Genomic DNA, 144,179 nt, shown 5'->3' on the forward strand with positions numbered 1-144,179 from the left:
CCAGGAGCGGGGGGATGTCGCAGAAAAAGTGATGGACCACGTTGGAGCCGCAGAAGGAGAGGCTGAAGGTGTCTCCTGCATGGATGGAGGCGTTCACAAACCCACAGATGTAGGAGCCCGTCACCAGGCAAATGCACACGGGGGCTGTCATGGTGCTGGCGTAATGCAGGGGCTTGCACACGGCTGCGTGGCGGTCATAGGCCATGGAAGCCAGCAGGTAGCATTCCACGGTGGCAAAACCAACGAAGAAAAAGAACTGAGCGGCGCATTCCGAGTAGGAGATGGCCTTGTTCCCTGAGGAGAGAGTGGCCGCCACTTTGGGGGCTACGGCCGAAGAGTAACCCAGATCCACCAGAGAAAGGTTACTGAGGAAAAAGTACATGGGCGTGTGGAGGCGGGAGTCCCAGTGGATCAGCACTATCATCCCCAAGTTTCCCACCAGAGTGAAAAGATAGATGAACAAAAATACCAAGAAAAGTGGGAGGTGAAGGTTGGGGTCATCTGTCAGACCCAAGAGAATGAACTCTGTCACTCGGGTGCTGTTTCCCATGAAAATCTGATGCTTCTTACTTCTACCTGTGGGAGGGAAAAAAGGGACTGATGAAATAGGGATGCAGTCATGCAAACAGCAATTATTGCACACCTACTATGTGTCAGGCACTGTGCTTTGTGCTGGAGACACAGAATAAAAACTAAGCAGTCCCTGACTTCATTCTTGCATTCTACTGCATGTACATGAATAAATACAAATTCTACACAAAGTAGGTAAAATATAATAGGAAGAAATATAAATAACTTTATATAATAAATGGTTAATTTAAAGTCTATTCATTCTAATTCTGTTCATCAGTCTGAGAAGGGAAGACCCTTAGAATTTCTGGCCAGGACCCAAACAATTGCTATTTAACTCACTCTGAATCAACAGAACCCAAACCATGGGCAAGTGGGCATTGGGCTGGGTCAATTATTATTGGCCAATCGATGAGAACCAATGATTTGGGTTTTTGCACATGATCAAATTCTGGTTTTTCAGAGCTATATTTCAAGAAATCATAAATGAAAATGAGACAATATTTACAACGCTCTTGGCCAGCCTTCAAGTACTATATAAATGTTAGCTGTTCTTCTCAAGCAGACCTTTTGATTCTGGTCCATGTTCTCTACCTGATTGTTATTATAAGAATTATAATAGTTGTATGGAAATTATTCTGAAAAGCCAAATCTTCAAGCTTGAGGAGTGAAGAAAGAGCTAACTCCTAATTAAAACAAACATATTTTAGAAAAAGTTTTATTTTCTATGTGATTTTTTCCCTTGGATTTATGTCTTTTCTTTGACTATAGCTATGTTGATCAGATTAAGGGTTAGGGTTAGAGTTAGAAGTATAAACAGGGTGAGAGCATGGTGCAAATGGTAAAGGAACAAAACAAGGACATCCCAGAGTAAACTTCTTCCCTGCCCTTGCCTCAAACAGCAAGGTTGAAGATTGCCAGGACATGCCCAGAATGGTGCTTCTTCACTTTGATAACTACCGTGCTCTTCCTCCCCAAGCAGTTTGAAGAAACCTCAGAGGGAATGAGGAGGGGGAAGCTTCCCCAGAGTTATATTCCAGGTGAGCTTCTGGCTCCTACTATCTAAGACACAAGGATTGCTATTATTTTCTATGTAAAATAAAGTGGGAAAATAGCCAGGCGAGGTTGATTGAACCCCCAAGAAAAGAGGTTCTTGAAAATTCATTCTTTTGGACATTAGGGAAAGAAGGACTGTGGGATGAGAAGGAGAGTAAGAGAGATTTTAAAACTTTTACATAAAAAGAGTGAAATGATGGATATACACAGAAGCAGCCACAGTGCCCTTCTATCCTGAAAACCTCCCCTCAGTGGAATGGCATCAGGGAATTTTTTGGTCTATTTTATGAAAGTTGTCCAAGTCATACTGTCCCTAATAAATAAAGGCTTCTAGGATTTAGAGTTAGAAAAGATTGCCTCATTCAATGAAAAACCTTCTAATGTAGAAAAAAAATGGTCCAGAAAGACTAGATTTGGGAAGTAGCAAAATTAAAATTTGAACCCAGGTTCTCTAATTTTAAGATCTCTATGAAATATATAATGCAAGCCCTTTGATGGGAAAAGAGAAAGGAATCTAAAAATATCTAGTATTATCCTGTTGAATTCTTATAATAGCTGTGAGGTAGGTAGGATAGTTAATAGTATCTCCATTTGACATCTAAGGAAACTGAGGAACAGACTGGCAAAGGGATTTGCCCAACATTACACAGCTTTTAAGTGACAGGAGTCAGATCATCCAACTTCCAATCCAGTGTTCTTTATATATAACCCACTGTAACTTTTTGATGAAGCAAGTGTAGGTAAGGGGAAAAAATTCCTCATTTATCATGGCCTAAAAAAAGCTCAGAGACATCCTGTCCTACCTCCTATCTTCCCATCAGCAATGGCTATCACATAATAAATTCACCACAGACACCACTCCCAAATATGGGGTAGGAATACTGGATGGGAGTTATTCTAAGAAAGCCAAGAAGCTAATGTATGCATTGTATATGGTCTTCCAAGACTCCTCTGGACATCTCATCAATCAATTTCCCTAAGCCGAAACTGACTACTTTAGCATATTAACTGAAGTCGCTGCGATCTAATCAATTAAAAAAAAAAAAGTCTTTTCTGCATTGGATTCACCTTAGCAAACTATCCCACTGCAGATAGTCATCATTTTCCAGCAACAATTAATGTAAAAGGCCCCTAATCTGTGATACTCTCTATGATTTCTTGATGTGAAATTATTTCCATACTGCATTTCATTAATAAATTATAAATAAAATAATAAATAAATTAACAAATGAAATTCAGAAGAAGAAAATCTGGGTATTGATTCTAGGAGAATTCTAGGAGGCTCATTGAAATGGCAGCACGAAGAAGTAAATGTCTAAATACACAAAGTGGAAGAATTTCTGGATAATTTGGAGCTTTTTCACATTATAACCACTGAATGCAGAGTTCCTCTGCCACCTGTGCCCCCATCACAGAAATGAGCCCTTAGTCTCTTAGTGTCATTGGGAAAATCATTTCCTCCTCTCCCCTGCTCATAATAGCCTCCCATCTGCCTAATCAAAGGAGAGGAGCAGTCCCAAGTGTTGCCCCAATATTTTGTGGGCTTCAATTTGCTCCATCTTAGGGATGCTCTACCTGTACTTTATTTGTTTGAGAGTAGGCTGGGAATTTTTGTGCACACACCTATGAACCTTTCTCCCAGAAAGTTTCCCATCCCTCCTACCTAGTTTGAGACGATTGGCCATCAAGAGTTAATTATTTAGGACATACATACCTGAATCCCTGAGAATTTGAGAGCTTTTTGTGATGATTAATTTACAACTGCCTCTGGACTTAAATTGGTCTTAATTTAAAGGCATCTATGTATAGCAAAGAGTCTCTTGGCTCTCAGAGGCAACTATCTCCACTTCCCAGGATGGTTCTGAGATCAAAAAAAGAAAATGGCTTTAAAAGCAAAATAATAATCTTTGCAAAAGGAATGTTCTTTGTCAGACCCTGAATTGGGATTTGGAGTGCAGACAAGTCAGGGTATCTCTGATCCTCAGGACGTTTCAGATGTCAAAGTATTTCTACAGTTTGCGCTCAAAAAATGCCTTGATCGAAATTCAGGTACTGTGGGGGACAGGGATCATGGTGGAAGCTAAGACAGTCCTACCATGGATTTCCAGTGAGATAGAGGCACACCCCACTATTCACAGAGACTGAGATCAGACAGAAACCTGCATATGTATAAGTGCTCGAGTCCCCTGAGGCAGAGGTCTCTTATGGTTGAATCTCTAGGTTCTGAGTTTTGTTATAATAGTAAATGCAATTAAAAAGTTGTTTATCGGGGTGTGGGGTGATGGAATCCTAATTGTTGCACAGAGGGACTCTGAAAAGCTTAGATGAACCAGGTAGAATCATATGGTGATAGTCATAGAACCTAAGAGCCAAAAACGTCTTGAAACATAAAATGGCAAAACTTTGAAGGAACTTTGAACATGGAACCTTAGAATTAGAAGGGGGACCTTTTACCTGATATAATGTATATTCTAAGCTCCCTTTTCCTTTTATATTCTAAGTTCCCTCCCAGCTCAATACTCTGTATTCTAAGATCCCTTTTATCTCTGACATTTTATGTTCTAAGTTCTGAGTTGGAAGATACCAATTTAGTCCAATGCTCTCAATTTACAAAATTTAGAAACTGAGGCCCAAGTGGAAGGAATTTGTCCAAAATCACATAGTAAATATCCAATATTCTCCCTACTTTAAAATCACAAATCAACATATATCATACAGTTTTATCAACTGGTTTTCAATTGTTTGGTAGAATTAACCCCCTCCCCGACAAAATAAATGACAGTTTTATTTGGCTCAATGGATGGAATTGGGCTTGGAACCAGAAAAGCTGAATTCAAATCCTAACCTAGATACTAACAGTTTGATCCTGAGTAAGTCACTTAACTTTTTTGCCTCAATTTCCTCACCTGTAAAGTGATCTAGAGAAGGAAATGACAAACCACTTCAGTATCTTTCCCAAGAAAACTACAAATGGGGTCACAATGAGTTGGCCATGACTGAACAACATAATAACCCTGTAAGATAGAGTATTGTACATATTTATAACCTAATTTTAGGATTTGATATTAATTGTCCTGAAGCTCCTCCCTGCTGCCTGCTGTGAAAATTATTAGGAGTTTCAGGATAAGGGAGAAGGAGAGGAAGCATGTGACACTGAGGTACAGAATGGTGGTGAAGATTGAAGTGAAAAAGAATAGAGACAGGATGTGCCTGGGGAAAATGGCTGCTTGTGGGGATTGGCTGTTCCATTCACCCTGTTCTCTGATACTAGCAATCCTACTATACATTTCTTATCATCTCGCATTACCTGGTGAATCTTCCAGTCACAAAGCTAATAAAAGTAGAAGCTGGTACTGGAAACCAAATTTTCTTGCTTCAGATCCATAGAATCCTTATCTCAGTCTCAGTTCCCTTATCCATAATTTTTTTTAAACCAGACTTGAGATTTCTTAGATGTAAGGGACTTCTTCCACTATAATTTAGAGTTCTTTCCATAGCTTTAAACAGTGTTTTCCTTATGGATACCTTGAAAATGAGTAGATATCTAGTAGACCAACTTAGTGCATTGATGTCATCAATAAATACAAACCAAGATTCTTTCCTAGTTATCTCCAACCCCATCAAAATAGAAAAGGTGACAAAGGATTTCTTTTTGAAAGGATAATTTAAAGTCTGTTTTCCTGTTATACAAATTAAGTTAATCTCTGTGTGATTATCCTTATTCTGTCTCTTAATTGTGTATGTTTCCCAGGTCTCAAGATGATAAAAATTCAGACTTGATTAGAAGGTACCTATCTAATCCAATCCGTACTTGAATAAGAATCCTCTTCAGCCTCTGTTCTTCCCTATCCATATATTCTCTTTTGGAGCCAAAATCCATTTTCATGGCCTCAAGTTTGTGGCTGTTGTTTAGTGATTTCAATCATGTCTGACTCTTTGTGACCTCATTTACGGTTTTCTTGGCAAAGATATTAGTTTGTCATTTCCTTCTTCAATATATTTTATAGATAAGGAACTAAGACAAACAGTGATTTGCCCACATCTTTGGCTCTGTCAGCTTTCCAGAGTTTAATTTTCATATTTTCATCTGCTTTTATTGATATCCTTACTTATAATCCACCATCAACTCAAGCTCAAAATATCTCAAAATCAATTATCTTTCCCTCAAACTTGGCTCCTTTTCCCAGGGTCACCTAACAGCATTAGCATGTATAGGTCAAAATTCTTAATAAAACTCTAATTTCACTTGTGTAAGACATTCTCAATAAGAAAATTTCCTTTAACATTGGAAGACTTTACCAGCTCTGTAACTGAGGATCTCAAGGAACTGACTGAGGGACCAACTAGATAGCTCAGTGGAACCGGAGTCAGGAATCAGGAGACATTTAATACTAATAGAGATTGTATCTGAAACTGTCTCTCTATAGTTCTCAAAGATAAGCATAGAGCCAGAGAGACCTGAATAAATATTGCTGTTTTGACTAATTTGGTTCAAGCTTTGGGCTACCCTCTGAGAATACAAAGGCAAAATATAAACAACTTTTTCTGTCAAGTTGCTCCCATTTAACTAGGATTGGTAATGATGAAGAAAGAAGAAAGAAAGAAAGAAAGGAAGGAAGGAAGAAAGAAAGAAAGAAAGAAAGAAAGAAAGAAGAAAGAAAGAAAAAGAAAGAAAGAAAGAAAGAAAGAAAGAAAGAAAGAAGAAAGAAAGAAAGAAAAGAAAGAAAGAAAGAAAAGAAAGAAAGAAAGAAAGAAAGAAAAAGAAAGAAAGAAAGAAAGAAGAAAGAAAAAGAAAGAAAGGAAGGAAGGAAGAAAGAAAGAAAGAGAAAGAAAAAGAAAGAAAGAAAGAAAGAAGGGAGGGAGGAGGGAAGGAGGGAGGGAGGGAGGGAAGGAGGGAGGGAAGGAGGGAGGGAACGAGATAAGGGAGAGAGGAAGGGAGGGAGGGAAGGAGGGAGGGAAGAAGGGAGGGAAGGAGCTGACTTAGGGTACTAATGAGAGATTACAAGCTTTGCCCAGATTCACATGACCAAATCTATCAGTGGATTTTCTATGTAATTTGACATAGAATTTTTCTACCTCTGAAAGGAATCTTCCTAAATAATCCCTTTTTAAAATCATCTGACCCTCTCAAGATAGCCAATTGCTCCCCACTACTTATAGATTAAAGCAAAAATTCTCAAATCTAGTATTTAATAAAATAATAATACAACTTAATGGGAGATACTATGAGAAACAGGCCTTGGAGAGCAGAGATTGTATCTGAAACCATCTCTTTATATTCCCAAAAGCTAAGCACAGAGCCAGAGAGACCTGAATAAATATTGCTGTTTTGACTACTATGGTCCAGGCTCTGGGCTAGCCTCTGAGAATACAAAGGCAAAATATAAACAACTTTTTCTGTCAAGTTGCTCCCATTTTATTAGGATTAGTGATGATGAAGGCAAGAACTGTCACCAATGGTGCACCACGGGCCTAGGTCATCACAGAATCATAGAATCTGAGTCTCTCCTACATCAAAAGAGTTTATCATGATATTGGAGACATAATCAATCAACCAACAAGGATTAATTAAGCACTTTCTATATATGAGATACTGTCCTAAATGCTAGGAATACAAAAACAAAAGGGAAACTATCCCTTCACTCTGGGAGCTAACATTCTAATGAGGAAGTCAGTATATAGATATATGAGAATGTACAGATTATATATGAAACAGGAAGTATGGTGTAGCATCTGGAGGGATTCAGAAAGGGACCTGCAAGGTCATTTAGTCCCTTTTATTTTACACAGGGGAAATAGAGCCGATGGTTTCTTTGAGACTTAAATGGATTTTGAGCTTTCATTGCAGGGGGCAGAGAGGGAGGATTTCTTCCACCAGCACAGACTGTAACCCATCTGGAGCCTTCTCATTTTATGTGAATCTTATCCATACCTTCCCATAAATCCCCCATAAAGAAGTCACTCAATGCCCTGGAGGCCTTTAAAATTTTATAGCTGAAACTAAAACATTAAGGCTCTTTATCCATCATCCCTTGCCTTCCAAATTGCCAGGTCCCCTCCTTTTCCAGTCACATATGTCCTTGAAGATGGCAATCAGTCAGCATGACCATTTATATTGGTACAGCAGGTGACATGGAAATAGAGATTATGAATGTAGAGCAATGGTGTCAAAGTCATATCGAACAACAAATTAACATTCTTTATAGGATATTATATTTTTATGTACATTATTCAAAATTCCCTGTTATGGCTGCCTCTGAGGTTTACAGCTTGTGGGGAAACTCATAGTGGATGCTCCTGGTGCAGAGGACTTTTTCAAGCAATCTGACAATGAAAAGGAAGAAAGTTATGAAATGATGATTAGAAATAATGTTAGGATTATACAAAAAAATTTAAAGTAAGCCAGAGATCTGGACGTTTTTATAAAAGGAAACTATCCAGTACAGAGAGAAAGAGATGAAAGATGAGAGTATAAGCCCATTCCCAAAACCATAAGTTTTCACACCAGTTAAAGAAATCTTAAAGGATTAGATTCAGTTGCTCCATTACTTGTTGCATTCATCTTTGAAGTAATACTGCCATCATGAGGACATTTCAAGACTTCTATGTTACAGTATTCCTTCCTAGAATTGATTAAAAGTCCACAGTGATGCAATGATCCAGTAAGAAGAAGCAAAAGATTCTGGAGGACCCCGATTCTACTTTACCAATGGACTGAGTGTTCCATTAAAACCAGATAGTCTTAGACCTCTCTCTCAGCTCTGGAATTCTGAATTCAATGTTTCAAACTTAATTTCAACTCAGATATGATTTGTGTTAAATTCTAAGATTCCTCAGTTCTGACAATTTATGATTTAAGATGTCTCGCACATCTGACGTTCCATGTTCTATGTTCTAACATCCTTCCAATTTCTGACATTTGGTGTTCTAAATTCCCAGCTCTGACATTTTCTGATATGACGAGAGAGAATGTGAACAGAGAGTTCAGACTTGACTTAAAATCGAGCCTCTGACACAAACTAGTTGTGTGTTTGCAGGTTAAGTCACTTAATTTCTGACCATTCGGAACAACTGTATAAGATTTTAATCAACTAATCAATGAACAAACACTTACTAAAAAGCTGCCATGTGCTAAGCATTCTGATGATACAAATATAAAATATGAAACAATCCCTACTCGTAAGGAGCTTGTGTTCAAATTGGAAGACAACAAATGCATATATAAGTACTTATAGAAAAATTGAAATAGAATAAATTAAAATGAATATAATATATTTAAAAACAAGGAGTTGAGGACGGGGTATGAGTAGCCGGAGGGATTGGGAAAGTATCCATGTAGAAGGTGATGATTGAGTTGTAGTTTGAATAAATAGGGGGATTCTACAAGGCGAAAGGGTAGAAGAAGGTATTCAATTGTGGGGAAAACCAATGTAAAGGCACAGAGATGGGAGATGATGATATGGAAGGAACAAAGAGACTATTTTGTCCTATGTGTGGAGAATGAGAAGGAGAGCCCTGTATGATGAGTTGAAAATTCGAGCCAGGTTGTGATGACTTTTAAGAAACAAAGTTTTTATTTAATCCCAGAAGCAATAGGAAGTCACAGTTTGCTGAGTTGGGGAAGTCACACGGTCAGGTCTGTACTTAAGGAAATTTATATTGACCACTCTGGGGAAGTCACACAGTCAGGTCTGTACTTAAGGAAATTTATATTGACCACTCTGGGGAAGTCACACGGTCAGGTCTGTGGACATATAGGAGTTGGAGTAGACAAGCCAGGGAGACCAAGTATGAAGCTCTTTCGATGAATCTAGGTTACAGATGATGAGATGATGAGGGCGTGAATCAAACTAAGTCCTGAGGGAGTCCACATTCTGTGCACCAGCATTCAATAATCGTTGTTCTCAGGTTCTTTTCCGCTCTAAAATTCTATAACAATAGAACATCTTCACACAACATTTACAATGTATAAGACACTATTTTTTTTTCTCCTTCTCCTCATGTTGACCTTGCAAAGGTAGAAGGAGTGTTCTTATTCCCATTTCTCAGATGAAGCCATGGAGGCACAGGGATAAATTTATCTGAGGTCACATTGTTAATGTGTCAGAAGGACAAGGGTAGCTATAAGTCCGGACTCTGAGGCCTTTGTTTACCCCATACTCGAGGCAAACTTTGTCTCTTTCTGCTTCCCTCTTGGTTTAATAGCTGGGTCACTGAGAGGCAAGAATGATTAAACCAGGTTATGGGAGGGGCCACACTAGAAGATCAAAAGAATAGTGGATCTGAAGTGACAGGACCTGAATTCAAATCCCAACTCTTCCACTTACTGCTTGGATAACCATGGATGATGCTTCTCTCTGGGTCTTAGTTCCATCCTATAGAAAATGAGGTGTTTAAATTAAATCTCTGTAATCTTTTGAGTTCTAAATCTAATGGTGAAATTTTCAAGTACTATGGGGTAAGAGAATCTGGATTCAAATCCCGCCTATGATTCTTAGAACCAATGTAACCTAGGACAAGCCAGTCTATGAACCCTTCCTGGGCTTCTCTAAAATGAGATCAGACATCCCAATATTATCTTATATGATTCTGAATCCAATGGAAAGGCAGTTTGACCAATTTGTGAATATAGCAAAGCTGGAAACATCCATTGGTCCAGGTTATGGAAAGTTATAAATGCTATGTAGAAAAGTTTCTATTTTACTCTAGAGTCAAGGAAAACAATAATAACCACTAAATGCTAACATTTCCATGGAACTTTAAGGTTTACAGAGAATTTTGTGATTTATTTTTGCTACTCCCACTCTGTAAGAGTTTACCCAGAGCTTCTTCAGTCTAGCTGGGAAGGAAAAAATTGTTGCTTACATTCATTACATCATCTCTTCTCTCCAGCTCCCCTTTAGTCCCTGATTCCTATGTTATAAAATAGGATTTGTGATTTCATTAGCTTAGAGAATTCCCAGTATGGAATCTCTTTCACCTCAGGACTTAGTTCACTGTTTAGAACCCAGGGAATATTTAATGTATGTTTTATAAATATCCATGTATTTATTCATCCAGTCATCAGATTTCATCTCTGAAACACTGAGAAGGGAAATGACTTATCCAGATTCATAGGAAGTGACTTATCCAGATCCATAAGAAGTGACCTTATCCAGATTCATACAGCTATGAAATTTCAAAGTAAAGAACTGAACATGGATTTTCCTGACCCAAAGGCTAGCACTCTGTCCATTATATCATGCTGTCTTTACATTAGTAAAAACTAATTTTGTTCAATCATTTCAGTCATGTTTGACTCTTCATGGCCCCATTTGGGGATTTCTTGGCAAAGATACCGAAGTGCTTTGCCATTACCTTCTCTAGCCTATTTTACAGATGAGGAGACTGAAGTCTCTTGTCCCCTCCCTCACCAATATCATAAAGTCTATTTATATTTATTATTTCATTTGAATCTAATATCAAAATCTACACACAATACAACTACCTTCATTTTACAGATTAGGAAATTGAGGCTAAAACAGGTTACATGACTGCTCAGTCTCACAAAGTATCAGGGGCAGGATGTTCTGAACTAACGCTTCCAGTGAATTTTTTCTCTACAATCACATTGAGCCAATACATTGGTTAGTTCGTTGTGGTCCTTCCTAGACAAAAAGGGACAAAATGAAATCACTGTGTTGGGATCAACGGACACCATCTGACTGGCTGATCGCAGACCCATACAAGCTCTAGCAATATCAGGCACAAATAGTCTGGGTCCACATTTGGGAGGGAGATGTCTAAATCTGCACATCCCATGTTTCTCATGGACCATAGCACACCTGCTCTGCTCATAGAGCATGGCATCTTCTTCTGCACATAGAGCACAGTGCCTCCCACATCTGCCAATCAGTTCTGAAGTTCTTCAAAGAGACCTGTCTCCTTCTAACTCTTCCTCCGACCTCTCCATCAGGGTCTGCTTTGGATGCATTCTCCATAAAAGTGTTTTAGGCAAATGTACATTGAGTTGCACTCTCTGCAGTAAGGTCCAAATGCTTGGCAGTACAGCTCAAGAAAGGACTTCAGTACCTGGCACCTTATTCTGCCAGGTGATGTTCAGAAACTTCCTAAAGCAATTCAAATAGAGGCGATTAAAGTTTCCTGGCACGGCTCTGCTATACTGACCAGGTTTCACAGCATGCAACAGAAGAAGGAAGCCTAATACCTCTAATACCTAATACCTCTCCTCTCCGACACTTTCTTTAGGAGCTTCTCGAGCACCGAACTAGCAACGTGGGCATCCACTCATCATCTGTGTGGAAAATCCCTGGGAAACATCCTTCCAGGGACTCTGATTTCTAAATGGCAGCTGAAGAATTCAAACTTCTTGATTTGACCAAGACCAGGATTTGAATTCATCTTCCTGACACTAAACCCACTGTCTGTCCATTTTGTCACCTACATTAGGATAGATGTTTTAACTCCTACATCATACTGTGATTTATATGGAGCTTGTAGATCACCAGAAAGGCCAAGTCTTTTCCAATTTACAGTTTTCAAGCTCTATCTCCCTCACTTTGCACTTGTACAATTGGGATTTTATACTCAAGTGGAGAACTTATAACTGCTCTAAAAGGGAATCATCAGGGAGAACTCCTGCATGGAGCCAGGCATTCACACTTTGGCTCCATAGGCAGGGACATATACATAATCCCCAATCCTAGAGATATATGAGGACCAATCAACCAAAATCAATGTGATGTTAGCAAATGGTCACTTAAAATATCATTGGCCCATTCACACTATCCCACATCCAGATCTTTTGCGAGTTTGATACACAAACTTCTATGGCTTCATCCAAATCAATAGTGAAAATTTTGAGCAATACAGTGCCAAGGGCAGATCTTTGGGACATATTGAAAGGCCCTATCTTCTAAATTCATGTCAGTGCCTTAAGGCCTATACTTTGGGTCCAGTCATTTTGGGTTCCAAAGTGACCTAACTGCATAATAGCTATTATTTATATTGTGCTTTAAAGTTTGTGAAGCCAAATATCTTTTATCCTATCAAGGGATAGATATCATCCCCATTTTATGGATGGTCTATAATATAATCTGTATCTATCTAAACCAAAAAAGGACATGTGATTTTTTCAAATGATCAGCTAACATCTAAGCATTCCATGTAGATAAGCATTCCCTAATTTACTGTCTAGGTACCCTGTAAAAAAGGAAATGATCCAGCTGACATAACCTGTCCCTAATAGACACTGAATTGACTTCTCCCTGCTTCCTTTTCTAAGTGTGTATGTGATTCTTTTAATAATGCATTTAAAACTCATCTAAGAAATGGGGCTAACAGCACCCACTTTGCAGGGTTGTGAAGCTCAAATGCGATAAAATATGTAGTGTTTCAGAAACAGAAATGTAAATTCACATTATTCTACTATGAGATGAGTAGAAACATCGCCTCATAGCTTCCCTACTTCAAACTCTCCCAATGTAGTGGCAATATGACATGACAGACCCCATATGTAGCTCAGTGTGAGTCCTAGGAAGCATAGATTTGCTTTTAGAAATGGAATAAATTGAAGAGTTGGGATTGATGGACTCAGATGTCAAAGAGAAGGAAAACACTACCCATAAGTCCACATATACAGGGTACCCCAAAGTCTAATGGCTTAACACTGAGATTTTTGGAACTTCTTCTGTGTACACTTACTATATTTACAAGTCTATTGATCCTATTTAAATTTCTTTCTTCAGAAGAGGATACAGTTTTGAACCTTTCCGGGTCAGCTGCTGCTTCTGCAAAATGGGAAGTTTTCCCAGATGACTCATGCTTATTGAAAGATAGAATTAGATAAGGGGCATAATGATAAAGTGTACTTTGTAGCAGATTTCCAAGTGCCCCTGAACCCCCAAAATTCATTTATTTGAATATGTATTGAGTTTACTTAGCTGTGTACATTTTAATGATTCCCCATTCCTGTTCTATTTGTAAGCTCCTTGAAGGTAGAGCCTTTGCTGTTCTTGTCATTACATCCTAAAGTAGTTGGTTTGGCTGATTGATTAAATAATCAAAAAAAATTTTCAGATTGAGTCACAATACTTTGTGGATGAGCCATGGGAAACAGATGTATCTAAAATACGGCTCCAAAGACCTCCAATTCCCAAATTATCAAGCATAGCTTTTTTCCTTTATTCTCATCTTTAAAGGGCTTTTTTTTTATTATCTACAATATGAAACAGAAGGAATGGAGGGAAAGGGAGTATCATTGGGCCTAAAAAAAAGAAATAAGACTCAAAATAGCAAGTTATTTTATTTCTCAGAGGCCAGCATTCAAGAACATGTAGTTACAAATTATTTCCCCAAGAGAAAATTTGAATTTTATTTGAATTTTAAGCTTCCATAGTCTTTTTTAGCATATGTCAGAATTTCAGCAGCCCCAGGGATTATATAAAATAGAATAAGATAAGTGAGAAAAGGTGGCCTTAAGATGAGGTGCTCTATGTGTGTGTATGTGTACATGAGACAGAGAGACAGAGAGAGACAGTGAGAATGAAAGCAAGAGAGACCAAGACAGAGAGACAGACAGAAACAGAGAGACAGTGATAGCAAGAGCAAGGGAGAAAGAGAGAGAGAGAGAGAGAGAGAGAGAGAGAGAGAGAGAGAGAGAAGAGAGAGAGAGAGAGAGAAAAGAGTGACAGAGAGAGAAGAAAGAGAGGAGCTATGTGTGTGTGTCATGTCAGTGTCTATGTGTGTGATGAGTACACAAAGCAATAAAACTGAGCTCTATGTTTCTAGTGAGGGAGGAGCTCAGAGTAACTAGCACTTTTAAGGGTTGGCTACCCTGGGGAAGGATAAGCAAATCTAGAAAAGGCTTAGCCCATGTTGGGAAGGAAAGGCCTCTGCCCTGTTGAGAAGCGTCTCCTCACTGCTCCGGCCTCCCCATCAGGCTGCTGAGAGGTCAGTGGGGGTTTCTTGTGCCCCTTCTCCCCTGGGCCCGGCTGGTATCAGAAGGGCCCGGGGAACACCTTGGAGTTAGAGAGGGAAGAGCCTGTTGAAGCAGGGCTGACAGTAGGCCTTGTCATTCTGTTCTCGGAAGATGCCCTTGGACAGCTGGCTCAGGCAGAAGGCGCACACAAAGTGCTCCGGGTGAAACTTGCGGCCCATGGCGCTGATGCAGCGGCCACTGATGGGCAGCTCGCACCCGTAGCAGATGGTCCCTCGCCGCCGGTGGTAGTGCAGCTCGCAGAAAGGCTGTCCGTCCAGCTCGAAGAAGGAGGCTGTACAGAAAGCCTGGAAACAGTCCTGGAGACAAGGGAACAAATGCAGGTGCTAAGGGGGGAGCATGTGTTGCTGTCCCCAGAAAGCAGAAGGGCCCTGAGAGCCCCCAAGCCTATCCTGGGATAGCACTGCTGACCTAAGTACCAAGGCAATAGAGTTGAGGGCAGCATCTCTTGAAGAATACAGTTTCAAAATGTCAGAATTAGAGAAGGGAACATGCCGACTCTGGGGGACATCAGGAAGCATCAGGTCTTCCCTGAAAGCTCCCTAAAATGGGAATCATTAGGTTTGGACGAGGCTATCATCCAATCTGCTCATTGTACAGAGGAAGTAAATGAGAGCCAGATAAGCCCGGCAATTTTGAGAAGCCCCCCTTCCTGCCCCCTAACTCTCTGTAAGTCCCCAGGCTGACTGACCCTACACACGAAGCACTCTGGGTGCCAGACAGCATCCATGGCAGTCAGGTAATTTTCCAACACGGGCCGGTTGCAGCCTCCACACTTGGGAGCAAACATGGCCAAGAAATCTTTCCGGCAGTACGGCTTCTTGTCCTTTTCATGGAATCCTGGGGAGACAGAGCCAAGGAGTCACTCACCATGTGAAATGAGTCTTTAAATCAAAATCAAAACTGACTGTGGCTTGGACACCAGGTTAGCTCATTCAAAAGAAAATCATTTGGCTGGGACTAGAGACCTTTTCCCCGGCAGTGGAAAAGCACACCTGATACCTGCTGTCTAAATCTAGGAGGCTCTAGGGTTTGCCATGGACAAGGGACTGCCTGCTCCCCATCCCCACCTTCACAGAGACTTGCCTTGGACTTTCTTGGCTCTTCAAAGGATAACAAATGTCTCTCATACCTCTTGAACTGGATTCCAAGAGAAAACTTAAGCTCATTGTGTCCAAAACCAAACTCCTTCCTCCTAAATCCTTCCTTCCTACGTTCCCTTACTGTGGAAGGCAACACCATCCTACCAGTCCCTCAGGCTCATAAGCTAAGAGTCATCTTGGATTCCTTATTGTCTCTCACCTCCCAAATCCATCTATTTCCAAGACCGTTAATTCCACCTTTGCAACCTCTCCCAAATACTCCTCCTTTCTTTTGACATCACCAACCCCTGGTGCAAACCCCGCCATGACCTGGCCTATTGTTAAAGCCTGCTGCCAGGTTTGCTTGCCTGTCTCTCCCCTCTCTAACACCCCAATTCAGTCGCTAAAATGATTTTCCTAGATTGTAGATATGATTACATCACCCTACCCCACAGGGGCACAATAAACTCCAGTGCCCTCATATTGTCTCCGGGAAGCAATTTAGAACTATGCCCAAAGGCCTTCATTCCAAAGAGATCATAAAAAAGGGAAAGGGACCCCATGTGCAGAAATGTTTGTGGCAGCCCTGTGTGTAGTGGCAAGGGGCTGGAAACTGAGTGGATGCCTATCAGTTGGAAAATGGCTGAATAAATTGTGGTGTATGAAGGCTATGGAATATTATTGTTCTGTAAGAAACGACCAATAGAATGATTTCAGAGAGGCCTGGAGAGACTCACATGAACTTATTTATTTAACACACAGTCTCTCTTATCAGACTATAGGCTCCTTGAGAGGATTGTCTCTTGTTTTTTTTTTGGATCCCTGGCACTTGGCAATGTACCTGATACACAGCAGACCCTCAATAAGTATTAGTTGATTGAGTGATTGACTGAACTAGAAAATTCATAACAGCAAAACTATAGCCACAAATAGAGACATGGCCAATATGGGAAAGACTGCGGCTTGTATGGCACCTTAAGTTTCCTTAAGAGCTTCAGGCACAAAGCCCCTCTGTGGGAGGCAGTGCACACCTCAGAAACCCATTTTGCAAATGAGGAAGCTGAGGCTCCAAGATGATAAGCAACAGGCCTATGATCACAAAGCTGGCCAATGGCCAGATTTAGAGCCCTGGCCTCCGGACCCAGTACCCATCTTATGTATGCACACTACACTGGGTAAAAACTGAGCTCAAAGTTTCCCAACTAGAATTCTCCCTTGTGCTAAATCTGAAAGGACTATCAGAAATAAACTTAGAACATCCCTTTATATTCCTCAGACCTTTCAGCTGATACTACTAGAAGTCACATCAGCTGCACTCCAAGTTCTTAATGTATAAATAAGAGAGTTGAAGAGATTTCCTTTCTCACATTCACCTTTCCCACTGAGAAGGGAAGTCTGACAGGGAGCTTTTTATTTGGGGTTTAGCAAATCTCTTGGACAAATGTGGAGAGAGTGACCAAGGGCCACAGGACCAACTGCAGTATTGGGCAGAGATCCTCCCTGGAACTGTCCCACTGTGCTATTCTTTGATGTATTTCCCAATCCCCAACTGATATGGCTTTGCTGAAAAGCAACAAATAAATGAGCACTTGCTTCCTTTTAGTCACCTACTAATGATGCTAGTTCCTAGATTAATAAATGTTTGCTGGATGAAAGAATAACTGTCATCAGATGCTCTCTTTGGGCATTTACTGCAGATATAAAAGAGAAATTCAATTCTCCCCTCACCGCATCATAGCAAAGACTTCTATAAATTTCCAGTCTTGTTAGCAAAGGCAATTTAATGCACTTGGGTCCGCTATGGAAGCCATAAAAGCCTGCTTATCATCACACCAGGCTTCCCACCAATAACACCGAACCGAGCCTGGTAAATGGCGGTGATGAGGAAGAAAGTCAATGTGGCTTCTGAAAGGAATGACTCAGCCTTGCCAGGTGACCCCCTGAGGCCCTCCCAGAAGGGGCTGCTAGAAAACAGGGCCATTCCAAATCAGAGGAGCCTCAGGAGAGGGAGGATCACCGCTAATCAGCCAAACTTTCTGTGATGCCCCTCCATTTAACAACCCAGCAAATTGGGAAAGTTTCAGCCCCAAGCCTCTCGAGGCTCTCTCGGGGGCCAATTACTTCGGGAGGGCTGACAAGAAACGCTGACAATTAAAAGTACCACAGCAGGGGAGGGGGTGTCGCTGCTCAGCTGAGACTCGGGGCCACGAGGGAAATTAGCGAGCACCTGCAGGGCCGGGAGGAAACAAGAAAAAGAAAGGCGGGGCTCCCCGTGGGCGCTCTCGGGGGACAGCACCTGCCCCGGGGAGGGGGCAGAGGAAGCTCGAGCCTTGGAGGAGGCAAAAAAGTGCTGACCAAAGGGACTTCTCCCGAGGTTAGGCCGGGGGTCACTGCAGAGAACCGCACTGTCTGTGGTAAAACAAAATCTGCTTCCCCGGCTAAGCTGACAGAAGGTAGAGACTTCTAGCTTCTTCCTGCAGGCGGCGTGAATACAGATGTTCCCAACAAGGGGGTGGGGGAGGGTGCCTCGGACTCACTAACAGGCCAAAAGCCTCCGTTCATAAATTGGTTTTCGTTGATTCTTGAAGGGATAAACTCCTCCAAACAGGAAGGAAAATGGCTCCCTCCATTCCAATGAGGCCCGGGCGGGGAAAGGAGCTAAGGGATAGGGTCGAGATTGCGTAACCCGCAGGAAGCTGGGCAGAGGACCCAGCCGGCGTCCCGTAGGCCCAAAGCAGGAGCGGCACGTGGGCACCCAGGCGGACACCTTGTGGCCGTCCTCCTGTGCAGCAGGCTCCCGGAGCGGCCTACCTTCCTCACTGAACACCTCCCCACAGTGGGCGCAGAAGAAGTGCTCCGGGTGCCACGTCTGGTCCATCGCCGTCAGCACCTTCTGCAAAAGGGACACGTGCTCCCGTGAGAACATGGCGGCGCTTCCCCATCCGCCCAGCTGGGGAGGGGGGGGGAGTCTACTCACGTCAAGAATGGGGGCTGCGCAGTAGGCGCAGCGGGGCGAGAACAGCTCGTGGTAGTCGTGGGAGCAGTAGCCCAGGCCGCCGCGCTCGAAGAAGGGGCTGCCGCAGCCCAGCTCCGTCTTGCAGTGAGCGCAGACGAAGTGTTCCGGGTGCCAGGTCTTCCCCAGAGCTGTGATCACCTGCGGCGGGGCAAAGAAAGATGGCCAAAGAGGAAACGGGTTAAAGGCCCGCTCTGTGAGAGACGCCGCGAGGGGCACTGGGCCCCGAGGACAAAGGGGACGCAGGCCTGGGCCTGGAGGAACTCGTGTCCTCCTGGGAACACAGGTGAGAAAATGCAAAGTGAGCTAAGGAGGGAAAGCTTAAGCGGGACCCGAAATAATCACTCCTCCTGCCCCGTCCTTCAAAACGGTGAAGGTGAGTCATTCAGGGATCCCTCAAGGGTCCTACAAGGAAACTAGGGGGGGACATCTGCCACGAGTTTCTCTGATAGAGAGCACGTATATAGATAGATAGATTATATATATACACACATACACACATATACACATTTATTTATTATATTATTTTTATAAAAATAAATATATTTATTTAATATTTATATAAATATATGACATTTATAAAAAGAAGCGCCATTTCCCAATTGATAAATGGATAAATGACATTCTGAGGAAGAAATCAAAGCTATCACAACAATAATATTAAAAAATGTTCTAAATCACTAATAATAAGAGAAACTCAAATGAGAGGATGTCTAAGGTACTACCTGACGCCCATTAGGTTACTCAGAAAAAGAAAAGATCTAATGGTAGGAGTAATGTGGGAAAACAGGTAGTTTCATGCTAATATACTGTTAGTGGAACTGTGAACTAGTCCAACCACATGGAAAGCCATTTGGAACTATGCCTCCCAAACTAATAGACTCCAAAGAGATCAAAGAAAAGGGGAAAGGACCTATTGAAATTAAGACAAAAAATATTTATAGCAGCTCTTCTTTTGGCGACAGAACAGGAAGTGAGGGAATGGCTGCACAAAGTTAATGGAAGAAACAAAGGGGAAGGTTTCAGAAAGATCTGAGAAGACTTATGGGAATCAGAAGAACAATTTATTCAGTCACAGCAATAATGTAAATGAGTCATTCAGGGATGCCTCAAGGGTCCTACAAGGAAAATAGGGGGGAAAATTGGCCATAAGTTTCTCTGATAGAGAGCACATATATCGATAGATAGATAATATTTATTTGTTTATTTATTATTATAGTATTATATATATATATATATATTATATTATTATCACAGCGATAATGTAAAGATAACCACCAAGAAGAACCTAATAATTCTGATCAATATAATGACCTACCATGACTTCAAAGGACTCATGATGAAAAATGCTCTCTGTCTCCATAGAGAGAATCGTGGAAACCAGGGGCAGAATAAAACTCATATTTATCTCCTTTTTCCCCACTATTTTTAAGACAATGGCTTGATGCAGAAATTTGTTTTGCATGACTTCATATTTGTAATGGTTTGGTATTTTTTGCATCCTCAGTGAGGAGAAGGCGAAGATGAAGAAAGGAAGAGAATTTAGAACTAAAAATAAAACAAAATTGAATTTTTAAAATATTAAAAAAAAAAAAAGGATCTTGCAATCATTGGTGGTGACTTTCTCATCTAACTTCCTCCAAAGATTGCCATTCCACAGGTAAAAAGATGACAAAATAAACACAGGAGAAAAAATGCAGAAGAAGAAGAAAAAGAATTATGAATTTTGTGTTAAAGTAGGATGATTTTCATCCCCAAATTTCAATTTATATTATGTAAGGTAATCATTTTAAAATGTATCTAGGAATATTTGAGTAACAAATCAATAAAACAGAAAAGATAGGCCAGATATAAATTCAAAACCAAGGAACAATCTCAAATTACAAAACACAGGAAGAACCATTCATTTTTCAGGGGAAAAAAACAATTATTTAGCAGAATAACAAGTGGGATTGGATCCATGTTCTATAATAAATTCTAAGGTGATCAAAAATCTTAATACTTAAATACCACAAAAATTTTAGAAAAGGAATTATATATTTATCCCAATTGTGGAAATAAGGGAAATTAATATCCACCAAATAAATGAAGGAAATTGTTGATGACAAAAAAAGATTAATTCAATTGCATAAAAATAAAGACTCATAATACAACAGAAAGTAATACAATCAATAAAGAAAGGAACAGATTGGTGAAATGTTTTATGGTGAAATATCTGATAATATTGATATTTAAAATCTCTAAAGAATTGACCCAAATTTGCAAAATCAATAATTACCCACAGGATAAATGGTCATAGCTCCTTGCAAACAGGGACTGCTGCCTTTTTTTTTTCTCTTTGTTTTCCATTGCCTAGCATAGGGTTATAAACAGAATATGAACTCAATAAATACTTGGAGAGCCACTTACTCCAGTATCTTTGGCAAGAAAACCCCAAATGGGATCACAAAGAGTCAGACAAGACTGAGCAACAATAAATAATTACCGATTGATTAAAAATGAATCAAAACTGAAGAAACCCAGTTAAAGTTTGCATAAGAATGAAGAGGAAATGCAAATTAAAACAAGTGAACTTTATTACTTAAAGGAATACTGGTTACTTTGATGTATGTAAGGAGGCACCTGATGCTGATGGTATTGAAATTCGAAACACTACTTCATCATTGGTGGAGTTGTAAATTAGCAAAACTTTCCCTTCCCCCATCCCTCCTTATGGTAGAGGAAGTGAAAGAGAAAGATCTTTTTTTCAATTGAAAGAAAACTAAATTTGAATTAGTATACTTTTTCTGGAAACAAATCTGGTAATATGGGAAGAGTTATAAAACAGATCACACATTTTAACTCAAAGATCTCTGTACTTGGGTTAGATGTAAGAATGTTCCTAATGGGAGGAAAGGATATCCACACAGAAATACTTAAGAGTGATTTTAGGTGTAACAGCAAAAACTACAATCAGTCCACAAGTTCAGTGACTGTTGAATAACTCATAATATATGAATATAATATATTATTTTACCATAAGAAATTAGAAAAATAAAGACTACAAAAAAACTTTGTCTTCAAAGGAAGCTTTAGATGAAGTGATACAGAAAAAAGAACATTCTCAGAGCAACAATATACAAAAATAAGAATAAACATAATCTGATCATGTAAACAGAAGCTCATGAAAAGACAAAGAAGCAAATCATCTATATTTATGTGTGTGTGTGTGTATACATGAACTAGGAACCCAGAATACACACACACACACACACACACACACACACACACACACATATATATATGTTCCTAGTTGATGTTTTTATATTTGTTTATTTGGATATCTTTTAGCTATTAAACGTTTTTTTTTTTAATCATAAGAAAGGAAATCAAGATGAGAATAGTCCCAAACGTTTACCTTAGATAAAGATCAGTCCTGGGGGGCACACAGAACAGAGACCCAGACATACACCCCAGTGACTGGGGAATACCCACCTTTCCAGCAATGGGTTTTTGGCAGGAAGCACAGTGGCCCTTGGGGGTGGTGGCAATACCAAGGTTCTGCAAGTCCTGCTCCAATCCCCCAAGCATCGTGTCCAAAGAATTGTTGGTATCTTTCTTTGGCAGCGGCTCCCTGGGGCCAGCAGACTTCCCCATGACCTACCAGCAGGGAGAAAAACTTTAAAAGGCTTTTCAGTCATGGAATTTAATGTTCACAAGCCCATCCACATCCACATCCCATTATTACTTATGTGCAAGCGCTGACAGAAAATCTATCACCCAGGAAAAGTATTATTTGGGAGAGGAAAAAAGGCACCTGAATCGGGCTCTCTTAGCCCCAGTCTCTCATGACTCTGTGTTTAGCTGGTACAGCTAAAAGAGCACTGGCTCAAGAGTGGGACAACATGGGTTCAAATCCCACCTGTGACGGGTACTTCCAAGGTAACTCTATTTTGCTGGTCGGCTGAGATCTCTTGCAGCTTCAGCTCTCTGAGCCAATGGCCACCTAACTAATTTAGCATCTTAACTGATAAAGCATGTTGCACATAATCCCCAAAACTCCCTGACTTTTAGCATCTACCATGACAGTCTCCCCGCCCAAGCAGCCAAGTCTGAGGTTGGACTACAGTTAAGGAAACCATCTTCCACTGTCTGGAGGCCATGGGCTAGTGCCAGGTGCAGGGCAGCTTTCACTTCAACAGGAGGGAAATGCTGTCCAACCATGAAGCCAGAGAGCAGTGGGTCCCTGGGGAGTCCCTGGGGGGTTCTTGGAAGTGCCAGGTGTCTCTGAGAAGGTCTGAGGCCGAGCTAGATGACTTTTCTTGCTTAACCAGCCCTAAGATCCCATGAGCTAATAGCGATCAATGCCATGGACTGGAAATGGAAGAATGGAGTTCAGATTCTGGTCCTGACGTCTTGTAGGTTGAACAAGTCACTTTGCTTTGCTTGATGGCCTCATTAGCTCCTATGGATTTAATTACCATCTCTGAGCTGATGAGTCTCAGATCAACCTTTCTTGCTCCAACCTCTCTTCTGACCTCCGATCTCCCACTACAACTTGCCTTTGAGAAGTCTCAAAATGGATGTATGGCAGACATCTTCTAGTCAGTTATGTCCAAGACTAAACTTATTCTCTGTCCTCTAACCCCTCACCTCCTCTTAGCTTCCTGACCACTGCTAAGAAAGCCCCTCAGGGTAGCAATTATCCTGGATTCCTCCTACCTCTCACTCCCCAAACCCAACATCTGTGGATCTTACTTTGCAAAATCTCAGAAATAGGACTCTTCTACTCCTCTGAAACCAATACCCCTGCTGCAGGCCTAGGAAAGGGACTGGCCTAGATAACTCTTTCCACCCTTAGGATTCAACAATCAGATTCTGCCCCAAAGGCCCCACAATCACAATATCTCACTTTTATGGCCTTATATTTATTTATCCAATAAACATTTCATGTCTACACTATGAGAAATGACATATTTGCCTGTGATGTAGCTATTTCATGTACCTCCCCACCTGGGTCATAGGCTTCTATCAAAGAAAAAAGCTTTTCTGCATTTTAGACACAAGTCGGCCAGAAACAATTTTGTTAACATAATTCCAAGCATTTCTAGCATCTTCTCTCGGAGATTTATCTCCCATTTATACTAGTTATAATTTATTTATACAGTTATTTAAATGTTGTCACCCCCATTGGAATGTGAACTTGGGGACAAGGACTGTCTTTCCTTTCTTTGTATTTCTCAGTCTGACAAATAGTAAGTGCTTAATAAATGCCTGTTGCCTGTTATAGCTCAGAAAAAAGAATGTTCAAGTTGATAGTGCCCGCCCTTTATCTCCACAACAGCATTTATCACAAGACAATTTAAAGTTACATTGCAAATTAGCAAAGATGACAAAAAATGTCAATAATCACTGCTGGAGGAGTTGTGAGACAATAGGTACGCTAATACATTGTTGGTGGAGCTGTGAAATGGTGTAACTTTTGTGTGAAGCAACTTGGAGTTATACAAATTGAATAAAATATTCATATCCTTTGAACCAGAAAACTTCCATTATTGGGTTTATACCCAAAGGACTACTGATGAGAAGACAATCCCCACAGACACAAAATATTTATAGCATCACTTTTTGTGATAGCAAAGAATTGTAATAAAGTGACATGCATTAATTGGAGAATGGCAAAACAAACTGGTACATAATGTCATGGAATTTACTAGACTAAGAAATGATGTGATGAACATAAACATGGGAAGAAATACACAAATGGATGCACAGGAAGAAAGAAAATAAGAGACACAATGACTAAACCAATGCAAACAGAAAACACACCAAAAAAAAAAAAAAAAAAAAAAAAAAACTACAAACCAAAAAGTTACAAGTAAGTGTAATAAAATTGTAAAGTTCAAGTAGGACTCAAAAAAAGAGATATGAAGGAACACCCCAAACTACCTTTTCATGGAAGTGGGATGTCCATAGCTGTTTACATTAAACAAGTTTTTGAATTTTTTCAAGGTATTGACTATTGATTTCTTCCTCTTCATTTTCTCTATTTCTACCTCTTCTTCTCTTCCCTTCTTCTCTCCCTCTTCCCTTCTTTCTTTCCTTCCTTCATCTCTCTCTCTTTAAAAAATATTATCTGTTCTATGGAATGGTTCTGGGGTAGAGAAGAAATTGAGGGAAATTATGATGATGCAAAAACATAAGACTTTAATAAAAACTGATACAATTTTTGCTGGTGGGAATCTTGAACAAAGAAAAGACGCCCATGTTAAGATATTTTGGATTTTATATTCTACTGTATCTTAATCTTCTAAAGCTCTTCAATTCCTTCCTCAACTAAATCCCTCAAGGATTGAAAGGGTTTATTATTTTCTGTAATCAAGCTAATTTAAGGATTCTTACCCTGAGATCCATCAACTTTTATATAATATTTGATAACTGCATTTCAAAACAGTATCTTATTTTATCTTAGGCATTTAAGACATTCTTCTGAGAAGGGGTCTATTGGCCAAAAAGGTTCATACTACCAAAAAAGTTAAGAACTCCTGCTCTAAACCCTTCAGAATGGAAAGGTCAGTACAGTCTCTAGACGGATCGTAGGACTAGTACTTTTAGGGGATTGGACGTGAGGCACTTGGGTTTTTGTTCTTATTATTATCATATTTTGTGAAAGGAAAAGGAAAAGTCTAAAAAGGATTTTAGACCAGACAAACATTTATTTCTTAATATTTTAAGCCGAATTAAAAAAAAGTATTTAGAAGAAAGTTTTTAGTTTTTTAATGATCATGGCACGCTGTCTTTTTGTAACATATTGATGCCTAGCAAAGTTCCAGGAATACAATCCAAGATCACTGTATTTTAGTCTGGAACATACAGATGGTGGCACACCAACTCAAGTCATTCCCTGAAAAGGAATGGAACCCAGGGTCTTTATAGAGGTCCTAAACACAAATCTTAGCTTTATGCTTATGTACTTCTCAGTGCTCCTTTTGAAAGCCCATAAAGCAAGGCCCACACTTACCTTGGACTGCATCTGACACAGGTGAGCCATGAGCTCATCCAGCTGGGCGGCCGCTGAGGTGCTCTGAGGTGTGCTCTGAGGTGTGCTCTGAGGCGGCCTCTCGGCCTCTGGCTCTTGAATGTCACTACACAGAAGCAGCAGCACCATAAGTAACAATAAAAATCCCCAATGCCCAAATCACCACAAACTGCAATTTTAACTGTCAAAACTACGTATTTTTCTTTCTCCCAGGTAAGGGGTAGGTGGTTGTCTGTACAGATGCAGCATGGGGAGGAAAATGCAACATTTCTTTCTAGTCTTATTACAATGGAGGAGAAATGAAAAGGCAAAAGACCAGTGGATCGTGGGTGTCCAATAAAGCACAATTGTAGGGGTCAAATGAGAAATGTAGAGTAGTCAGAAGATTTCAGTTTGGATCCCAACTCTGGTATTTATCTCCTCCATGACCTTGGGCAAATTATTTAACTTAGTTCCCTCAGCCTTAAAAAGAGGGGGTGAAAATTATGAATAAAAATAGAGTGAAAATAGGCTCCTCTGCCATTCTGGAGACTCTAGTACCGATAAAGAAAACCTTCTCAAAGGATCACTGTCCAGAATTTCCAGAGTCTTCAACCAGGATAAGCTTCCATAGCCATACTGAGCAGAGCAACAAATAGATATGGCTAATCAATAGGTGAGAACTTTAGGCAGTGGGGCTATGATTCGAGGATATGAAGTTTATATTTCTTGGCCTTCACATTGTTGGGCAAACCAGTTTCTCTGCTAGCTTGCCCAAATGTGCACAGAAGGGAGTTTTTGACCAGCTCCTTATGTCCTAGGCAGGGCAGGCCACTTGCACTCTTACTCTTGGGTCACTTAAGAGATTACCTCTATTTTTGCAGGTCTTGAAAAGAACAGGATCACTTAACCATTATGGGACTTTGCAAACTAGACCTGCTCAGAGATGAGACATGGTGGAGAGAGTATGATATGTCTATGATCGATCACAAATATCCTTACCAAGCATTCATAGTTCCCAAAATTTAAACAAAAATATCATTGAAAATGGAATACCTGTAGACATTGACCTCTTCAATCTTTGTAGTATATATCACCTGCGCCTAGAACACAGAGGTGTGATAAAAAAAAAGAATAAAAACGTTCATTGTCTAACTATCAACATCCTGTAATTATGGTTCTAATTTCATAAGGGAAGCAACTGCTAGCTCTCCCTTTTAATGAGGGTCCTCCATATATCAAAGGAGGTCCATTCTAATTACTTCTAGGCAGGACTGGGATGAGTAAAGAAGGCAAGGCAAGGAAAAAGTCTGCTCATCCCTAACCTGCGCCATCTAGAATCACAGGGCAGCTAGACATGGCTTACTTCTCTCCAACAAATTTGCACATGACCATTACAAACCAGAGGTAGGCTTGAATCCAGGGCTTCCTGACTCTGACAAGACTTCTATATTTGCCAAACTATGATAATTTTCACATATGTGTTATTGCACACATGTATTGCTTTTCCTTTTTGATGCTATATGGCTACTAGAAATTTCCTGTGTAACCTACAATGAGTGCTAGTCAGAGAAATGGAGAGAAAATGGGGGAAATATGTATGTATGTATGTATTGTATATAAATGCTGGGTGAAAAGAGCAGAACCAGGAATAAAACTTAACGCCACCATTGTAAGGGCAATTTTGAACAACTTCAGAACTCTGACCACAGCACTGAGCAATCATCATTCCAGAGGACTGATGAGCTAAGCCACCTTGTTCCTGACTGATGAATTCGCAAGAGAGAGTGACACATTTTTTGGACCTGCACAGTTTGGGAATCTGTTTTGCTTTACTATGCTATTCATTATAATGGCTTTGATGTTTTTATGTCATAGAGGGAAAGAAAAAAAAGTGCTTTATTTCTTTAATCGAAATTAAATTTAAAAAAATTCATCAGGGGCCAGGGAGGGGGATGGCTCGATGGCACAGTGCATACAGCACCAGCTCTGGAGTTAGGAGGACCTGAGTTCAAATCTGACCTCAGACACTTAACATTTGCTAGCTGTGTGTTCCTGAGGACAAATCATACCCCCCATTTGCTTGCCATAAAAAATGTGTGTGTGTGTGTGTGTGTGTGTGTGTGTGTGTGATACACACACAGTTCTCTCTCTTCATATATGTGTGTGTGTGTATGTATATATATTTATATGTATATGTATATGTATATATGTGATTGTATATATATATATATCTTTTGAACAGTTTTCATTTCAGGGATGCCCCCAGTATTGGGAAGACTCTTACATTCTGAGCATTATTTAAAGCTTTGTGATTTCACTTATGTCCCCACAGCCCCCACTACCTCCCCATCCCAGCTCGCTACTGCTGGGTGACAACATGTGTTATTGCCGGCCCTCCAGGGCTGGGGCCCTCCGCTCAGTCCTCTGGACTCATCACCGGGCCCAGGTTCACCATCAGGAGCCTGACTGAAGCTGCTGCTTTGCTAGAACAGCCTTCGAGAACTCAAAGTCAAGGCCATGGTCTAATGAGGACTGATGGAAGACTTGTTAAAGGCCACGCACATGCATCTATACCCTACAAGCACAAAAACTGAAGGAAAAGCTCACCGGCATGGGCAGTGTGTCATCTTGGAGTAGACTGGCCTTGGCCACCTCCGCCACCTTCCCATCCTTCCTGGGTCCCTGGAGAGGTTCAGGATCCTCATTACTTTCCCCCAGGGAAGATCGCTCCAGTTCTTCTAACAAAGCATCTGAACCACCAAAGAATAAGAAACGAAAAGTGTCAAATAACACAAGAACTTCTTCTCACTAACCTGCCAGGCCCATCTCTCTGGTCTGCCCTCTCCTTGGTTATTCATTGTGTTTCCTGTGGAATGATATATTTACAAAGTGCTTAGCATGATGCTGAAACATAGTATATCCACTTTGTTTAATTCTTTATGTTTATTATGTGTATATATATATATATATATATATATATATATATTATTAATGTTTATTCCCTTGTTTTGGGCAGACCATGGCTGTCTCCTAATTGCCTATCATCTATGCTTCCAATACTTATATTCAATGATCTCATTAATGAAATGGAATCTCAGACCTGGGTTCAAATCATTCCCCTTTTGGTATTTCCATTTCCTTAGCTATAAAGGAAGTCTTTATAAAGGAGACCCCATGGACTTATAAATAAGCTTTACTAACTAAAGAGGTTTGGGAATTAATTGTCAGAACTATAACTACAGAAGGATAACCAACGTTTTGCCCCAGGTGGGAAAAACACGCTGGGCCTTTAGCTGTGCAAAAATAACAGAGCTTAGCACCTAGTTAGTCAGAATAATTAAAATGGCAACTTTCCAGAGAGCAGGCTAGCCCACCGGACTCTGCTCTTTCCTCCTCCACACCCCTCCTAACAGCGGCCCTGCAAGCTGGTATCCTGGGTCAGTGACTCCTCCACATGACAGTACCCCCAAGCCCATCACCTCTTGTGCCAGGGACAGCTGGTGGTACCCCCAGGACCACAGTGTCTCCCTCTAGCCCCCCCTCCCCCAGATAATTGCCAAGATCTCTTCCAGCTGAGACACACAGTGATCCCGGCAAAATGGCGTTCCATTCAGGAATCCTTTAGACCATTGGACTAATAAAGAAGCCCTAGCTGGGGAGACAACACAGTCATTCAACGCTGCCCATTCTTCCATTCTCAAGGCAATCAATACATGAGTTTCAAGTCTTTGATGGCAAAGGGCTTTGCTCCTCTGGTTTCCGTTCTAAACTCAGTGCTGTCAACCCCAGCTTCTTAAACTCTGGTTCTCAACCCCATAGGGGGGTCTCATAACTGAACATGGGGATTTTGCTATCAGTAAATGTTTGATTTGTATACTCATTTTATGTCCTTATATATCCAGCTTCACATAAACATTTCTCGGGGAAAAGAGATTGCAAGCAGAAAAGATTTAAGAAGCCCTGATCTAAGCAACAGCAAGATCTAAGTTCTGGTAAAGGGAGTTTCCCTGCCCAAGAGTTCCTCATGTCAGTGAAATCACAGCTGGAGTCTCCAGCCCCCAAACTTACTGCTTCCCCAAACATCCTGACTCCCCTCTTTCAATTCTCTAGCTGTGTTTAAATGCCATATTAGTGGTTCTTGATTTTGAGACAGACTTTTGACAATGAAGACCAGGCTTTTTAACTCTGTAAAAGCATTTACCAAGGAGAATGTATGAGGTAGCTAGCTGGAGGTGAAAGGAGGTTGGAAAAAACGGAACTTCAAAACCTGCCTCTAGCCCACATTCACTAAACCAGTTAGCAGGCTTCAGTCACCCCACTTTCCTCTGTCACTTCTCTTAATACATCATGTTCCTCTCCAGGTTTCATAATTTCAAGATGACTAATTTCATTATGAGCAATGGGGAGAGGAGGAGGAGGGGATACGGGTTGAGGGAGAGAAGCAATATACCAAGAACTGAGCTTTAGATCTTAACTCTACCCAGAGTTTCTTGAGATCTCCTCAGGAGCAGCTGCTGACCACAGCAGTTTTTTTTTTTTTTTTAACACATCTGGGTTCATTATATCACCTCATATTACGTATACTAAACCACAATGGCCATCCCAAAGTGCTGGCAATCAAAAAGATGATAGAGGGGCAGAGTCTAAATGGCTGCAGCCTTTCACCAGGCATGTGCAGTCCAAGGATGTCATCAGGCTCTCTGCTGGCAAAGGAAGTGGGCAGATCATGAACTGAGATTGAGAGAGACCCGGGAGTCAGCCATGCTGCTCCTCACCGCATCCCCACATCCTCCCCAGGAGGACGGCCTCCCCCACGGAAACAAGAGCATCTAGGGAGGACGAAGAGAAGATGGGTGCAACTTGTCCTCGTGGCAGGAGCTGGAAGAGTGGTCTGCGGTCTTCTGGCCTCATGTCCCACCTGGGCAAGGGGATCCAAGGGACACCAAAGACCAGAGCTGGGGGACCCAGAGCAGGCCGAGGCCTTTTACAGATTGGGGTCCAGGGAAGACCAAAGTTACACACACCAGAGGGAACTCAAGATACAAATTCTCCTTTTTTTCATTTTTTTTGGGCGGGAGTGAGGAGAAAGGGAGATTGTATCTGTTCAGGAACTTCCACTGTGGAAACTGCCTCCATTGGTAGAGATCAACTGGACAATGCTAGCTTACAGACCTGCAAAAATAAGTGACTTATCTATAGGAACACGGCTCTATTAGAGGCAAGATTCGAATCCAGACCTTCCTAAGTCCAAGAAACTTCTTCTAATCATTACACTATATTGTCTCATTATTTCATTTTTTCACCAATATCACCGTTATCTTCCTCTTGTTTTGATGCAATCTATACAAGACTATTTGCTTCAGTTTTCTCCTCAGTATAATAAGCTGGATAAGGAAATGACAAACCTCTCCAATATCTTTGCTAAAAAAATCCCCAAATGGGACATGAAGTCAATGAAATGACTGAATAACAACAAATACATACATATAAGAATCTATGTGTACATGTATGTGTGTATATATGTGCGTGTTAGGTACATCTTATACTGTAAGTTTTCATAATATTATAAAATAATACTACTAAAAATTATATACTTGAGGCACACTTGGAAACATGGTAAACAAGATGAGTAGAACATCCACTAAAGCAGGGAAACAGCTAAATGATCAATTCTTCAGCACCTTCCAAGAAACATCCATCCTTTTGATACATTAAGGAAACTTTTAATATCATATAATTCAAAAATGTTTGGCAGAATAACAGTCTAGGTCCTCTGATTAACCCACCGTGACAAAGGGGATGCCCAACAAAATAAGAACAGTTCTTCCTGCTCGGGGGTAAGGAACAGAAGTGAAAATCAGATCTTTTAGTCTAAGTGCACAACCTAATTAGTCTTCAAAGAAGCCCCTCTACAAAAAGAACCCAAATGTTCATTCCCTTTTGCCTCCTCATAGAGAAGCCCTACTCACCCAGATCTTCCATCTTCACAAACCCAAGTAACTCCAGCAAGGTGTAGGATTAGAAGACAGCAAAGCAATTGAGTGAGACTGCATGAAGTGCTCTCTAAATTTCTTTTAGTTCCTGTATTTGCTTAGCACTTCCTCTCTTTTGATTCAACTCAGGGAGTTTTTTTTTTTCTTTTTTTTTTTTGTGAGTCACGTACTTTTCAAAGTATGGTTAGCCATATCTGAAAATAATATGACTGATGAGAATGAATTTGGTCAAATGATCTGGTTAAACAGATTGTTTCTAGAGCCCGACAAGGGCACCAATGACTAAAATCATAAGGAGAAAACTTGGGCTGGCTTCCATAGAAATGAATGACATTTAGAAGATTCAAGAAGTCCTTGTTCATTAAGAAGCTATATTCCAAGTGCTGCAAAATCCCACTGCTGACAATGTTTGCACATTGCTTATAGAATGCTTATAGAGCAAATATTATTATGGTTTGGGAACCTATGCTATTCTATGTCACCTTGATCTGTAGTTCATGAGGGCATTACCTCTATAGGACTAAAGTCTCTTATTGGACAATCTCTTATTGCTGAAGCTTTTATGAAAAGGGATAGAACCTGAAAGGAAATTGGAGATTCCCGGTTTGCACTACTCTAAATAACCATAGGATGTCAGTGCTGTTCCAAAGAGCTTGAAGGAAATTCAGCAGGAAGGGGAAGCATTTACTAAGTGTCTGCTATGAAGAAATGTTAATCGCATCGATGGGAAGGAGAGCAGCCCCAAACACAGGGAGGAAAATATAACTTTGATGTTTGTCTTAAGATTTTGGATCTGGTCCACCATTTAAATGAATGATTTATGTGAAACTCATAACTAGATTCTTGATCCTGTGGCTTGGTCTTTTGATTCCATCTCTTTTAAGATCTTTAAGGATTTCTCATTCCATGATTTCTTTGTTCCGTGAACAAAGACTTTTGTTCTTGTTCATAAAAGTAGCCAAGGATCAAGATGGAGGAATAATGGAAGATGTGAAAATCTAAGTCTGAGAGATGAGTACATGGAAATTGTTTTGGCCTATTGAGAAGCTCAGGCTTGAGATAAACATCTGCAACAGACAATTCTGGCAAGCAACAATTCAGACGGCTTTCCGGAAAAGCAGACATGCAAAAACCACAGCAACAGGTGGCTCGGTGTTGGGGTCCCCAGCTAGTGCAGCCCTGGTGACACCAGCTGGTGTCTGAGCACTTACCCACAATTATCATCGCCTCTGTGACCTTCGGAAGATGGAAGTCTCCGGATACGACAGAGTAGTTCTGACACCACTAATGCAGTTAAAGAGGCTTTATTGCTCTGTTACATCATCTTGTCTCTCCTTCTGCTTCCCCGCTTCCCTGCTTCCTCTCTCTCCCTCTGCTGTCCTGTTCTTATACTCCTCTCATCTCCCCTGCCAACGTGCCCCAACAACAAGTATGTGTTTAGCTTGTGCATCCAGGAGCCCAACTCCTGAGTCCAGGGGCGATCTCCATGGGGCGCATGCTCAATGCCTGTCCTGGAGTATCTACAGGGTGTGGACCCTGGACTTGTAGCCAGTGAAGCAGAACTCACACCCGAGGCCTCAACATCCATTCCCAAGAGTGAGCTGACTGAGATCCAACCAGCCAAAGACCACAAGGGTCAAGTTTGCACAAGACTTGTCTTTGCACAGACTTGTTGCCTATGCAAATGGGACATTGTGTGCAAGATACACGATGAAGGCTCTCAAGATTAATGCAGACTCTTGTTATTCTGTTCCCTAGCATTCTTGTTGCTAAGTTCCCTAGCAGCTCGGCACAGATGAGGGGGACTGTGGAGGAGAGATAGGCCTAGAGATAGAGGGAGACCGCATGCCACATGCCTTCTTCCAGGACTCCAGCATATCTATCTCAGGCTTCCAGGCTTGGTTCAGGTGCTTCTTCCCTTCCCTAAGTAACCTCAAAGTTGAGTGATCAGCGTCTACTTTCTAGTTCTCAAGGCAGACTACACTTTTCATTGAAGGAGGGCCCATCCAACATATAAGAATTCCCATTTCCTCATAACCACTTTTATAATCAGTAATACAGGTATCAGTCCCACTTTATAGATCATGAAAAGGAGACTCAGAGAGATGAACTGACCTGCTTGGGAGTTGTAATGTAATATAATGTAGAAATGTAATGATTCGTTTCTCCAAGAGACTTAGATACACCGGGTTTTGGAGTAACAAGAGCCCTGGAGGTAATTGTAAAATCATTTTAAAGCTGAGGAGACAAGCCTAAGGAGAAACAACCAAAGGAAGGGTCACAAATCGGCAGAAGGCAGTAGAGTGCAGTAGTGAGAACCCAGCAGGGAAAGCCAATTAGGGCTCCCAGCTGTGAGCTCTGCTTTCAGAAGTCAGAGTGGAAACATCAGGATTAAAGATTTGGAGTTTCAAGTGGTTCTGATTCATTTAATGGAGGAGGAAGCAGATGCCCAGAAAGGCAGGGGCAAGTGCTATAAGAAGCTTGGCTGAGTGGGGAACACCAGGAGCCAGGCTTCTCTCCCTCTCCACCCCAGTCCATGTCCTCCAATGCCAAAGTGGGGCTCCTTCCCTGGCACCCCAGGAGGCAGCAGTCAATGGGGAAAGTACTGCAGGCAGCCTGGTCAGGTCCCTTTATTTACTCAATATGCTAATCTCTAAAAATTAGGGGTTGGCTCTAACTTCCAAGGCCCCTCTGGTGCCATATTTGGCCCAGACCTAGAGTTCTATTGGCTGAAGGAACTCCTTGATGAGCAAACACAATGAAGACTGCTCCCTTCTCCCCCACAGCAGCCTCTCAAGCCAACTCTGGAGCATTGAAAGGACTAATGTATTGACAGTGTCCAGGAGTTAGTATCTCTTAAGCCATGTTTGAACTCAGGTTCTGCTGATTGCAGACCTGACATTCTATCCACTTCACCTGGCTTCAGCAGCGTGATCCTGATCATGTCACTTAACTCCAATTGCCTCAAAAAAAGAGGGGGAGAGGGGAGGAAATGTGTCTTAATTCTAACAGCCAGTATATAAGAGGTAGAACTCGAACCCTGTTCTTCCAGGCTCTGAGGCCAGCTGTTAGGTTAAGCTGCGTCTCAACTCTAGATCCACAAAGTAGAATAATGACTTTAAGAGTAGTAATTAGTGTTTTAGATAGCACTTAAGTGTCTTACAGTGTGTTAAAAGAGATTCATAAGGGCTTTAGTTCTCTCTCCATCTGCTTGTGAGACAGGATTGTATTTAGGCCCTCCTGGGCCCAGGACCACAGCTCCATCCATCATACCTCTTAGACCAAGTTCTGACTTTTCACGGCCCAAACAGGGCCTGACGGGGATTCTCATTCTTGGCTTGACTCTAAATCCAGCATGCAAAAATACAACTCTCAAGTAGCAGACATTTTAGGAGTCACACACATATTAACTTATCAATTGACCTTTATTAAATGCCTACTAACCAATTCCTCCTAAGAGGCATGGTGCTAAGCACTGGGGATACAATCTTATGGGGGAGCAGGGTTCAAACCAGTATATACAAAGTAAGCTCCATACAAGATAGTTAAGAGGGGATTTAAGGAAGGCTTCCTGTACAAGAGGGGATTTTCATTGGGATTTAAAGGAATCTGGGGAAGTCTGTGAATGAGGAGGAAGAACATTCGGAGCATGGGGAACAGTCAGAAAGGTAAACTGAGTCTTGGGGAAGAAACCATGACCATCTCATAATCAAAGGGCTGCAGACAGCGCTGCCGGCTCATGCTCCTCCTCCCAGAGATAGAGGCAGGTTAAGGTTTTGAACCCAAGTTTTTCAATTCCAACATTGAGCTAGCACGACCTCAGGATGTCATGGGGCCACTTTGCTCAACTTCCCTCCCCCACGAAGCAACTAGGTGACGAAGCAGACCTAGGAATCAACTCCCGAGATACTTATTAGCTGTAAGACCTCGTGTAAGTCAACCTTTCCCTGACTCAATTTCCTCGTTTGTAAAATATGGCCCGTGGAGTTGTGAAAATTCCTCTCCTTCGGGTTTTAAGTTCAGCTTCAGACGCTGAGCAGGCAATTTAACTGCCTCAATTTCCTCCTCCCGGAAAATGCGCGGGAGAAGGAAGTGCCCAGAAAAGCCTGATGGGTCACCAAGGGCCGCCCCATCACCACCACCCCGAGGGCTGGTGGGGCGACCTCTAAATAAGCTCGGTAAAGTGCTTGTCGAGCCTCACTTCTCTTGATGGAGACCTTCCAGGCAAACGGCGAGGAGGCCCTTCAGCGAAGGTTGGCCGGAGTCCGGGTTCCAGTTCCAGCTGTATCACTGACTAGCAGCGGGAACGGGGAGTAGGTTTTTAACCCTTTCTGGCTAAACGTAGCGTTTCGGCCACGTCAAAGCGCAATGTTTCATCCGTAACTAACAATAACTACAGCACCCTTAAATCGCATCCCCAGTTGCTTACTGGGCCGAGAACTCATCCCCAGGGAGAGCAGACAGAAGGGGAACATCCTAGAATCTCGGCGAAAGACGCCTCATTTGCCGGCAAACCTGTCCCGTCCCGGAGCACCTGCGCCGGGAGTGGGGAGGGTGAGGGAGATGAGAGGGGGGAAGGGGAAGAGGATGGGAAAGAGAGGAAGAAAGCCTTTTTGAAGCAAAACTACATTTCCCATGGTGTCAAGCGTCACAAACTCTATCCCAGAATCCTCTGTGCAATCCCTCCCTTCCTGTACTGCCTCCGGCTAGGCCCCCTACTCCGAACTACAAGTCCCAGACTTCTTTGGCATTGGGGCTTAGCGCATGCGCCAGAGAAGAGGCGGGCTCGAGAGCCCTTGCAGCCCCGCCCCCCGCGGAGCCGCCGCCATTTTGATACGGACTTTCATCTTCCAGCCGATGAACCTTTTTTTTTCTTAAAGGAGAAGCAACAGCTCAAAAATTTACCCTCATCTCTTCGCCAGACCTGGCAGAAGCTGAGGGCAGGGAGATCCAGAGAACTGGAAGAGGGGACCGAGGCCCGAGGCCCGGACCGAAGGCCTGCCAGGACAGCTTCCGTGGCCTGTGAAAGAAGTGAGGGGAAGGAGGGGTTGAAAGGGCCCCGGTAGCGCGAGCAGCCCCAGTGCTTCAAGACGGGTGCGCGCGCAAACTCCCTCGGGGGCTGGAGGAAGGAGTGCGTGGGGCGGGGTCTCTGGACGCGGGGAGGGAGGAAAAAAGTCACATTGGGACTGTCGCGAGACGCGGCCGTTTAACGGTGAGAACGGGTGCGCGGGGGGAAGGAAACCTCGCGCGCTCCTCTGAAGCTACCTCCTGATTGGCCAAAGAGAGGAGTGCGGGGTGAGGGTCGGGGGGGCGCGTGGGGGCTCCTCGCGGGGGCGGATCCCGGGGAGCAGCCGAGCCTCGCTGATTGGCCGGCGGTAAGCGGGCGCGCGCGCGCCGCTGGCGGCGGCCCGGCCGTGAGTGGTGGTGCTGGCCCAGGGGGCGGGAGCGGGAGGGGGAAGTGAGGGCCGAGCGTGAGCCGGGCGGGTGGACGGACGGACTGAGGGACTGGGGGAGGGGGGCAGCGGCGCGGCCGGCTCCGCCGCCTGAGGAGAGCCGCAGGCGGGGACGGGCGAGCCCCGATGCCGGGGGGGACGGAGGAGCCGCGACCCTCGGAGCAGCAGCAGCCGGAGCTCGAGCCCGAGCCTGAGCAACCGGAGCAGGAAGGGGCGGAGGCGGCAGCGGCCGAGGCGGCCCCGGAGCAAGAGCAGCAGCAGGAGCAGCAGCAGTCGCCGCCACCCTCGGCGGCGGCCGGTGGGTCCACCGGCAGCCGGGTACTGAGGGGAGGACGCGAGCGGGGCCGGGCCGCAGCTGCCGCCGCGGCTGCAGCCGCGGCGTCCCGCCGGAGAAAGGCTGAGTATCCCCGGCGGCGGAGGAGCAGCCCCAGCGCCCGGACGGGGGACTCCGCGGAAGCGCGGCAGGAGTCCTCGGCAGCGGAGCCGGCCCCGGCCAAGAAGAGCTCCCGACTCTCGTGAGTACTCAGCCTGGAGACGCTCCCCCTCCCCCTTGTCACCGCGGCACCCTCCCCCCCTCTCGGCCTCCGTAAAGCCCGTTCCACGTGACCGCGCGCGCCGCCTCTGCCCCCTACTGGCGCAGGGCGCTCCCTGCCCCGCCGGACGGGGAGGGACTGAAGCGGGGTCTTATTCTGCCTCCCGCATTAAGTGCTTGTTGTATGCGAGGTACCGGGACCCCTAGGCAAAAGGGAAAGCGGCCCCTGCTCCTGTTGGGAGGGCAGTGCCCGGGCTGGACGGCGCCCCGCTAAAGACGGGGGAAAGGGTGAGGAGGGGAAAGCGCCCGTACAGCATGGGGGCCGCGAGTGGGGGAGAAACAAGTGGCCCGCTGGCTCTCCCCCGACCCGCGGTGGCGAGCGTTCTCTTTGTACTTGCACCCTCGGGCTCACGAGACCCCGAAAATTAGAACAACCGCCCCCGTGAACAGGTCCCGGCGCTGCGCGGCATGCCTCCGTGTTTTTGTGGAAACCGGAAACGAACCCATCGAGTTCAGGGGTGTCCTCCCCCACAGCCTCCTTAGCAGTGACTCATCCCGAGGAGGATTGGAACCCAGGCCTTTCTGCTCCAGATCTAGCCTTTCAATCCCCCGATTCCTTGACTTCCCCAACATTTGCACCTTCCTACCTGAGTCATATCCCAGAGCTACTTCCCACAGTTACACATTTACTTCTCTTGCCTTTTTCTCTCTTTGCGCCCTGGGGTCCAATCTTAACTTTAGACCTCTTCGAAGAACCTTAGTCTTTTCAGTCTTGCGCCCTAAGGGCATTTATCTGGCCCCTGCTGAGTGCCAGGCACTGCCATTTGGAGATGCAAGGACAGAGGAAAAACAGTCCTGAACCTCAGGGTTTGACACTGGCTCTAGCGTCTCAGCTAATTTCTAAACCTTTTTAATTTCCTTCTGTGACTTTTTATGTTTACATTACTTAATGTTTTGTATAGGTGCCATTTGAATTAGGATATGATTATTTTGTTGTTGTTTTTCACATTTTTTCCCTCTTCACTCCTCCCATGATCTGAACTGAAGTCTAGTTCCATTTTTATTTTGACTTAGAATCTTTAAAAAAAAATTTTGCAGTAGAATTACCTGGGTGTTAAATTTTTTTTTTTTTTAACTCAAGTAGTTATTTCCAGGTGCAGAAACTACTAATAAAATAATTACTTCAGTGTGGCAGGAAAAAAAAATGACATTGTCATGAAATGAGACAAAAGCAATTAAATGTCATAGTCGCTACCTTTATTGAAATAACTTGACATAATAGAAGAGGATTATTTCTCATTCATGGTCATTTTCAGCTTTTCAGGACTTAATTACTGTAGCTGCATGAAACAGAGAGTCATTGAGAGAACCAGCTGTGGGTCCTTGGTTAAGCTCTTAACTTCTGAGGGCCTCAGTTTCCACAGTTGTAAAATGGAGATATTATCTACCTCTCAGGGTTATAATGAGGAACAAATGACCTAAGTATTTGTAAAGCACTTAGCACATAATAAGGCACTTAATAAAAACATGTTTCTTTTCTTCTGGGCTCCACTTTGTTCTGTAAAAGTGATAAGGTTGGACTAAATTCACCTCCAGGTGCTTTTCTCAGCTTCCCAAACCTATGATTTGAAGAAAATTAGCTAATTGAAAATACAGAGTCTTGGGCAAAATTTGAATTAAATGCTTTCTACTACCAAAAATATAAATGATAGTAGTTGGAATATCCTAGACAGAAACCAGTCTAGTGAACAAAGAAAAGTATTTTTGCTTCCAAAATTAGGACAGATTTTAAGTTGCTCAATTAATGGGAGTGCTTCATCAACTACTCATAAGTTATTTTTGGAATGTCATAGCCATTTACTCGAATAATAAGTACAGTTATTTTTGACCTTTTATGGCAGATTGATCAAAATTTGATACAGTTTCTGAAATATGAGGAAATGATTTTGAAAGCTAAACCTCATTTCCTTCTTTAAGGAATCAATTAAAAGAATTCAGAGGCTCATAGCTAAGTCACTGGTGCTGAAATAGACATACTATACTGTATATAACTTTGAACATCTTGTTGGATGTAATTGCAGTTTTCACTTGGTAGTCATAAGAGATTTATAACTCCTACTTGGGTCCATTTGAATGGATGGCATGATAGTATGTAGGAGGAATTCCCACCTCCTCTCTTTTATAGTGATGCCCAACTTACAAATTCATTATGTCACTCTTAGAGAATTGTCTTTGTTCAGTTAAGTTACAGTTATTTAGGGTTTTTTTTTTTTTTTTTTAGGCAGATGGTATATTAGGAGAAAGCAATCCCTTTCAACATAGCTTTCCTACTCACTTCTTAAAAGTATCAGTATTACATTTCTGCCACAAAATATGTATTTGCTTAATTTTTTTTAATTAAACATTTTTTGAAATCAGGAATAATCTTATCTTCTCAACCTCCCACTCTCATACTCTTCCTCCAACTTGTAAACAAATGAAAAACAAAAACCCATTACAAAGATGTATAATTGAGCAAAACATTATTTACAGTATTTTCAGCCTAACTGTTCCAATATAATTTCAGAAGTAGTAACTATATTCACTGCCACAGTATCTATTTGTTTCAGAAAAGGATGCTGCAACTAAAATTTTGAATTGTTTCTGTTTGTGAAAGACTCAAAAATATAATTGTATTGTTTTGCTAAAAATGAATAGTATTTCTTATACGTGCTGTTTCTTATACATCATGTTGCCAGCAAGGAAGAAGAAATATCCTAAATTTTGTGTCCTCCCTCTTCTAATTCTCCATCTCGTATTACAATAGAAAGGAATTTCATACCTGTATTCATCTCCAGAGTACTGATTAAAAGGCACGTGTTTGTAAAAATAACTTCCTTACGACAAATATTAATTATCATCTTAATGTTAATATGTAAGAAGGTTCTGCTTAATCAGAAACTTTGGTTAAGGGAAAGTTATGCCACATTCAGTTCACAGAAGTAGTCTATAGTAACTACTATAATTTAGTCTTTTCATTCAGAAAAGTGTTCAGTATTTTTGAATCATGGTAGAAAGATTGGAGGTAGAGGAGACTTTTTTTTCTCCTTTTTTAAATAAATCCCAGATAATCAGCTTATAATCTGTGTCTCCTTTCCTTAAAAGTAGATTGTAAAGAATGTGCAACTACAAATCTCAAACTAGAGTCCTAGGCTTCTAGTTATTAGAAATGCAAAATTAACCAATTTGAATGGTATTTAAGTTTACAATTTGCTGACTTGGTAATCATTTTTACTTTGTTTATTACATTTCTGAAGGATTGTCCTCTTGGTTTAATATTCTCTACGATTCCAATTTTAATAAATATTTATTAGATGAAAGGTGAAGGAAATTTTGAGGTAATAGTTGAGATTAGAGAAGTTACTTTGTATCTAAAATTAATATTTAAGAACTAAAATTGTGCGGAATTTTTGTTTGATTTTGTATTCTTTCATGGTGCCAAAATCATCCAAGTATTTTCCCTTTGTGTTATGCAATGTCCTATAAGCTTCAAGTTTTGCAAGATGATAATGCAGAAAATCAAGCCAAGATTTAAAGAATAGTTATGAGTATTCAAATGAGAAAAGCATTTGCAAAGGACTTCTTATAGCTTGAGATTTATTCTCAGGTCAGGTGAGACCAGATGTACCTATTTGCCTAAACTGGAAGTCTTTTATTGTCTTTTTCAAACAACACAAAAGTTTAACATAGAATACATACATGATTGTGTATCCATTTGTATGGACCTTCAGGAAGTTCCTTCCTGTGCTTCTTAACTCATTTAGGGTCCTAAAGACAGAATTAAATTCATCAAGGATCCTCTGTGACCATCTAATCCAAGTATTCATGAAAGAAATCTCCAGTCTTAAACATTTGGAAAATGGTCATCTTTTGGTGGCCAGCCTGTGCTGAAAGACTGCAGCAAGGGTGATTCCATTATTTCTTGAGCCATTTTAGACACCTTGAATTGTTAAATTTTTCCTGACATCGAGCCCAAATTTGCCTCATTGCATTATTTTGACCCACTGCTCCTGATACTTCCTTCCAGTGACAAACAGAACTAGTCGTATCCCTCCTGTACTTAGCAGCCCTTCCAGGACTTGAAGACAACCATCATGCCCTTCCTCACCCCCCCCCAAATCTTCTGCTGAAATGAAACATACTCACTTCCTTCAGTGTATCCTCGTGTGTTAGAGAATCAAGGCATTTCCTCATCCTAATTATATTACTGGACATTGTCCAACTTATCAATCTTTCGAGAGTTGCTCATTATTATTATACAGTTTTCCAGATAAAGTCTGAGGAGAATAGAGGATCTTGGGACTCTAGATTCCTGTTCTTGGAAGCCATGCCTCTTGAGCTTGGCTGCCTCACCTCACTGCAAACTCCCTGGACTCACAGTAGATGTCCTTTTCAGAACAGCTGTTGCCATTTATCTTTATTGAATTTCATCTTAATACATTAGGCCCAATATTCTAGCTTTTTTTTTTCAGTATCATGTATTGTCTGTTCAATTTTTTTCTGTCTTGTCCACCTCTTCCATAACCCTATTTAGGGTTTTCTTGACAGAGATACTAGAATGGTTTATCATTTCTTTCTCTAGCTCATCTCCTAGGTAAGGGAAACTGAGACAAAGTTAAGTGACTTGCCCAGGGTCACAAACTAGTAATGTCTGAGGTGATTTGAATTCATTAAGATGAATATTCCCGGACTTTAGGCCTGGTACTCTATTCACTATGCTACCTTCTTGCCTATCTCACTTGTGAAAGATCTTAATATTTTTCATTGGGGCATTAGCCTTTGTGCCATAATTTTTTGACTTGTAAATGCTTTTATAATACAACTTTAACATTAATAGAGGTTTATAGAAATATGCAATCTATTATATAAAGGCAAGAAATTAGGCTGTAGAAAACCCTTCTCTTTAAAATTTGTAATGTAGCTTCAAAATCACAACTGTGGCTTTACACTTTATGATTTGTGGGGTATTATTTATCTTACTGTCTCGATTACTTTTCTGAAATATATTAAAAGGTCTTTTGGGTCAGCATGAGCACAAAATGATTATCCAGCTACTCTGTCTTTTAAAGCAAAATGAAATTTGCTTATGGCTTTTCTCTTTTTCATGAATTTGTTGGCAATATAAAAGGATTTCTATGCATTTTTGATAGATATATTGGTATTTAAACAAATGCAGATGACACATATATGAACAGTACTTTTTTAAAAAGTAGCACATGGGCAGGATTACTTTGAACTCCTCTCTGGTTGCATAGCTTGACAAGAGCCATCTGTATTTGTATCCATTTGTACATGAGAGAATTGTGATTGGAAATTTCTGAATTATCATTGAAAAGGAATAAGTTAGTCAACCACTTTTGAATCCTAATGAAGTTTTCTTTTGCATAGTAGATGGATTATAATTTTATTTGATTCCTAAAACAGTATAATAATGTGAATAAGGAAATGCAGGAAATATTCCACTTACATTTACTCCTTCTTTCTTTCAGATATACAGAAAAAGTAGTGACATCCAGTAAAGGTAAGACTTTATTACCCCTTTTTCCATTTGTGCTGTACTTTGATTAACTTGTAAGAAAAGAGAAAGTAATAGAAAAATTCATTTCAGTTTCCATTTAAAGAAGCCTTTGCTTATTAATTAAAAAGTGTCCTTTGTGCTATGGTGGCTATTCAGATATGCTGAAGAGTTAGAGATGAGGCACCTCCCTTGGCAATAATTGTCCAAATAATTACTGGTAGGAAAACTTATCTCTTGTATGCCATTTTCTTTTTCCTTGACCTATTTGAAGATTTATGAATCTTTGAATTGCTGTTTTGCCTCTTGACATTAACATAAACTGGAAGTTTAAATGTAATTTGAGGAATAAGGAAAGAATAAAAAGATAGCTTCTTATATTTTAGTTTCTAATGTAGCAAATGCCAATCTATATCCACATAAACAGAAGCTGAAACTTATGTGCCAATCACTATATTAAGTTCAGGGAATACAACAACAAAACTAAGACCGTCCTTGCCCTCAGGAGCTTACATTCTATGAGGAAGATTATATATATATCCTTAAATAAATATATACACAGGATATGCAAATGCATTAGCAGCTGTGGGGACCAGGAATATCACTGTAGAAAGTGACTCTCGAAGAGAGGTTGAAGGAAATAAGCTGTTCTCAGAGATGGAAAAGAAGAAGAGAGTCCATTGGAGGCATAAGGGGCTGCTAGCACAAGGCTAGAGAGGGATTTTAAATATTGGTAAGATTAGTGTGACTGGACCATAGAATTTAAGAAGAGTAGTGTATGTAAGGTTGTAAAGACTTCAAAGAGAGGTGTACATTTTTGGCAAGAGGCCAATGGGGTCATTTGTTTTTCTGGACTCTGAATATTTATGAAAGTGGTGGCTTTCTTCCCTCTACCCTCCCCTACCCCTCCCACTCCTAGTGAGGGAAGGGTAACTGAGGGACACATGGTGGATATACCCCCCCAAAAAAACCTGTTAACTATTTTATACCTTTATTCTCTTTATTTTGCTAATAAATAAATTTTAAATTTATTTTATTTATATTTATTTTATATATAATCATAATTATAATAAAGGTATAAAATAGTTGTCAGGGTTTTTTTTTAAGTGATAGGTTAGAAACATGATATGGCAAGATAGGCTCAGTTGTGAAGGACTTTATAAGCCAAACTGAGGAGTTCTCTTTGTTCCTAAGAGAGCATTGGAACCATTCTTGGTAAGTGAATTATTGAAGTTTAAACTTTGATCACAGCATTGAAGCTCCTCTTAATTGCAAATCTTTGTATAGTCATCCAGTCATCTCCCTATGAGAGTGACCAGAAGACCAACTCAGATTTTTAAAGTGATACTTTATAATATAATTAATAATAGACTTTGGAGAAAAGAAACTCTTACCCTGGATGGATCCCTTAGTCTGAGGCGACGTGGTACAGAAGAAAAAGGATTGAACTTGGACTCAGACATTTAAATTCTTGGACAAGTAACCTAACTGCTGGGCCTCAGTTTCTCCATCTATAAAACTGAGGGGGTTAGAATACATCACTTTAGGATCCCTTCCAGTTCTAGATCTATGATCCCCCCCCCCCAATACACCCTTGTTTGTCATTCTTTGATGTTAATTTCAGTTGTTGAAGTATCTTAAAATTGTACTGTTTTAAAAAACTGGAAAACCTATAAGTATCCATCATGCCTATTTTACTCAGACGTTTTTCTTCAACCAAAAATCTTAAGGATAATTGACTGGCTAATGGAGTTAAACCTTCATGCTTTTATTATTATTCAGTACAATTCAGCAAACATGATTGCTTGATGTGTGTAAATTACTATTCTGTACTTTGCCGGAAGCAACAAGTTTAGATAAAGTATGGCTTGATGGTGCTCTAGGATACAGATAATACAAAATAATAATATATAAGTGGATTATACAGTTTTTTAAAGATAGAAGTCTTTTTTAATACTTTTTTACACTAACTTTACTTACACCATTCAGTATTGTTCACATACAAAACTCTTATATTCCCCTTGTTTTTGTCTTGCTTATTTGGCGATAAAATATCTCAAATATAAATAAAGAAATATTTTGTGTACCTTATTCATGAGCTCATTAGCATTGCCTTATCATATTGAGGAACAAAGACATCAGTTTGAGCTGCCATTCCAGTAGACTTAATTTTAACAGAGAGAGGTACCATTATGATTTAATAGTAACTTTTTATAATACTAAAGCATATAAAATTCAATATTTACTCCAAACTATAGAGTTATATTGTTCAGTCAAGTCCAACTCTTCATGATTTTGTGAACTGTCCATGGGGTTTTCCTTGGCAAAGCGATTTCTTTCTCCACTGGATTAAAGCAAATAGGTTAAATGATTTGTCTCATCACACAGTGAATAAGTGTATTATACTGTTTTTGAACTCAAGTCTTCCTGGCTCCAGCCCTAATGCAGCACTCTATCCACTGAAGCATCTACCTGCTCTCCACACCAAATCCTCCTTTAAATTTCCTCTTTCTCTCTAGATAAGAGAAATATCACAGTCATCAGTAAGTCTTCTCTTCTCCATCAACCCATGTAGCCAATTAGTTGTTAAATCTTAGAGGAATTCTCTTAAACATTTCTTATCAATTTGTTGGTTGTAATATTGTACACAATATTTTTATTCCCCCCCAGTAGAAGGTGTGGTCATTGAGGACAAGGACATTTTTGTTTTTATCTCTATTCCTTGTATCTAGCACTATGTCTTGTACATAATAGGTTTTGAATTGTTTAAACTCTACAGGAAGACAGGCTAAAAAAAAAAGTACAGACTAAAAAAGAATTTTGAGTTCTAAAGGAATGATCCTATGAGCAGTTTGTCTGTTTTTAAAATGTATTAGAGAATTGCTTTTTGGCTCAGAAATAATTGCCATTCTTAATCTGTACTTAGTTTGGAGTAAACCTCCTATCTTGGTTAAGGTTATGAACTTTTTATTTTAGACAGTTTGTATGTTTACAAGGTGAACGAGAGTGGGATTTTCTTTAGCATTTGGGTTTTCTGAGTTTTGTGGTTTTTGTTTTTGAAAGCTCCAGTATTACATATTTTAAGATGGTTTTCAGAGTTTTTGGCATGTTCTGAGGCATGGAGCTTTAGAGGGTTGGAGAAGAGGATTAGAGATTATCTAGCCCAGTTTGCTCATTTTACAGAGAAGGAAACATTCCCAGAAAAGTTAAAGAATTACCTAGTGTCATGTAAGTAATGCATGACAGAAGCAGGGTTCATACTGGGGTCCTCTGACTTCAACTCGAGCTCTTTTAGCATTGAATTATCCCTCTTGCTTTCCACAAGAGAATCCTACATGCTCATCTAGTAGAAAAACAGACTTATTTTTGACTTATTTCTGATTTTCTACATGTGTGCAGATGTATGTTTAATGTCATATGTGTGTGATAATGGAAAGCTTTTAAAGAATTCCTTATGACCAGTATGAAACAAGTTTCTTTGGATTACAGAATTGGAATGGTAAATGCAAGATGCAGAATGATTTTCTTCACCTCCCTTAACAGGTTCTATTTTTGCAAAATCCCTGAAACCTTGGCTCAGGATCCTTCTTTGCTTCTCTGGACCTCTGGTCTCTTCCTTTGCTGAATGGAGGGTATGGATGGGTGGGGACTAACTTTCTTCCAATTACTCTGTAAGCAAGGATTGTCTTTGCTTTCAGTAGCAGAACTTGAACCTCCTAGTCGTTTGCATAGCTCTGTAGGCAGCTATCATACTCTAGTATGGTCTTTGATTCTATCTTACCCTTGCAACTGTAGTTCATTGTCCTCATCAGAAAAGCGTTTGTGCTCGTCTCCTTGCGTCATGAACATTTACTTTTTATTTGTGTTTTCTAAACTAAAGAAAAGCATAAGGTAAATGAGGATGTTGCTTATGTTAACAGTTTTTTACAGAGAACTATTTTAAGCCTTCATTATAAAGTGAGTATGAAATCACTCAGGAGCAGAGTAGAGAGGAGATCCTCCATGAGCTTCTTTTGGTTATCTTGGTATTGCTTATCTTATACTCTCCCCCCCCCCCCCCCCTTTTCAGCCTGCACAGTTCACAGTTCACCCTGGTTGCTAATCCTGTCTCAATGCCATTTCAAGACCCAACCTTTTTATGTTCCTAAATACTGTTCTTATCTTTGACATGTCTTCCACTAGTCCATGGCTCAGACCCTAAACAGGTGCCCTGCTTTCCCACTTAGGTATATAGCTAATAACATAGGAAGTCCTACAATGTAGGAAAAGTTAAGAATGCTTATAGTTAAATTTCTCAAGAGTTGCCTGCATATAAAACCCTAATTCCCATATTGTGATGACTGTGTATTTAAAATCAGCCAGAGTCAGGAATTCAGGTTAAGGGAAAAATCTTCAATCTTTATTGTTTTTGAGGTGAAGGGGGATTGCGATAGCAATATGGGCAGCTGCGACAGGAAGCCAGCCAGCAGAGGTGAAGGGGGATCGGAGGTGAAAGGGGGTCATGATGGCAATGCGAGCAGCTTTGTCAAGAAACCAGCCAGCAGTCTGTCTTACTCTTTCCCTTTCCACTCCCCTGTCGTCATTTCCTATACAACACATCAGGACTTGCACAAAGAGTGGGCAGGGCCATTCTTTCTTCTAGTGTGTGTGTGTGTGTGTGTGTGTGTGTGTGTGTGTGTGTGTGTATGTATGTTAATAGAGCAATTACTATTTAGCCTCACGTGCTTAGGACCTCAGTGCATCAACTCGAGCCTCAGCCCATTACACCATATACTTTGTTACTTTTGGGAATTGGGAGTAGGAATTGATTCCTTAGCTTCTTGCAGTTCTACTTTATTTTATTTGTTTACCGGTTTTATTTTGTAAGTGACAGAACTTTAAGCTATATTACACAACAAAGGGAAATAACTCTAGAGTCCCATAGCCAGATAAATTGAGGTTAGAACAATTTTCAGATCTAACTTCTCGTAGGCTTCGTCTTCCATTGATACTTCCCATCCTCTTTTCTAGATCTCTCTTCTGAATCTTGGGGGAATTCTTTTATTCTTATGGTTTCTGCTACTATAAATGTACATTTATCATTCAGCTTCTCCTGGGTCAATTGTGTTCTAAATGGGATGATGGCATTGACCTTAGTTTTCTACCTCTCCCTCCCTTATGTATTTCCTCCAGCTTTATGAGTAAGAACCTTAATATTACAAAAACCTGAAAATCTTTGCCGCTTCTAGTCTATTATGAAACTACTGTCTTCCCAGCTGGCTGTTTTGTAGTCCTTTATGTCTATAGTATGTACAGAAGCAATCTCGCTGGTCTCTTTGCTCTCATCTATACTGTTCTGCTCACATTATCTCATCCTATTAATCCAGATTCCTTGCCATTTTCTTGCTTATTTTCCAGCTCGGTCACTCTTGTTAAACTTCTGCTTTCTTATTTAACCCCTTCACCTGGATATTTTTCCTATTTGAGCCAGCAAAGTTATTTGCGAGTATAAAATTCTTCCAAGAAATTGTGCCTCTTTTGCATGGATGACAGAAAGTTATCTAAGAAATGAAATTTCCTCCTTATATAGAACCTGTTTCGATGTCTCTGTTGGAGTTAATGTAAAGAAAAATAGTGGTTGGAATATTCTTTAAACAGAATGATCATAGAGCATTAGGGATTAACCATGTGTAGTATTTAGGAAGTTTGAAACTGGGGATTTTTTGTTTTCGTGGAATTACTATTTATGGTTATTTTATAGTAAATAGATTTTTTTAAGTAATTGTTTTTCAAATCTCATTTTATCTTCATGCCTGAAGGAAGCATTAAACAGTTCTGAAAAACAAAGGCATTGGAGACACCAAGTCTGCCTTTCTCAGCTACCTAACTGTGCATGGTGCTTTGTCCAGACTTAGTGCTGATCATATAATGCTTATGTGTAGATTTGGGTGTCCTCTACCAAAGACATTTACATGCTGAGCTGACTATTTGCCAGTTAATGGGTTAGGCTTAAAAGATAGGAGATGTGTTCAGAAGAACATATAACTGTTAAATGTAACTTAATGAAATAAAAAATTCACATGAAAGCCTGCATCTCCAAAGAATTTGGAATAGATCAAAAAAGTAAATTACTTTGATTTCAACCTGACTCTGACCCAATTCTCTATCTCTCTCCTATTCCCCTACCACACAATATTAACCACATTACTCAACAGTTTTAAGCATGAAAATATCTTTTGCCTGTTCTGTAAAGAGGGGGTAGAGATGGCACAATTAAGCCATCGTTCCCAAGACAGGATTTTGGCAAACAGATTTTTATCTGTTACCTTATCTAGTAGTTTTTTGTTGATTGTTGAAAATACATAAGCTATTTCTGTTTTTCTTTTCTCTTTGTGTTCAGCATTTATTTTTAGGATAGGTTCAGTTGAAAAATTGTTAGCTTAGTTCTCCAAAAATCATGAAATCATTGGCATCAACTAAGAATATCAGCATGAACTTAATGAAGATATTTTAGGAATTTTAAAATATATTGAAGGGGGGGGTGTGTACCCAAAGAAATCATATAATTTCTTAGAAACTGCTGTTGCATTTACAGCTAGTTCTTTGAAATTTAATTTCTTTCCTGATCTATAAAACAATAAACAAAATGGATTGATAGAAGTACTATTGAGAGCTAAAACTACTTTTAGTTATATGATCTTTAAGTGATTTTTCTGATCTTTGCTGTTCATAAAGTAAATAATTGTGCACAATTCTGTACCATCCCTGGGAAGAACAAGGAGATGACTTGGTCTCTGCCCTCATGGAAGTTGTTTGTTATCTCTCAGTAGCAGAGAGATAAGATGTGTACACAGGTCACCGTAATGCAACATACAATGTAAAAAAACAGTTAACGGTACAAAGTCCCATGGTAAGGGAAGGAATCAGGGAGGACTTTGTAAAAATGGTGCTTGGAAAATTAGGCTTCATCTGCCTTAATCTCCAGCACATGCTCTTAGATACAGAGACATGGCCTCCTGGCTAGTCCACAAAAAAGACACTTCCTATGGCCATTGCACAGGGCTAGAGTGTTCTCCCTGCTCCATTCCAATTACCAACCTCCCCAGCTACCTTTAAAGTTCCAACTAAAATCCACTACAGGGAGCCTTCCTTAACTGATCTTAATTCCAGTGGGTTCCCTCTTGCAAGTATTATTTCACAGCTTGCTTTGTTGTTCACAAGTTGCTTCTTTTCCCCTTTCTCTACTTTTAGTTTTTAAGCTCCTTGAGAATAAGTAGGGACTGTCTTTTACTTCCTTTGCTATCCCTAGTGCTTAGCACAGTGACTGACATATATATAGTGAGCATTAAATAAAGGGAGGAGCTAGATAGGCCCAAGAGTAGGCATTCCAAGAGAATGGAACATTCTGAACAAAAACATTGAAGTGGGAAAGCTCTGGGACTTGTTCTAGGACAAGCAGTTGGGCCTCTCTTCCTGTTGTGAGAGCTGAACAGTTGGGAGAGTATTATCACATTTTTTGTTGTTGTTGTTGTTTTCTTAAAAGAAGATAGGGGGTGTGATTTGAGTTTTAGTATAGTTCCTAAGACATTTTGGTAAAAACTGAAACAAAATATGTTAAGTGCACTTTAGATAAGAGCTGATCCTTTCCTCACTTTATAATTTAGTAGGAATATGTGAAACATCCATGCATAGTAGTTCATGAGTACAGCAGAGAGTTGAAAAAAAACAGAATGATGTATAAGCTTCAGCTGGCAAGGTTATTAGTTTTTTTATGTTAAGTCAGGGAAAGCATCTTAAAGAAGATGGTATTTGAGATGAGTTTTTAAAAGTAAGAGACTTTAGCAGATAGTTATTTATTGATTTAGATAAAGATGAAGCCTTGAGGACATTCTGGTCATAGGAACTGACCAACCTGTGGGCCTGATAAGAAGACAAAGAGATGTCTATTTTGACTATATAGATCACGTTATGAGATAAGATTGGAAAAAGAGGGGGGTGCTAAGTTGTAGAAAGCCTTGACTGCTAGGCAGAAGAGTTTCAATTGCTCTGAATAGTAGTAAAAGCTGAAGATTTTTGAGTTGAATGAAACACGGAAGAGAACCTTCGAGTGCATGACCGTGGGCATGAATATTCACCACTAACTCAATGAAATCAGGGAGCAGAAAAGGTAAGGCTTATTCAATTTGAGATACCATTTGGAAATCAACAAGGAGATGTGCTACAACCACTTGGAGATGTGAGGGTAGACCCTGCCACCAGGAAGCCAGAACTGGAGAGAGACATTTTGAAGCCTAGAGTTGGAAGTTCTGAGAGAGAAGGAAATTCTCCCTTTTTTGTTCCTTAGCCCGCTCTACCCCTTCTGTGACAGGGGGTGGGGTGTAAGATTAAGAGAGAAAGAAAGCCAAGGACAGATCTGTAAAATACCTACATTGAGGAGTTAAGAAGATTTAATTTTGTTATTTTAATATAAGACTGAAATCAACATATACAATAAGTGTATTTTTTTTTCCCCTAAGCACCTGTTAAAAGGTTATGGGAAGAATAAGAGAATTATTTTGGTTTTTGGATTCCTTCTTGGAACTGTTGTTGCCAATGATTCTGAATCAGTCTGTTGTATTCTTGGCAATGTGGACCAAGTGTGTCTTTCTTGATTTTTTATACTGTGAAATGATTGATTCTTTGATACTGAGAATAATCTTGTGATGATGTAGGGTTAAAATGGGTCTGTTTACTTTCTGAGAACATTCGTTCTATGATTTAGAAGGTTTTATTCAGTATCTGGATTTCTTAACAGCCCTCATTCTTTTTGATAGGATAAAGAACATCAAAAATGTAGGATTCTCTTCTTTGATTTTTTTTTCTTTAAATGCTTTTTGTAAAATGAAGCAATAAGGTACTGAAGCTCATGGAATGAGTGCTAGTTATATTATTTGAGACAATAATGTGAAACATTTTTTAAAAGGCTCCCAATAATTCACAGTACAGCACTCTGAAATCATTCTAGTCAATGTTCCAAGGTAGCAGAGTATATGTTAATCCTCTAGGCTTCAATAATTTAAGTATCATTATTGGAAACCAGCTACTCTAACCCATCATTTTACAGATGAAAAGACTGAGACTCAGAGAAATAAAGTTGCCCAAGATCCTCATGAAGCATACTCTGGATCTGACCCCATACCCTGGGCATCCAAATGTAGTACTTGTCCCACTATACCATGTTCCTCTCACAACCCCATCTGTTTGTAACTTAAACTTATTTGGTCAGAAACCTGTTTAGTTTGCTTATTCTTTAAACCAGCAGACTTTCTCATCCACAATAAGGCTCATATTTGAGATTTTTCCAAAATTGCTGAGTCAGAAGATTGTTACATGCACAGCAGGAAAAACTCTTTGTGTTTTTGTCCAGACTTTTTGGTTTGCACTTGAACAAACTGATTCCCAGAGGACAAAGTCACTTGGACAGTATAAGAAATTGAGGCCAGATCTTGTGGCTCCAGTGCCCTTCTCACCTGCTCCATCAGAACAGAATCACTAGAACCCTGAGATCATTTCAATGAAATGAGGAGATGTGGTATAATAGCTTCAGTTATGGAGACACAAAATAAACCTTAGGAAGATTGGTTATATATATTACTGCAGCCATGGCAGGACTTTAAAAATAGAGTAAAACAACAGAAGCCAATCTTTTTAATTAACTTTAAAAAACATACAAATTTATTGACATCGATCGGTATTTTGTTGGATCTTCAAACGGTTTAAAAATGAATTGGTGATTCAACAAATATTTGAGTTCATACAGTGTACAAAGTTTAATATGTTAACATAGAATTTACTTTGTTGCAGTTCATTTAAGTAATATTGAATGGTCAGTACTTTGTTCAGTAGAAACCCAGAGAAGGACATGTATATCCTTTTTCTTCAGGGAGAGTGCAATTTAGATTAAAAGACATAACCTGCACACAAATAACTCTAAAGAAGGTAAAGTGAGTTAAGTGGAAACTCAAAGGATGGGAATTCTCTGATTCATTATCATAATTTCAGAATTATGCTTAATCTTTTTAACATTTTTTTTCTTTTAAAGTAGTTTGCAATTAATGTGTCTTTAAACTTTTGAAATGACCACATGAGGGCAACACTGCTTTGGGGTTAAGGCCACGGAGAATGATGAGTCTTTTCTAGCAGGACTGTAGAACCACAGAAAAATCATCAGAGGGTCACATTAATTGAGGGAAAAATAATGTTTTTAAGGGAAAAATATAAACTGACTCCTCAATTTTAAAATTTAGATCAGGAAATATATCTTTAATGGGTGCAGAAATTTGATCTTGGACAAGTCACTTTACTTCTTTAAGATCTTGATTTTCTCCTCTAAAATTGGAGTTGATTTGAATGATTTTGAGATCTTAAAGCATACAGGTAAAAAGATGAAAAAGGTTCAAGAGAAGCGTATTGGTCACTGACCTACTAGTACTGATTTCAAAATGAATAAATGTTGTCAAGATTTGTAAAAACATTTCCATTCCTTTCTAAATCTTTGAAAGTTTTGTTTGAAGTTTTGTTATTTTCAGAGAGGAAAAACCACAACTACTTGTTCTGGGAGATACAGAATGACATATCATTTTACTAGCCTTGAAATGAGAGTTTTATTACAGAAGACAGTAAAAGTCATGTTGTATTTGTGTTATAGTAGGTTCACATAGTTCTTTCTTATAAACCAAGTGCTAAATTGGAAAAATTGGTGCCCTCCTTCTGCTTTGCCCATTTACTGATTTAAATTAGCTTATAAAGAAATACTGCTTTATAACAGCATAGAATTTTTGGTCTAGAAGTGACAGCTAGATAGCCTAAACTGACCATATTTTATAGATGAGGAAACAGGTCCATACAAGGCAAGTGACTTGTACAAAATAATGCAACTACTTATTGGCTGGTTTGGGGCTAGAACTTGAGTTTCTATTATATTATGTTCCATTCACCTTGGTTGAATCAAAAAGCATTTAATAAGTACTTCCTGTACATGGTCAGTGGTTCTTAGGTTTCAGTGGTAAAACATAATTATTCATCTCTCTTCATGTCAGATCCAGTGATAAATCTATGACAGGCCAAGAACAGGGTTTCCCCTATCTTTCACAGCTTTATTTCTTGATAGGGAAGATAACAACCCTTTGAGAGAGACTTGGCAGGATTTCTTATTGAACAATGATTGTGGGGACCTGGCTGAACCTGAATTCGAAGCAGAGCATTGCTTTTTGATGCATTTGATGGCAGTTTGGACTCTAGTTCCTTCTCGGTCTCAGCATTACAATTTTGAGCAAGGCATTTAAGTTTTCTAGTCTCTAGAGAGCTCATTCTCAAAATACTTTACCTGCTTCTTAGCAAATCTCTTGAAGTACCCTCTAGCTCTAAAGTATGAGATTGGATTTAATAATTACTACATTTCTGCTTGTTCAAATATCAAAAGAGAAACACAGTTGTCCCCACCATTAAGTTTATTATTTTACACAGTGGTATAGGGGTACATAATTTTTTTGAATTATTTGAAGGGAGAGGAAAAACACTAAATATTAGGCAACTCAATCTATATATTGTGTATCTGAGCTTTGCCTTGAAGTAATTTAAGAATTCTGAGAAGTTGGGGTAAGGAGGACATTCCAGACATGCCGTGGGCAAAGATGTAGAAATCAAGAATGGAACATCAAGAACAAGAAATTACTAGTAGAACAGCAAAAATCTGTAAAGGTAATTGCGAGTCAGAAGGTAGATGCTAGAATTCTAAGTCTCAGTGAGCCCATTGAAAATTGTGAATAGAGGGTTATTAACAAGGTTAGACCTATGTTTTAGGAATAATTGGGCAGTCAAGTGGAAGAAGGACTAAACTAGGCCAGACTAGAAATGGAGACCAAATAAGTTACTTGCAAGAGTTGGAACAATAAGGGATGAGACACACATGGACATGTGGCCATGAGATTTGGGAGAGGAAAAGAGATTTTTCTAGAGGTAGGATTGATAAGATAAGGCATTCAGCTCTGGGGAAAGTTTGGAGAATGTAAAATTAAAGTCACCAACTTTACACTTGGTTAGCAAAAAACATTATTCCCTCATCAAAAATTATAGGAAATTTAGAAAAAGAAGTAAGTTGTCAGGAAGAGGATTTCTAATTAGACTATCAGTTTGAGGCTGATTTGACATGTGGATAAAGATGTCTCTTTAGGAGTAGGTAATGTGAGACTGAATCTTTTAGAAGGATAAGGATTAGGATTAGATGTAGATATACATTTGAACTCATTTGATTCAGGGCATTCAGGAGTAGAGGTTACAGAGAAAAAATGCCCATCACAAATCCTTAGGGAATATCCTAAGGATCTACTTGGAATATTCTGGCCAATATTAGTGATTGGATAGATGATCAAATAAATGACATTGAGGGGGTGATTGGAAAGGTCAATGAGAATGAGAATCGAGGGGGAGAAAGCCTGCCACATTTAACAGCTGTGTTCACTATCTTGGAGAGAGAGTTTTCATGAGTTGTAAAGTCAGAATTCAGGTCATGAGGGATTGAAGAGTAAATAGGGGTGGGGGACATCAGATGTGGCAGAGAGGTAGAGGGTGATGCAGCATCAAGTTTAGGGTTTTTATGGTTCAGAAGAGACCTAGCCATGTAGAGAAGGAGCCAGTTGATAAGGAGTTTGGAAGAGGGAAAAGAAGAAATACTGAGGTGGGTCAAGCAAGGGCACAAAATAAGGGCTTGGGACTGATTGACAAGGAGAAGGGCTACTTCATGAGAGATGTCAAGGGAACAAAGGAAGAAAAGAATAGGGGGTAGTCTGTGAAATGGGCGGGGAATAAGATGGCCATGAGCTTCTCATTTTTTATGATGACAAAAAAGACCCACTTGCCTGAGATCATCCAGCTAGTATTTATGAGGTATGATTTGAACTTGGGGTCTTCCTGATGGTGCTCTATCCACTCAATCACCTAGCTGCTCCCAAAAGACCTACTTCTGATGAGAGCACAGAAATGTGAATAGGGAATGAACTTAAAGTCAAATAATAAAAACATATTTTAAATGTTTTTAAAATCAGCTTTACAGTTATAGAATCTGAGGGGAATTATTTCGAAACCATTATGACAGTAGCAGCCAAAAATACTGGAGGTAAGTGAAGCCCACATTTAGAAAGTAATTTGGAACTACACCTAAATAAAGTCAAGTCAACGAATATTAAACATCTATCTACCTGGCACTAATTAACACAAGGGGAAAAGGCAAAAAGAATTCTGTCTTCAAGGAGCTCACAATACAGTGGTAGCAATATGCAAATCAACCTGTACAAGCATCTCTCCATATATACACATGCATCGTAAATTGAAGCTAGTGTGAGATGGAAGGTAGTGAGATTAAGAAATACCAGGAAAATGAGACTTTGGTTGAGCTTTTTTTCCCCCCTTAGTAAGCTTTGCATTAAGCACTGGCAGAATTGTGTTAAGAAGAAGAAAAGGCAAAAGATAGTCTTATTCTCAAAAAGACTTCCCAATCAAATGGGAGCAATAACTATAAGTGGCTATCTCCAGAATAAATAGAAAGTAATCAAAAGAGGAAAAAGTACTAGATTAAGAGGAAAAGCATAGTGGATAGGGCAGAATTTTGGCTGCAACATGAAGCGTGGAGGCAGAGAGGAGCAGCATTCCAGGAGTAGGGAGCAACTCAAGAAGATTTCTGGAGCCAAGAAATGGAATTAGCAAGGAGCCATTGTCCCTGTATCAAAGGGTTTGTATATGCAAAAGGGGTCAGAGATTTGATGGTCCAGGTTGGGGGGGGGGGGGGAAGGGAAGGGGAGTGAGGGAAGGAGCCAGGTTATAAAGGATTTTGAAGGCCAAACAGGATTTTGATTTTGATCCCCTAGCACAGATCAGACCTGTGCTTTAGGAAAATCACTTTGGCTGCTGAGTGGAATATGGATTAGATGAAGGAAAGATTTGTGGTAGACCAACCAGGGTGATAGCAGCATCAGAAGAGTTGGGAAGAGGGGTAATGGAGAGGTGTCCTGATGGTGATATTGATGGGTCTTGACAGCTTTGTGAGACAGGGGTCTTGGACAGAATAGCATAAGGCATCTGAAGGAGATGATGAGAAGGGGAAAGTAAGAGCTCTTGGTGTATATAGCCTTAAGTTTTCTTTTGTTTCATTTTTCATTTAAATATGGTACAAATTTCTCTCAAATGATGAGGGGGTAAGGATAGAGGGAGTCATGGAGAGGTTTGAGAATATAAGATTTAGAAGGAAACCAGAAGGAAGAGAGGAAAAGGGAAAGTTCCAGGCATGGGACCAGGAAGGAGGTGTGTCTGTGGATTGCACAAGATCTTATCCAAGAGTCATTCAATTATGCAAGTCCTTTGACCTTACTGTAATAGCACTACTAGGCCTAATAGCCCCCAAATTGATAAAAGTCCCTCCTCCTCCCATTATGTACACAGCTATGTAGAGCAACTCTTCATAGTGGTTCATGGGAAAGACCTGGAAACTAAGGTTAAGTATGGCATATGAAAGTAATAAATATATTCGAGAAACATAAGAAAACATGCAAAATGAAGTTAGTAGAACTTGAAACATTTTAAAATAGCAACAACAATGTAAAGAAAGAAACAAGACTTAACTGATCGGTACATTGATCATCTTTTATTCCAAAGCACCAATGAGAAATAAGGCTTGTGAATCGCTTTCAGATGTGGCCCTTTTGTTTTGGTTTGGGTTTTTTCCCTCATCTATGGGAGGACAGGGGAAGTGAACAATAAGATTACCAAAATAAGAAAGGTTAGAAAAGAATGAAGATTCTTACTTTATAGTAGCAGAGGAATAAAGGGTTATCTAAGAAATATTCAGTAAGAAACAAGGTCAGTTGGCAACCCAAACCAGCATGTGGCTTTGGAGTAAGAAGGGAGAAGGCAGGTATTTGTGATACAGAGCATAACCTCTAATTTGTATCCTGTCTTTATTGGATGTAAAAATGATATCAGACATCATAGCTGTTTCATGTAACTGTTAACTCACAAAGAGTCTTGTGTGTCGTTTTTTTGTCTCAGATCCCAAGGAGGAGAAGGAGGAGGAAGACAACTCTACACTTGCTCAGGAAGCTTCTATTGCTGCTTCTCGACCCAGCCGGGGCTGGCGCAGCAGCAGCAGGACCGCTGCCTCTCGCCAGTGTGACACAGAGAACACGAGAAGTTCGAGGTCCAAGACTGGCTCCTTGCAGCTGATTTGTAAATCAGAACCCAATACAGAACAACTTGAATACGGTATAGTGAAAGTGGGAAACAGTTGTAGAATGATCAGCTGCTAGATAACAAATGTTGAATGTATATTAACTTATTGGCTACTGACTAAAAAGTAGCTTAATTTGAAAAAAGAAAAATTCACTGTTTTGAAATGATAATTTATGGTTCTTGTTAGCAGAGATAGAACTAATAGCATATACATATTTTTTCTCCAGACATCACAGAAGAACATCAGTCTCCTGGTGGAGTAAGGTAGGAAATTCCCTGGATGTACTTTTATTTCGTTTGAGAACATGAAATACAGTCATTAAACAATTCAGTAACTGTTAATGTGAAATCAGGTTTTGTTTTTCTTCATTCTTGTTCTTACTAATGATTAATGATATCTCAAGTCTCAATTTCTTCATCTACCAAACAAGGGATTTGGACAAATCTCTTAAGATTCCACCATTAAAACCTTATGATCCTAGTTGTTTTCTGGAATAGAGGTTCATTATTCTTACAGAATTTAAATTCAGTCTTTTTTAAGCCAATTCTCAAGCCATTCTTAAAACAACCATGAAACTTCTTTTGCCCACTAGGAAATGGTAAAGGAGAGTGTAAAAGATTGATGGGGTGGAGTCATCATTTTTTAGAATTTTTTTCCATTTTACTTAGAGGACAAATATATGGCAGCAATTTCTGAAACTGGTGTTAAATAATCCTAGAATGTTTCTAATCATATAAAAGGGATATCTCAAAGCACTTCAACATAATGAGTCGGAATTCTGAAATGCTTGAGAATCATTAGAGAAAACAAGGAATTTAATCTTTTAAGAGAATAGGATACTGTTCCCAGATTCACAACTACTTTTCTTTGATTAATTTTCAAAATAATCCATTGTTAGTTAGAGGGAGGGTTCATTAAAACTTCCTGTTTGAATTCAAGCATTTTAATTTTGTAAAAGGCTTTAAACAATAACTAAGCAATTCCTGTACTCGTAGCAACATCAGTTTTTTTATTTCTATGCGTATACATAAAAACACATACACATACAAAACATACTCATGTGGCATTTATAACCTGGAAAAAACGGCTGACTAGATTTTACTTTGGCTAGATTATTAGAATTGGAAGCCTGGTTGAATAATTAGACTTAATGAATGGTGACATTTAAGTGATCACAAAGTAAATCCAGTTGTAGAATTTCCATCACCTCTTTTGTTTGGCTTTCTCCTTTTAGTAGTGATGAAGAGGAGGAGGAGGAAGAGGAGATGTTGATCAGCGAAGAGGAAATACCCTTCAAAGACGACCCAAGAGATGAGACCTACAAACCCCACTTAGAAAGGCATGCTTCAAATTCCATTTGAAATGTAGTGATGTTTTGTTAATTACTTTTAATGTAAAATAATTGGGAAGCCTTGTCTGATATGTTGCATGCTTTTAATTGTCTTTTTATCATGTTGATTCAGTGTATGGGCATATATTCAGTTTCAAAAGAATGCACGCACATTTGTTTGTTTATACATCCATTTTTTCTTCTTTTACCCCTTCCGATCTTGTCCTTCATTTAGATTGTTTCAGGAATAAACCTGATCCCCATTTGCATTGTCCACATCTTTGCTACCTAATCAAATGTTGTGAACTGCCTCAGCACTTAGCAGAATTATAACTCCTTAACTACTTACTTTAGTGAGATTTTTCTATGTTGAGGACATTTTGGAATAGTGCCAAGTACTACCTTCATAGCAACTTAAGTTAGTAGAAAAATAACAATTCACATCTCTGTAACACTTTTTAGGTTTATAAAGCATTTTCCTTGCACGTGGTTTAAATAGTAAGTCTGTATAGTGGCAACTATTGAGCGTTTTAGACAGAATACATATTGTAGGAACTTGGGAGGAAAGGAAGAAGGCAATACAGAACTCCCAGAATGTAGATAAGGGTTCTTTGGAAGGAAATATGTCATTGTAGTGATTTGAATTCAGCCTCATCCCCTTTCTAGAGATGGTCCGTTAAATGGTCCCTTACTGTCATGTATTTGTGTTCAGGGAAGCCCCAAAGCCACGGAGAAAATCAGGGAAGGTGAAAGAAGAGAAAGAAAAGAAAGAAATTAAAGTGGAAGTGGAGGTGGAGGTCAAAGAAGAAGAAAATGAAATTAGGGAAGATGAGGAGCCTCCTAGGAAGTGAGTAGGAGATAATAATTAGAGATGTAAAATTACTGGAAATTTTGAAGCCTTGGGGGACTTTCTTTTTCCTATGGGTTTTTAAAATATGAGCTTGAAATTTGGGGTGAAAATTGAAATGTCTGCTCTACAATTTTTTTTTTTTTTTACTTCTAACTTTGATCTTTTAGTTCAGTGGTTTGGCAACCTTAATTTAAAATTTTCCTACCAGTAGAATGGAGCTTCCTGTAGCTGGCATGACCTTCTAGAGGAGTATTTATTTTTATTAGAGTTTGGCTAATATTTCCTATCTTTTCCTCAGTGTGTCAGTAAGATGTTTCCAGTCCTTCCCCCTCTGGAATTACTTCTTTTGTCCCTGTATGGACTCTTTATCTTTATCAGTCATAAAGTTGTTCCTGCAAGGTGAAAGAGTATATATTATGATGTTGGTTCTTTCTACATCTGAAGAAAGAATTCACCAAGTTAGGGTGACACCACGGTACTCAGTTGGGAGCTGGGTTAGAGTCTCTGCTCTTCTTCTCTGCCATTAAGTTGGATGGAATTGGACTAGAGGAGCTCAGGTCCCTCTGTCCATAAAGTCTCTATGAGCATCCAGATGTGGTAGTGTGAAAATTGGGAAGGAAGAAGGAAAGCAAGTATATCCATTGTGCCAGCCATTGTACTAAGTACTTTACAAATATTTTCTCATTTAATCCTCACAAGAACCCTGGGGGATAGATGCTATTATTACCTCCATTTTATGGTTTTGATGAAGCCAAAGCAAACAGGTTAAGTACTTGCCAAAGTTAGTTAGTATGTGTCTGAGATCAGATTTGAACTGGGGTTTTACTTATTCTAGGCCAATATTCTGTGTACTGCACTAGCAGTTGCTTTTACATTTAGGAACTTAGGAGGGAAAACTTAATTTCTTAATTAATGGCATGAAAAAGTTAACATAGACTGTACAATAGAACTACTAAAAGGCTAGGTGAAATTTGGGGGACTTGTGTTTCTCAGTAAACTTAGTAAATTTTGTAAATAAGGGATAAGGATCTACATTTGTAGAAACTGATTATTATACAGAGAACACAGTCAGTTGCCATACTTTAGAATGCTCTGACACTATGTATTGGTAGCTCCAAGTATTTTAAAGTACTCTCGTGGTCTGTAAGTAATAAGAGATCTGCCAAATGACTCTTAATACAAAGAAAAAATAAGTGAGATATCTTGAATCGAATGACTATGATTTGAACAAGCTGATACTATATATTCCTGAAAGAAAAATTTTTCATGTTAAAATGTGGGCTGTGGCCACAATTTTAAATAGAATTAAATATCCTCTTGAAGTTTACTAGTATTTCAGTTAGATTATCTTATCTCATTTTGCATTTTTTATACTGCATTTGGTGTTATCACTAGTTTGGTTCTAGATAATAAATCCTTTATCCATAATAACTCTTGAAAATAAAGAAGTTTGGCTGCTTTGAATAGTGTAAGCCATACCCATACCCACAAAATCATGGCTTTACTGAAGTATTGAAAAACTACCCTTTGCTGTATATATATAGTTCATGGCAGGGTGATGTGCTTGTGGGAAAAGCCTAAGGTGTAAAGGAGATAATTTAATTTGTATGATTGAAATAATAGCGTCCTAGTATCCAGTTTTTTGAGGGACTTAATGTTCATCTTATCCTGCCCCATCTGAAACAGAATTCCTTTTAATAATTTTAAGTGATTGTGAACTCAGCACCTCCCAAAGAAGCATTCCTTCACATCAACTCCCCACCCTCTCTTTTTTGGATAGTTCTGTTTAAAAAAAAAAAAAAAAAAAAACTTGTCCATTTCTCTGCTTCTTTATAATACCTACCTTTTCATTCTAATAGATTAATCAGTTTCTCTTCTGAAGAAATTATACATAAAAATGTAATTCTACTACAAGACTAGCAATCTAGTCTTTTATTAGCCTAAAGATACCAAACCCTTGGTATTCTGTTGGAATAGTGAAACTTAGCCATGTTGGTTTTGTTTTGTTTTAACAAGGGCTCTTCTTAAAATACACATTTTATTGAGGAAATTAAGTTGCCTAATTTCTACTAGAAATAGAATTTTCTTATAGGGTTAGGATGAAGGTTTTCAAGGTGGGGGGAAACTACCACTCTTTCCAACATAACTAAAAATTTCAAAATTTGTGCAGATCATTTGGTTTGTGAGTTGTTTTTCTTGCTACATATGTGTTTTCTAGCATGTCTCTCACATGTCTTTTACTATTGATTATATGTCTCAGACTCCATTGACCCTATGAAAATATTTCTTTGGCTTTATTCTGGAATGCATTGAAATTCATTCTGTTTGTCTAATTTCAGGAGAGGAAGGAGGCGAAAAGATGACAAAAGTCCACGATTACCCAAAAGGAGGTGAATAATTTTTATCCCAGTTTTTTAGATGCTTCCCTGGTATAAAGCAGAAGAAATTTTAACATCTACTTCATAGATCACTGATATTAAGATTGATATTTTGAAGAACTTTTTATTTAGCTTGTTTAGGCACTTAGATTAATGTATTGCATAATCCCACTCAACATATGGTAGCTTTCTGTTATCTCTGGATATTATTTACATATGTCTCAACTTTTCATCCCTTCATGGACCATTCTTTTCTTTTCTTTTTTCTTTTTTTTATTTTTCTCTTTTCTCACAACAGGAAGAAACCTCCAATCCAGTACGTGCGTTGTGAGATGGAAGGATGTGGAACTGTTCTTGCTCACCCTCGGTATCTGCAAGTAAGTAAAGTGACAGAATACTCAATTCACCTTCGGTTATACCAAGGGAAGATTTCTCTATTTGATCAGTGATTTCAGTCTGATTTTTATGGAGCAACTCCTTTCCTCTCCCCCAAATAAAGCTCTAAGCGCTTTGGAATCATCTGCTTGATAAAATTATTTTGGAAGAATAACTTGATTGTGAAGTTTTTAGTCAGGTTGACATTGAAACTATAAATTTATTTCATGATAAGACACTTTTGTGCTATTATCATTTTGACCTTATTGTGTTTTGATATCTTTCAGTCCTTGTTGTATGGCACATATTTAAAAAAAAAATCTCTTATTGAGTGTTTTCATTCAAAGAAAAATGTATTCATTTTCATTATATTACATTTTCTTTCACCTTCTTTAGCACCACATTAAATACCAGCATATGCTGAAGAAGAAATATGTATGCCCTCATCCTTCCTGTGGACGACTCTTTAGGCTCCAGAAGCAGCTGCTGCGACATGCCAAACATCACACAGGTAGCAAGACAGCATCTTACAAGTAAAATTTTTTCTTTCCACTGAAGCAACTCAACAGCACAGTCAAGGACTAAATATAAACAGAATAAATAAAACTATAGTTAGAAGGGAGAGAGTTCTTGTGATTGGAGAGATTAGGTAGAATTTTCATGTAATCTGAAGAGGAGGATGAGATAGGGCAGAAATGTGTCCTAGGCTTGGGGGATACACGTGAGATAAGAGTGCTGGATGTGCAGAAAAGAGAAGACCAGTTTGTCTTTGTGTTAAGAGAAATTGTTCCATGATGAAATTAGGAGTTTTATGTTTGGTCCTGGAGACAGTGTGTTTTGGTCCCTGGAAGTGAGGGAGTCCTTCACTGTGGGAGTCACTTTGGCAGCTAAGGAAAAAGGTGATCCTGGTGAGGAGGCAGGCAGCCCAGTGCCACGAAAGGGAATGGAGGCGGGGGTTCCCATTAGTGGTGGGGAGGTATGGCAAAGTATATAGCACATGATCTACTTGGAATTATGCAACAGTTGTTGATGTGGGATTGAAGCTCATGGCTGAGAGTGAGGCTACATAACAGGAGGAGAGATTTTGAATGACTAGTTTTGTAAACTACTGTGCTTTAGATTTTTTTCTTCTAAAACATTTTAACAAAAATTCACTTTGTGTATAAACAAATGACTTTAACAAATAATGAATATTGTATAGTTGTCATAATGTACTTAGAGGAATGATGGCTTTGGGAAAGAGTCTCGTCTTCTGTTGGAAGATATTTTTAAGGAGTTTATGATTAATTTGGGTCATATTGGTTGACCCATGTTTCTGTCTCATAAAAAAAAATAACATTTAGCAAATAAGTTTGAGGAGATAGACTAAAAACTGCAATTGTTGCTCTTCTTAACCTGACTGCAAAGTTCAGAAGTTGGTGCTCATCCACCCATGTGTGCCTCTTGTCCTTAAGGAACCCTGTCTGATTCCTGCTAGACTGTGGGGGAACACCCAGGAATTGTGAGGCACCTGTTATGAAGCCTGTCACCAAAGACATTATTGAAACTAACCAAGGGGATAGAGGCCAGGGAGATGTTGGTTACAAACTAATTCTTGGATGAAGTTTGAGCTGTTAAAACTCTCCAAAACCCCACACTGATACTTCCCTTTTTATTTTGTAGAACAACATCTTTGCCATGGTGCCTCAATGTTCTTTGCATTCAGGTTTCTAGTTTTGTTGTAACATTAGAATTTTTCTTTTAAAAGTTTGAGAAGATGAACTGCATACTTGGGAACATAAATAATTCTAAGATTACAATTAATAGTAATAATAAAAGCAAAAACATTTATGTAGAGCTTTGAAGGCTTGTATAAACATTTTACAAATAATACCTCATTTTATCTTGACCACCCTGGTATAGGTAAGGGCTTTTATTATCTCCATTTTATAGATGAGGAATTATAGACCAATCACAGTTAAATGACATGTCTAGAGGTCACACAGATAGCAAATTCCAGATTTAAATTCAGTTCAAGTTCTTCCTGACTCCAAATCCAGCCCTCTCCCCCTCCATTGCATCACCAAGTTGCCAACAACCCTAGTGAGAGAATTGAGATTTAAGATTCCAATTCTTTGCTACCATGTAAGAATAAAATTTATTGGATAGCAGTTTGTTTCAATTAAATTCTTTATTTCTGGATTTTATTTCATATGGACTTGTCCTAGATTATTAATGGTTGCCTTGAGAGTGACATTCTCAAATAATTCAGACTTTGAAAAATGTGATTTATTAGTATGAAACCCAAATCCTACCTTAGTGTCTCTAGTGGTTTTAAATAGTTATTGTGGTGCTCTCCCTCTCCCTCCCTTCCCAACGTGTGTGTGTGTGTGTGTGTGTGTGTGTAGGATTAATTAGCTTTCTGAATAATTTATCTTGGCTGTTCTTTGAAGAATAAATTGCAATTTTAAACTTTTAATTAATTGCTGTTTTAATTTCAAACCATATTAAACTTCTATTTTAAAACATTCTGTCTTCTAACAGCACTTACGTTTTGTTGATGTAACCTTTGACAATCAAGGGTCACTGTATACCATGATGAGCCACTGGAGTGTGGGACATGGGTAGAGAATGTTGGAGAGTAGAAAAGAGAAGAAGAAAAAAAAAAACATTGAAAGAAATTAGCACTCTCAGCACCTTTTTTACTTTTCAGATCAAAGGGATTACATTTGTGAATACTGTGCCCGGGCCTTCAAGAGCTCCCACAATTTGGCAGTTCACCGGATGATCCACACTGGCGAGAAACCATTACAGTAAGTGTTTGCGGGCATGAGTGAGAAATGCCAACTGCAGGCTTGGAAGGGCCGCGTACTGGTGTGGCTCAGAGTGCCGTTAGCAAAGAGCCATCTTGCCCACAGTTGGCCTTTCTTGGCTGTTGGATCGATTCCTCCTCATCTTCCCTTTTGTCACATCCATCAGAAGTAGAGGACTGGGACACAAATGACATGCATCTTCCTCGTAAACAGTTTCCATTTTCACTTTTGAGAGCTCAGTTATTGGTCAGTCCTAGAATGGGTGAGCATCCATTTTTGTCTTTTCGGTTCCTTTTTGACATCCTGGTTCTCATGCTTCTCTGCTTAGGTGTGAGATCTGTGGATTCACCTGTAGGCAGAAGGCTTCCCTTAACTGGCACATGAAGAAGCATGATGCAGATTCCTTCTACCAGTTTTCTTGCAATATTTGTGGCAAGAAGTTTGAGAAGAAGGACAGCGTGGTGGCCCACAAAGCAAAGAGCCACCCGGAGGTGCTGATTGCTGAAGCTCTGGCGGCCAATGCCGGAGCCCTGATCACCAGCACAGATATCCTGGGCGCTACCCCAGAGTCCCTGGCACAGCCTACTGATGCTCAGGGCCTTCCCCTTCTTCCAGAGCCCTTGGGGAACTCGGCACCTGCAGAGTGCCTCCTGCTTGATTCAGAAGGGATGCCCAAGGCATTCTGCAGCGGGGCAGAGCGGGTGAGCCTGATGGCGGATGGGAAGATCTTTGTGGGAAGCGGCAGCAGCGGAGGCACCGAAGGGCTCGTCATGAACACGGAGATTCTCGGGGCCACAACAGAGGTTCTGATCGAAGACTCAGATTCGACTGGACCGTAGGGGGCATTGGGACAATTCAGACTTTGTATTTTAAAAAAGGAAAAAAAAAATGGAAAAAAATTACAAAGTTAAAACAGATTTAAAATACTAGTAAAAGTAATTGAAGGGCCTGCTCCTCCCAGTGTGGAACATAGCACACCCCCTTTCCCTCCCTCCCTCTTTCCGCCATTGGCCCTTTTATGAAAGTAATGCTGCTTTCACCAGTGATACACAGAAGAAACTCACAGCAAAGTGAGGGCAGTCCTCACATCCACTTCAAGCCAGACAGACTTCCTGACCTTGGGCAGACCTCCTCCCTGCCTTTCCCTTTCCCAGACTCTCATTTTGATGTGCTTGGCTTCTTACTCTTGTAACCAGTCCCTGTCTCTCAATCTTATCTCCTCTAGGGCAGCCCCACCATTCTTTGTTCCCTGTTGCAGCAATCAGCCTCACGTTGTTGTATTCCCCTGGATTCGGAGCTTCCCTTGGCACTTTAGGCCCCTCCTCAGGGTGAGCTGTCTGACAGCTCACACCCTTCCTCCCCATCTCCTTCCCTCTCCCACTGAGCTTCTGAAAGAAAGGCTGCATGGGGACCTCCACCACCCCCCTTTCTAGTCAGCCCCTCCCAGGGTTCTTAGTGGTGCTCACTTGCTTAGCAGCAGGTTTTCTGGAGAGGGAAGGGTCTGCCCTCTATTCTCTGACTGGAAAACAGAGCTCTATGTTGGAGAGACACAAGAGTCCCAGACTGATGACAGAAATTTGCACTTTGAACGTGTGTTTTTGTGTTGTGGAAACACAATTCCTTATTTATTGACAAAAGGTCTGATTTTTTTTGTTATTTTTTTTTTGTGTGTGTGTGGGGCTAGGAAAGTGAACTATTCTGACAAGGGATCCTTCCCACAATAGGTACTTTTGGAGGCAAGACTGTAAGGTATAAGAAATATAGCCAGCCCCCCAAATCATAGTTTTCTAATGGCCTCTAAGGAGAGTCAGTCTTCAGCACTAAGAGAATCACTACAGTAACCTAGTGATCATTTGAAAAATCTTTTCGGGGAAGGGTGAAAGGCTTGATGAGAATTAGTGCCCTCGTTGGATTTCTAGAGCAGTGAGCTGTTACTGAGAGAAAAAAAGGAAAAGGGCTGTTTCAGGGTATGAACTGCAAAAACAAGTTCCTCTTGTATATCTGCCTTTTTCCCCTTAGACCTTCTAAGGTCATTTATTCCCATCTATGGCTGTGCTAATCATTGCTTTGTCTGCTTCATTCCAATGCCCTCTTCCAACACTTCAGCTTGAAGGGGAAAAGCACTGCATCAAGTGATTAGATTCCATGAAAAATTCTCAGCTCTGAGGGTTTTTGCCCTGTCTGCAAGAGAGTGAGGCTACAATAGACTAGGGATACAGTCAACTTATCTTTCATTTTGAACTGGAATCTAGGGGGAAGGAGGGACGCGAGAAGGGTCTCCACCATCCCTTATTACAAATTGTGTATCCTAAGTATTACTGTCCAGGGGTTTGCTGCTTTATGGAATAGCGTCTGGCATCTAAATTTAGCCTTCTAAAGACTGCCTGTCTGGTCTCATTGTTAGAGCATCCAAAGGACAGTAGTCCTTGAAAAAGGCTTTATTGTGTCCCTCAAGTGTTAGGGCAGGAAGGCTTGCTCTATCCCTTGTGAGAAATGGGTGGTAACTATTAAGAGGGAAAGAAGGCTTGTTGGAAAAGGTGAGGAACAGCTGTTTTTTTCATGAACACTAAAAGTACAAAGGTTATCATTTTCTATCTTGATTTTTCTTTTTTCTTCTTCCTCCTCCCTCCTTCCCTCCCTCAATTCCTCTGAAGAAAAGGGTGACACCAAAATGTCATCTTTGAAAGAAGCTTGACTTGACCACTTGTTGGGGATAGGCCTGCCAGGACAACAGGGAGTGGAGCTCCCACAATGGACAGTCTCAAATGCCCCTTTGTTTCCCAGATCTGCGGGCCCCTTGCTGTGGGGGTAGAGAGTAAAAGGGGAAAAGGACAGGGCCTGATGTGGAATATGCTTCCCTTCAAGTCCTAGCGGGTGGCTGGTTGACTTGGTATGCTGGGAACGTTTGAAAAGCCCACAAAACCTGATCAAATGGGGCCCCCCACGGAAAGGCCCGGCTCTATTGGCCACGCCAGCGCGCATCCATTCCACCCCTCCTCCGTTGGCTAGCCCTTTGCTTTTTTTCGATGTTTCAGTTGTAGTGGTTAGCGCGTTCACCAATACCACTGCCCCCACCCCCCTCCCTCCCAGGAGAAGCAAACTCCACACATAGCTTGTCTAAGGAGAGGGTGAGAGCTGTGTCCGATTCCCCTCCCACTCCCGTCAACTGACTAGTTCTAACACTTAGAAACTTCCTACTTCTCTCATTCCTTGTCCTCTTCTCTGCCACCACTCGCATGCATGCAGTTTGCTTCAATTAAATTATTGTAGTAGTTTGCAATAAACACTTTGTATTTTTCATGGGCTTTATTTTATTTTTCCTTTTGGGAACATTTGGGGAAAAGAAAATAATATGGAATTGGGAGTTGATTTCCTGCTCTCCTTTTAGGTAAACTAAGATCTTCCATCCTTCCCCTTTGTGTTTTCTTCATCATCCCTCTCTCCTTTCCTTAAAGTTGACTTTAAGTGCACTTCCAAGGAGCCTTACATACACATCTCCTATCCCTGGTCCAGAAACAGTCCAATCCTGTTATATTTAAATTGTGTCTATTTTTAGCTATATGTTCTCCTCTTGAATGGACACCTGTCACAACGCACTGTACCTCAAAAGTAGATGACTGGTTGACATGAAGCTGCAAGTTGAGCAGGGAGCTGTATTTTCTCCTTGTTAAGAGGGACATCTTGTAATCATTTTTGCATGATTGAGACACCATCTTAAAATGGGGTTCAGGTAGAGATTTGGATGTGATAACTGGCCACGAGGAACTGGGCTTTCAGGGTGTGATGCAGCTTCCATATGGAAATACCTGTACCAGTTCCATGCCTGCATGGGGCAAAGAACAGAAGGGACACAATCGGCTCTTAGGCGTTTGATGAACCATCTTTCCCCTTCTCCTTCTTTGTCCTCTTCCCTCCTCCCAGATGTAGTATTCAAGGAAAAAAGAAGTAATGGATCAATTTAAAATATTTTATTTCTCAAAGACCTCTCTTTCTGCCTGTTGAAATATGCAGGACCCTTCTTTATTGAATGGGAGAGACAGGTACTTAACTGAACCTAGGTTGGAAAAGTTATGTAAAAAAAAATTATAATAAAAGGGATACTCTGCTTTTCAACTCCTGTTGTTTTCTCTTAATCTAGGTAAAACATAATGAAAATAAATGTATAAAGAAGAAAAATAAAAGTTGTCTTCATGGAAGCAACTTGTCTTCCTTGGTTGTATGAGTTTGCAATGATCCCTGGGGAGAATGGTCATATTGTCAAATTTGAAGGCAGTCACTTTACGGGAACAAGTAGCAAAATTCTGGGGGGAAGTCGGGGAATGGTGTGGTAAAATATGGAGATGGGAACGGTACTGGTTATTGGCTGAACATGGGAGCCACTCTTAAATCTTTGGTTCAGGCCGAAATCTTGGTTTGTGATTGTTGACAACAGTTACCGATGGCTCAGAATAATACTACAGGAAATCTCTTGGCTGGTCAAACTTCTTTCTGCCAAAGCCAAGGGTGGGGAAGTGAATTTCATTGTGGTCGGGAGCTTGGGGGTAGGGTGGGAGGGAAGTTGCGGGGGTGGGGAGGAAGAGTCCTGGAAGCCCTGGAAGGGAGATCTTAATAGTTCTGTCATGTATTTGAGGGTCTAATCCTCAAATCAAGCTGTCTGTCGTGGTGGCTCCCATCACTAATCCCTGGACATTTCTGTTAGAACGCATCCAAAAATGACCTAATGAAACAGATGCTGCTGACCAGCTATCGAAGGTTTGTTCTTGAGAATCGGGCCAGCTTTGTACTGATATGCTAGCATGATCTGAGCAAAGTTACAACTTTATGGGTGAATGAAATTTCATTTGGAAATCAAAATTTAAACTCCACCTCTTAGCCGACTAGTAGTAGGTGACCCTGTCCATTGCCAACACACACACACACACACACACACACACACACACACACACACACGATTCTTAGTTTGCATTATCTTTCTGATAACACTTGGAGGAAATACTTTTAATAGCAAGGCTGCCTTAGAAATAAGTTCCCCAGCAGTAGTGGGAGGCCCCTTGTGCTTTAGAAGATAGAGTGAAGGCCACAGGGTAGAAGTTCACAGAATCATCTTGTAGTTGCTTTACATCCAGAGTGGATTCAAATCTGGTTTTAAAGATAACTAAAAAACTTAGGTTGCTATATGCTCATGAAGAATGACCCATTTCAGAATGAAAGGATTTCTTTAAATGGGAAGCATGAAAGAAAAAAATGAGGTTGGAAAAACTACCCAATCCTCTGATGAAATCAACTATTTATCTGTGTATATAAAATATATTACATCAGGCGGGTGTTTCCTTAGAGGATTCCAGTGATCAAGACCTTGTTGCTAAGGGCGAAGAGAGAGGAGTAACAAGAAAACAGAACGCCTTGCAGGGCATTGGGAGGGAGAAACAAAGGAAGGCCAAGGGGCTGAAAAGTGCCCTTTGTTAATTCTGGAAGGACTGAAATCTGTCTCGGAATGTGCTGCCACCTCAGAACCAGAGGGACTGTTTCTAGATTTGTTGTTTTTATGGGTGCGATTGGAGAGGGAGGGGGGAGCCCCACGGCCCACAGAGGCTGAGAAGGCTCTGGAGCTAGCCGAGCTGAGCACACACAGCTCAGGTGGCTGTGAACTTTCTGGACACTGCTGAGAGGATGGCCTTCCCAGAGCACACCCCGCTAACCCCCCACCACCGGGATCTCTGCACCCGTTCCATCTGGCTGGCAAGAAAAATCCGGTCCGATTTGACTTCCCTCCTAGAGTCCTATGTAAGTAGCCAATTGAATGAATTCCTTCTTTTCTCACCAGCTACTGTTGTCTCTGTCCTCTCCAGTTACTGAAAACTTAAAACACTCCTCCTAAAAATGCACTAAGGAAAAGCATGGTTCCTGCCTGTTTATGAGCCCAATGCCAGAAGTCTTTTAAAGTGCCCTGGTTTTTCCAGGGTTTGGGCATTTAAGATTTGCATAGGTCTGGTTTAGGAACAGGGGGAGGGTTTGTTGAGATGATTAATTGGCTGGGTTGGAGACTGCGGGTATCTGAAAGGCAAAGACATGTTAATGAGGATACCCTTCTGGCTTTGACTTCTTAAAAGACTTATTCCTCTCCTGTCTTCCTTTTAAACACCATTTTCTAGTGTTATCTCCGGTCATGTGAAGGTATAGAGAACAATATTTCTTCCTTTTATCCTCCTGGAAACATGGGTCAGGGCAGCTATAGGGGATTGAAAATGTCACAGGAGATCTTTAGCTGATAGGATCATAGATTTAGGATTTGGACGCTATCGCATAGGGGAAGTTCCTCATTTTAAAATAAGGCTAGATTGTTGCACAGCCTTGCCAAAAAGTCACACAATTGGCAAAGTTGGGATTTTGACCCTGGTCTTTTGATTTCAAGTTTTATTTTTTCCACTCCAATTTCAATCCTGAATGGTATCTACATCAAGACAAACCGTTTTTGTTTTTGTTTTTGTTTTTCCTTTTTGGGTTGAAGTAACATGATGTTCCCCTCTCTTACTCTCATCCCCATCACTCTCATGAATTGAGTTCTTCCGGAAATCTTATTCAATAAGAAATAGCCTGGGAGCTACAGGTGTGGTGATAGGAATGCCTCTTACAACTTTCTTGTGAATTGATATAAAGGTACTTTGTAAATGCCCTCCAAATTTAGCTTTGTTGTTGTTTTTAAAAGTTCATTTTTCCAAATATGTTTTTAAATGCCTTTTTTTATGCAGAATGAAAGAAGGAGTGATTTTTCTTAATCTGGGAAAAGAGCTGCATGGAATTAGAAAGGGTTTGCAAATCAGATTCTCCCAGATTGTGATAGTACACATCCAGCTCTTGTTTGCTCTTGGAATTAGTACATAGAAATCTTACTTCTGTCTTTCTTTCCAAAAAATTGAATAAGCAAACAAGTATTTGGCTGTGGAAAGGTCGTCCTAGAAAATTAAATGTAGAGCCAGACATCCTAATTCCCTGAAAGCCTATGCAGGTTCCTAAGTAGGGAGAACCTCAACAACCTGCTGTGTCATCCTTGATTTCCCAAGATGTGTGAATGTTGTTCTCTGAGACTTCAGGGACTTTCCTGTTCCCTAATCACATCCTCTGGGACTGATTTCTAGTTTACCATTCCATTACTGATGCTGTTCTACACTGCCTGCATGAGCAGACAGAGCTCCTCAAAACTTTCTAGAGAGAGAACTTTGTCCTTTTAATTTCAATCCTGAACAGCATCGGTATCAAGATAGACCTTTTTGTTTTTCTTTTTCGGGTTGAAGGCCATATGTATAACTGTGTTTAGAAGATTTGATGCTTTCCTGTATTTCCTCCCTTCAATTGCCCAGGTTGAATATCAGGGCCTGAACAAGGACGTCGACCTGGATTCTATGGACGGCGTGCCCACGGCCAGCACTGACCGATGGAGTGAGCTGACAGAAGCCGAAAGGCTACAAGCAAACCTCCACGCTTATCGTACCTTCCACGTGCTCCTCACCGAGGTCCTGGAGGACCAGAGGGCACAGTTTACCCCCACAGAAAGAGATTTCCACCAGAACATCCACAGGGTCCTGCTCCAAGTGGCTGCCTTTGCTTACGAGATGGAGGAGCTAATGGCCCTGCTGGGCCATCAGGCCCCATCTCAAGAGACCGACAGCGTGCCGGTGGATGGCAGCCACCGGACCTTCTTGGAAAAGAAGTTATGGGGTCTGAAGGTACTGCAGGAGCTCATGCAGTGGACGGTCAGGTCCATCCACGACCTCCGTCTCATCTCGTCTCCCAGCCAGAGCAGGGTCTCAGGCCGTGGGGGCCAGCAGCTTGCCAAGGCCCAGCCAATGTAGCGTCCTCCTTTCCTTATCTCAACCATCTGCCCACGTGGCTTCGGCACTGCAATTCTCATCTTTCTCATGCTCTTGACAACCTTTATTTATTTAAGATGAGCTAGAGACACTTGGAAGATGTCATTGAAGAGTGAGTTCCATCTGCCTTTTAGAACCATAAGCTAAACTTGGTTCAGTGAGTGACCCCAACTCTGTGATCTTTCACACACAGTTTCTTTACCACTTAGAAAATTATCAGTTCACAGAGATCTCCAGAAAAGCCAGAGATCAAGATCACCAATAGTGACCCTTTCGCTTACCAAGTTTCCTCTTATTTCTTGTTCATGTAAGACAGGAGGAGACGCGGATTATGAATGTATAATGACATATCTTGGGTCGATCAAGAGGGTGCAGGTGATTGGCAGCTTCTCAGCCTCATGTCAGCACTTTCAACCTGTTGATAAAGTATAAGGACCTTGAGATCTGGAGCATCAAAGAACCTTGCTATAACCTAGACCAAAGATCAACTCGTCCTTGCTAGAAAACAAAGGGAAAAGCTATATATGCTGTTTGGCCTCCTTCAGGAAAGGACTTCCAAGTTATCTGACTCTGTCCCTTGGAGTGATGGAATAACACATTTCTAATTTCTTAATAAAATATCTCTTGCTAACAGTTATTTAATGCTCAGTTAAGCACATACTACCTAAACTGACCTTTTGGAGGTGACTGAAAATACTTATAGACAATATAATTGAGGTATTTTACTATGTTAATAGATGATGTGATATTCAGATAGAAAAGCTTATGGAATTTATGGACTGGCTCACAAGAAGACTTTCTCTTTTATAAGGTGGGAATGCCCGAGGACGTGATGCTGAAACATTAAAACTCCAATTGATGAATTAAATAAGGGCATATTTGGAAGGGAAGATAAATCTTACCAGATTGAAAAATTCTGACCTGTGGATTGGGAAAAATGAATATCACTGTTCCCATTCAATATATGAAGTGCTATAAGCCCCCAAATTCTGTTACCCCCAGAATGTGAGTACTAATAACTAAAAATGAACTGTCCTTTGTAGCCCACTTCCCCCCAAATTGAATATTTTCTTTAGCGTAGGAGGATCCCTTCCTTCTTTGGCCCAACAAGGGCCTGTGAAGACTATTTGTAAAAATAACATGATATTACTGAAAACAGGCTTTGGGTGAATAGAAATACTAGCAAACAAAATAAAATGTGTCTTCTGGGTTCCAGTGCAGAGAAGTCTAGTAAACATTTTAGAGTGATTTTGTAGTGATTGATTTTCTCCCTGCTCCTTTCCTCCTCCCTTCACCCTCATCACCTTCTGAGGGTAGCTGAGCATGATGAGAGTAGAGCCAAAAGTAATAGATCATTTTGAAGTGATTAAGAAAAATGGAATGGTTTGTTGGTCTTTGGAAAAATAAGCAAGTGAGATGGTGAGTGTCTTGTGAGTTTGAAAAGGACAGAAATGGTAAATTTTGGATATTAACTTCCCTTGGAAAACGTAAAGGGTTCTACTGGATTTCTTGTGTATTGGAGAATTGAGATAAAAGTTTCTCATATGCATAGAGAATATTCTAAAAGTGGAATAGTTTCAGGCCCTCCTGTAACAAAGTTGAATGGTTGACCATCCTTAAGCATTTGGAACAACTGATGACTATAGCTAAGCCCCTATCCCTGCTCTGATTTTTGTTGGGAAACATGAGACCTGAAAGACTCCACTTAATAATTTATTTTTTTCAATGTATTTGTTATGTAATGTGTTCAGTTTCACCTGTTGTTTTTCTTTGCTGTGTAGAAAATGAAAGGTGATGGCAATTGCTAATAAATAAGAAATGTCACCCTACAGAATCCAAACCATAGTATTTTATTCTAGCCTGACTTTTTGTATTAGGTGGGATAAAGGGAACTCCACAAGTGATATAATATTAGTTTCCTTGAGTTGTATTTTATTGGGTCAGGGTAGTGCATGAGGCAAATCATTAGCATCATTAGACCATTGGGCAGATTGTCCAAGGCTAGGCAAATAGGTGGCCCCTAGGAGGACACTGCAAGTAGGAATTTCTCCTGAAACCAAAGGGCAAATTCCAGATTGCTCCCAGGACTGGTCTCTCAGTTCTACTTGGATATGTTATCATATGGAAGAGGCTGGCACAGGAAGGACTAATTTTCATTCATTCCAACTGTCCATTCACTTCTAGTTGTGAAAGATCTTACAAGGAACCTGAAGATGGATGTTCCAAGACCAAAATCCTAGAATCTAGTCTCACAGCCCCTGCCCAATGTCCACAGGAGTCCTGGGAGACAGTTGTTCACCCGAGGCCCTGTTGTTGTCCAGTCACATTCAACATACAGGGTTTTCTTGGCAGAAATAATGAAGTGATTTGCCATTTCTTTCTTCACCGTCTTTCACAGATGAGAAAACTGAGGCAGAGTTAAGTGATGTGCTTGGGTCACACAACTAGTAAGTATTGAAAGTCAGATTTTTAACTCAGGAAAATGAGTCTTTCTGACTCCAGGCCTGTGGTTCTGTGACCCAAATCTCCATGCTGGTTATGAGGGGGAAAGGAGGACAATTAGCATATCTAATCTTCTGATTATGGGTGCTTTGCTAATGTCCACAGCCCAGTCAGTAGTCATTAAGTCATGGGCCTGCCTTCTCTCTCCCCCATCCTACTTCCCTTGATGACTAGATCTGTAGGGCCCTCCATGAATCCTGCTGGGCTCCCAGATCTCCATTCCTCTGGATTAATTCATCTTCATTGCATCTATCACTAGTAACTCATACCTCTTCCTCTTTATTCCCCTCTTAGTCCTTCTCTTGAATGCTGCTGGGCCACTAACAGCTTCAACAGTATAATATTAAGAGTCCTTTGACCTAGAGAGTTCCATTTGTCAGCTTATTGTAGTAGAAAAGCATGAGGAGTCCCGTTTCTGCCCCTGACTACAGGTGGGTCTCAAGGTCACAAGTCACTTCATAAAGCTGAGAGAAAGGATTCATTTGAGCCCTTCCTCTATTCCCATCAATAGGAATCAATTTGATGGGATCCTACCACAGCCCTGTATTATAAGGTCCAGAACTGTGAGCTGCAGATTCTAGGTTCACTTGCTTTGTGATGATGACCGGGCCCAGCTTGCCAGAGGTGACCGCTACACGGAAAGTCCCCCACAATGCTTCTGTAGCTGCAGAGCAGTCCTTCGTCCACTAGGAGCAGATGACCATCTTATGACCTCGTAAGTCACTGATGGGGATGGATTCTACAATTTCCTCCTGCCTGTCCGTCTTATGTGGAGAAGTTCCTTGTGTTATCCAGCTAATGATCCTGCTGACGTTATTTTGCTTACTCAGGGGAGTTATTCTGATTGGACATCAGCCCTATAGAAAACGGGGCCTTGGAAGGAGGTAGCCTGTCAGGGCATGGGGCAGATCTGAGACCCACTTTATTACAGGGGACCAGGGACGCTTTAGCAAAGTGCCATTGGCTCAGTCTCTCTTACTGTAGGTGGGATAATGGTAATCTCCGCATGGCTAAGTCTCAGTTTCTTTCTCTGTGAAATGAGAGGCCTAGGACTGAAAGATAACAGTGATGGTGGCTAGCATTTAAATAGAGCCTTAAGGCTTACAGATATTTCATTCTCACCACAACCTTGGGAAATAGGTGCTCTTATTATCCTCATTTACAAATGCAGAAGCTGAGGTAGACCGAGTTTGAGAGATTTGCCCAGAATCACACAACTATTATGTGTCCGAGGCTGGATTTGAATTCCGTCCTTCACTTGGCTTCCTCAAAAATCTGTGTCCGAGCAGCATCCAGCTTGGCCACCCAGATGTCCAAACGTACGGACTTGTGCGCCTCGGGATTTCTCCTGGCCCTGCCACTGAGCTAGATGTGCGGCCTTCAACAAATGGCTTCCTCTCTCTGACCCTGTGTTCCCTGACACACCATCCCCGTCTCCTGATCAATAGTGCTTAATAGACTGGACTATTTCAGCCTGTGACCACTAGAGGCCAGCCCAGCCTAATTGATAATAACTTGGAGAAGGATGGAGGGAAGGAGAATGGAGGGATGGAGGGTAGAGAGAAGAGATTCTCTTGCCAGTTTCTGTCTCTGCCTTCCCTTCCCCTCTGTCTCTGTCTCTGTCTGTCTCTGTTTCTCTCCTCGATGTCTGTCTGTTTCCCTTCCCTTTTTTACTTCCCTCCCTCCCCACTCCTATCTCTCCTTCCTTCTCCCTCCTCTCTCTTCCTCTCCCTCTCCCTTTTCCTCTTCCTCTGCCTCTCCCTCTCCCTCACTCTTGTCTCCTTGTAAAATATAGGTACTAAAATAAGCCAGGATTCCAAACCATTCATCCATTTTTTTCATTTCCATTGTACTCCAATACATTCAATTCTTCTTAATCTTCCTAATCTACCTAGTTCTGAACACAAAGAAGTACTAGAATTTCAATCCATAGATGAAACAGATCCAAGTCCTAGCTTTAAATTTAAAGTTTGTTTTTCTGTTTCCAGGAGGGGAAAAAAAAGAAAGAGTGGAGGAAAAAAAAAGATATTTTTCTTTGAAAAGATTTACTTAAAAAATAAGTATTATCTAATTTTATGATAAAGAGAGCCATCTGCATCCAGAGAGACAACTATGGGGATTAAATGTGTGTCACGACATAGCATTTTCACCTTTTTTGTTGTTGTTGTTTTTGTTGTGTTCTTGCTTGTTTTTTTTTCTCTTTTTGATCATATTTTTCCTGTGCAGCATGATAAATGTATAGAAATATGTTTAGAAGAATTGCATATGTTTAACCTATATTGGACTATTTACTCTCTAGGGGAGGAGCAGAATGGAAGGGAGGGAGAAAATTATGGAACACAGTCTTACAAAAATGAATGTTGACAGTCAATTCCAGTGGCCTCCAGAGAGAGGACTGTGGGAACTGAGTGTGGATCACAACACAGCATTTTCACTCTTTTTGTTGTTGTTTGCTTGCATTTTCCTTTCTTTCTCATTTTTTCCTTTTTCATTTGATTTTTCTTGTGTAGCAAGATAATTGAATAAATATGTATGCATATATTAGACTTAACATGCTATCTAGGGGAGGGGGTGGGGAGAAAGGGAGAAAAAACTGTAACACAGGATTTTGCAAGGGTTAATGTTAAAAATGATCCATGCATATCTTTTAAAATTAAAAATTAAAAATTTTAAATTATTAAATTTTATTTTAAAATTAATTTATTTCTATTAATTTATTAAAATTAAATTAAAAAATTAAGTATTTTATGAGCACTTCCAAGAAAAAAATGAATGTGAAAACTATCTTTACATGCATTTGGAAAAATAAAATACTATTGAGAAAAAAGATAAATTATAACCTTACAATTATTAAAAATTAATCCTTTCTCTCTTCATTAAAAGAAGGCCCCACCCAATGCACAGTGGCTTTGTGGTCTCTTTTGAGGGGACTGCCCATGTTTATTCTTTTCACTACTAGAAATCCACAATCAACCTTGGGGGAAAATGTATAATTTTCTCTAGTGCTGATCCCTCTCCACCCACCTAGTGCTGGGTATCTTCAACCTCAAGGCTGTTTGCTTTCAGAAAATAACCCATTTTATAACTACCCCAAATAATTTGCACTATCCTTTTTTGTATTTCTACTTTGTCCCCATTCTAGACCACGACTTCCACAGCAAGGACCACTACACTATCTTAACTTAGTGTTTCCTCTCAGCACCCAGATAGTATGCAATAAATGTTGAGTTGAATTGAACTAAATTATTTTGAATTAGGTGATATCATACAGAATTATAGAAGGGATTAACTGAGACAACATATTCCTTTGGGTCTTGCTATAAAGTTCAGACACTTAAATGCACCAAGATATTTCTGAATTGACTTTCTGTGAAATAGAAGGAATTTTTGGCAAGTCCTGAGTCCCAAGAAATTTAATTAGCCCTCCTTCCTTTTTTTTCCCTTCCTCCTTCCTTCCTTCCTTCCTTCCTTCCTTCCTTCCTTCCTTCCTTCCTTCCTTCCTTCCTTCCTCCCTCCTTTCTTTCCTTCCCTCTCTCCCTCCCTCCCTCCCTCTCTCCCTCCCTTCCTCCCTCTCTCCCTCCCTCCCTCCCTCTCTCCCTTCCTTCCTTCCTTCCTTCCTTCCTTCCTTCCTTCCTTCCTTCCTTCCTTCCTTCCTTCCTTCCTTCCTTCCTTCCTCACAATTCAGTGAAGATTTGATTCAGACACCCAACACAAATCATAGGTAGAGAAAGCCAGGATAGATATCTTTGTTCCTAGGATAACCATGTCAGTCATCCCTTTTTATCCGTAACTATGTGCTGCCAGTTCCAATACAATTTATTTTCAACAATTCCTTTAGGCAGATAATGAAACTGAAACACAGAATTAGTCTATAGAAAATCACACTAAAATTAAAACTACAATACAGAAATACCAAGCACCAGGCTGAAATATTATTTTTTAAATTGCCTATCCTTTGGACAAACAAGAATCTTTACATCTCAAGTGATCTTGAGGTCAGAATACACATATGAAGACCATACCTGTATTCAATTTCAGCCAGTACATTTTTATTTTGGGGAGGTATTGATAAAACTAAAAAGCAATGAGAACAATCAAAGTAGTTGAAGGGATGCTGTCTATTGAGCTGCCTGACTGTCTGTCTGTCCTCTTCTCTTCTCTTCTCTTCTCTTCTCTTCTCTTCTCTTCTCTTCTCTTCTCTTCTCTTCTCTTCTCTTCTCTTTTCTTCTCTTCTTCCTCTCTCTCTCTCTCTCTCTCTCTCTCTCTCTCTCTCTCTCTCTCTCTCTCTCTCTCTCTCTCTCTCTCTGAAACTCAAGAAAGGAGAAGGCACTTGGAGGCCTCCCCCACTGAGTACCTTCTGCTTTATAAAGGGGCCTTCAGCAAGAATTCGAAGCTTGGATAATACCCTTCTTTCTCCAGGCAAATGACAGGAAGGGTAAGAAGACCTTCCAAGTCCCACTGAGGCAAGAGGAGAATGAGGGAGAATTTGAAGATTGGGTGAAAGGTGAGGGAAGGGAAGGATTAAATAAGAGGCTAGGGAAGGCAACTCAGGCCAGCTCCATCTGGGTTTCTTCTACATTCCTCCCCTGATGTGAACCCAGATGTCTTTGCAGTTCCAAATATCTCCTGTTTTTGTAGAATCTGAACCCCCAGACCACCTCTCCAGGACCATCCCTGCTGCAGACACTAGGGACAAGCAGACTTCAGCAGTGGCCCCCATACTGCCCTGAGAGCTCCTGGACTCAAGCTTCTTTATTGTCCTTGACAAGGAGCCAGGGGCCAAAGGTGCCTTTCGACCTCAGAAACCTGTTTGTGTTTAGCATAGGCAACTGGAGGAAGAGATGAATAGGAGCCAACTTTTGGGCAAATAACATACTAGCTTCCAGGCCATTTGGCACCCTTGGCTGAGATAGATCTGGGTGCTGATTATAGCCAGGGAGCATTTTATGGGGAAGTCCCAGGGGTTGTCCCATGAGCTCCTTCATGATCCCAGGCTCTGCCCCTGCAGAAGGCCCACCAGAGGATTGCCCCGTGGGCAGTTGAAGGAGCCCCCAAAGGGAATGGCAGCCTTTGTGGCCATCTCATAGATGCTGCTGACACACTTTCAGGTCCTCAGGGAGTGGCAAGAGTTAGAAATAATTGGGGTGCGATTGAGTCTTTGGGTGCCCCAAAGAGGAAGCCCGATTGGGGGAGTAGAGTGCACCAGTAGGCAGATAATGCACCACATCGGAGTGGTAGCGGGTGCCACACATGCTCTTACAGCCTTTGAAGAGCCCACAGCAGCTGGGGCACCGCTGCCCACCCTCCATCCTGGGCACGCCACTGCTCACTGCTCCCCAGGAGTGCAGTGGGAGCAAGAGTCTCCGCCCCTTAGGGGGTCCTGGGCACTGTAGAATTGGCGGGACGATTCTGCTTCCTTCCAGGCTGGCACTCCTGGAAGATGTCCCCAAGGGGAAATTGTTCTGTGCCTTCTGCACAAACCGTGGCCGGCCATGGAAGTCAAGGTTGGCTGTGGGCTGCGAGTAGCCAGGTAGGGGTTCCACTGCATAGTGCGGGGACTGAGCCAGCCGCCTCCCCGAGGGTACCGGGAGCTCTGGCGGAGCCTCAGGCAAGAAGGGCAGGGACGGAGCTGACCGGCCGATGGGGTGCTCCCGGCTGGGGTGATGTCAGGATAGAAGGGCCCAGCGCTCTGGCTGTGGCTCCTGGGGGTCACCGTGTCGTTCATGGCCTCGCACTGCCCTCGGCCCAGCTGTGTCGGAGGTGGCTGTGGAAGAAGGCCGACGCAGAAGCAGCGCTGTCCGCCTTCTGGATGGCATCAGCCTCCGTGGTCGTCCGGCAGCAGGCTGGCCCGGCCTCCCGCTCCGGGACGGGGGTTCTGGAGGCCGGCACCCAGCCCCGCTTGCTCTCCAGGGGGTCACTAATAACCCAGCCGAAGGCGGGTCCCGGGAGGCTGGGCTGCCAGCCGGGAGATGTGGCGGGCAAACCTGTCCCCGAGTGGGCACCGTCTGGTCGCACAGGCAGGGAATCCTGGGCAGCTGGCCAGCAGCCGACAACTTGCCGTCGGGGATGGACCTGGAGGAGGCCTCCGAGCTGATGGCCCGGATGATGGCTCCGTCCTGGGCGAGCTCTGAGTCTGGCGGGATGGCCGTGCTCCTGGTCTGGGATCGGGTACTTCTGGTGCGCCTCAGACCCTCCAGCTCCACGGGCCGAAGGTCGTCCCAGCCGCCTCAGGCCGGCACCCTGAGGACAGGCAAGCCCGGGGCTGGCCCAGCTCCAACCCCGCAGGATCAGCAGGGACCCAAGGACCTCCCCACAACCTGGAGCCCTAGGCCAGGTCTGCAAGGCGATGCTGACAGCCCAGGCGGTTACCCAGGTAAATCTGCAGCCCCCAGTGTCTGCCCCTCCTCCCTCCAGCCCATCGCACCTGGGCCACATTCAAGGTCTCCCTCCACCGGAGATAAAGTGGGAATTTCCCACCCTCCTCCCAACATCTGGATTTGCTCTGGATGCCCCAAATCTCCCTTTACCAAGAAGGAAGAAACTGACTTCCCAAGGAGCCAAGTGGTTGCTCTAGGCCAGTGGTGAGCACGGAAAGCCAAGGTTTGAATTTAGCTCCTTTTGCGAAGGGAAAGGGGAGAGAACCGGATTTGGATTCCCAGGAATTGCGGGCTTGAATCCTGGACCTATACCCAGGGCAAATCACCCGGCAGCCTCTCTGCACCTCCTTTACATTATTCTCAAAACAAAGAGGCTGCATAAAATATTGTGAGGACTCTCCCAGCTATAACCTGGGAGATGACCCGGAATCAGGCCTGGGACTCAATTCATTCCCAGAGTCGGGGTGTTGGGGGGGTGACAGAAGGATTGTAAATAATGGCTGTTTACTTTCTTTTAAGAAATCAACAGAAAGAGAACCCCAGAAAATGGAATTGCTACGAAGTAGAGAAGGAAAAGGAAAGGGAAATTTGGTTAGATGCTGCTACTGGGAGGAGTAGCTGGGAAGGAATTCAAGGACTTCTACTTTGGGGGGCCAGCTGAATGCCCTGGGTGCTGTAGGAGCAGCAGAGCTGTCCACTTGGACAAGCTGTTTGAAATCCAGACTTTGGAGTCTAAAACCCCCTTAGGGTTCTTGGGAACCTGTTTTCCTGGCTTAGGGACTCAGTGTATGGGGGTCTCTGGTTCCCAGAGTAGAAATCTCAGAATCCTCTAACTCTATAGGAAGCACAATCTAAAGAAGGCTCCCTTCTACCTCACTCCAGCCCCAGCTCCATCCCTCTAAAAGAGAAGGATGACTTGAGGAGAGCTTGTCCAGGCTGGAGACCCTGATGCCAAAGAGGAAAGTGAATGGGTTTAAGAACAAAAATCGGATCGGACATCGATTGGAAAAACTGAGTGCTAGAAGATCCAAGAGCTCCTGTATCCCCTTCCATCACACCTTCATTTCCAACCTGAACTCTGTCCTGATTTGGAAGGACACTTAGGTTGTTGCCACAAGAAAAATAAGTAAAATAGTTCCTAGAAGCTTACTGGCTCTGAACCTCTGGGCCAGCCATTCAATTTCTCTTAGTTCCAGTTTCCTCATCTGTAAAATGGAAAATAATAATAGTGCCAGGGGATTAGAAAGATATGAATTTGAATCCTATCTCATATTCAACCAACAGCTGGGCAAATCACTTGATAGCTTCAATTTCCCCAATCTTAAAATGGGGATAATCATAAGGCCTACCTCACAGAGGCTAGGTGGCACAGGGAAGAGAGTACTAGACTTGTATTCAGGAAAAACTATCTTTATAAATTCAAATCTAATCTCAGATATTTACTAGCTGTGTCACCCTAGGCAAATCACTTTGCCCCATTTGCTTCGGTTTCCTCATCTGTGAAATGAGCTGGCAAAACACTGCCAAGAAAACTGCCAAGGAAGTCACAGAGATTCTTACTGGACAGAAGTGACTCAAGAAAAACTACCTAATAAGATATTTCTGAGGATCAACCAAGAGAATGCACATAATATGCAAATTTTAAATCATTATAAACATTACCGTTATTAAATATTTCATTGACTTGTGAACACTAGTGAAAGGGATAGCAGAATCAAGTGCTCAGAGTTCTAGTTTTATCTCTTGTAAGATTTAAAATTTTTTTTCAATCAGTGAAGTCTTCTCTTCTACCCTCATATTGAAAAGCAAAAACAAAATCCATTTTAAAAAGTTTTAATTGCTCTCTGAGTCTATGACTTCTCTATCTAGAAGTAAAGGTTTCTATACTGACTTCTCTAGGCCTGAAAATTTTCAATTCTAAATCCTTTTGATTACATCGATAATGAAATACAGCCAAATTATTTTTTAAATAGAATTTTGTGTTGAAGAAGGAAGCAAAGGCTAATAAATGGAGGTTAGAGAGGAGCATAGGAGTGGGGATGGGAATGCTGATAAGGAATCATAAGGGAAGGTCATCCTCAGAAGGAAAGGTCAAAACTATAACTGTTAAAACTCAAAATATTGAGGAGATTGTAAGATTGCCCTATACATACATACATACATACATACATACATACATATATGCATACATATATGCATAGAGGGATAGATGGATGGACAGATGGATGGATAGATAGACACGCAGATAAATAGTAAGATTGTCCTTTATGAAGAAGTTCAAGAACTGGAGGAGCTAATGACTGATATTGGAAAAAATAGAGTCTAAAAGCTGTTATAAGACCCAAAGGACAAATACTGCCCCAATTAAAAAAACAATAGTGTGGGTGGTGGAGCTGGTTAAGACAGGAGGAAGAATGGAGTGTTTCTGTCAAAATTCTAAGATACAATATTAAGAGAGTGGTTTATGATTGCCGAGAAAAAGACATCAGTGATGGTGAAGATCTAACTTGGCTTTATCAAGAACAGGTCATGCAGACTAAACTTATTTCTTCTGGTGTTACTAACTTGGCAAGTCAGGAGAATGCTGCACATAAAGTTTACCTGGATTATAGTGAAATATTCAGTTGTCTTCCATTTTCTTCTTGGGACAAGGTAAGATTTGGGCTAGACTATAGCACAGTTAACTAGAATTTTAATTGAAAAGAAGAGAGATATATCCCTTTGGGATCAAGATGGATAATTATAATTGCAGATTGTTCAGTTTATTTTTCTTGTAGTTTTGAATCACATTGTTGAATCATTGTATTATCTTCCCACTTCACTTTGCTTCAGCTCATATGTCTTCCCATGATTCTCTGTTTTCTTTGTATCAGTTCTTGGAAATATTCTATTATAGTCATGTAGCACATTTTGGCTTTTGTCTTCTATTTTGATTCTTTGCTGCTGCAAAAAAAAAAAAATCTGGTGCTCTATCCACTGCTCCATTTACATGCCCTAAGTCAGTTTTTCTAATCCATATAATGACAATATTAAACAGGATAATCTTTCACTTTTTTCTATAGTCCTCTTGGCTTCTGCTCTGGTCAGACCACAAAGAAGCTGACATGTAGAGCTGGAATGAACCTTAGAGGTAGAATCAGAACCTTTCAAACAAAGGAGGAAACTGAGAACAGAGGGGTTGTGATTTGCTCAGGGATCATTTTCAGTTTTGTCCTCTACAATTCAGAAAGGATACTGAGAAGCTGGAGAGTATTTTTTATCAGAGTGGCCAGGATTGGAGGAGCCTGGAAAGAAATGCTACAATGAATTTCCCCAAGCTTTTTGAGACCTTACCATGAAATTATATTGTCTTTGTCTCTCTCCCATATCTCCTGCTTCTGTCTCTTATGTATCTCTGTGTGTCTCAAGTCTGATAGGATAGTACTTAGTGATGTCAGGCAGTTCTAATACGAAAAAGTAGCATTTAAAAAACCTCTGTGGGGGAAGTCTCCGAACCTCAATTTCTTCATCTGTAAAATTCTTTTATTCTCTCTTTCACAAAGCTTTTGCAAACAGCAGATGAGTTAATATGTCTTAAAGTGCCATAGCAGTGTGACCATGAGGGCAGGGTTACAAGATGTCTTTGAAGTCCCAGCTCTTTTTCATGTCTCAGTGATTCTGCCTTTGCACCTGCTTTCCCCTCGCCCCTCTGGGATCCAATAAGTGGCCTTGCCCTTCCCATCTTCCCACTCTGAGCACTTTCACTGGCTTTCCTTTATACCTGGAATATTTTCCCTCTTCATTTGTGCCTTCTGACTTCCCCTGCTCCCTTCAAGTTTCAGCTAATTACTCATCCCCTTCAAAGTTATTGCCTTTCATCCATTAGCTTCAATTTATCCAATATTAATTTGCGTATAATTCTTTGCATGTGTTTTTACTCATTAGACTGTGAGCAAGGGCAGTTTTTATCTTTGTTTGCCCCCAGTAAAAGGGAGAAGAGGCTGTTTTTTTACCTTAATATCCCAAGCACTTAATGATTGACACATAATTGTTAATAGTTGATCAAGACCCAGCTTTGTACCAAAATTACACATCCACAGTCATCCACCTTTATGGTAAAAGAGTAGAGGTACATTTCCCCACCACTTCTGAGCCAAAGTTGATATAATTTTTGCATATATTATCTGATAATGTCAATGTTATTTTTGCTAACTTTTCCTCCCTTAATCTTTGTTACAAGGAAGCATTTGGAAATGTGGTATAAAAACAAGTTATTAAGTCTAAAAGAAATGTGTCCTTAGTCTATGTTCGAGATGGGGGAAATAGATATCATGAGTTCATGGTTTCATGACCCCAGATTCACATTGGAAACCAAAGCCAGAACAAGGCTGAGGGGTGGAGTTTTTAAAGACCTTTGATGGTGGTTCCAAGTACAGGCTATGCAGAAAGAGCAGACTTGAAGTGATTTGGGTTTTGAACTAGAAGGGCCATAATATTCCTCCAATCCAACTCTTTCCTTTTACAGATGGGAAAACTGAGGCCCAGAAAAGTGGAGAGGCTTGTCCAAGTTTATAGAAATCATAGTGTGGTTAGAATATGAACCTGAGTCTTTTGTTCCTGGATACGGTGCCTGTTGTATTATTCCCTTCTGCTTTTCTGACATCCTGGTTTCAAATCCCTGTTCTCATTCTTAACTATGGAAACTTAGACCATTGACTTTAATCCCTGGTTCTCATTTGTAATAGGGATGGAGCAACTTCTAAAGCCTCTTCCAGCTCTAACTCCAGTTATCCTAAATAATAGGTGAATTATGTTTTTTTTAGGATCTTGTATCTAGAGTTGGAAGGGGCATCGGGGCCCAACTGAGGACAAATGAAATGTCTTACCTGAAGTTGAAAACCTGAAGATTCATGGAGTATATTATGGCCCCAGGGCCACTATCATCACTCTTGTTTGCAGATTATGAAACAAGATTCAAAGGAAGGAGATCATTTGCTTGAGATCACTCTGATACAGGAGTCTAACCAGGGGCCCTGATCTTTAGACTAATGTCCTCCATCAAGAGTGGGATTTAGTAGGTTCTCTTATTTGGAGAGTGGGATATATGGTGAGAAACTAGCAATAACTGGAAAGATGTACTGGGGGGTGGCAGGATAGGGAATAAAGAGAATTTAGGACTAGAAGGGACCAGATCAAAGGCTTCTCACTTTATAGAATGGGAAACTGAGGTTCATGGAGCATTAGTGTGAACCATCACGGATTAAAAGTTAGAAGTTCCATCCCTTCCATTTTTTACCTGTGCAGCATAAACCTATACAGCCTTGGGCTTCAGTCTCATTATCTGTAATAAGAATTGCTTTACTTAACTGGCCTCTGAGGATCCTCCCAATTACATGATCCTGACCCTAGATTGCCCAGTGAATGGGCAGCAGAACCAGGTCTAGAGTTCTGACCATCCGACTCCAAAGATGTCTAAGGTCCTTTTTTCTCCTCTTGAAGCAGTTCCATTCTTTCTAGGAACCCTTTATTCTTCCGAACAAGTCACTGTGATATATTAGTCAAGCCCCATTACCTTTTCTTGTAGACAGAAAACAAATGCGTCTTTCACAGACATTTCATTGTTACTTAGCTCTGGCAGGAGAGAGAGAGAGAGAGAGAGAGAGAGAGAGAGAGAGAGAGAGAGAGAGAGAGAGAGAGAGAGAGAAAGAAGAAGGAGGAGGAGGAGGAGGAGGAGAAGGAAAAGGAGAAGGAGAAGAAGGAGAAGGAAGGAGGAGGAGGAGGAGGAGGAGGAAGAAGAGGAGGAGGAGGAAAGAGAAGGAAGAAGAGGAGGAGGAGGAAGAGGAGGAGGAGGAGGAGGAGAAGGAAGGAGGAGGAGGAGGAAGAAGAGGAGGAGGAGGAGGAGAAAAGAGAAGGAAGAAGAGGAGGAGGAGAAGGAGAAGGAAGAGGAGAAGAAAAGAACAACAATAACCACAACCACAACAACTTGGCGACGAAGAAGACAACAGAAGACAACGTCTTAACTTCTTCATGGCTATAATTACATGAAACGTGCCATGATAAGATTTAAACAAGGAAATCAGAGCGTTCTACTTAAGTCTGCTGGTCTACAGTAAGGGTCGTCGGTGAAAGATGCCTCGGTCTCCCCGGGTCTCGCCGGAGGAGCAGCCTGCGCGCTCAGGAGGAGCCGGCCGCCTTGCTCTCCGCCTGCCCCGGGCTCTCGCTCTCCTTCGGGGCCGAGCCCCCGTCGGGCTTGCAGTCCCACTGCTGCCAGTGGCAGGGCGCACACCTCTGCTTCATGGTCTGGCTCATCCGCTGCATGGGCTGATTGTCCTTATCGATGTGGGAGTACATGGGATAGCCCAGTTTGTCCAGAGCCTGGATCTGGTGGTAGATGATGTGCGAGATGAGCCCCAGGCCTCGGTACTCGGGCAGAGTCCCGGCCATCCTCAGTTCCCCGGTCTGGTCCATTAGGTCCCACGACACCGGAGTGCCCTGGGGCCCCAGCAGGCAGTAGCTGGGGAAGTGCCGGATGCAGCGTTGGATGAACTTCAGGCTCTTCTCGTTCCCCCCAAAACTCCAGAGGCTGTTCACTAAAGCAGCGTGCTCAATGTCCAGGGAGGACATCTTAAATATCTCTGTGTTACTGCGGAGGAAAGGGAGAAAGCTCAAAGTCAGTGCCGGGAGGAGCGCATCGGGCTGGTGATAGCTCCCTTCTACACAGCCAAGGTACAAAGCCAAGTGCAAACCGCACTTCAGCACTTGCTAGCTGGGGGCTTTGGGCCAATGAACTTTGCTTTCCTCATCTGGTCCCATGTGGGACAACTCTAATAATTAGGAAGCTTTTTTCTTAATATTGAGCTGGAATCTTTTCCCTGCATGGTCCCGTATAATGCAAGGGACCCCAGGATCCCCCGTGGACCTGAAGGATCTCCCCTTTTCCATCACCATCAATTTTTATTAAAAAAATCCTAGCTTGCTTCAAGGTGCAGATCAATCTGCCTCATTTCAGCTCTCCTTTTCCCTTGGTTGTTTTTCCTTTCCATCTAATCCAGTCTTGGAAAAGCACATGGCCTCGTTGGGATTTTTTTTTAACCACCTTTGGCTTTCCTTCTGTGTTTCTGCCATTCTTCTAGCACTAGGAGAGTTTGGTTTCTTTTCTGTCTCTCAGATCCATTTTTATCCTCCCCCCACCTTTTTTCTCCTCTTGAAGCAGTTCCATTCTTTCTAGGAACCCTTTATTCTCCGGAACAAGTCACTGTGATGTATTAGTCAAGCCCCATTACCTTTTCTTGTAGGCAGAAAACAAATGTGTCTTTCACAGACATTTCATTGTTACTTAGCTCTGGCAGAAACATAGAAAGTGAAATCTCAGATCCGACACTGAGATCCCTTATCTAGAGACATGGGGTTCCAATCCCATCTGATATTACTTATATGATCTTGAACTAGCCAAGTTCCCCGAGTCTCAATTTTCTTTTCTAGAAAATGAGGGAGATGGAGTTCTGGTCAGCTCTGAGTTGGAGTCCATAGCCCCCAAGGTCCCTTCCAGTTCCAAAATTCTGTGACCCCTGTGATTAACTGCAGCAGCAAGCTATTTATTCTACCTTGGAGATGTATGCCTGAGGCTTCTGAGTAAATTGCCTTATTCATAAATGACTTTGTTTTCTTTTCCCCCTTGTCGTTTCAGATGACTTCAGTTGTCATAATTCAATTAATGCTTAAAGGCAAAAAGAAGCTCCTCTTAGGGTGAGTATCTCAGAGCAGGTGCCTCTATTTCCTCATTATAAAACGGGAATAATAGCATTTACTTCCTTGGATTATTGTTAAGATGGAATGAAATAAAATTAAATAATAAATAATTACATTCTATATCAGTGCTAACTATTTCAAGGTTCAGTGATATTTTCTATTGTTGTTATTCAGTCATTTTCAATTATGTCCATCTATTTTCTTGACAAGGCTATGGAGTGATTTGCCATTTTCTTTTCCAGCTCTTTTAACAGATGAGATTTTAAGATTGGTGTTATTCTATTATTATATCCATTTCACAGTTTAGGAAAACTGAGGCAAACAGAATGAAGTGACTGAAACAAAGTCAAGCTGCTACTATGTGTCCGAAGCTGGATTTGAACTCAGGTTTTCCCGACTTCTCCACTGGGCTACCTTGATGCTTTCTACAAAGCCTGGCTATTTGCTAGATTTTGTGGTAGCATGGTAAATTGGAAAGAACCCTAAGCTTTTGAGTCACAAGTCTTGGATTCAAGTCCTGTCTCTAAGTTACTATTTGTTTGACTTTCAGAGAGTCACTTAAGAAAATTTCTAGAACAATTAGTGAAAAACTTTTACTAGATGGCTCTATAGGGATGGATTTTTGGAAATCTAACTTTCAGATACGCTAGCATCTTGCTTTTTCCTTCTCTCTTTTTATTTGCTAACATAACATCAGATACTGGTCCATCTCATCTTTCCTGGAGGATGTGTGTGTGTGTTGTTTTGCTTATTTGTTTTGCCATCTAATGTAGGGAATCCAGGCTTTGTAGAGAACAAGGTCTTATTGTGTTGTTCTACCATGGCATTAAAGTGACCTTCTGTTCTCGATACAGGATAAGCTCTGGTTAACACTGCCAAATTAGAAACGCTTCCAATCTGGGTTGAGTCATGGACCGTATCTTTTGTACAAACATCTTGGTTTGGGACTCAGCCATCAGGGATGGGTTTTTTTAGGGCATCCAACACCACAAGACCACTATCAGACCATGACAAGAAGGGTGGGAGTTCCCATGTTCCAATCAAATCACAGATCTTTGAAAGATGTCTATTTCTTATGGATGTCAATTTCCTCTAAAAGGGTACCCCCATTGTCGATATATAGATTCAGAGAAAGTCCTTTTGGGGGTCCTTGAGCCTGAGATCTTAGGCAGTCTGGCTGCATGCTCTATCTCTTAAACCCTCTCTATTTAATGTATTAAGTACCCGCTATTTATAAGTTCTGGGTACAGAGCATGTACAGCTAACACTAGACACACAGTCTTTTCCCTTCAGGAGTTTATAATGTGGAAGAAGGATAAAACATCAATACAGATAGTTTATTATTATTATCCTTAGGTAGATGGGTCCTAATTCTCCAAGCCCAGTCGTATTCTCTCTCCTGAGCTCTTATATTATCAACTGTTCATTGAACATTTTTTAAGAACTCAAAATGAACACATCCAAAATAGAATCATTATCTTTCCCCTCAAATCTATTTCTTTTCCAAACTTCTCTATTTTAGAAAGGAATAGACATTTATATGGTTCTGGGTCCTATATTAAGAGGTGCTTTTACAAATACCATCTTATAAGACTTTCAAACTTGATCCCTACCCATCTTTTTCTCCCTTCTATGGTCCAAAAAAATGGACCTAGTTATTACTTTACATTATATTATTATATATTATATTATATTACATTACATTATATTAATTATATTATGTTTATTATATATTTCTCCTGTGCATCCATAATTTGGTTGATTCAGGGACTAACTCCCTACCACTGCAAATTAGCAACTTTCTGCAACTTGGAGCTTCAGAGATTTGTCTGGGCCATTCTAAGGTTGACTGACTTGCCCAGAATCAATGGGTCGCCCTTGAACCTTCCTAATTTCAAGGCGGGGTCAATTCTTTATATCATCCTGCCTTTTGAGCTTGAAATAAGCCTTGATGAGCCAGGTAGATTACTGTGTGACACATCAGTCTTTACAGGGAAATATACGATTATAGTCTAGCTCTAAGAGGTAATGAGAATATCCAACAAAAAGTGAAGCGCAGATACCTAAGCAAATGCTAAGATCTGTGCCCATGAACTTTGGAGATTCACATATTTTAAAGCTCTCCATAAGATCAATCAATATAAGATGTTAGAGAGCAGAAAATCCCAGAACAGGGAATTGGTAGCACTTAACAGAAGCACAATTCTAGCAAGAGCCCCATTGCTCAGTTCTTTGGTTTTATGGTGCTAGAAGTTGTCGCTTTAATCAAATGAGAACGAGATACTTTGATCTTTGAAATGCAAATCAGTAGGAAAACAGAATTTGACAGATAGAAATTCACTTTCCAGCCAATTAGACTGGAACTTATCTTTTGTAGAGTAAGGAGGAGCTGTGTATGACTCCGCTTTTAGACAACTTACATATCTTTTTTTGGCTTTTCAGTTTTGGCAAGTGATTGATCCATATTTTGCTGGGGAGGCGCATATCTATTCATTGTTTCAGAAATCAAATAGAGATTGCGATTCGTCATCTTGACCTGAACTGATTTTTCCACCGCGACATTACTTATCACCTCATTCAAGCCAGATTGCAAACCTATTGGAGGGAAAAAAAAAAAAAAAAAAAAAAAAAAAAGCAAAAAGAAACAAAAACTTTATGGGAGATCATACAAGTACAGGGGAGAGACATTGTACAATTAATGCCTGAGGGAAAGACCAATGCATAATTTCACAAAGGGATACTGGACATTTAGGAAAATGGAGCTGGTTCAGGACCTTAAAGGGGAAAACATATGACAAAGAAAAGTCATCAGAGCTTAAAATCAATTGGAGTTTCAGAGACTTCTCTTCCTACTCATACATTTCTGAATTTATATACTAACACTAATAACTACCATTCAACCTTTGTTTTATGACCTCCAGTGATGGGAAACTGGTTACCTTTCACAGCAGCTGACCCCACTTTCAAAGGGCTCTGATTCTTAGGAATTTTCCCCAGAGAAGAAGCCTAAAATTGCCTTCTTTTTCAGTGTTCACCCATTGTTGATAAGTCTATCTAGAGGGCCAAGAAGAATAGAGTCCCTATTCCACACACCAGCCTTCCAAATAATTGAAGACAGATTTCATATTCCAACTAGCAGATCCAACCCCACCCAACCTTTTTCTCTTTCAAGCTACATATTCTTGGTTCTCTAAATGAGTTTTTCTAATAGAATGATTTCAAAGCCCACAGCCAACCTAGATGTGCTCCATATTGCCAATATTCTTCCAAGAAGGTAGAGAACAGAGTTGAACATAATATTTTAAGTGTAGTGTGACCAGGGTGGAGGGCATGCCATCACTTCTAGTGAAATGTTGGAAATAATGTTTTCTTTGATATTATCTAAGGTCACCTTAGGTCTTGTGGCTGCCATGTTGCCCTGTAGAGTCATATTGAGCTCGCAGCCCTTAGGAATTAGAACATCTGATAAGAGTTGAATTTATGGACTACTTAATGCAAAGCCGTTCTTACCTTGAATCTGCAAATGTTGTTTCCAATTGATGACATCTGAAGACTTGAGGGCTTCCTGACAATTCTGGAGATCCTTGGAATAAACTTGGTAGGTGTTAGTATAGGGATCAAAATCATCTGTCATATCCTGAGCAAGTTGGGGGAAAAAAAAAAGGAAATAAAGCCATTGATTATAATACAGCAAAGAGCCACAGTGTTGGGGAAAATTGTTGGTAATACAAGCATTCTAGCTCCGCTCCTAGTGAAGTGAAGGGAAAAGGAGATAAACAAGTGATTTACCTGCACTTGAGGCCGGACAATGACAGTTTTAAAATCTGGCCACCTGTCCACCAATACCTCCAGCTTGAAAGGATTCCCCTGGTTCATATGGAAGATGGTGCCATAAACCTGGAGAGGCAGTCCAAGGAAACCAGAGAGTCAGTCCATTGGGAAACGGTGATGACATCAGTTGACAAAGATTTATTATGTGCTTACTGAGTGATCAGCCAATGTGCTAAGGACTGGAGATACAAAGAAAGGTAAACAGCAGTCACTCCTCACAAGGAATTCACTATCTAATGGGGAGATAACATGCAACTAACTATAGGATATATTTGGGATAATATATAGCATATATACAGGATATGCAGGATAAATGAGAGGCAGTCAATAGAGGGAAAGCACTGAAATTAAGAGGAATTTTTAAAAGTTTTCTACAAAAGATGAACTTCATTGGAACTTGAAGGAAGCCAGGAGGCAGAGATGAGAAACTTCAATGGTCATCTTGTCCAGAGTGGCAAAAATCCAGGCTGAAAACTACCCAGATCATATTAAAATACAATTGGTAATATTTAACAAGATAAAAATAGAATGAAACATGATGTTGATTTGGTTTTTTAAACCATTATGTTCTTTCTGGGATTGAATCCTTATGTATGGCTTAGTAGCTCAGAAACCACCCATCTAGTCTAACTTATATTGAATCAATCAATCAACAAGCATTTATTAAGCCCTTACCATAAGCCAAGTAGTATTCTCAGTGGGAGAAGAGAGAATACAGATCAGGATGGTGAAAACAAAAACCAAAACTTATTATACACATAAAAAGAAAAATAAGCTATCCATAATAAAGACCTGCAGTTTCATGTTCAACCCACACTGTCTTTTCTACTATGATATGATTTTGTTTGTTTGATATTAAAGTCAGGATTTTTACAAGATAAAAAGATAAAATGATAGGATTAGAGTGGAAGATTGGTGAATTCCTTTTCAGCTATAGCAACTATGGTCTAGCAGGGGTCCTCAAACTTTTTAAATAGGGGGCCAGCTCACTGTCCCTCAGACTGTTGGAGGACCGGACTATGGTAAAAATAACAACTTTGTTTTGTGGGCCTTTAAATAAAGAAACTTCATAGCCCTGGGTGAGGGGGTTAAACATCCTTAACTGCTGCATCTGGCCCATGGGCTGTAGTTTGAAGACCCCTGGATGGTTTTCTGATGTCTGCAAGGGAAAATGGTAGGCCATATGTCTTTAAAGGAGAGGATGAGAAAAAAAAAAGGGGGAAGAGAAGGAAAGAAAGGAAATAAACATTTATTAGGTACTTCCTATATTAGGCACTATACTAAGTACTTTTAGAAATATCTCATTTGATCTTCACAACAAACTCTGTAAGGTTTAGGTGCGATTCTGTCATTATCCCCATTTGACATTTGAGGAAACTGAAAGAAATGGAGATTAAGTGATTTGACTAGGATGAGAGTGTCGAGGGCTTGATTTGAACTCAGGTCTTTTTGACAGTGAGAAATTCCCATATTGAGCACTTGATTATAAGTGTATTTGTCCAGGGAGGCATGGCTCCAGGAAAACGGGTCCAGAAATCTGAAATCTTCTCTTGGAGGAGGGAAGGCATAATTCCCAGGGAGAGAGAATTGTCCCATATCCTAAATCAGAACTAATTGGAGACAAAATTGGCAGGGATCCAGATTACAGAGAGGACCAGGCAGAGGAACACTTTGTAACCAAAAGTTTCAAGTTCAGATCAGAAAAGTTTATTCTCAGTGACTAATGGGGATTTTTCTTACAAGTAATTGGATAAATCAAGTTGTATATAATTGGAGATTCAATCTCCAATGACCAGTCACACAGGAAGGAAGGATTTTCTAAACAGGTTGCCCAAGGCAACCTGATATTGCAGATCATCAAGTTTGGGAGTAAGGGTTCAAACTCCATTTCTGACACAAAATCCAAGTTACTTAATCTCTCATAATACGAATAAATACTGTGCTAACTTCTTTGAGCCTCAAGCAACTTCCCAAGATTTAGAGGAGTTTCAATTTTCCTTGCAAAGTATTCTCAGACTTGGATCTCCTCCAAGATTATTTTGCATATCATCAAAGGACCTCAGACTAGAGAACTTGGAAAGAGACCGATAGATTATCATTAACCAACTCTCTCAATTTTACTGATGAGGAAACTGAGGTCCAGAAAGGTAGTGACTTTCCTCAGAATACAAGGTAGGAAATCAGAGACCCTTTGAGTGTAAGACCATGTGGATTGTACATGAAAGTGCAGTTCTCTATTGTGGACACCTTGCTTTTCTTTTTATGTGTATAATAAATATTAGGTTTTTTTCAAGTCTTTTTTTAAACCAAGGTTCTTGCTTCTAACTAGGAGATGAGTTGAGAGTCTAGTGTAATCATACTGAATTTGTGGGTTCAAACTCTAGCTTTTCCATTTACTATATAACAGACATTATCTACATATAATAACTAAAGTGCATGATGACTTTTAAGCATTAATAGCTAGTATTAAGACTTTTCAGACACCCAAAAGTACATCTTATACATACATACAAGCATACATACATATATATAAAATATACAATATATATACATTTTATATACTGAGTTATCAGCCAATGTGCTAAGGACTGGAGATAAGAAACCTCAGAGACTGTCTAGTTCAATATCCTAATTTTGTAGAGCAGGAAAAGCCCAAGGTAACATAGGGAGTAATCTCTAGAGGAAGAATTTGAACCCATTTTTCTGACTGCCCAAATCTTATTGAAATGTAATTGGTAATATGTGTGTATAGGCATGTGTGTCTATCACAGACTTCTTGGGAAGTGTCTAGTGAAGCCCGTGGACTCCATCACAGGACCATGTTTTGAAATGCACAAAATACATAAGCTTACAAAGGAAATCAATCATATTAAAATATAGTTATCAAAATATTTTCAAACACAAGTTCATAGAGGTCGGTTAAGAACCTCTGATAGAGATGTGTTTCCTGAACTGAATTTTGAAGGAAATAGGGGATTCCAAAAGGAGGAAGTTGGAAGGAAAGTGATTCTGGGAATCTGGCCAATTTGTGAAAAGGAATAAAATGAGGAGATGAATGATAGACAGTCATATGTGTGAAATATAGAATGCTAAGTGCATGCAATCAGTCAATAAGCATTTCTTAAGGGGTATATGTTAAGCATAATGCTAAGTAATGGGGAAGGGGAAGATTAGAAGGGTCCATAAGATGAAGGGCTTTCAGTGTCAGACTGAGCAGCTCATGTTTGATCCCAGAAACAAATAGTCAACCAATAGGGATTACTGAAGAGGGGGGAAAGGACAAGATCAGACTTGAATTTTTAAAAAGTCATTTTGATTAGTCTTTGGAGGAGAGCCCAGTAGAGAAAGTTATTGCAGGAGTCCAGATGAGTTGAGGTATTGATTGCATTGAGTGGAGAGAAAGCATTGTGCATGAATGATAAATGCAGCTGAGGGTGGAAGTCAGTGTTCATCCTTACCTTTATAGACTCAGGGATGTCCTTCCTCAAGGCTCTTTCCAGTGTCTGGAGCATCTGGGAGCTACGGAGAAGGAGCATCTTGGGCAGATGCTCAGCTTAGCTGTCTGAGTAATAACAAAAAGGGAAGAAGGAGAAAGACAGACAGGAATAAGTAAAAAGAGAGCCCCCTTGGATGGCCCTTACTCAGTGAGACTCCATGCCAGGAGCGGCTCTCCAACGCTCTCTGTTCCTGAGCGGCCCATAAGGCTCTAAGCTGTTGACCAGTGTCCTAAACTCAGGCCCTCCTCTGAAAGAACACAATGTCTCCTCTGCTCCCACCCACCTGTTCCTGTAGCTGCCGCACAACCTTAGCATACAAAACTCCAACTCGTTTAAAAGGGACTTTGCTAGGAAGCCAGAGAGGGGAAGAGACATTGGCTCACTGGAGGAGGAACTGGGGAGGAGATAGTCACAAGTTAACAGTTAACAGTTTGAAAGATTATTCCGGGCCTTTGGCCAGCTCCGAGACCTTGGCTAGTTGCCTTAGCTCTATTTTCTTATTAAATTATTCTTCTCAGTTTGCCTTTGGTCCCAGCCTCAAAGACCATGGAATGGGCTGGACCACTACCTTTTGCCATCTTGTAGAATCTACCTAATAGCAATAGCAATATCTGACCCTTTATGGTTTGCAAAAAGCTTGACATAAATAGTTTCTTTTGGTATTCATACTTAACCGATGAAGTGAAAGTTGACAGGGAGGAGGGGTGTTGTTTCATTTTTGTAGACTATAGTTTGTAAATCTAGAGTTGAAAGAAACCTCAGAGACTATCTAGTTCAATATCCTAATTTTATAGAGCAGGAAAGGTCCAAGGTCACATAAGGAGTAAGCTCTCTCTAGCAGGGGTCCTCAAACTATGGCCCGATGTGGCAGCTGAGGACGATTATCCCCCTCACCCAGGGCTATGAAGTTTCTTTATTTAAAGGCCCACAAAACAAAGTTGTTGTTTTTACTATAGTCCGGCCCTCCAACAGTCTGAGGGACAGTATTTAAAAAGTTTGAGGACCCCTGCTTAGAGGAAGAATTTGAATCCAGTTTTCTGAACCTTTCAAGGCATCATATACTTTCTTCTTGGAGAGTAACACTATTGAGGTCAGTGATATGGCTATTATTGTTGTATGCCCTTTGTTCTCGAAGACAACCATGACATTCCGTAAGTGAGATCATGACATTTCAGTGCATTGAAGTGAGGGAAGGCTATATATTATGTATAGTCATAATGTACCTGTTTTCCAAGTGTTTTGCATTTGCTTCTTTTCCTCTGACTGTATAATATATATGTACACACACACTTTTAGGGGATCTAATCTTAAATTATCATCCTGGTTATCATCCCTAGGCTGTATTTAATAGCTATATTGAGGACCTCCTACTCCCTTAAGTAGTACTCCCCAGTACTCACCAACATATCCAAGGGAAGGAGCTATCTTTTCAATTCTGTCCCTTACTTGAATAGATTTCCTAGCTCCAGGAAAATTTCATTTCCAAGGTAGTCCAAGGTCTCAAAATAGTACCATACATATCTTCCAAGTATTATTATCCCATTTGATTCTCACAATAATCTAATTAGATGGTAACTGATATTACTTCCATTTTTCAGATGAAAAAATTGAGGTTCAGAGACATTAAGTGACTTGATCAGTAAATGCTTTGTTGCCTCAGTGGATTACGATGGGACCCTTTTGCCTACATGTTGGAAAACCTAAATGCAAGCTATATCCTAAGAGTTTTTAGAGTAAAGTCTGAATATGGCCATAATGTACCAAAGACATATGTGACTTCTTAGGATTAGACCAAATAACTAGAACACTGGACTACCAGGTTTCACCTTTCTCGGAAGCTGACTTTATTTTTATGACCAAGACAAATGAACTTAAAATTTCCATTCTAAAATTAAGATGTGCTAAATACAGATTTCTGGGTTTGTTTTTTCCCTCTACTCAGTGGAAAACTGCAGGTGAAAGGAGATCAAAACTTACCTGGGAAACAGTTGACCCTGTATGATTATAGGATTTAGGGAGGAATAGAGGGAGATAGGTGATTTTATAGAAAAAATGGGATGTCTCTTAGAAACTGAGTTCTCATAGAATACGGTCTGCTTAGTTTTTCTTCCCAGAAATATAACTGGACCCAGAAGTTTCCTTACACTTTACCTTTTGCCAACTGGTCACACATCAGTGATTAGGTTTAATAATCATGAGAGGCAGATGACTTGACTCAGCAATAGAGTTGAACTGAGGGCAGAAAAGAGTTGGTCTCCTGGGTCTTTTACCTCTACACAGAGATCATATGACTATTGGGCTGATCTTTAATTATCCCAGAAAGAGAGAGCCAGGAGAGACCTTAGGGGACAATGTACACATTCCCTTACTTTAGACAGACGAACGAACTGAGACCCAGGAAGATTCCATAACTTGATATGGCAGTGTTCTTGCCACCAAGCTAAGCCGTTAATATAATTAAATCACAGCTGGTTTAATAGAGGCTGCTGTGATATATTTAAAAAGAGTAGATGTTTTGAAACCCAGCTCTATGATCTTGGTGACTCAAAATAAGTTAATGAGTCTCCCTTTTTCATGATCATTTTAAAATTAAGATGATGTTAACCAATGTGTCTGATCGTCTCAAAGATCAATTAGAGAATGTATGTAATGAGCTATATAAATATTAGCTTTTATTTTTTAAATTTTATCTTCTCAATAAGATACAGACTGGGTTTCCTTTTCTCCCTAGACTTACTCTGGGATAAATCCTGCAGGAAAAAAAAATTTAGTATGGATGTCTTTTATTTTCAAATAGCAGTCAATTTTAAGAATATTTCCCTTTTTGTCTTCCAGACAATGAGTCCTCTCCTCCAGCAAATAAAAAATTTACAGCAAAGCAATGACTCCATTAGACAGTTCACAAATTTTCTCTCCCTGTTATCCTCCACATCTCTACTGAAAGTTGAATTGCAAATTCTCTGATCTCTCCCCTGAGGCCAGGAATGTTACCCCATGTTCTATTTTGCTACAACATTCTTTTCGTTGCATAAATTTTAAAGTAACAGATCTCACATATTTTGCATCACTCATGTCGTGAGTGCTCATGAAAATTTAAAGAGAAAAAGATCGCCAGAAAATAAATAACGGTAGCAGTTGTAACACCACATATCACAATTGATCAAGAAGTAGAAAAATTATCAAAGAGCTTTATAAGAACCTCAAAATTAAATCCACATACACATTCATTAATAATGACTTCAATATAAAACTGGAGGCAAGTGAGTGTAGCAAAAAATCCATTTTCTCAAAGATAATGCAGAGGTCTAAGATTTCTGAGTATTCTAAACATCTTTAGCTATGTTATGGGTACTGTCTTTGAGAAAAGAATTCCTAACTGCTGACATGGTGAACACTGAATAACCTTTGAACAGATTAAAAATGAACATGTCCTTGATGTGAGAACCATTCCTGAATTAGCTGACTCTGTACAGTCAGATGAACAATTTAGGAGAGCAAAGATAAACATTTGTGCAAAATTAAGAGAAAGGATAAAAGTAAGAAAGGATGACATTCTATTGAAAAAAGGTAGTAATAAAGAAAACTGAATAATGAATGGGAGAGATTCTAGAGAAGTTTAACTGATGAAAATCAGTTGTTACAACAAGCCACCAAGAGGACCGAAAAAGCATTTCAGGTAACAAACATGATTTACTTGACAAAAGGAGAGAGATATCAGCCAAAGAGTGGACTATTTTAGAATATAAATCGAATAAAACCATCTTCAGGACATTTAAAGATGACAATGGAAGAATGACAAAGAAAAGAAATATTATCTGTAAAAGTAAAACACGTTTACCACCAAGAACAAGAAATCAACCATACCTGAGCTCTAAAATCACAGTTCTAGATGTGGTTATAGATGAACTAGAATTAACAGCAAAGTTAAGGTCTCTCAATGCATTCATATATACTACCTCTAGTGTCACTATTCTCTCTATATAATTGGTCCAATCTATAAATACTTCAGGGACTGTCATATTATGCTGCTTCTATTCTTCTCAAATGAGAAAACATTTTGTTGAAGTGATTTTTTGCAAATCTTTTCCATTTTTCTTCTGTTTATAGTTTCTTTTCCATTTTCATTATTAAATGCCATTAGAGTGACTGCTTAGTTGGTTGTATCTTGCCAAGATTTCTTTATAAATGTCACTTTCCACTGCTTTTCCCTGCTTTATGGGGCTCTACTATATGGTTCTCTATGTTCATAATCATCCATCATCCTTCTTTATAAAATTTTACAAATAAATTTATATTTTAACTTGGTTTAATCTTTGGCAGTCATCTCTTTCTATCAGGCCAACAAGTTATGTGTTTGTTGACAAAGACAATTTCTGGGGTCTTTTGGTCAATATCGGTCAAACAAATATCATTTGTTATCCTTTTCCCATTTTTACATTTTCAATAGCTTGTTTAAATAATTCAGGGATAAATCCGTAGGAATAATGACCTTAACTATAACCTTTATATCACTGAGGAAATCTGTGTCTATAGATTGGGATCAAAAAATCATTTTCAAAAATTCAATCTGGGGTAATATTTTTTTAAAATTTTATTTAATAATAACTTTATATTGACAGAATCCATGCCAGGGTAATTTTTTTACAACATTATCCCTTGCACTCATTTCTGTTCCGATTTTTCCCCTCCCTCTCTCCAACCCCTCCCCTAGATGGCAAGCAGTCCTATATATGTTAGATATGTTACAGTATATCCTAGATACAATATATGTTTGCAGAACTGAACAGTTCTCTTGTGGCACAGGAAGAATTGGATTCCGAAGGTAGAAATAACCCGGGAAGAAAAACAAAAATGCACACAGTTTATATTCATTTCCCAGTGTTCTTTCTCTGGGTGTAGCTGCTTCTGTTCATCATTTATCAATTGGAACTCAGTTAGGTCTCTTTGTCAAAGAAATCCACTTCCATCAAAATACATCCTCATACAATATCGTTGTCGAAGTGTATAATGACCTCCTGGTTCTGCTCATTTCACTCAGCATCAGTTCATGTAAGTATCGCCAGTCCTCTCTGTATTCATCCCGCTGGTGATTCCTTACAGAACAATAATATTCCATAACATTCATATACCACAATTTACCCAGCCATTCTCCAATTGATGGGCATCCATTCAATTTCCAGTTTCTAGCCACTACAAACAGGGCTGCTACAAACATTTTGGCACATACAGGCCTCTTTCCCTTCTTTAGTATTTCTTTGGGATACAAGCCCAGTAGAAACACTGCTGGATCAAACTATATGCACAGTTTGATAACTTTTTGGGCATAATTCCAGATTGCTCTCCAGAATGGTTGGGTTCATTCACAACTCCACCAACAATGCATCAGTGTCCCAATCTGGGGTAATATTAAAGACATCAATTTATCTAAAAATGATTTAGAGTATTGCGTGGACTTCACATTTAGCATGAGTCAGCAGGATAATGTGATTGCCCCAAATGCTAATTGATAGATAAATCCTTTTGGAAGTATTTACTAGAATCTAATCATTATGTTAAAAATGAACAAGCAAGCCTAGACGCTGCCCACAACGAGCTTTTGTCTTCTCAAGTAGGAAAAGACAATATATAAAGGGGAGCAGTGAAGGGAGTGGGAAATACCAGTGGCAATGCAGAATTGGGGTGTATTAAAAGAAGCATAGCTTCTAGGAGTAAGGCTGCTCTCCTTGCTCTGCCTTGATTAGAATTCATTTGAACTCTTGCGTTCTATTCTATACCCCATAGTTCAGGAAGATTATTGATAAACTGGACAACATCTTGGGAAGGGTAACCAACGTGGTGGAATGGCCTTGAGTCCCCACTGAAGCTTTGGTTACAGGAAGCGGGGTGTTTAACCTGGAAAAGTGAAAAGGCAGGAAAGTACATAATAGTTGTGGCCAACTATTTCTGGAGTTGTCAGAGAAGAGAACTGATATCTGTCTGAATGACATACGGAGCTGAAAAGAGGCAAATATTGGCTTGATGAATGAATAAAGGAATAAAAACAAAGTTATTTATTTTTATTTTGTGCTAAGCACCAAAAATACAAATACAGACCCTACCCTCATAGGCTTTAAATTTGAATGGGAGGATACACTGCCATAAAGAAAGGAGTGTACAGCAAGGACATTATGATTTAAAAAACCTATAGTGGAACTAATTCAAGGAAATGTGCTTTTTATGTATCAGGCACTATTTCAAACTTCAGGGACTACAAAAAAAAAGGGGAAAACAAAACAAAACAAAAACCATAGCTCTTAAGCAACATGCGTTTTTAAGTAGAAGACAAAATGTAAGAAACTGAAAGGGAAAAATAATAGCAATTGAGAGGCACCTAGGAGGGTTTCCTGCAGAATGTGGGACTTGAGATAAAATGAAGCAAGCCAGAAAAATGTACAGGTGAAGCTAGGGATGCAAAAGATGCCCTCTGGGAATGAGGGAATGTTGGAATCCTAGTGTTAACTCAGTAGAATTGATACCATACTTAATGGTTCACACATTAGAGCAAATCCTTACAAGGTGTAAATCACTAATACTGATAGAAACAATGCTTAAGTGAACACCTTTGAGAGTTCACACATTAGCTCACACTTTAGTTCACACATTTGGGAGATTTCAGGGTTCATTATGAGATATCCCAATTCACACCTTCCATAATCCCACTCTCAGAGGAGGAGTCAATCTTTGAGTTTCCACCTCTAAAAGAGCATAAAAAGAGCTTCAGTCATCAGTTTGGAAGTCCAGGAGTTGGAGTGAAGCTAGAGGCAGAAGCTGGCAGAAGCAAAGGACAAGCTGCAAGAGCTCTTGGAATCAAGGAAGGAGAAAATAACGTTTGGATTTTATCAGCTGGCTCTATCTGAGGTGATTATTACTTGGAACTGAAACTAAGGCTGCCTCCAGAAATCTCCTCGGAGAAACCTGCTCCCAGAGAACCATCATATTATAGAAAAGAAGAAGAACACCACAAGGAGACAGTGAAGAGAATTCAGAAGCACAAAGATGACCGCTAGACATTGTATTGGAGGCCTATGTAGCTGGATTATAGAATGAGCGAAAGCGATTAAGGTACAGAAAGATATGGGGCAGTTAGGTTTCACAATGAATGAATTACTGGAGTCAAGAAAACTTAAGTTCAAATCTGGCATTAGCCATTTACTCTGTTTTTCTAATCAAGTCACTTTGTTGAGGGTCAAAAGGACACCCCAAAAGGTTGGTTGCAGATCACTCTCCCGTGGCATCTCAAAATAATTTGCAAGGTTGACCCCATCTCCAAGGCAAGGGGCAAAGTTTATTGTAATGCCAATTGAAGCTGGCTATGTTCCAAAAGAATTTAGCAAAGAAGCAGGAGCAAGAAGATAAATTTATAGGAAAAGATAGAAAGATCCTGTTCTTCATGATATGCTTATTTTATGGCTTAGAGGTAGAACTGAGGAGGGGTCTGGTGTGTACCTCAATATTGAATTTTATGGTTTAGAGGTGAAGTTGAAGACCTGCTATGTCCCTCACCATTTGTCTCAGAAACCTTTATCACAGACCAACAGATTGTCATCTGGCAGTCTGCAATAGGAATACTACAATATTCCTAATAGAAGACTTTAGAATCATTGACAGATTGTTAGAATAATAGCACTCTAAGGTAGGGGACCTCAGGATAAATGCTATATCATTCCTAATGTCTAGGGGAAGAAATATATAATTTTATAATTATATTCTTAAGGCCAGGAGACTTTAGAATCATTAGACAGATTGTTAGAACAATAGCACTCCAAGGTAGAGGATCTCAGGAATAACTTCTATATCTTCCTAAAGTCTAGGGGAAGAAATATATATTTATATTATATTTTAAGGCCAGGAGAATTAAGGATCATTTGACATTGTTAGAACAATAGCACTCCAAGGTCAGAGGAATTCAGGATTACTGCTGTATTTCCTCTAAAAGCTATACCCTATCAACTTTATCTGGATTGCTTCAGTTTCCTCATCTGTACAATGAACTGGAGAAGGAAATGGCCTATCACTCAAGTATCTTTGTCAAGAAAACCCCAAATGGAATAAAAGAAAGTTAGCCACAACAGAAAAATGAACAGGTTTTGGAAAGCTAGGAAGGTGACATGTTATGATGAGCTTTAATTATATTTGACCTTGAGGGTAATGGGGAGCCAGCAGAGGTTATCGAGCAGGATTTAACTAAGTCAGATCTCTATTTTAGGAAAACCACTTTGGCATCTGAGTGGAGAATGGATTGGAGCAGGGACAATGAGGAGAAATCAACCAGAAAGTTACCAAAAAAAATGAAGAGGACCCTGGCTGTGAACTTAGAGCATTTGTGCTCAGATCTTATCTCTGATATTTTCCACCATGATGACTATGGTCTAGTTTTATTTTAACTTTTAATATAAACGTTTCCTTCTCTGTAATTTGGGGGCACAGAGCTTCCAAGACAGTATTCTCATCTTCCCACCCCTCACCATCACAAAGGCCATTCTCAATAGGCTTTGACCAAACCCCGAGGGCCAGAGATCGACTCTGAGGTTCTTAATAGGAAGCTGTGCTTTAGATCAAAGCTGTCAAACTCAAATACAAATGGAGTCCCTAACAGTACCCAAATATCCACTCACGCTGCATTTTGGTGTTAAAAAAGCACATAGTATAATTATCTGCATTTCAATGTAAAAAAAATAGTGCAAATATCTATTTTTCGTTGTATTTTTACTTATTTTGTTAAGTATTTCCCAATTCCATTTTCATGTAGTTCAGGATGCACTGCCTCTTGAAAATAGTGTTGGCTATTTGAATCCTGGCTGCTCCCTTGTGTCACCATAAACTATCCATTTGGCCTCTCATGGTTCCTTTGCTTGGAACCAAGGAGGTTCCATGTGTAGATATCTTAATAGAGTGGATGGAAAAGATATTGTCCTTAAATCCAAAGAAAGATTTGGGGATTGAGTTCTGCTTCTTCCTCAGCCTGGGTAAAGGTCCTTAACTTCTCCAAGTCTCTCAAAAGCTTTCAGTTGAGAGCAGCTGCTGAGATGTATAAGTAAGGGGCACTTTTCCCCAGGAAGCTTCTCATCCCCATAATATTACAGATCCAGTTAAAAAAAAAACAAAAACATAAAAACCTAAACAATCAACTTCACTAGGTTATTCTGTGGGAAATATTTTGCTAATTTGAATATCCTAATGAACAAAGATATTTTTATTATTGCCATGAAATAAATAATTATTATCAACATAAAATAATAAATAATTATTAACACAAAATAATAATTAAAATAACAAAGAGTAGGTATTTAATTGAGACCTTTATGGTAATGGAGAATGCACCTACTCTATGGGAAGTATTTTGCTAACTTGACTATCCTAATGAAGAAAGCTATTTTTATTATTACCATTAAATAAATTATTATCAACATCAAATAATAAATAATAATTAATATAAAATAATAAATCAATATTATTAACATAAAAATAATAAATAAAATTAACAAAAAAGTAGGTATTTAATTGAGAGCTTTATGGTAATGAAGAATGCATCTATTCTGTGGGAAATATTTTGCTAACCTGAATAGCCTAATGAAGAAAACAAAATTATTATCTTATTACCATTAAATAAATAATTATTATCAACATAAACTAATAAATAATAATATAAAATAATAAATCATTATTATTAACATAAAATAATAAATAAAATTAACAAAAAAGTAGGTATTTAATTGAGAGCTTTACAGTAATGGAGAATGCATCAGAAGATTACTGGATTTGCCCATCTTCCAAATCCAGCCTAGACAACATGGGGAGAGATAGAAGATTTCTGTTTGGGAAGAACATCAGAGATCATTTAATTCAGCTCTCTCATTTTACAGAGGAATAAACGAGGTCCAGGTAAGTTGTGACTTGCTCAAGATAGGAAGGAACGGAGCTGAGATTCAAATGGACATTTTCTGGCCCAAACCCATGAATAAGTAAAATTTTTTCCCAGTACCTGAGGATTCTCTGCCACCAGACAGCTTTCCTCTTCTGCACTGGATCAGCCTCAGTACAGACAAGCTAAGTGCTTTGTGCCAGGGAGTCTGGAGTTCCTGACAGGGGCAGGACAGACTTGCTGGGCACTTCAGGGCCACTGGTCAGGATGGGAGGCAGTCATCGCAGGTCATCCAGATAGTGCGGAACTGGGCAGAGTATAGAATCAGCCAGGATGGGGTTGTCATGGTTACTGGAACTTGGGTCAGTGCGGGTCACAGTAGCTGAAAAGGGGCAAGGTAGAAGGGCTGCAGGTTTGGCCAGCTGGGGTTATAGCTCGGTGCTTGGCGAGGGAATCTAAGATTGAATGCAGAAGCAGAGCCAACAAGAGTGGTGGGAAACAAAGGAACCGTGGTTTCAGGCAGGGGAGAAAGAGTTTGAGGAAAGCTGGTTGATCTTGACATTGAGAAGAATCCCAAGGAACCTTCAGCAGTTTTTCACTTGAGAACAAGGATTTTTTTCTCCATCTTGAAAAGCTCAGAGCTACCTAGGACTGTTAGATTTGAACTCTGGGCCTTTGGAGGTTAAGATCCTCATTTATACACAGAAACATAGAAATAGACAGAAAGGGAGAAAGATGGAGAGAGAAGACCAGAGAAAGATGGAGATACAGAGCCAGAGACATTAATGGAGAGAGATACAGAGAGATTCAGAGATAAAGAGACAAAGATGAAGAGAACTAGAGAGAGGGCTAGCTCAGAAATCAGAAGGCCTCGATTAAATTTTACCTCTTATTGCTTACTATCCACATAATGCTAGGGAGATTACTTCACTTTTCTGGGCCACAATGCTACAAGGGAAAAAAAAAATTAAATGAATACCACTTAAATTAAAAAAAATACTTTCTAGCTGTGTGATCCTGGGTAGGTTACTTAATCCCAATTGCCTCAGCCAAAAAAAAAAATTAAAAGAATAGTTTTTATAAAAGCAAAATATCCAAGGCAAATATTTAACTGGGAGATATTTCATCCCTATTTAAATAAGACCTTCTTGATCCAGACATTTTGTAGTTATGCCCAAAGGGTTATAAAGCTGGGAATACTCTTTGATGCAACAGTATCTCTACTGAGTCTGTATCCCAAAGAGATCATAAAAGAGGGAAAGGGACCCACATGTGCAAAAATGTTTGTGGCAGCCCTTTTTATAGTGGCAAATGATTGGAAATTGAGTGGGTATCCATCAGGTGAGGAATGGCTGAAGAAATTATAGTACATGAATATTATGGAATATTATTGTTCTATAAAAAATGATGAGCAGATTGATTTCAGAAAAGCCTGGAAAGACTTGTATGAACTGATTCTAAGTGAAGTGAGTAGAACCAGGAAAACATTGTACACGGCAACAAGAAGATGATGTGATGATCACTTGCGACAGACTTGGATTTTCTTGGCAATGCAGTGATTCAAGCAATTCCAGTAGACTTGAGATGGAAAATGCCATGCACATCCAGCAAGGGAAGTGTGGAGATTGAATGCAGATTGAACTATAGTATTTTCACCTTTTTTTGTTTGTTTGCTTTCTTTTCATGGTTTTCCCTTTTGTTATGATTTTTTTTTGCAACATGACTAAAATGGAAATATAGTTAAAATGATTGTGCCTGCATAACCTATGTTAGATTGTTGTCTTGGGGGGGTCAGGAAGGGAGGGAGAAAAAATTAGAACTCAAAATCTTACAAAAATGAATGTTAAAAACTTTTACATGTAATTGGAAAAATAAAATACTATTGAATTTTTTAAAAAAATGAGATGTTCTAAGTATAGCAAGTCAGTTCATCTAGTTTTTTCTAATATAATGCTGAAAATAGTTTTAATTTACCACATTGATTTGGCTTTGTCAGCTTTGAGTGTTTACTTGTTCAAAATTCTCTTTTGTTTGTATATTTACAGTTGTCAAATATTATTTATGTGGGATCAAGGTTTAATAGCTACTAAACAATAAGAAAATATCATCCCAGTATATAAGTACAAATTCAACAGAACAATTGTAAAGCATTTGCTTCTATCTTCCAGATGCACAAAATGGCATTGACTCTTGCTCTACAAAGAGCATTTGTGAAAGGTTGTGCAAAACAATTACATTTGGAAAATTAGCATAAAAGAGAATTCAACTGTCTTATGTGTCTATATACTTCACATCTTCAAACAAAAAGATATTCTAATGTTGCAGAAATGAAAAAAATGCCATCTTTAACAGGTAGCTTTTAATAAACAAAAAAAATTACATCAGAATATGGAAATATTGCCAGAGTAAAATTCCATTGTGAGCTGAAACTGGTTTAAGGCCATTCAAGTTTAAGAACAGTGATGGAAATCTTTCAGAATCCCACCTAGTGTATGTATATGTTTTCATTTTCTAACAACTTGTTTTAAACTTACATTTTACAAAGCCAAACAGAAAAAAAGCAACACAATAGATTATACTAAATAAAATATATAAAGGAAGTTGTAATTAAGATGAATAAAGAAAACTAAAATAGTGAAACTATTAAATTTGCTTATTACTTGTTGGACCCAGTTCCACACTAAGGAATAGGCAAGGAATGCTTTTATTTTCAAGTAAATTGCTCTACATTGCTATAACACATCCTTTTCCTCAGTGCATCATCCAGCTAGTCCAAAGAACTGCAATTATACTTTTTAAAAATTGAATTAAATTCAGAGACTCATTTCCCTCATGATGCAACAATACCTTGTCAGCAGGGTTCATCCTAAAAAACCTTATAAAGATCTAAAGATATTTTACCATTTTTTCCTTAACAGTAAATTATTTATTATTAATTATTTTCTAGTTTTTCTTTTTCAAAATATACCCTAAAATCATATAATAGCTATATTTATAATGTAACAGTATTCAATTTAAAAAGAGAAAGAAATTTGCTTTAATAGCTTCTCTTAGCCTTCTCATATTTAAGACATCAATCAGGTGATGATAATTTAGACCAAATTTAAAGTCATTTATCTTATTACCTCAGATGTTTTCATGCTAATCATAATAGTTTAGGCTTGAGATGTAGGGCATATTCAGGGAAGACGGGTATTTCTGGTCTCAAAGCTGTTGAGCACCTTGATGCTTTCCATCTTTGGGGTCTACCTGATCCACTAATTCTGACTTGTGATTGTAGCATGCTCAGTGGCCACATTCTGGTAAACTATTTCTGCAAATAGGATAAACCAGGTTGAGGGTAACTGAGGAATCTCAGACTTATCTGTGAGTTAGGGAGGTATCTATGCCAAACATGTGAAGACTTTCCCTGGTGGAGTGGGTCCGTGAGAAAGATTTGTTCCATTGGCCATGAAGATAGTTGAAGTAGGCCCTGTGGAGCATTTAGAGCTTGTTTAGTCACCGAAGACCCCAAAGTCATCTACTGCACCTCAAGCCATCACTAGTTGTCTTGACTCTATTCTGCCACTGGACTATGATGATTCTGGAAGAGAGATTGAGGTCAGTGACTATATATTCATTTAAATCCAATTTATGCATGAATAAAAAGATATTACCCATACTATTTTAAAATGAATTTTAATATAATTTTAAAATCTATTTTGTAAATATTTGTATTTATATATAATATATATTATATACATACAATTGCATTATATATTGTATATATAAAATATAAATATATTGTATTATATATATTTTTCATCTATCTCAAAGTCCTATGGTGACAGGCAAGTGAAGAAGCAGAAGGTGCAGATATACTGGGAGCTATAATCACAATGGTGCACATAGATGGCATTTTTTGACGGAATGCTGAAGCCATTTAAGTTTGCTTAAATCCAATCCCTCCTGAGTCAAATTTCCAAATGAAGGAGGCCATTAGTGCATTTACCTGGTGCTAATTCTATTCCAGCTGAGATTTACAAGGTGGGAGTGTTCATTGTTCCTATAAAAATTGACTGAAATTTTTTGGATTATATGTCAAGAAGAGGTTATCCCTTGAGAATTCAAGGATTGACTATCTCTATAAAGGTAAAGGGAATAGTAGTGATAATCATGGGGGCAGGGAGGAGGGGTCTCTCTGTTGCTGATCACGTTCTTGCCAGGGTTCTGCTTTAATAGGTTGCTCCTTCATTTGGAAGATGGTCATCTTCCTGAGAGCCAGTGTGGCTTCAGAAAGGGCTAAGGAACAGCTGATGTGGACAGCTCCAGGAAAATGCCAGGAGCAGAACAAAATGCCTCAAATGTGCAGATCTGACCAAGGTCTTGAATACTGTCAGTTTTGAGGTCTTATGGTAAATCATGTCAAAATTTGGTTGCCCAGAGAGGTTCATCAACGTTTCATGTCCATTTCCCGACAGCACGCTTACCTGAGTTCTGGATAACGAACAAAGTTCTTGCATTGTCCCAGTCACCAGTACAGTGAGACTAGGTCGTGTGCTTGCTCTCATGCTTTTTAGTTTTTTAATTTTTATTATTTTTTATTCAATGAGCATCAACACGGCATCAAAGTCAGCTACCTCACTGATGATAAATTCTTCCTCTTGGAAAGGCTACAAGCCAAGAATGAAATGGAGAAAGTGTCAGCCGTTGTTTGTGGTTTGCAGATGGTTGTGTACTCAGTGCAGCCTCTGAAACCAGGTGCAACCAAGTAGGATCGATTTCCCGAAGCTTTTGCTCATTTGGGCCCAATAATTAAGACCCAGAAAACAGTTTCTCTATCAGCCAGCACGAGCCGTGCAATTATCAGTTACATGAAATGGAGACGTTTGGAATATTGTGGCTAAGTTCCTTGACCCTAGCAGTCTACTTTCCAGGTGATAATGAGGGTGACACAGGTGTCCAGATCTAGCTCATTGTTTTGGGAGGCTCTGAAGGGAATGTTGGCCCCGACCACCAAACTGAAGGTGTATTGAGCCATTTTTCTGACCTGATTGCTGCAAGCCTGTGAAACGTGGACATTGTACCAGCGCGCCAGGCCAGGAGACTGAACGTTTCCATTTAAACTGTCTTGGGAAGATTCTGGGGATCCTGTGGAGATTGAAGACGCCAGACGCTGAGGGCCTTCCTTGGACTAGTCTGCCGAGCTTCCAACTCTATCACACCGAGTGCAAGTGCAAGGCTTCGATCACAGTGGTAAAAGAACGCTTGCCCAAAAGTCTGTTTTCTAGAGAACTCACACAAGGGCCAGTGCTCACATGGGGACTGGAAAAAGCAATACAAGGACAAGGTTTCCCTTAAGAACTTTGGAATTGATATGGGCGCCACTGGCACAGGACCTCCCAGTGTGGCGTGCCCTTTTCCCAGCAAGGGCTGTCCAAAACCCAGGAAAAGCAGGATTGAAGTATTCCAAAGAAACTTCAGATATGTGGAGTCAGAGAACCCACCCCAAATGTTCCCATTGTCCCCGACTTGTGCTGGAACCTCCGAACTTGCATGGCTGGTCACACTGGACCTGGACTTAACACAGTGACATCATTTTGCTCCTCCTGGAGAACCAAGGACAACAACCAAACAATTGTGGTCTTCTTCTAGGTCTTGAAAGTTGCTTAAGTCTGTTTTTAGTTTTTAGTAATAGTTTAAAATGTTCAAGCTATAATTTCACAATTTTGTTAGTATTCCTCATGAATTAGAAAAAAAAAGCCTTTAAATGAAAGTGTTTAGTTCAATTGTTTGCTTATAAGCTCTGAATGTTATGGTGCTCATCTTTACATAAACCACTTCATAATTATGTGTTTCTCCCAACAACCCAGGGAGGCAGGTGTAAATATTTATTATACCCTTGGATATACGAAGACTGGGTAAATCCTTCTAATTTACAAGAACATTTTCAACTCAATGATTGATTTATAATTACTAATGGCAGTAGTTAAATCTCTGTCTCTCTGTCTCTATCTCCCTGACTCTGTCTCTTTCTGTGTTCTGTCTCTTCGTCTTTGTGTGTATGTCTGTGTCTCTCCATCTCTCTTTCTCTTTCTCTGTGTGTCTTTCTGTCTCTCTCTTTTTCTCTGTCTCTATGTTTGTGTCTGTCTGTGTCTGTGTTGGGGTGTTTCTGTCTGAACCTCTCTGCCTCTGTCTGTCTCGGTCTCCCCATCTCTCTTTCTCTCTTTTTCTGTCTTTCTCTGTGTCTGTGTCTTTGTCTCTATCTTTCTGTCTCTGTCTCTCTTTGTGTCTGTGTCTCTCTCTCCTCTTTATCTCTTTTTACAAGGGTCCACTGTTTTTAGCTATTCTCTATTCAAAAGATCATAGTAACACTCCCAACTTCCCATTCCTGCTTTTTTATTTCTTTGGATTACCCAAAAAACTAATTTAATTCCTTTATTTTTTCTGAATTGCTATTCCTTATAATATTTTTTTTTTGCTGCAGTCATTTAATAATGAAACAAGAAAAGATTTTCCAAAGGCCCTATAAGTTGGAGTAGTAGTTCTTTTTTTAAAAATTAAAGCTTTTTTTTTATTTTTAGAATAATTATTTAAACCAGAACAAGGAAACAATCATTTCTTTATCAATTTATTAATTAATATGCATTTTTGAAACATTTTGTAGTCCTATGTTGATTGGAGAAGGAAGACATGTAGCCAACAGTCAAAGGGGAATTGTTTTTTTAAAAATTCCTATTTTTTTCTCTTTCTATTAAGACCCTCGCTGAAATCTTTTTTCCCCCAAATTCTAAAGCCCTTTACTTTCAAACCCTAAATTTTCACCATCAGTGAAAATAAACTCAAACTTTCTTTACCTTTCTACTCATTCTTCTTTTATCCCTACTGAAACAACCATCTGTTCTTTCATTTTCTGTTCCTCCTTGATTAAAGATTACCAAAATTGGACTTTATAATTTCCTTATCCAGTATTTCTCTTCCTTTTTCCTACTTATTGAATTCCATGTCTTTACTTCGTAATCATACATACTTAATTTTTACTCCACTGAATTTTGCATTATGCTTCAGTCCAAACTTTAATACACAAAGCCAATTAATTTTAATACTGTCACTACCACCCCCTTATCGCCACCCTCCTACTCATTTTTTTTGTTCTTAAAGGATTATAAATTCGTAATTCATTCCAATTTATCTAAGGACTTTAGGGCAATTAAAATCGATTATAATCACATAGTTTTTGTAAATTTTTAGCAAGTTCCTCATTGCAGGATGTCAGAAAACAAGATGACTTTTCAGAAGAAACCATCTATCTCCTTCTCAAAGTTAACATCTTTTATGCTGGAAAAATATTTATCTAACTATTTTGACAATGCCCAGGGAGATTAGTCAAAGCCTAATTATGGCACAAGAATGTCACAGTTATTGGTACTCTAAAAGTTTCTCTGCTATTTTTCTCACAATAATGTTACTCTTATTATTTTCTTTTTTATTATTCACTCTTTTTTCTTCCCCCTCCCATCTTCTAAGGCAATTGAGATTGAATGACTTGTCCAGGGTCACGGAGTTAAATCATGTTAAGTGTCTGAGGCAAATTTGATCTCAAGTCCTCCTGCTCCAAGGCCAGTACTCTATCCACTGTGCTATCTAGCTGTCCCTTATTATTTATTCACTCTTAAAGAAACAATAGTTTTCTCTTTTTTTAATAAAGCTTTTTATTTTTATTTCAAAACATAAGCATGGATAATCTGACAACCCTGATCCTTGCATAGCCTTGTGTTTCAGATTTTCTCCTTCTCTCTACTCTCTCCCCTAGATGGCAAGCAATCTAATATATGTTAAAAATGTTAAAATATATGTTAAATCCTATATGTATAAACATATTTGTACAATTCTCTTGCTGCATAAGAAAAATCAGATCAAAAAAAGAAAGTAAATGAGTAAGAAAACAAAATGCAAGTGAACAACAACAAAAAAAAGAGTGAGAATTTTATGTTGTAATCCACACTCAGTTCCCATAGTCTTCTCTCTGAGTCTATATGGCTCTCTTCATCATTGCAGAAGTGGAACTGGTTTGGTTCATCTCATTGTTGAAGAGCCACAGCCATCAGAATTGATCATCATATAGTCTTGTTGCCATGTACAGTGATCTCCTGGTTCTGCTCATTTCACTCAGCATCAGTTCCTGTAAGTCTCTCCCGCTCTCTCTGAAATCATCTTGTTGATCATTTCCTACAGAACAATAATATCCCATAACATTCATATACCATAATTTATTCAGCCATTCTCCAACTGATGGGCATCTATTCCATTTCCAATTTCTTGCCACTACAAACAAGGATGCCACAAACATTTTTGCACATGTGGGTCCCTTTCCCTCTTTTAAGATCTCTTTGGGATATAAGCCCAGTAGAAATATTGCTGGGTCAAAAGGCATGCACAGTTTGATAACTTTTTGAACATAGTTACAAATTGCTCTCCAGAATGGTTGGATCCGTTCACAACTCCACCAACAATGTATCAGTATACCAGTTTTCCCACATCCCCTCCAACATTTGTCATTATCTTTTCCTATTATTTTAACCAATCTCACAGGAGTGTAGTGGTATTTCAGAGTTGTCTTAATTTGCATTTCTCTGATCAATAGTGATTTAGAGCACTTTCTCATATGATTAGAAATAGTTTTAATTTCTTCATCTGAAAATTCTCTAGTCCTATCCTTTGACTATCCAATGACTTGGATTCTTAAAAATTTGAGCCAATTCTCTATATATTTTAGAAATGAGGCCTTTATCAGAACCCTTAAATGTAAAAACGATTTCCCAATTTATTGCTTCCCTACTGATCTTGTCTGCATTAGTTTTGTTTGTACAAAAACTTTTTAACAACATAATCAAAATTATCTGTGTTCAATGATGAATTCCAGTTCTTCTTTGGACACAAATTCCCTCCTCCACATATCTGAAAGGTAAACTATCCTACCTTCCTCTAATTTGCTTATAATATCATTCTTTATACTTAAATCATGAACTCATTTTGATCTTATCTTGTTATGTGGTGTTAGGCGTGGATCAAGCCCTAATTTCTCCCATACTAGTTTCCAATTTTCCCAGAAGTTTTTATCAAATAGTGAATTTTTATCCCCAAAGCTGGGATCTTTGGGTTTGTCAAACACTAAATTGCCATAGTTACTATTTTGTCCTGTGAACCTAACCTATTCCACTGATTGACTGCTGTGTTTCTTAGTCAGTACCAAATGGTTCTGATGACTGCTGCTTTATAATATAGTTTTAGGTCTGGCACAGCTAGGTCCCCTTCATTAGCAATTTTTTTCATTAATTCCCTTGAAATTCTTGACCTTTTGTTCTTCCAGATAAACTTTGTTATTATTTTTTTTCTAGATCTGTAAAATAATTTCTTGGAAATTTGATTAGCATGGTACTAAATAAGTAGATTAATTTAGGTAGTATTGTCATTTTTATTATATTCACTCAACCTACCCATGAGCACTTGATATTTTTCCAACTGATTAGATCTGACTTTATTTGTGTGGAAAGTGTTGTTGAATGATTTTCTCTAAAATAGCTTCCATTTTGATGGTTGTTGACTGGGAATGATCCTGATTCCCAATTGCCTCTTTCTTTTACAAAATTTTGATTGTTTCCAAAATTCTAATTTCCCTGTTAAGAATTTTCCCTTTGCGTCTCATCAAAAGATAAAATAATTTTTTTCAATAATTATAAATCAACAGATTTCCATTTTCCACTTAATTTTTAATTCACCTAAATGAAAAAAAATTTGATAATTTAAAAATCTAAACTTCCACAAAGGCCATTTACTTGCCAATTTTGTAACTTTGAGGCCTCAGTATCATCAATGTCTTTTATATGACATTTATATATATTTGACAATGATCTGAATTAGATTTTTAATAATATAATTTCTTTATTTAAAATTTCTATTTTTATTAAAACACAAGTTTTTTGGAGATTTTTATTTTATTATTTTTATAATATTTTTTATTTTGCAGAATACATACAAAGATAATTTTCAACATTCACTCTTGCAAAATCCTGTGTTCCAATTTTTTTTCTTTCTCTCCCCACCTCACTTCTCCTAAACAGCATGTTATCCAATAGAGGTTAAACATGTACAATTCTTCTAAACATATTTCCACATTTATCATGCTGCACAAGAAAAATCCGATAAAAAAGGGGAAAAATGAGAAAGAAAAAAACAAGCAAATAACAGCAAAAGGTGAAAATACTACGTTGTGATCCACATTCATTCCCCATAGTTCTTTCTCTGAATGCAGATGGAGCTCTCTGTCACAAGAATATTGGAATTACCCTAAATCACCCCACTATAAAACACAGTTTTGACTTCATATAGTGTTGACAGGAATTGCACTACTGGACAACTATAAGAGATCGTATTTTTCTGAAGGGCTCAGATATAACTTTTTCTCTTTTTCCTTTCAAATCACTCAAAAATTAAATACATTTTTTCCTTAACCTATCATATTATTTACTAGAGATTTTAAATCACTATTTATTTCATGATTTTGCAAGTTCCCAACTGATAAAAAGTTGTTTCCTTATTTCATCCTATAAAATGTTTATTTGTTTTCAAATAATTTGCAAGGCCCATTTTTCCTTCTCAAATTTTCATATTCTTATATCTTCATAAACCATTTGCTCACTAACATGAGCACGCTCTATTAGATAAGTATGAACTTCATTTATTTCTATATTTTATATTTTAAAAATACATAATCTTGTTTAATTATATCCTTAATAATTCTTTGCCTAAAGAAACTGGAAACTGAGTGGATGCTCATTAGTTGGAGAATGGCTGAATAAATTGTGGTATAAGAATGTAATGGAATATTATTGTTGTATAAGAAACAATCAGCAGCAGGATTTCAAAAAGGCCTGGAGAGACTTATATGAACTAATGCTAAGTAAAATAAGTAGAACCATGAAAATATTATACATAGCAACAAGAAGATTATGTGATGAGTGATGACGTGGTATTTTCAATATTCTGCTACAACTATAATATAGAACTTATAAATTAACCTGTAGTTGGATTACAGCTGTCAGCCTAAGATAATTCTTTTGTTTCCCAATTATGTTAGTTTTTTTTTTTGAACCTCAACTGCCTCTCCCCTAATGTAATTTAGTAAGAAGACAAAATTGCTTTAATCTAATTTGCCAATTGGATCTATCCATTTGAAATGTACTTTGTATTTATAATAAGTTCCTAATATGTAAAAGAATTGGTTATAATTCCATTCTGTTGACTTTTTGTGTCAAAGTATAATCACAGGAAAAAAACTGAGAACAATGAAGAATTTAACAATATCAGTAGTTTATTTGTTCTAAGCTGATTTGGGGAGATTGTTCAATAAAATTGAATCATTTTCTCAGTAATCAAAAGTTACGCTTTGTCCAAAACAATCCCCTAAACTCTTTGTATTCTCATGCTAAACTTTACACAGTTTAATAGCTCTTTTTTAGTCATCTCCAGAGAAGGAGTCTACCCTTGTTCCAATGGGGGTCCTATAGGATGCATTTATTCTGTTATGTACCTCCTCAACCAGTTGTAGTACTCCTTCTAGGAACTTCTGAGAGAATTGGAATAAATCCCACGGTTCCTACCTCTCTTTTGGCCTATTTCATTTGGGAAATTCCCCACTGAAAGCACTAGAGATGCTCCCTCTGATTATGGATCATCTTCAATCTGTCTGAGTTGCACTTTTATAGAAATTTTTCTCCTACAACTAGCATTGCGATATTCAGGGATTCATTTTATAAATTCTTCAAAACTTCCAATTCTTAATTTCTGGTCTTAACTTCTAGGAACCTTTGACTGATTTACTAGGGCCTAAGGGTTCTCTTACAAGTGAATAGTCAGCAAAATTTTTACAGTTTTCCTTTAAAACTTCCCCCCAAAATAGCTTTGATTATCAGTAGCTAATTTAATGTTAAGACTATAAGTGATAATAATTTTATTAATTGAAATGGAACCGATTTCTTTAATCCTCTCTGTAAAATGAAAATGAGCCTTCTCAGGTCAAAAAAGATGGAATTTTTCTCAGGGTGTTTTTTTTTTTTTCCTTACCCTTTCTCAGGGTAATCCTTGAAAGCTTACCAAGTTTCTCCACAATCAGAAAGATTTCTCTACTGATGATTTAATTATTCCTTGTTAAGAGAATTTAAAGACAAAATCAAATCAAAACAACTGTTTTAATTCTGTCAAAACTAAGTTTTAAAATTAGCTAGTTGACTAGTTGGCTGGAAATGAGGAACTAGCAATTTCACTACTGAATCTCTAACAAAATGAGAGTAAAGAAAAGGAAGGAAAAAGTAGCCTGTGTTTAAAAAGTTTAAATTATGGCCATATGATTTTTACAAAAATAAAATATGAGTTCTCTAGAGAGATAAACATAGACAAATTAGTCACAAATTTTAATAGTCCTTTAGCTCAATCAGGTACCCTTCTTAAAGAAAATGAATTTAGGGTAAATCAAGGCACATTCACCAATCTTCAGTTTAGAGAACTTTGTTTCCCTTGTGCTCAGTTCCTAGAACACTTGATAAATATTCATTGATAGTGATGATCAACTTTATATGCTGGTTTTGCCAGACAGCATATATTAAGGGCTTAATAAATTTTGTTACTGTGAAATAAATTATATGAAATTAATCTGCCCTAGGCAACGGTCTGAATGAAGTTCCTGTCAAACAGACCTTCTCCTTACAGTTACTAGTGCTCTATTCTAAGTATGAATATGTACGAGTTTGTGGACAAGGCGATCTGAACTAGCAGGACTCTTGTGGACTATTTAGGAACAGACCACATTTTATTCTTTAGATTCAAAGATGATAAGAGCTGGCAGGAAACTGATTGGTCAAGCAGTCCAATTCCTTGATTTTATAGTTGGTGGGGAAGGAAAGAGGAGAAGAAAAGAGAAGGGAAACATAGATAAAAAGGAGAGAGACAGAGACAGAGACAGAAAGAGAGAGAGGGAGAGAGAGACAGAGTCAGAGAGAGACAGAGACAGAGAAAAAAATCAGACAAAGGAGAGAGTGTCTAATTGGCAAAGTCCTTCTGACAATTTTAGATAACTGTTCTCCGAATCTTAAACATGGAAAAAAATACATTAAAATACAATATAGGTTGCTATTGAAGAGTTGACTAGCTAAGTATTGTGGATCCCTGGACCCCTATTATAACTCGTAGAGTAATCAAAGGGACCCTCTCTCCTTTCAAAAACATCTTAATCCATTCTCAATGGATAGGTCTCATTGGCAATTAGTTTAGATAGGCAGAGAACAATGAGATGCCCCAGACTAGAATTAAATTTGATTATCACTCTTAATTTTCCTAAGAAAAGCTTTTCTGTATGTTATTTATTACCCATCTTTCTAGTGTTCTTTTTCAAGGATTTTGAAAAGGGCTTTTTAGGGCAACAAAATATTATTTAATATTTACAGAAACATTAAAAGGATATTTTAAATACAATGATAGTAGCATTTCCAAGCACTTTCTCAGACTTACAGCTTACAAAGACAAAACCAGCAATCCTTTGGGGAAGAATACTGTCTTCATTTTATAGTTATCTGGAATTTGTAACTGTAATCAAAACAGATTATGAAAAACAAGCAAAGAAACTACCAAATTTAATGGAAAATTCCCAATGTGAATTTTTTTTCCTTTTAAGTATTTATTACAAAAGGAAAGCTAAAGTTTGGCATGTTTGTTGCAAAGGAAAATATAGTCTTAAATGGCAGTTCAAATTATGATCTTCTTTTTTCCTTCAATTTTTATTGTATTAAGGCTATTTTTAATTAGCCTATGGTTACAGTTGCATACTGTACATTATGCAGAAATATAAACCTAAGGCCTGATAGTCTTAATATTAGTAAAGCAGTTTGTTTCTTTGAACAATGGAATTTTAGGAAAATGACTTTAGTCTCATCATTTTACAAAAGAGGAATTGGAAGTCTATGTGTAGTATGTCACATTTTTTCATTTGGTATCTAACAACTCCTGCATCTTTTCTTTAAGCATAATGCTAGCTCCTTTTGATTTACTCTTCATCTTTATATTGCTTGGATACATTAACTTAAATCAATACAGCATATATATAAATATGACAAGCCCATGTCTTAATCCCTTTATAAGATTAACTCTCACTAGTATAAATGCATTGTTTTCAATGCAAACTTTTTAAACTTTATATGTCTAGCTATAAACTCTTTGCAAAGAAAGGAACTGATCAAATAAAAAAATAGCCTTTTTATTATTATTTTTTTTTTTGCTAAGGCAATTGGAGTTAAGTGACTTGCCCAGGGTCATAACAGCCAAGAAGTGTTGTGTCTGAGGACAGATTTGAACTCAGGTCTTCCTGACTCCAGGGCTGATTCTCTACCCATTGCACCACTTAGCTGCCCCTAGAACTTCTTTTTTTTTTTTTTTTTTTTTTTTACGAATAGTTTTTCCAAATATCATCCAAAAGAGTTCTCAGTAAAATCTTGTGCTTAGTTAAATTTCTTAAGCGTCAATGGCATTACAGCAACTTTTAATTTTATCTTCTTCCTGGCTTGAGCAATGTTAAATAACTAAAAGATCAAATTATAGTGAAAAGCCATTAGGTCACATTTCTTATGTTTGATTAGCCTTAATTGACAGAATCTTGGTATTAGTATGGTTTAATATTAATAAGGTTATACACAGTAGCTATTTCTGTTCTTTTTCTTTGTTAACCGTTCTGTTCTATGGGAAAAGTTGTAGGAGTCATAGCTGCCAAGTGCTGCAAGTGTGCATGACCCTGGAACTGTGGGATTGCCTTGCCCCCAGTTCTGTGAAAATTTCCTGCTACTTTATTGACACATAGAGGCCATGAATTCTGCATGCATCTGGAGGTTGTAAAAAGTTATCTTCCCTTGGAACTGGTGCTGTTGGGTCACTTTAAAAAATATACATATATTTTTTAAATTAAAGCTTTTTATTTGCAAAATATATGCATGAGTAATTTTTCAACATTGGCCCTTGCAAAACCTTGTGTTCCAAATTTTCTCCTCCTTCTCCCCCCACCTGCTCTCCTAGATTACAGGTAATCTAATATATGTTAAATATATTAAAATATATGTTAAATTCAATATATATACATATTTATACAGTTTTCTTGCTGCACAAGAAAAATTGGATCAAGAAGGAAAAAAATCTGAGAAAACAATATGAAGCAAAAAACAACAAAAAGTGAGAATGCTATATTTTGGTCCATACTCCGGTCTCACAGTCCTCTCTCTGGGTGTAGATGGCTCTGTTGAGGCATTTTTAAAAGCACTTTTGAAAATCACATCTTGGAACAAGAAAAAAAAATCAACAACAGCAAAAAAAGAAAATCACATCTTGTAGTGAATGTTCTTCTTGCAGTCTACTCTGAATTGTCTGTAATACCCTCTGCCACTTTCTTTCTTGGGGTGAGAGAGCAAATATTACTGGTTCATAAACTATCTGCAGCTGCAACTACTGTTTCTGCCAAACCCAATACATGAGTTCCAATATTATGACATTTATAGCCACTGTAATATCTATTTTGATTCTTAGTTTGCTAGAAATAAATCCTTGTCTACTTCATATTCATACTTCATCCAAGTATCCTGATATTCTGAAAACTCTTTTATGGTTAAAAAGCCACTGTAGTAAATACTAGCAGAGAAACCGTACCCGATCACTGAAGTCTTTACATAGCTTACAGAAACCTTTGGAAAGGCTTCCAATCCTCTTACCAGATTCAAGTTATTTTTTCCACTCAGTCACCTCATCGTCAACAAAATCTTCCACTTCTTCCTTTAAAATTTTGGAGGTGCAGCTAAAGGAGTTCTCAGAAGAAAAATTCTATCTCTTATGGTCCAGTACATGCTGACCACCATAATACCCCCAGTATGTTTTATAATGATCTCACTTTATTTTCACAAGTCATACATTTCACAAGGGACAAAAAACAAACAAACATAAACACAAAACTATGGAAGAGAGAAGGTAACTTTCATTCAATTGCACTATTAAAATGACCATTCCAAAATTATTTGTTTATTAGAATATCTGAGCCACAACTTGAACACAGCTCTTTCTGATTCCTGGCCTGTCTCTATAGTCCTACATTTTTGTATCACTGTTTTGTGGTAGTGTATATCTAGAATTGACTCAGCTATAAAAGCTATAAAAGTATTTTTTAAGAGTGCTTAGTATGACTTTCCCCTAACAGGAGAGGGGCAGGCCTGGAGCCAGGAAAAGTCATTTTTGTGAGTTGAAATCTTGTTTCTGACATTTACTAAATGCATGGCCCTGGGGAAGTCACTCAATCCTGTTTTCCTCAATTTCTTCATCTGCCAAATGAGTTGGAGACAGAAATGGCAAATCTCTCCAGTATTTTGCCAAGAAAATCTCAAATGAATTTACAAAGAGTTGGACGTGACTGAGCAATGACATAACAGGAGAGATGATGCACATATAGAAATAACTATAGTTTAAATTGGAATGTGATAAGGAAGCACAAAGGGAAAATTAACACAGAATGCTTTGAGAAATCCAAGGAGAAAGAGAGGTTGAATTTTATGAACTTCAATATCCCAAGGTCCTATCTTGGACTTAGAAAATAGAAGCTACACAACAATTGCTTTCCCTCTGTTGAGAGAGAGTGCCTGTGATTACAAAATGCTGTATATATGGGTTGCATATGGTCCAAAACACTTCTGAAATTGGCCTGAACCAGATTAAAATGTAGTTCTATTCTGACCTTAATTCATTGATGTATTAATTATCTATCATCTATCTTTTTCTCTCTTCCTCCCTCCCTTCCTTCCTTCCTTCTTTCCTCCCTTCCTTCCCTCCTCCCTCTCTCCCTTCTTTCCTTCCTTTCTTCCTTCCTTCCTCCCTTCCTTCCCTCCCTTTCTTCCTCCCTCCCTTCCTCTTTCCCTTTTTTCCCTCTTTCCTTCCTTCCTTCTTCCCTCCTTCCTTCCTCCCCCCTTCCCTTCTTCCCTTTCTTCCTCCCAACCCTAGCATCAGACATACATACATATGTTAAAGTATGTAAATGTATGAGTATACACACATACATTATATATATATATATATATATATATATATATATATATATATAATTTTAAAATTGAACTTAAACAGTAAAAAGAGAATATTTCCATAGTCACAACAGGACAGAAAAGGACAGAAAAAATGCTACATGATGTCATGAATCTTCATTCCATTTTAAAGTATATCAAGAATTTTACACGCTATTTTTAAAATTGTTTTGTCTGTATTCCATTTTAAACTTCCTTCTGCTAATTGTATAAACATTTTTGCATATATTGGATTTAGCTATATTTTTACCATGTTTAACATATATTGGATATTAGATCTAGGAAGGGGATGGGGGTAAGGGATAGAAAATTGAAAGACAGGATTTTGCAAGGGTTAATGTTGAAAAATTATCAATACATTTTGAAAATTAAAAAAACTTTAATAAAAATAAAATGAAAAAAGAAAAAATAATGAAAATATACTTCCTTCTGTTTTCTTTGAATTTAAAAAAGAATGTTTTTCTTTTAAAAACATCATTTATACCTTTCTAATGCTTCCCTAACCCATTGAAAATCTAGAAAAAGGAAGAAAAAACCCATCAAGACTGTAAGAAATAAGCATAATCAAACAAAAATAAATCCACACAATGGCCATGGCCTATGTTGTTTGTCTCTTTCTGTACCTTATGTCCATTGTTTCTTTGACAGGAAGTAGCTAACATTTTCCACCACAGATGTGAGGAAGAATTTTAACTTTTACTGATATTCTTAAACCACCTTCATTTTCAAGTATATCCATTCATCCCCCCTACTCAGAGAATCATTTGGTATAACAGAACATTTTTAGAAAGAAGTTATTTTTTTAAAGCATATTTTAATCAACATCTATCCAAGTCTAGCAGAACAGGTAGGTCAAATTACTACAAATTAATGAATTCTCTCAAATGGTTGCTTGTGTTCAGTCTTACTATTGTTTCCATCAAATAGAAATATGCAAAGGAAATGCAAATAACTTTTACCACTTCAGAGGAATTCATTGTTTACACTACTGTACCACATCCTGAATTTCCCAATTCAGTGGAGAAGGGAGGGAAGGGAGAGTCTCACTGAGCACTCTTAAAAAATATTGATTTTTTTTCTTCTATAGCTGAGTCAATTCTAGATATACTCTACCACAAAACAGTGATAGAAAAATAATAGTTACAGTGGCCAATTTTGAAAGTTCTTACACCATTGTGCCCTTGTTGTTTGACACCTCTTTGAAGATTAATTATTAAAAAAAAGGAGGAAAGAGAAAAAAAAGAATGAAAGAGAGAAAGAAGAAAGTAAGGAGGGAGGGAGAGAGGAAAGAAGGAAAGAAGGAAGCATCAATTGGACTTCCTTCAAGCCAAGTTCATTTCTGTCGACATGCCAAGAACTGAAGAATAAGAAGCTCTGAAAAGTTCCATCTTTTACTTCCATGTCCAGAATCTCTTTTCCTTCAAGATACAAGCTCAAGCACCAACAGCTTACATAAAATCTTTCCTAATCCACCTTCCTCCCCACTGCTAATACTCTCCTTCCCTAACCTTGCATTTATCTTGTTTTTGCATATGTTTACACAGTTACTTCTTGTCTCTTTACTATGTCCCTAGAATGTAAACAGTTTGAGGAAGGAGATGTTTCTTCCTTTTGTTTTTTCTTCTTTCTTTGTGTCTCTAGTCCTCCTGAAATGGACAAATGGCCCTCCTTTCCGCCTTGGGCCAGCAGAAGAAAGTTTGCTCAGCTAGATTGGGGGACTTCTTTTGCACTTCAAAGGGCCAGCTCAACAATGCTCTTAAGGGTATCTGTTCTGGGAGGATGGTAGCCGAAACTCTCTATGTTAAAACATCTGCCCAGGTGGGATTCTCTTCTTATCCTGTAAAACCCCCATCTTCCTGTTGTAAAATGAGAATCACAGATTAAAATGTAACAAGCCAAACAAAAAATGCTTATAAGGCTGTCTTTAGTTCTATGAGGCACGGAATTCGATCAGAACTCCGTCCCAAGCTCGGTACCAAATAAATTCTAAATCTTACTCATTGTGGCTGTCTTGAATTTTATTGCCTGGGCTATTTGACTACTGTGCCTGGAATATAGTAGGTATATAAAAAGTGAAAATTGATTATTTGGTACAAAAAATGAAAGAAAAAGAAGGGAGAGAGGAAAGGAGTGATAGTGGAAGGAAGGAAGGAGAGAAAAGAGGGAAGAAAGGAAGAGAGAAGAAAAATTTGATAGCTAATATTTACATAGCACCTTAAGGTACTTTAGAGTCGGGGTATCTCAAAAATCTTGATGAAATTTTAAGTTGCAGTAGAAAATAAATATTCCTTCTTAGGATATTGAGGAAGACAGAATATTTTCTTTTAGCACAACCTTATTTGGCACTTCTTATTGCACACATTAACTTTAATAGCTTAATACTTGGTACCATCTCACTTGATCCCTACAATAACTTTTTGGGAGCGGATATTATAATTATCCTCATTTTACATATGAAAAAGCTGAGGCTGACAGAAGTTATGGAATGTTCCCATATCTCCACAATGAATGTGTGGGACAGAATCTGAGTTTCGTGGCTCCAAGCCCAGCCTTCCCTCTATTGTCACCTAGTTGCCCCTCCAAGTACATACACAAATAGATGAAGATAAATAAAAAAGTACTTTGGGAGAGATGCCAGGAGACATGAAGAAATCATAAATAGTCAATATTTCTGAAGTTAAGAATCATAGAGCTGAGAAAGCTCTTAGACCTTAGATTATTAGAATTGTAAAAGACATCCAGAACATAGAGTCATACATTAAAACCTACACAAACATATACACACAACAACAAAAACAAAGACTGTCAAAGATGGAGGGGATCCTAAACTGAAGAGAATAAAATGTCAGATTTATATGAGTTATTAATATGGAACGTAGTATGTCAGAGGTTCAAGGAACTTAGAGGCATTGGAGGGCCTGAGAATATAGAACATTTTAGAGTTGGACCAGTGACCTCATCTTTAGAGATTGACCACAGTTTTTAAAAAGTATCAAAAAGCCAGTGAACATTTTTTAAATGGAATAATTTTCATGCAATCAGTAAAAGCCAGCATGCCGCCATCAACAAGAGATTACTGGAATGGCAGATGAGGGGAACATTGGCAACTCTAGTTTACCTAGATTTTAACAAGACCTTTGACAAACTTCTCATGATATTCTGGTGTACAACAGTTAATTGGATCCAGAAGTGACTAAATTACCATAATTTACCAAAGTTTCAATGTCTTTGTTGAACACTATTTGATGTTTTATCAAAGATTTGCATAAAAGAATAAATGGCATGTTTATCAACTTGACTGATAACAAGAAACTGAAAGCAGCAGCCAATATGGGTGACATAATCAAGATTCTAAAAGGTCTTTGCAGGTTACAGAATTGGATTGAATTTGTTGGCTTCAAATTTAATTAAAATAAATGCAAAGTCTTAGATTTAGGTTAAAATATCAACTTTACAGTACAAAATGACAAAGAATTGGATAGACAATAGATCAACTGAAAAAAGTTATTGGGTTTTAGTGGTTTATAGGTACAATATAAATAACAGTCTAATATGGTAGCTAAAAAAAAAAAAAACAATGAGAATTCATACCATATTAAGAGAGTCAACAGTGTTCAAAAAGAAAACTGACAATCTCACCATGCATGGGAGTACAGTGATAAAGTCTGGGCATTATATTGTACAGTGGTTTCTCACAATCCTGAAATAAAAGATGGTGATTCTTCTTTCTCCCTCAATGATGAGCTCTTGTTTGTAATGGGAAGCAGTCTTGTGATTGGATAAAAGGGGATGTCAACTTTATGATGGCTGATTTCTTTTGTAATTTTTTAAAATAATATTTTATTTTTTCAAATATATAAAAATAATTTTCAACATTCATTTTTGTAAAACTTAGTGTTCTCAATTTTTCTTCTTTCCTCTCTTACTTCTCCCTCTCTCTGATACAGCAAGCAATCTGATATAGATTTAAAAAGTGCAATTCTTTTAAACATGTTTTCATATTTGTCATGTGGTTCAAGAAAAATCAGATCAAAGAAAAAAATGAGAAAGAAAAAAAACAAGCAAAAAAACAAGAATGAAGGTGAAAATGATATGCTTCGATTCACATTTAGTCTCCTCTATGGCCAATTTCTTCTCTTTTTTTCTGTTGTCCTGGAGATTTGACTATATTTGACTATATTAAGAAAAGTCATACATGAGCTACAAGATCCCCCAGGTGGGGAGGCCAAAGGAATCAAGGGCCATATTAGAAAGGTTATTGATAAGGCAGACAAAATGCAGAGGAATGCAATTGTAATGGTGAAAAGTCTAAAGATCATGTCATATAAGGATTATTAGAAGGAACTGAGGATATTTAGCCTAGAAAAGGCTTGATTAATGGAGTAAAGAGAGAAGGAAAGATGCTCAAGGACTGTTCTATGAAAGAAAAGTTAGACTTATTTGTTGAGGTCTAGATTTGGGGTACCTAAATGAAATTAGGGTTTCGGCGCAAGGATCCGATGGTAAATGGGATCTAGTAGCGGGGCCAGTTCCCAATAAAAGCATTTATTGGCCCGGAGAGCTAGATTGATAAAAGAGGTTTATTATTGGATAAGCAAAGTTAAAGTATAGGTGAAGGTAGAGATAAGGAGGGCACTGGATAGAGGGTCCAGTGGACAGAGGGTCCTCACATGGTAGCCATGTTTGGAATCTCTGCAAAGAGGGGTTCCCAGCATGGCCTTTTTATAATAGGAGACTTAGCTCAAGAGGCTTTTAGGTGTAGCCCCTAAGTTGACTCAGATCCGGATGGGGCTGGGACAGGTCGGGATCTTCTATTGGAATTCAAAGGCACCAGGATTTGTGAGTTAAAAGGCAATTTACATTATTAACTAGGAGAGGATGGGAATCTAGAAAGGAATCTTTCCCACATCATTATTCTTCTGTTTAGTGCTGGAGAACAGAGCAAGGAGCAGAGGGTAGAAATTGTAAATAGGCAGACAGATGTAAAAAAACCCCAACAATGAGAATAACTCCCAATTTTGAGAACTATTCATATGATCATAGATCTAAGCTCGAGGGCCAGTCCTTTCATGAGAAGATTATAGATTTAGAACTAGCAGACTTCCAGATAACAGACGTTCAAACCAACCCTGAGCCCATTAATTGGGACATGAGTTGGAACCATGTAGATATGAGTTCACAGACACTTTCTGACTATGACGAATCACTTAAACACTTCATTCTTCAGTTTCCTCATTTGTAAAATGAGAGGGATGGACTTGACCTCTACGGTCCCTTCTAGCTCTAAATCTGTAATTATCTGAATGATATGAGGAAAGACTATAGAGAAGTTGGAGTTCAATGGCAACGAGCATAAGAAAGTGTTTATAATTTATTCAACCAAAACAAATGGCCCCCAAAGCTCTCAGGAACAAGAATAGTGTGATGTTAGGAAAAAGGAGATGTTGCAAGGTCTAGAGTAGTGAACCCTCTTAAAGGAATTCAGAGGAAAACTAAAGTGTGGTGGGGTCAGTTGGAGTGGAAGGGAAAGGATGGGTGGGAAAGAAACAAGGAAGGGTCCAAAACCTCCTCATTGGCTCAGAGGTTAAGGAAGATCAATCTCTGTAACTCGTTGACAGAGACAATTCCTAAGGGAATTTAGGCACTTGTATCTGTTTGTTAAGTAAATAAATCACTTAACAATAAAAGCATGGACTCATACTTTGCATAATTCATAGAATTTTAGATTCAGAGCAAGGAGTAATCTGGCCATTGATAAGTTCAACTTCCGGGTTCATTTCAGCTGAGATGCCAAAAACGATTTGAGAAGAAGCTCTGAAAAGTTTCATCTCTTACTTTCTTATCCAGAATCTCTCTTTTTCTTCAAGTTACAAACTCAAGCACCAACAGTTGCATAAAACCTTTCCTGATCCACCCCCTCCTCCCCGTAATAGCCTCCATTCCTAAGCCACTTTGCATTTATTTTGTTTCTGCATATATTTGTATAGCTCTTTATTGTCTTTTCCCCATCCCCTCCTAGAATGTCAGCAGCTTGAGGATAGGGACTGTTTCCTCATTTTTCTTCTTCTTCCCCCCTTCTTTGTATACTTTGTGCCTGGAATATAGTAGGTATACAATAAATGAATATTGATGATTTGTTACAATAGGAAAAAACTCAGCAGGACAGAAATGAGGAGATCTTGGTTCCCACCTATGCTCTGCCTTAACTTGCTATATGATTTCTCGGTAGGTTAATTTGCTTTTTCTGGAGAGCTTACTGCAATGCAAGGCAGAATTCTAGGCACTGGAGATGGAATGAAAACATTTTAAAAAGAACCATGCTCCGACTTCATACAGCTTACATTCTACTAGGCTACTAGGCTGTATATTTATGGGGGAAAGGGAAGAGAAATATAGATACACTAATAAGGTTAGCACACAGATAATTGAGGTAGGAGAAAACTATGATAATGAAAGGGAAAAACGAAAGCTTCTTGGGGGAGTTAATATCTGAGCTGAACTTTAAAGGAAGATGAAAATCCACAAAAGTGAAGAAGAGAAAGAATAGTTCTTGTTTCCTTAATATTGTCAACACATTGGTTTTAACAGAAATGTGAATCGGGACACTGTCATAGGTTAAGGGCTAATAGGACCTAGAACAAGGAATCAGTCCAATGTCTAATTTTATGAGGAAATTGAAACCCAGCCAGGTAAGAAAAGCAGGTCAACCCAAAGGCTAAGGTAACTTCAGACAACACAACTCCTAGGGAGCAGAGCCAGGGTGAGAACTCAGGTTTCCTGTACCACTTTGCTTTTTCCTTTATCCTCAGATCATTTTTTCTCAATAATATTTCATATATTATATATATTCCATATATTATAACCTGTTCAGCAGCCAAAATTAATGGACATTTTCTCACTTCCCAATTTTTTGAAACCACAAAAATATGTTTATAAATATAAATGTGTTTATTTGTTTGGATCCTTTTTCATTTTCTTTCATTTCTTTGGGTTCTTTCATTTCTTTTGGGTGGTATTTTTGGATCTGAGGATACATACTGGCCATAGATATCATTTTAAAGATTTTTAGGTGACTTGTTGAGATCCCAGAGTTTGTGAGTGATAATCAGGCATTGAAGCTGAGACTTCTGATTCCAAATCCAATGTTCTTTTTACAAGATGGCAATTTCCCAAGAGGGATTCTGGGAAGAGTGTTATATGCGCCTGGTCATTTACAATGGCTCCTCCTACCAGGTGTCTTGGTAGGAACCTTGCATGGGTGCTGAAGGGCAGGAATGATCTTATAAGTTCAACCTACAGCAATAGGCAGTGCTTTCCAGGCCTTAGATTTGCCAGTATGAGCTCCCTGAGGTCTGTGAGCTTCAGTGTTTTTATAGTTGCTAAGAAGGAGCCAGAATTAAATAAGGGGGTTGGATTAGATGACCTTGGATTTATAAAAGGAAATATATATATATACACAAATGAATTTATAAAAGGAAACAAGCATTTTAAGTGCCTACTATGTGCCAGGTGGGCAGCTAGATGATATAGTGGATAGAGTGCAAGTTCTGTAGTAAAGAAGACTCACCTTTTGTTAGTTCAAACCCAGCCTCAGACATTTACTAGTTGTGCAACCTTGGGCAAATTGCTTCACCCTGTTTGCATTTTCATCTGTAAAAAGAGCAGGAGAAGGAAATGGCAAACCATTCTAGTATCTTTGGCAAGAAAAACCAAAAGGAGTCGTGGAGAGTTGGATGTGACTAGTCAACTAAATAACAATAAATATACTAGATTCTTTGCTAAGTGCTTTACCAATATCATTATTTCATTTGATCCTCACAACAATCCTTTAAGGTGGGTGTTATTATCTCCATTTCACAGCTGAGAAAACTGAGGCAAGCAGAAATTAAATGTCTTGCTCATGGTCATATAGAGCTATGAAGACAGATTCAAATTCAGATCTTCCTGTTTCCAGACCTAGCTATTCACTGTGTCATCTACCTGTCTAATATTCTTTATTTTACTTATTTTTTAGGTCTTATATCTTATATATTTTATCATATTAGTCTAAAAGTTTAATAGAGATTCATCATGGTGTCCTGGATGTAGAATCAGACTTGAAGTCAGGAAGAAGTTTTGCTTCTAACCCATAGAGGCTATGTGACCCTCTCTTGGTATCCCAACACTTAATGGCTCATCACACTATTATGAAGGCCATGAACTGGGAGAGAGCTTAGAGATGAGCTAATTTAACTCTATAATTTTCTTTTTTCCCCTTTTAGTTAAAAAAATATTTCATTTTCAGTTCTAAATTCTCTCCCTTCCCCATAATCTTCTTCCACTCATTGAGAAGGCAATAAAAACAAAACCTACTGCATATATATATATATATATATATATATATATATATATATACACATATACACACATATATGTATATATATAATACAAATTCCCAATCAGCCACAGTCACAAAAAAGAAAGAAAAAAGAAAAAGAAGAAAATGTGTTTAATCTGCACTTCATGTCTATCAGATTTTATGTGGAGATAGATAGGATGTTTTATCAAGAGTCTTTTGAGATTGTGTTTGGTCATTGTTTCATAGTCACTAAGTCTTTCAAAGTAGTTAATCCTTATAACATTGCTGTTATAATATAAATTGTTTTCCTGGTTCTGTTCCCCTCATTTTGCATCAATTAGTGTCTTTCCGTTTTTTTTTTTTTTTTTTTGAAACCATCTCCTTTACCATCATTTCTTATAGCACAATAATATGACAAAAGTTTTTGGCTCAGGGTTCTGGCTACCATTGTGTTAAGAAAAAAACTGCCCCAGTCTTTATTTTGAACTTTCTGATACTGTTTGCTTGAAGTAAACATGTCCCTCATCTTGCCAAAGTCTGTGAAATCAAGCTTGGGACACAAACTTCGTATTCCAGTTTTGAACAGCTAAACTCAAAGATCTCACTTATTTTGTCCTCCTTTCTCCAAATTTCCTTTTATTCTATTCTATATATTCTATATAAATGTTTCTCATCAACTTTTGTATACGGTTATATCTATGCACTAAATATAATACAACTACAGTAATATTTCAGCATCATTGATTTAGTAACTGATAGCAATACCTAATCAATGGACCTAATCAATGATAATAATGAAATATTATTAGCAATAATATTTCATCACTTTACATATTATAACTTGTTCAGCATCCCCAATTGATGGACATTTTCTCACTTTCCAATTCCTTGTCATCACAAAAATATGTTTGTAAATATAAATATGTTGGTAGGTCTGGGTCTCTTTTTTCTATTCCTTCATTTCTTTGGATTAGCTTGATCTAGCAATGGTATTTTGGGGTCTAATGGTATATACAGGTTATATCTTTCATTTTAAAGATCATTATGTGACTTGCTGAGGTCCCCCCCCCCCCACTCATGAGAGATAGTCAGGCCTGGAAGCCAAATCCAATGTTCTTTTCAGGATATCACAAGAATTCCCCAACAAGGATTCTGATGGCAGAAGCCCTAAGACTATTTTCCTCCTTTGGAATGCTTGGTTATTCAGTGTTTGCTAACTGATCTTATTAACGTCAGCATCTGAGTTAATAAGAGAAAGGTCATTTGTTTTTTTATGTTTGAAGTTCATTTGGAATAGGAACAGAAATCAGGAAATAACAAATCACAAGACCTCTTCATATCTCCATACTCAGTCCTTCCTGGGCTCAGTGGGGATGCTGAAGTTTGGCCCAAGAGATCAATGGCCCTTGGTCAATCCCAGCTCAGCACAGTGAGGCCGTCCCTCTCTCCTTTGACTGCCAATGGGGATATGCTACTCATCCAGTTTCCTCATTTGTATTGCAGCCTGGGAGTTCTACACCAAGCCATTTCACAAATGATATGGAAATAAATGTTTGGCGATGACTTTTGTCTTCCTTTTCTTTGTTTAAACACCTATTTTAAAACATATTCAGTGTTCTCTGATGAAAGGACTAGAAAGACACAGACAACTGATGATTTCCTAATCAATCTGTTGAAAAAGAAGATATAAAATATAAATATATTAAAATCAAGATTTAAGAAACCAGATTGAGTCCACTAGAGAAAGGAGCTTCTTTTTTGAGGGCTTACCTTTTTTATAATCTTTTAAAACATTTGTCCAAATTCATATAATAACAATAACAATTCCATACAATGAGCATTCCACTATATTTCTATTATGTACAAATCACAATGGTATGTGCTAAAGATACAGAAAAAGAGAAAAACAGCCTTGGTTCTCATATACTTACATTATTTTTCAAAAAAGATAATTTATTTTATTTTTACTTTACTAAATAAAACAAACATTTCCATAACACAATACAATAAAAAATATGATTGCACAGGAAACTGCAAATCTATCATGTACAACTTGCTATTCCTTCCAAATATTCAACAAAATCATCATGTGAGTTTCTTTTTTTTCCCATTATTTTCTTCCTTTTTCCTATATCCCATGCTAGAGATGGCTCTCATTAAAGACAAAAGATATATTACATATAATAGATATATATGCGTGTGAAATTATTCTACACAATTTTATTTATCAATTTTTAATGTGAATTCAAAATTGTCCTTCATATGATTCTTATTTTTAATTTGGGTATTTATAATAGAATGTTCTCTTAGAGAGTGTGACATCTGGTCAGCTCTTGATATCTTACTGTTTCGTTAATTATTACAGGATTTAGCATTAGCAAGGATCATAGAGGACATCTAGATTAATCTTCCATTTTTCATATGAAAAAAATAAGACCCAGAGAGATGAAGCTCCTTACATTTCAAATCATGTTGATAGTCACAGCATTGAGTATCTCAGAATTGTCTTAATTTGCATTTCTCTGATTAATAATGATTTGGAGCATATTTTCATATATCTAGAAATAGTTTCAATTTCTTCATCTGAGAACTGTCTGTTCATATCCTTTGACCATTTATCAATTGGAGAATGGCTTGATTTCTTATAAATTAGAGTCAATTCTCTATATATTTTGGAAATGAGGCCTTTATCAGAACCTTTGACTGTAAAAATGTCTTCCCAGTTTATTGTTTCCCTTCTAATCTTGTCTGAATTAGTTTTGTTTGTACAAACACTTTTCAATTTGATAAAATCAAAATTTTCTATTTTGTAGTCAATAGTGATCTCTAGTTCTTCTTTGGCCATAAATTCTTTCCTCCTCCCTAGGTCTGAGAGATAAACTATCCTATGCTCTTCCAATTTATTTATAATCTCATTCTTTCTGCCTAGGTCATGAACCCATTTTGACCTTATCTTGGTGTATGGTGTTAAGTGTGGATCAATGCCTAGTTTCTGCCATACTAATTTCTAATTTTCCCAGCAATTGTTGTCAAATAATGCATTCTTTCCCCCAAAACTGGGGTCTTTGGGTTTGTCAAACACCAGATTATTAAAGTTATTGGCTGTTTTGTTCTTTGAACCTAATCAATTCCATTGATCAACTAGTCTATTTCTTAGCCAATACCTGATGGTTTTAGCAACCGCTGCTTTATAATATAATTTTAGATCTCTTACAGCTAGGCCACCTTCATTTGATTTTTTTTTTCATTAATTCCCTTGAAATTCTCGACCTTTTGTTTTTCCATATGAACTTCGTTGTCATTTTTTCTAGGTCATCAAAATAGTTTTTTGGGAGTCTGATTGGTATAGCGCTAAATAAATAGATTAGTTTGGGTAGTATTGTCATCTTTATTATATTTGCTCGCCCAATCCAAGAGCATTTAATATTTTTCCAGTTGGTTAGATCAGACTTAATTTGTGTGGAAAGTGTTTTGTAGTTTTGCTCATAAAGTTTCTGATTTTCCCTTGGCAGATAGATTCCTAAATATTTTATACAATCAATAGTTACTTTAAATGGAATTTCTCTTTGTAACTCTAACTGTTGGGTTTTGTTAGTGATATATAATAGTGCTGATGACTTTTGTGGGTTTATTTTGTATCCTGCAACTTTGCTAAAGGTGTGGATTCTTTCTAATAACTTTTTAGTAAAATCTCTGGGGTTCTCTAAGTATACCATCATATCATCAACAAAGAGTGATAATTTGGTTTCCTCATTGCCTATTGAGGCAATTTCTTTCTCAACTCTTATTGCCAAAGCTAGCATTTCTAATATAATATTAAATAGTAATAGTGATAGTGGGCAACCTTGTTTCACTCCTGATTTTATTGGGAATGGTTGCAGTTTGTCCCCATTACATATGATGCTTACTGATGGTTTTAAATAGATAATACTGATTATTTTAAGGAAAAGCCAATTTATTCCTATATGTCAAGTGTTTTTAATAGGAATGGATGTTGGATTTTATCAAATGCTTTTTCTGCATCTATTGAGATGATCATATGGTTTTTGTTAATTTGGTTATTTATATGGCCAATTATACTGACAGTTTTCCTAATATTGTACCAGCCCTGCATTCCTGATATAAATCCTACTTGATTGTTTATCAGGTTTTAGGTTTAGGTATCAGTACCATGTCTGTCTCATAAAAGGAATTTGGTAGGACTCCTTCATTCTCTATTTTTTCAAATAGTTTATAAAGCATTGGGGCTAATTGTTCTTTGAATGTTTGGTAGAATTCACATGTAAATCCATCTGGTCCTAGGGATTTTTTTTTTAGGGAGTTGATTAATAGCTTGTTCTATTTCTTTTTCTGAAATGGGACTATTTAAGCAATTTACTTCCTCCTCTGTTAATGGAAAGCCTATATTTTTGGAAGTAGTCATCCATTTCGCTTAGGTTATCAAATTTATTGGCATAAAGTTGGGTAACGTAACTCCTTATTATTTCTTTAATTTCCTCTTCATTGGTGAAAAGTTCTCCCTTTTCAATTTGCAAGACCACTAATTGGATTTTCCTCTCTCCTTTTTCTAATCAAATTTACCAAAGGTTTATCAATTTTATTGGTTTTTTCATACAACCAACTCTTATTTTTATTTATTAGTTCAATAGTTTTTTTTTTACTTTCAATATTATTAATTTCTCCTTTTAATTTTAGAATTTTAAGTTTAGTAATTGATTGGGGATTTTTAATTTGGTCTTTTTCTAGTTTTTTAAGTTGCAAGCCCAATTCATTAATCTTTTCTTTCTCTATTTTATTCAAGTAAGCCTCTAAGAATATAAAATTTCCCCTTATTATCACTTTGGCTGCATCCCACAAATTTTGGTATGATGTCTCATCATTGTCATTATCTTGAATAAAATTATTAATTGCATCTATAATTTGCTGTTTCACCCAATCATTCTTTAAGATGAGATTTTAGTTTCCAATTACTTTTTGGTCTATTTGCACCTAACTTTTTGTTGAATGTAGTTCTTATTGCATCGTGATCTGAAAAGAAAGCCTTTACTATTTCTGCCTTCTTACATTTAATTTTGAGGTCTTTATGTCCTAATATGTGGTCAATTTTTGTATAGGTTCCATGAACTGCTGAGAAGAAAGTATACTCCTTTCTGTCACCATTCAGTTTTCTCCACAGTTCTATCATACCTAATTTTTCTAATATTCTATTTACCTGATTAATTTCTTTCTTATTTGTTTTGTGATTTGATTTATCTAATTCTGAGAGTGCAAGTTTGAGATCTCCCACTATTATAATTTTGCTGTCTATTTCTTCTCACAACTCTCTTAACTTCTCCTTTAGGAAGTTAGATGTTATACCACTTGGTGCATACATGTTTAATACTGATATTGCTTCATTGTCTATAGTACCCTTTAGCAAGATATAGTTTCTTTCCTTATCTCTTTTAATTAGATTAATTTTTGCTTTTGTTTGACCTGAGATAAGGATGGCTACCCCTGTTTTTTTGACTTCACCTGAAGCATAATAGATTCTGCTCCAGCCTTTTACCTTTACTCTGTATGTATCTCCCTGTTTTAAATGTAAATGTTTAAATGTTTCCTGTAACCAACACATTGTAGGGTTCTGACTTTTGATCCATTCCGCTATCTGCCTCCACTTTATGGGAGAGTTCATCCCATTCACATTTATGGTTAAAATTACTAATTCTGTATTTCCTGCCATTCTAATATCCCCAGATTATGCTTTTCTTTTTCTTGCCCTCCTTCCCCTCTTCCCTAGTATTAAACTTATTGATCCCCCTTGTGTCACACAGCTCTCTCCCTCTTTAGGATCCTTCCCTCCTCCCTTTGAATCCCTTCCCCTTTCTTGTGCTCTTCCCTTATTACTCTTTTTCCTTTTCCCTTTTCCTCTCCCACTTTTTAATGAGGTGAGAGAAGATTCTCTGTAAAACAAATATGTCAATTATTTCCTCTTTGAGCTAACTCTGATGAGAGTAGGAGTCACACAATGTTTCTCCTCCTAAGTTCCCTCAGATATGATAGGTTTCCTTTGCCTCATTGTTGCATGTAGTTTCCCTCTTTTTATCTCCCCTTTTCCCTTTTTCTGACACTATCCCCTTTCCATTTCTACTTCCCTTTTTTATGTTATATCAGTAAAATCAAATTATACATGTGGTTTTTATGTATATCCACAACAGAAATACAGTTCTCAAGAGTTCCTTTTACCTTTTTCTACTTCTCTTGAGTCCTGTGGTTGGGGATCAAATTTTTTGTTTAAGTCTGGTTTTTTTCCTTAGAAACAAATGGAATTCCTGTTTCATTAAATGTCCATCTTCTTCCATGGAAAAAAAATAATGCTCAGCTTAGCTGAGTAGTTTATTCTTGGCTGCATTCCAAGTTCTTTTGCCTTTTGGAATATCAGATTCCAGGCCCTTCACTCCTTTAATGTTGAGACAGACAGATCTTGACTGACCCTTATTGTGGTTCCTCAATATTTGAATTGTTTTTTCCTGGTTGCTTGTAATATTTTTCTTTAGTCTGAAAATTCAGAAATATGGCCACAATTTTCCTCAGTCTTTATTTTAGGGTCTTTTTCAGAAAGTGTTTGATGAATTCTTTCAATGCCTATTTTACCTTCCAGTTCTATTACTTCTGGACAGTTCTCTTTGATGATTTCCTGTAAAATAGTATCTAGGCTCTTTTTTTCGTCATAATTTTTGGGTAGTCCAATGATCCTCAGGTTATCTCTCCTAGATCTATTTTCCAAGTCTGTTGTTTTTCCAAGTAAGTATTTGATATTTTTTTCCAATTTTTCATTTTTTTGTTTTTGCTTGACTGATTCTTGATGTCTCAATGAATCAGTCATTTCTACTTGTTCAGTTCTGATTTTTAGTGAGTTATTTTCTTCATTAGCTTTTTTTTACTTCTTTTTGTATATGTTCAATTGAGTTTTTAAATGAGTTGTTTTGCTCTATGGAGTTTTTTTTCCATTTCACTATTTTTTTTAGTGAGTTATTTTCTTTTTCCAATTCACAAATTCTGTGTCCCTGCACTTCTTGGAAGTTTTTTACCTTTTCCAATTCACATTTCAGGAAGTTGCTGCTCTCTTGCATAGGTTCTCTTTCCTTTCCCCATTTTTCTTCTAGTTCTCTTTCAAGGTTTTTAATAGTCTCTTCTAGGAAAGCCTTTTGTGTTGGGGATCAACAGTTGTCTGGAGACTGTCTGCTATTAGTCTCTTTAGAGTTGAAAAGCTGCTCTCTTTCTGTATATAAACTATCAATTATCCTTTTGATTTTTTTACTCATTTTTTAAAGCCTGTAGGGTCTGCCTTCAGGGCCAAGAGGTTACTAGCTTTCTCTGCAGAGCAGTGATAGGTGTATGGATGGGTTGATGTCCTGCCAGCCAGTTACAAAAAGCATCGAGGTACTGGAGTGCTCTGGGAAAGAGTTCCCCACCGGGAAATAACTCAGGCCTGCAGAGCTGAGCTGGGAAAGTACCCTGCATTCGAGTTAATGACTGCCTTGGAGCTAGATGCAAAGCAGTGAGAGTTTCACTACTCCAAGCCAAAGCCTGCCCTGGGGCTGTGGGTATTAGCAGCTGATCAGTGAATGGCCCTGCAGGGACCGGAAGTGTTTCTTCCTGGGGAAGCATAGTCCTGCTGGGAAAGTTCTATTGCCCCAGGCTGAGTCCCATACTATGCAGATTAGAGGCAGCCCCGGGCTGTGCCCCCCCTGCCAGTGCAGATTTATAACTGCCCTCCTCCCTCCCTCCCCCCCCCCCCCTGCAAAAGCCCCGAACTGCAGGATGTGCCTGCAGGGCTGCGTTACAGTCTTCCTGAGTCACTTCCGAGTTTGAGTGGTTACAGCCAGATCTCATTAGCTTCTGGCATTTTTTAGAGTTCCCTCTGTTTTAGGCTTTAATTTCTCTGCCAGTTTACTGCTTTGTAGTCAAGGCAGAGCAGTTAGCCTATAGCAGAGTTATCTCTATAACTTCTCTAGCCACAGAGATCACCTCTGCTCCTGGTCTGCTCAGGATACTAGTCTCTCACTACCTGTGCTAGTCTTTCCTGGCCCCTCAGGACAAACCTTTCCTGGATCTTCCAGATTATCTTCTGCTGGTAAGCTGTGTGCTTCTAATCTTCATGAATTTAAGCAGTGAAGAGCTATTTTTGAGGCTGAATTAAATAGTTGGTTGAGGGGATGAGAGGAGCTTAGAAAGTAGAGTGTGCCTTCTCTGCCATCTTGGCTCTGCCTTAACTTCTATTTTTGTGAAAAGTGTACCATCCAAGGTTGTATTTCTTCTACCAAAAGCAGTGTCCTTCCAAGGTACATTACCAGCAATCCCTGAGGAAAGGGGAAAAATAATTTTGAATCTTGTACTTATCTGAGTTGGCTCTGTATCATTTTGAATCAAAATGTGGATTGTCAAAAGTAGATTTTGGGGAGTTGAGTGATCTACTGACATAGCTAATTCCATTTTGTTTTACAGTCACACATTTTACTATGTATTGCTTTAGCATACACTTTAGCTTCACTTCTTTGAGTGTTTCCATTAAGGCTCTTATTGTTATAAAAGGTTTTATTTTGTAAAGGACTTGGATAACCCAAAGAAAGTTTGTCCCTTTTATTTGTCTTGTGCAGCAGGTGAGATATAATTTCCTTTGATTTAATATGGACAGCTTTGCTAACTAGGACATATTTCTTTTTTTTATAACAAGTGATGTGTCCTTTTTTTTAATAACAAATATACATTCCTTCTCGATTGCCCAACAAACACATCTCTTTTTTGTCTCATTTAATGAATTGTTGGTGAGATAAATAATAGACTTATGATAGTCACCCAGGCCAACTTATGATAGACACCCAGATCTTTCATCTATTGGTGGAGTGTGTCTCACTAGAAGAGAATAAACTTTTTCTGGTGTCTGTCAGTGACTAGTGTGAAACCAAATAAAATTAATCTAAAAATCTCCCTCTGATCTGAACTCTTGAAAGTTTTTGACCTGGGTTTTAATGAGAAATATTGCTGGATTCAGTTCCTAGTAGTAAACTAGATAATTCTGCTGATTCAGAACGATAAACTGAAGCCTCTCTTTTGAATTGGATTTCCTGTGCTATATAAAGAAGAGAAGGCCAAAAGTGTAAAATATTTTGAGGTAGTCTTCCCTGAAAGATTAACAGGTGAAAGAGATTTTATAGAATTGTCTAGTGTAATTGAGGCCTGGAGAAATTAAAATCAATATATACATACACACATACATTTACATATACACACACACATATATACGTTCTTATACACCTATGTGGTGATGTACTATTGCTTGTGTGTCCTATTTCTCTGAAAGTGGATAACATCATCTCTCTTCGATTCAAGTTTTTCCATAGTTTTCTAAATCTACTAACTCCATCTCCTACACCACAGCTATATTCCATCCTTATAATGACAGGTGCTTTTGGACAGTCTAAAATGATATTGATTAATGTCACTGACATGTGGTATAATTCCCTTATTTTTTTCTTTTGATTGATTTTATTTTTATTTTAATTTTGAAATCAGTGATTACTATCATTGCTTTTTTTCTAACAAATTCTATTCCTGATCTTTGTTACTATGCTTGTATATATCTTTTGTTTTCTATCCCTATTGACCTTTCTATTTCTACCTGCTTACTTGCTTACTTTGAAGTAAGTACTTAACTTTGAAGGAGTTTTCTCTTTCTCTATTTTATGTAAGTAAGCAAATAGAGATATAAAATTTCCCCTAATAATCACTTTGACTGCAGCCCACAAATTTTGGTAAGTTGTCTCATTATTGTCATTCTCTTGGATGAAGTTATGGATTGTGTCAATGATTTGTTGTTTTACCCATTCATTCTTTAGTATTAGATTATTTAGTTTCCAAGTAATTTTTGTTCTATTTTCTCCTGGCCTTTTATTGCATGTGATTTTTATTGCATCATGATTTGAAATAAATACATTTTTACTATTTCTGTTTTTCTGCATTTGATTTTGAGGTTTTTATGCCCTAAAATATGGTCAGTTTTTGTATAGATTCCATGAACTGCCAAGAAAAAAGTGTACTCCTTTCTATCTCCATTCAATTTTCTCCAAATATCTAGCCTACCTAACTTTACCAGTATTCCATTTACCTTTTTAACTTCTTTCTTATTTATTTTGTGCTTTGATTTATCTAGTTCTGAGAGAGCAAGGTTGAAATCTCCCACTTATAGTTTTGCTGTCTATTTCTTCTTGCATCTCTCTTAACTTCTCCTTTAGGAATTTCCATGTTATACCACTTGGTGTGTGTGTATACACACACACACACACACACACACACACACACACACACACACACACATATATATATATAGTATTGATGTTGCTTCATTATCTATGGCACCCTTTAGCAAGATATAGTTTCCTTTCTTATCTCTTTTAATTAGATCAATTTTTGTTTTTGCTTGCTCTGAGATCAGGATGGCTACTCCTGCCTTTTTTTTAATTCACCTGAAGCAAAATAGATTCTGCTCCAGCCTTTTATCTTTACTCTGTATATATCATCCTGTTTTAAATGTCTTTCTTGTAAATAACATATTGTAGAATTCTGGCTTTTAATTCAGTCTGCTATCTGCTTCCATTTTATGGGAGAGTTTATCCCTTTCACATTCACACTTAAAATAACTAATTCTGTATTTCCTGCCATCTTAATTATCCTAAGTTATACTTTTTTTCTTTCTTTTCCCCCTTCCATCTTCCCCAGTATTTTGCCTCTGACTACCACATACCTCAAACAA

At 39.0% G+C, this 144,179-nt stretch overlaps 5 protein-coding genes and 1 pseudogene across 10 annotated transcripts in view; 2 read left to right on the top strand and 4 right to left on the bottom strand.

Annotated features, from left to right (window-relative positions):
• LOC127540369 (olfactory receptor 1444-like) overlaps positions 1 to 550 on the bottom strand; it is a 939-nt gene extending 389 nt beyond the window's left edge. The window contains exon 1 of the mRNA XM_051965023.1: positions 1 to 550. This exon is cut by the window's left edge and continues 389 nt beyond it. Coding sequence (XP_051820983.1) covers positions 1 to 550 — 550 coding nt within the window.
• A 13,742-nt stretch (positions 551 to 14,292) lies between these two features.
• LPXN (leupaxin) lies at positions 14,293 to 33,206 on the bottom strand. Of its 2 annotated transcripts, none has more exons than XM_051964946.1 (9): positions 32,923 to 33,206; positions 28,326 to 28,468; positions 26,772 to 26,818; positions 25,719 to 25,842; positions 22,193 to 22,357; positions 18,683 to 18,859; positions 18,517 to 18,598; positions 15,315 to 15,463; positions 14,293 to 14,922 (listed from the first exon to the last, which is right to left on the bottom strand). In XM_051964946.1, exons 1-9 carry the CDS (start codon positions 32,933 to 32,935, stop codon positions 14,653 to 14,655), a joined length of 1,170 nt encoding a protein of 389 aa, XP_051820906.1. In that variant the 5' UTR covers positions 32,936 to 33,206; the 3' UTR covers positions 14,293 to 14,652. The 2 variants fall into 2 exon arrangements, with proteins under 2 accessions (XP_051820906.1, XP_051820905.1); XM_051964945.1 differs by lacking the exon at positions 32,923 to 33,206 and adding an exon at positions 31,688 to 32,067.
• A 4,021-nt stretch (positions 33,207 to 37,227) lies between these two features.
• ZFP91 (ZFP91 zinc finger protein, atypical E3 ubiquitin ligase) lies at positions 37,228 to 70,409 on the top strand. 3 transcript variants are annotated; one of them, XM_051966652.1, is made up of 11 exons: positions 37,230 to 37,679; positions 43,225 to 43,256; positions 58,308 to 58,520; positions 58,715 to 58,751; positions 59,726 to 59,827; positions 60,531 to 60,665; positions 63,008 to 63,058; positions 63,345 to 63,423; positions 63,818 to 63,932; positions 66,114 to 66,213; positions 66,542 to 70,409. In XM_051966652.1, the coding sequence occupies exons 1-11, from the start codon at positions 37,291 to 37,293 to the stop codon at positions 67,050 to 67,052; spliced, it is 1,764 nt and encodes a 587-aa protein (XP_051822612.1). In that variant the 5' UTR covers positions 37,230 to 37,290; the 3' UTR covers positions 67,053 to 70,409. The 3 variants fall into 3 exon arrangements, with proteins under 3 accessions (XP_051822613.1, XP_051822612.1, XP_051822611.1); XM_051966651.1 differs by having other exon boundaries at positions 37,234 to 37,679; positions 59,723 to 59,827; XM_051966653.1 differs by lacking the exon at positions 60,531 to 60,665 and having other exon boundaries at positions 37,228 to 37,679; positions 59,723 to 59,827.
• A 1,201-nt stretch (positions 70,410 to 71,610) lies between these two features.
• Positions 71,611 to 75,915, top strand: CNTF (ciliary neurotrophic factor). The gene is made up of 2 exons (XM_051967713.1): positions 71,611 to 71,997; positions 73,572 to 75,915. The coding sequence occupies exons 1-2, from the start codon at positions 71,884 to 71,886 to the stop codon at positions 74,061 to 74,063; spliced, it is 606 nt and encodes a 201-aa protein (XP_051823673.1). The 5' UTR covers positions 71,611 to 71,883; the 3' UTR covers positions 74,064 to 75,915.
• A 13,040-nt stretch (positions 75,916 to 88,955) lies between these two features.
• LOC127540488 (glycine N-acyltransferase-like) lies at positions 88,956 to 108,195 on the bottom strand. 3 transcript variants are annotated; one of them, XM_051965205.1, is made up of 6 exons: positions 108,038 to 108,195; positions 97,978 to 98,081; positions 94,478 to 94,585; positions 94,199 to 94,325; positions 93,109 to 93,283; positions 88,956 to 89,582 (listed from the first exon to the last, which is right to left on the bottom strand). In XM_051965205.1, the coding sequence occupies exons 2-6, from the start codon at positions 98,053 to 98,055 to the stop codon at positions 89,114 to 89,116; spliced, it is 957 nt and encodes a 318-aa protein (XP_051821165.1). In that variant the 5' UTR covers positions 98,056 to 98,081; positions 108,038 to 108,195; the 3' UTR covers positions 88,956 to 89,113. The 3 variants fall into 3 exon arrangements, with proteins under 3 accessions (XP_051821165.1, XP_051821167.1, XP_051821166.1); XM_051965207.1 differs by lacking the exon at positions 108,038 to 108,195 and adding an exon at positions 98,300 to 98,369; XM_051965206.1 differs by lacking the exon at positions 108,038 to 108,195 and having other exon boundaries at positions 97,978 to 98,241.
• Positions 108,196 to 122,628: 14,433 nt separating this feature from the next.
• On the bottom strand, positions 122,629 to 123,732 carry LOC127541631 (endoplasmic reticulum-Golgi intermediate compartment protein 2-like; annotated as a pseudogene).
• Between the last annotated feature and the right edge of the window lie 20,447 nt (positions 123,733 to 144,179).

This window comes from Antechinus flavipes, chromosome 6 (genome assembly GCF_016432865.1).
Source record: "Antechinus flavipes isolate AdamAnt ecotype Samford, QLD, Australia chromosome 6, AdamAnt_v2, whole genome shotgun sequence".
In the NCBI taxonomy this organism is placed as follows: domain Eukaryota; kingdom Metazoa; phylum Chordata; class Mammalia; order Dasyuromorphia; family Dasyuridae; genus Antechinus; species Antechinus flavipes.

Bases quoted from the DNA above. Each gene is read 5' to 3' on its own strand.
- LPXN (XM_051964946.1), bottom strand. The intron at 26,819-28,325 runs GTGAGCTTTTCC...TCTGTGTTCTAG, and splicing joins ATGACACACTGCCCATGCCG to GCGCAGGTGATATATACTAC. The intron at 22,358-25,718 runs GTAAGTGTGGGC...CCCTGCTGGTAG, and splicing joins TGTGTCAGATGCAGTCCAAG to GTCATGGGGAAGTCTGCTGG.
- ZFP91 (XM_051966651.1), top strand. From the start codon at position 37,291: ATGCCGGGGGGGACGGAGGAGCCGCGACCCTCGGAGCAGCAGCAGCCG. The intron at 63,059-63,344 runs GTGAATAATTTT...TTCTCACAACAG, and splicing joins CCACGATTACCCAAAAGGAG to GAAGAAACCTCCAATCCAGT. The intron at 63,933-66,113 runs GTAGCAAGACAG...TTTACTTTTCAG, and splicing joins ACATGCCAAACATCACACAG to ATCAAAGGGATTACATTTGT.
- CNTF (XM_051967713.1), top strand. From the start codon at position 71,884: ATGGCCTTCCCAGAGCACACCCCGCTAACCCCCCACCACCGGGATCTC. The intron at 71,998-73,571 runs GTAAGTAGCCAA...TCAATTGCCCAG, and splicing joins CTTCCCTCCTAGAGTCCTAT to GTTGAATATCAGGGCCTGAA.
- LOC127540488 (XM_051965205.1), bottom strand. From the start codon at position 98,055: ATGCTCCTTCTCCGTAGCTCCCAGATGCTCCAGACACTGGAAAGAGCC. The intron at 94,586-97,977 runs GTAAGGATGAAC...CTGCCTCTCCAG, and splicing joins ACATCCCTGAGTCTATAAAG to GTTTATGGCACCATCTTCCA. The intron at 93,284-94,198 runs GTAAGAACGGCT...TCCCTCCAATAG, and splicing joins ACAACATTTGCAGATTCAAG to GTTTGCAATCTGGCTTGAAT.